The sequence below is a fragment of the Lytechinus pictus genome, chromosome 15 (genome assembly GCF_037042905.1).
Source record: "Lytechinus pictus isolate F3 Inbred chromosome 15, Lp3.0, whole genome shotgun sequence".
Classification (NCBI taxonomy): Eukaryota; Metazoa; Echinodermata; class Echinoidea; order Temnopleuroida; family Toxopneustidae; genus Lytechinus; species Lytechinus pictus.
Genome location: NC_087259.1, coordinates 20,991,294 through 21,116,232, shown reverse-complemented (window position 1 = coordinate 21,116,232; position 124,939 = coordinate 20,991,294). Strand labels below are relative to the sequence as shown.

General features: G+C 38.5%; 2 protein-coding genes and 1 long non-coding RNA gene across 3 annotated transcripts; 1 reads left to right on the top strand and 2 right to left on the bottom strand.

Annotated features, from left to right (window-relative positions):
• Nucleotides 1–27,328: 27,328 nt before the first annotated feature.
• LOC129277887 (nuclear pore complex protein Nup214-like) lies at nt 27,329–113,825 on the bottom strand. The gene is made up of 34 exons (XM_064110257.1): nt 113,697–113,825; nt 88,642–88,731; nt 87,850–87,982; nt 86,895–86,966; nt 85,838–85,986; nt 84,737–84,935; nt 83,643–83,771; nt 82,869–82,966; nt 82,386–82,483; nt 81,001–81,194; nt 80,361–80,510; nt 79,474–79,845; nt 78,276–78,428; nt 77,115–77,935; nt 76,590–76,739; nt 75,855–76,123; nt 74,483–74,650; nt 73,569–73,729; nt 47,561–47,755; nt 46,602–46,939; nt 46,161–46,330; nt 45,178–45,277; nt 44,209–44,448; nt 43,601–43,787; nt 37,839–37,964; nt 36,444–36,589; nt 34,809–35,730; nt 33,298–33,408; nt 32,411–32,512; nt 31,529–31,588; nt 30,840–30,941; nt 30,284–30,470; nt 29,497–29,630; nt 27,329–27,413 (listed from the first exon to the last, which is right to left on the bottom strand). The coding sequence occupies exons 2-34, from the start codon at nt 88,678–88,680 to the stop codon at nt 27,346–27,348; spliced, it is 6,543 nt and encodes a 2,180-aa protein (XP_063966327.1). The 5' UTR covers nt 88,681–88,731; nt 113,697–113,825; the 3' UTR covers nt 27,329–27,345.
• On the top strand, nt 97,164–101,998 carry LOC129270245 (uncharacterized). Its single transcript, XR_010295872.1, has 2 exons — nt 97,164–97,711; nt 99,768–101,998. It is a non-coding gene; the product is annotated as an uncharacterized LOC129270245 (long non-coding RNA).
• Nucleotides 103,102–111,845, bottom strand: LOC129270244 (uncharacterized). The gene is made up of 4 exons (XM_064110439.1): nt 111,465–111,845; nt 109,892–109,999; nt 108,351–108,419; nt 103,102–107,882 (listed from the first exon to the last, which is right to left on the bottom strand). Exons 1-4 carry the CDS (start codon nt 111,825–111,827, stop codon nt 105,891–105,893), a joined length of 2,532 nt encoding a protein of 843 aa, XP_063966509.1. The 5' UTR covers nt 111,828–111,845; the 3' UTR covers nt 103,102–105,890.
• Nucleotides 113,826–124,939: the final 11,114 nt, after the last annotated feature.

Below are 124,939 nucleotides of genomic sequence, written 5' to 3'. Positions count from 1 at the left end.
ATCTATATCATCATAAAGCTGAACTTCTGTACTTTCTCACAATGCCACTCTTGATATGCGGCACCTTTTAATCGGGTCAAGATCACACTTTTCCCACCAAGGTACAAGACGAGATTTCTGAAATGTTGTACTTGCAAGAAATCCAGAGTTCTGATTGGCTGGATAAGGTTCACAGAACAACAGGCGCGGGGTATTTGAGGAGATTACCACATGGGAAGTGTGACCTTCCCACGAACCCAGGCACTGGGACCGTTGGAATTTGCCATTGTGTGGTCTCTTTGACCAATCAGAGTGCAGTATTCTTGTTTTCAAACTGTTTTATGTACTTGGCAAATGAAAAGTGTGATCTTGACCCGATTAAACCAATTCTTATTTTGAAACCTATATCATTTCAAAGCATATATATTCAGCTTTATCATGATATAAAAATCATTTGGGCTAAATAAAAATAAAGTGTGAAAATAGCAGCTTTTGTCAGGTGAAAATATTTATTTTGTAGCATATTTTAGATCAAAATTTTAACCTATATTACAAAATCTTTGAATAAATCCAAACACATGACCTGAAAGAATGATTCTTCTTCTTTACAATGGTACCAAATTCATGAAATTCGATGCACAATTAGAGCAGCAATGACCGAATGAAAAGAGGTGTTTTGGTCCGCATCAAGCTCATTAAATATGCAAAACATCTCAAGTCATGAATATCATTTGGATGAAAGAAGCCACTTTCTTGGGACCTGCAGTCTGACTGATATGGTAGATAATGAACAAGTAACACACGGGGGCATGTTGGGAAAGGGTTGGGCAGAAACTTATGTGTGAATCTGTTTTTCAATTTCATGCAAAGATTTTGTGAAATAAAGAAAAACGAAGGAAATGAGCCAATCAGAGCCATCACTCTTTTTTTTTTTTACCAAGGTTCATCTTATCCTTGCCAATCTTGACCAATTAATTATGTGATCATCAAGTTTAACATTTAAAATGATGACTTATCGTGTTCACCTATATGAACATTACCATGTGTAAACCTTCCCACCCCTCCCCGAAAGATGAAAACATAAAAGTTTAACATGTCAAATCAAAATGTATCATTTCCCGCGGTTTCCCTTTTTCTGGGACGCCCTGTAGAATACAATCAGACATAATTTTTTATGAATGAATTCAGATGCATATAGAAGGGACTTTTAGGCGGCGCCAATAACTGCGCTTATCAATGATACAGTAACACAACCTTACCGACTCCAGACCGATTAAAGCTAATATCTTATTTCAAATGGCATGTCACAGATCGGTTTGGAGTCGGTTTTGTTGATGTGGCTGTAGCATCGCCGTGTAACCATCGTTAATGGGGTTGATTTATGAATGGAAATGATGTGATGTTTATTTCACATACCGCGTTTCCTCAAATTCCTCTGAAAATTTTCACTGGAAAATAGACCTTCACTGCCTAGGTCAAGGTTTGTAATAATTTCATGGAAGTTAATTATATAGCCCTCTCATCTATCTCCATCAATCCACATAAGAGTTATTTCATTTAGGCTGCATGAGTGTCGTATGCATCAGTTATTGTAGCAGAAAAAACGGTCTTCATTATACAAAGACCCTTTATACAAGATCGTGAATAATCCGACTACATCAATTTGCCGATATTTTATTTAATGTATTATGAATATGATTCAAGCCAAATTTCAAGTTTAATTTATTAAAAAAGCGGACATATTATGAACACATACGAAAATTATCTACATGTATCAGATGATATAAAATACATAATAAAAATGTCAATTTTTTTTAGGCAGAAGGAAAGATTGCGAGTGGGGCCCTATAATAGATGAGATGTAAACATGGAATATATAAAAATAATATCAAATTTCTATTTTTCGTTTAAAAATGTGTTTTCATAGCCATATAATTATGTTAGATAGTAGATACTTGTGAAATATGTTAGATTTGCAAAATTATTCCAAGAATAGTGGTATAGATTCCAAGGTCAAAATACCAATTCAAATAGAAGATGGTGATTACGTTATAAGCCACACGTTCATCTTATATTGCAATTTTACGCTTTACTTGCATGGGAAAAAAGTTATGCTATATATGCTTCTTTTTAGCCAATTCATTGCTCAAACTGTAATATTGAAAATAATAATTCAACACAATCATAAGTCAACGCATTAACTTAAACATGAGCTGTTTAAACTTTCGGAAAAGATCGACTTAAGTTAAAGCAATTAAAACATATCTCATTTCAATTGTAGAAAATCCCACTTTAAATTTGTCTCAGATCACCAACTCTCATATATCGTTAAACAAACAGAAAATAGAAACAATTACCAATAATTGTTTCACTATCCTTAGAATCTCGTATTGAATTCATTTAAATGTTTAGTTTGCGGTTGTATCAAGTTTTCTTTCTGTTTCAAATATCAAATTTCTGCAGGTTTGTTCCAAATAAAATGTATTTTTATCATTAATAGTTATATTTAAGTAGTTCCATGTGACTCTTTTAATGACAGAGTATCACGCAATTGTGTTTATAGTGATCTATTTCCACAATAATGATTTCTCCCGCCTCTTCTTTTTTTTAAATTCTATATAATCTATGCTATTCCAACACCAGTGACATATTTTCTTAAAGATTTAATATATTAGAACATATAACTGTTCAGAGCTAGTGACCCTAATGTAGGTTTTCGTTGATCAATTCCTTGTGAAGAATTATTTTACTGATAAAAGTTTCCCAAGCATCTCAAAAAAACATATTTTTTTCCTGATGAAATCTCAAATTTCCAAGAAAAATCTTTCAACTCATTTCCCATTACATATATTTTCCTGAGCTATCACTGAAGCAGCCAAAGCAGTTCTCGGAATTTCCTCACTCTTATACCTCGGTCACATTTGCTCTATGGCGGCCGTACGGCGAGTCGAAAACAGCCGTTTTATTCATTTTTATTCAAACCACCTATATGTATAGCTGGTACAAAATTTTTTTAAACGGCTGTTTTCGACTTGCCGTACGGCTGCCGTAGAGCAAATGTGACCGAGGTATTATTTCCACTTGCCGTTTAACAAGCGTGTTCAGCATTATTTGGAAGCAAATAGAAAACATTGTGGCCCAGTGGATTAGTCTTCTGACTTTGAAACAGAGGGTCGTGGGTTCGAATCCCAGCCATGGCGTAATTTCCTTCAGCAAGATATTTATCCACGTTGTGCTGCACTCAACCCAGGTGAGGTGAATGGGTACCCGGCAGGATTAATTCCTTGAATGCATGAGCGCTGAAAGGCAGCTCGAGCTTAAGCCGGGGTAATAATAACATCGCGCCTCGGAATACAATATTTCTAGATATATGGCGCTATATAAATGCCTATTATTATTATTATCATTAACATTGCATTTTGCAGCATTTCATTTCTGACTTTGTCCTATATTCTAGGTAACTGCGTATTTCATTACATTACATTACATTAACGCAACCGATAATGGGATAGAAGAATAATGAAGCTTCCCAATGATACCAGTTTCACATTTTATAGTTCAGCCAAAAACAAGATCCTTAAAACTGAAGTTTCTTACAATATCAATGATGTAGTAACGCTTCGAAAATTCATAATCTTCAGATCTTATCTTCTAAACTAATGAATGTATAGGCTTTTAATTGGGAGAATCATACGGTAATGAAAAGAGACGAAGCATAAACAACGATGTACTACATTGATTCATTTAGGAATCTTTCAGAATCTATTTTTTCTTGAAAAATTTATTACATATCAGTTGCATAATATTCCTTATGTTACTTCATGCTCAGCACTTAACAAAATATGTCAGTTGAATAACTTGAATTAGCTTATATATTCCAGTTAAACAAAAAATCATAAGTATCATATATGACTTTCCCCTTTTCTCGTTTTCCATAGTCAACCACAAGAAACAAACACTTGTTGAATATTCAAGAATTTAATTCAAAGACTTTAATCAATATGATTACCATGGAAGATGCGATTAGAAATAGTTCATCGTTCATAATAAACCATATACTAAACATTTCATAGTAGAAATATCATGATCCTCCGGTTGGAATGGTACAAAGAAAAAAAATTATATGTCAATTGTATACAATTACATAATTTCAATATGAATAATTTTGAGGGCAGTAACTTACCCTAAAAGTTATCCTGTCACCTATTAAAGACTGTCAAAACGATAGCTCATATGGTGACAGAAAAAAAAAATCAATATTGCATGCAAACTTTTTCATGGTTCCCACAGAAATTTGAAAACAGAATTCCATAACTTTTTCATGACTAAATTGCTGCTTTCCATGACTTCCCTTGACGTCCCGGGAGTTATGTACAATTTGGGATGTCACAAAACTGGGAAAAATTAAAATCATGAACATCAATTATAATAGCAAAGTATGATCAGAGTATATGAGAGTTGCGAGACATGACAAACTGGAAAGCTATCATAGCCAAGAGGTAAATCATTAAAATGCAATTCCATGAGTTTTTCATGAATTTTCACAAATTTTCCAAATTCCCTGACCACAAGTTTTTCCAGGATTTTCCATGACTGTGGGTCCCTGTTTTTCCTTCCCAGAACATTCTTGCCAAGAAAACTTCAACATACTTTAGAGTTGATGATACAGACATGAAATAAAAATTCTGGGCCATTTCTCTTGAATATCTCATTTTTGCTATGAAATCTACACTATGAATGATCACAAAAAGATGGACATATCAGAGGTTTCTCTGAATTTGGCACATCATCATGTTGCTTCTGAAGAGCGACTTCCCTCTGGATATTTATTCTACATACACTGAACAGGAAACCACCAATTGAAGAACTTGGCTTTGAACAATACCCAGGTAGGGTTAGACAAAGAATTGTGATCAATTGTTACATTTCACACAATGATTCTGATTGGTTGATAGTGGGTATACTGAACAATATGTCCAAGCAATAATGATCTTGGTTGGACACTGCCATTTTGTGAACGATCACAAACCTTTGAGTAACAGGTTCCTGGAAACAGAAATCTCTGTGATAGCAAGTGTAGCAGTGTTATTCTCCCTAAAACATTCACTGATCTGTACATTTTCTTTTATGTGTGGGTAGATTTTATCAATCATTTAAGATTATCAAGAAGCTAAATCATAGCAATGTTTAATCTCATTTGGCATCATGAATAGCATATTAATGGCTGTTTTGAACTTTATCATGGCCTACATCTTTTACTTTCTATGAAACTCCTTCACAATAGAATAGAATTACTGAATATTAAGATGAAACTTGACCTTGTTTCACAAGAACAATAAGTTCTTCAAGTTCTGAGGCTCTCATGCATCCTCAAATAACGAATACCCCAACACTCTTCAGAGTTTAAGAACACAAAAATCAACAAATACATGGACAACCTAATTATTGATTTATAATATCCAATCATTATGCATTCAGCACTTTCAGTAACAAAATTTAAGACACACAAAGTGATTGTAAAACTGAATTAGGATATTTTTTTATACAAAGGAAAATCTTTGTAGCAATCTTCTGAATATGAATTTTAATATAAATATTTTAAAGTATTGGAAAATATTTAGTTTCATAAGAAATGTGCCATATCAAAGCTCATACCCCACATTATTCAACAAAGGTTCTATTTCAATAAATCTTTCATTTATTTCCCAGTTATCAATATGAGCACAACCAAAAGTACCGGGTACCTATATAAATTGGATATCTATGAGGGATATGTATAGGCTATTGCTACCTGGAGTGCGTTTCACCAACATTTTTTGTCTGCCACGCTGTCAGATCTGGTATTTTTAATTGATTTTGATTGGCTGAGCACAGTTCCCATGGAAACTGTTTGATAAAACAGGACTTGTCAGATAAAACGTCTGACTAGTCCTTTTATGAAACACTCCCTGCACAAGTTTCTAACATAATAATATAAAAATGTGATCACAAAAGGTAGTACATCATTTTGCTTATGGCACAGGCACATTTCATCTATGAACAACCGCTTTATGATTTTTGTACCAGCTTCCTGTATGTGGTTCATACAGAAATCTGTAAAACGGCTGTTATCGACTCGCCATGCAGACACCGTACGGGAAATGTGACAGCAGCATTAAGTTCTCTCTTTTCCAACAACCAGAACATGAAGCCTCTTTTGAGATACAGGGTTTTGATGCCAAGCAGCCTTATGTATTGCATGGGCTTGATATGCAAAAGACAGTTGTAATAAAGTTCTTCTATAGATAGATCCATGGTTCAACGTGAAAGTGTCGAACATCAACTACAGGGTATTTCACACCCACTGTTTGAAAAAATACCAGTTAATTACAAGAACTTGTTTGGGTCTCAAGATGACTTTATTCATTTCAAATGATCACACACACCAGGGTCCTGTCTTACAAATAGTTGTGATTGATCCGATCAATCACAACTATGGACGACCAGCAACGTCAACATCTATTAATCATGTTTGTTCAAAATATTTTCTAGGTATGTATATTCATGCATTCATTGTTTTCTTGAAAATTCACTGTGCTTCTCTTTGTTTACAAAGGACATTGTGCAAATTTCCTGTAGAAGAAATTATGATACTGGTGGATTTCCATAGAGTTACGATTGATTGGAACAATCGTAACTCTTTGTAAGACGGGGCGCCCCGATGGGTGTTTCATAAAGTCCTTACAAAGTTACGAGCGACTTTATGAATGACTGGTGATCCTTTCTTTTGGTAAATGGTACACACAAAATGCGCATAGGTAACGATTTAGCGCGTAAGAAAGAATCGCCGTTAATTCTTTAAGCCGATCATAACTTACAAACTTTATGAAACAGAAACACTCATCTGAACCAGATAAATTTCCCACAGTTATGAGTGAAGAACAAGGCTCTCACATACCTACACAAAGCATATATTTCTTCTTGACAAGTTTAATAAACTGCTTTCACACAGCAATATATCCTTTGGCATTGGAGATATTGATACAGAAAATTATGTAATTGTGAAAAGTACAAACAAGTACATGTACATAACTTTGCATAAGTTGGCCTTCCATACATTAGACATTTGCCTACTTTATCAGTCAAGCATTTCTTAAGACCAAAGTGATGTTTCACAAAGGTTTAATTATGACTCTGTTGTATAAATGGCATCACTGCATTAATCAAATCCTGCTCAGAGGACACTGGCTACTAAGTAGCAATCAATAAGATTGCGCATGACATATCATACGAGTGTTGGCATTAAAGCACGACTCTAATGGGGCATTGCAAGAAATTTGCAATTGATCGCAAGTCAATTTTAGGTCCCAAAATCAATTGAAGTCATGCATTTCATTGCAAATTTGTAATTTATTGATGGTCTGCGTCTTGCATCAACAAATATAAATACATTTGCTTCAATTAAAATTGATCTATTACTTGTAAATTTGCATCTGAAATTTGTGATCGATTGCAAATATTTTCTCGCAACACCCCCTTATCAACTGCAAAACATGTGTAATACAACTCTTATCAAATTTTTCTAGAACAGATTTTTGTGGTCCAAGTAGACTGTACTGAACATACATGTACTGCATATTTTCAATCATTGGACGGGTATGAATGCACCTACCGAGTGGAGCACTCCATTGGATTATACACCTGCACAGTGTCAAGGGTTTCTTTCAATAGATGATCATCTGTTAGCTACGTCACATGATTCAAGAATAATAGCTGGAAGGCACTGTAAGGTTTCGTCAAGACGACGACGAAGCGTGTGGATGACTCAGTGACGGTATTGTGTGAACGAGCTCCCTCCGCTGAACCTGGATGCAAAGAGAATAAAGGAGGTGTGTTCACATGAGAGACATAGACTCATTAAGTAACGTCCTTAAATTATGATATTCTTAGGGTTGACCACTTTTTTCATAGGGCATATTTCTATCTTGAATCATCATTGTAATGAAGATTGCAATTCGTCTTTAGAATCATTGGAACTTTCACACGCTCACTCGAAAACTGTGATTTGAATTCAAATTCCCGAGCGAAGGCGATATGTGTCTTTGGTGACTTGTCAATGAAAGCACTGCATTGCAAATATAAGTGCAAGTACAAGTGAGTGCATGACAATTGTATCATCTACGGAAGTACTTGAAAGCTCATGCAAGCTCTGCCCTCCAAAAGATGATTTGTAAGGTCAAGCTTTTCACACGCAAAATTTGTACCGTAATTTAAGTGAAACTTAACGGAATTCACCTCCGGAGTAGTAGAATTTGAATTTGTGATTGTAATTAGACAGAGCCCAGGGCCCCGTCTTACAAAACAATTACGATTTATCTGATCTACCTCAACTATATGGAAAGCCATCAATGTCATAATTTTTTCTCAAGGAACTTTGCACAATGTCCTTTGTAAACGAAGAGAAGCACACTAAAGTTTTGAGAAAACAATGAATGTATGAATAAGTTATGTATGAATAATCATCGTATAGCTAGAATATATTTCGAGCAAACATGCATTTTAGATAAGGATGTTGATGGCTTTCCATAGTTGTGGTTGATTGGATCAATCGCAACTCTTTGTAAGGCAGGGTTCTGGAATCTCCAAGGCCAATACGAGGGGCATGAAGGCCAATCGAAAGCGGATCCATGGCCATATGGCTTTGGAAGTCCTTGGATTCATTGGAGCCCTGAATTTATCAACAAGTTGAATTATATATTATTGGGAATAGGTTTATAATGTTAAAGATATCTTCTGAGACATGCAAATTAAAGTTCAATCATTCATAATAATCCACACATACTGGTGGTAGCCATGATGACTTAACTTACAGTGCTAATAAAGCCATAGAGGAATAGCCCTATTCATCCTCAGGCCTCGCCTCAGCAAGCAATAGCAGACAAGTTTAATTAAAGAACACTCATTGCTTACAGAGCCCACTACCTACTAGGACTAGATGATCGCTACACAAAGTCTAACTAAGGGAACGATAGATTTTGGTAGTATGTGGCTTAACGGTCGTTCTTGTTTGTTATGGAAGTGTTAACACTACCTTGGCAACTCTATTGCCAATGAGCAGTATTTGCACAGTACTGACATAACTTCTTACAGGATAGGAGTGCTAGCTGATTTGGATCCCACTGCAAAAAGAGTTGCAATCAAACAAAAACTTAAAAAACAAAACAAAATGCAACTTGATTTTGAACACAAATTATATGTGTATGTTGCACTTGATTTTTTCAGTTGCGTTAAAAGAGAACTCTTTCTGCTAAAGAAAAGGTCCCATGGGTATCAAAGACTCAAATTCACAAAGGTACAGTAGTATGGTTTCATTTACTGATCACTGCAGTCCGTAGGCTCAATTACATCCACTTTACAAGTAAAAAAAATGCAATCATAATACAGAGTAATACAATACATATATGAATTACATGAAATACAATATTGCACATTGTAAAAATAAAAATCGTACGATAAAAAATGAAAGAGGATTAATCGTGGAGAAGAGGGGCGAAAAGATGAAGGAAAATGGACAGAGTGAGAAGAATAAAGACGGCAGAGTGGAAAAGGAGTGAAAAATATTTTAAGAGAGAAAGGGAGGGGACTAATTTACACTTTTTTTTTACAGTAAACATTCATTCCTTTTCAGGAAATGCAAACTAGTCTCAAGAATCCACATAATCTCTTCTATTTCAATCATAAACACAACTATAACTAGAATTTTAATTTGTCATGAGGACAAATTAGGTGATCTGTCTCTGATTCTCATGATCACGAATACAATCACCATGTTTATTGAGATCAATATGATCATCATGACGAAAACTGAACTTTTATTATGAAAAGAACATGTTGAATACTCTTGAGAGAAATTGAGAAGTTATTTGAAATAGGTGTAGGTGATACACATGGTACATGTTATAGGCCTATTAAAGTGAATTTTAATATCTTTTATTGTGCAATATTTTAACTTATACCTTGCAATGGTCATAAAGGACCATATGCAAAATGTTGAATAGAAAAAAAAGAAAACAATTTCATGTTCACCCTTGGGCTCGAACTGTGGACCCTAAGGACGTCTGACGCCTTACCCATAGACTTTTTTCTTCACTTTTGCAAGTGAAATACAGGCATGATCCCGGCATCTGATCGGAAAATCGAGACCACACTTGCAATAGCTTAGAATCTCAGCTACAACATACTCCAAGCTCAGAGAAAACCGACAAATATGGCTCGCGAAATAGAGGAATGTAAAATCCAGTTTCGAGAAAAAGTCATTTCCCATAGATATTGCACACAAAATGAGCGAAAATGACATGCCTCTATATCTTTTTTCATTTTTCAGGATGATCCGTTTCTTTAAATGTAAATATAGCCATCACATTAGATAGAGTATGTCCACAGCTACAACATATAAAAATTGACCAATAATACGGAGTTAGAGTCGAATTTGCATAACTATGATGACGTCATAAGTAGCAAAGTGGAAATTTTGAGTTCCGACGCCATTTTGATGACTTCATGATGAAAATTAAGGGTCAAATGTGGCATGAAATCATATCTCCCATCCATACTCTATTCGAATATGAAAAAAAATTGGGGGTCTACGGACTTCCTGAAGAGCTATAATGAATTTTGTATAGGCATGTTTTTGCACATATATTGTCTATGGTTAGTGCGCTTGCGTGCGCGTGCTGTAAACTTGATGGAGGCGAACCGTTATTACTTGTCGTAGAAGGTTGATCAAGGTATCAAATTACTAAGAATTATAATATCGATACATCGATGAGGGCAGGTCCAAGCTATTTGACTTGTGACGTACGGGACATTTAGAGACTTTAAAGTTGTATAACATAACAAATAAATGCACAACAGAGAATCTTTTATGGATTTTGGAAGGCCAGTTGTGCCCTCTTTATTCAGTAAAAAAATTAGTGATCTAAAATTCCATTAACGATGTAATATTTTAATTAATATGCGCTGTGAGGTACGAGACCAGACAAAGCTGATTTTAAAAAAAAAGTTTGTCATTGTATTGTATTGTATTGTATTTATTTTCCATTCATAAAAACATGCAAAATACAAACAAAATACATCAGATATAATTACAAAATAAAATGAATACATATGAATGGCTGGATTGCCCATTCAGAGTGGTAATTTTTACCACTCTGTTCTGCCTAGGGGTCCAGAACATAATAAAATAGATCAGATTGTATTATAAACATCATTAAAGGAGAATGAAACCCTTGAAACCAGCTGAATCCATATCAAAGAGAAAAATCAAAGAAACATATTGTTGAAAGTTTGAGGAAGATTGAATGAATAATAAGAAAGTTATGAGCATTTGAATATTGAGATCACTAGTGCCATGTAGATCCTCCCAACGGCAATGCGACCAAGATCTGTGATATCACACACGTACAACTCCCTCATTACTTTAGTACTTATTTCACTTATATTCTCACTTTTATAGAGTCTATCACAAGGTGAGGTGTTCTCTTTATGAGATGACAAGTACAGAGGTTTCACAACATTATATCATTGATGAATCATTTGTCATATGATTAGAATGAGCAAAAAGAGATGTTTTGGGGTATATTTTCAGTGTCCAAATGGGAGAGTTGTACGTGTGTGACATCACAGATCTTGGTCGCATTGCCAATGGGAGGATCTCCATAGCATTAGTGATCTCGACATTCAAATGCTCATAACTCTTTTATTGCTAGTCCTATTTTACTCAAAGTTTTGTTGATCTTATTCTTTGATTTTTCTGCCTTCACAAAAGCTAACTTGCTCCAAGAGTTTCATTCTCCTTTAACAATAGAAAAGAACGACATTAAACAAAATATAAAGTAATGAAAGCAAGTCAGTAGACATAAAACTAAATATAAAGTTACAATTTCAAGCTACAAGCAAATAACCCCCCCCCCTCCCGGCAAAACAATGCGTTGCTCAGATATCAATGTACTTCGAAACCTTAGAGCTCAAAGAAGTAATAAATGTAGTTAAGTTTTTGATAAATTTCATATCTAAAGGTAAGTCATTATATAGGCGTGAACTTCTATATATAAACATTCTACGGCAATTTTCTGTATTTGGTTTGGGCATAATTACATTACCTACGGTTCTTAAATTATATGAGTAATTACAATATTTAAATGAATCTGCTAAGTATAATGGAGCCAGGCCGTTCAATGATTTGAACACCATTGTATGAACATGGATATTTCTTCGTGATTGCAATGACCTCCATTCGAGTCGTTGGTGTATTTCTCTATTTGATATTCGATTTTGCGGTTTAACATTCAAAATGATACGACCAGCTCTGTTCTGAATTTTTTGAAGTCGTTCAGTATATTTCTTATTTGTGGACTCGTATACAATATCAGCATAATCAAATAAGGGAAGTATAACTGAACTATACAATAATTTCAGAATTCTTTTAGTTACGAAATGTCTTAGACGTGCTAAATATTTGACAAGCTTATTAGTTTTCTTACACAGTTCTTCAATATGAGTATCCCACTTCAATTTTGGATCGAGATACATGCCTAAATATTTAACAGAGTTAGATTGCTTAATAGTTTTATCAGATATTTTAACATTTATATTTGCACATTTTGACAACATAATATTAGTTCCAAAAAGCATAGAATTCGTTTTATCAACATTAAGGCTTAGTTTGTTATGACACAGCCAATCATATATGTTACGTAGATCAATATTTACGTTGTATTCTATCTCACTGATATTTTTTCCAGAAAAATAAATAACTGTGTCGTCTGCATACAGATGCAGTTTACAATATTTTACATGTTTATTGCTATCGTTTATGTATAACGTAAAACTCTGTGAATTGGAATGAGCTTGAAATCTCTCATTATCATGTTTTCATCTTGTATCTTAATATCAAGTTTCATTAGCCATGAATGAAATGATAGAACTCATTGTTGTTATTATGTAATATCTCAAAATATAAACATCCGCGCTGTGACGTATGGGACATGTGACGTACGGGACATTTGTCCATGTGTAAAACCAATGGGGAAAGTGAAATTTCATCAAAATTTATAATTAACTTGATGTAAACCAGAGTAAGTAAAGTTTTACATGGATTTTCATGATTGATATATATTTCTATTATAGTATACAATGAAACAAAACATAGCAAACACTTTACGACCTTATAAATATTATGAAAGATGTCTTGCAAAAAATTCCATGTGTTAAATGAATGGGGAAAGTGAAATTTCATCAAAATTTATAATTAACTGGATGTAAACAAAAGTACAGTATTAGTTTTACATGGATTATTATGATTGATATATATTTCTATTATAGTATATGATGAAACAAAACATAAACACTTTATGACCTTATAAAAGATTTAATTAATAACATAAGACATATGTTAACAAGTATGCTAATCTATGCACCTTTGTTATTTATTACAAATAATAACTTTATTTTCATCAGCCTTTTACAAATATTCAACCACTGATATAATATCATTTATCTCAATTTACTTTATCTTTGCTTCTAATTAAAAAATAACCCTAATTAGAATTACATAGAAATCCTATGTATAAAGTATGGTCCGTGTGTCCCATACATAACACATTTGTCCCATACGTCACAAAGCTTAAAGATAAATTCCAGTTCTGGTAACGATCTCAAAATGACTTTTTACAGAATCTAATATAATGACCACCCAAGTGTCTGTTTGTATGAATAAAAAATATGTGCCAAAGGATTCTGGAAGAAATTGTGTCATTGCTGAGAAATAAGCAAAATAAGCGCGGATTTGGTCACTTCCGTCTGGTCTTTATTCCAGCAATAATAATACACTGTCCCACGTGTGCGTATCTGTGTTGGCGATTTTCAGTGTGATCATATTTCAGCTTAGATTTTATGATTTCACAAAGTTCAGTTTATGTAACTGTATCAGATCTAGATCCACGATGATATAGTCTTACTTAACCTTGGTTTTACAGACTTTCTCACGAAATTAGTGTTTTACTGCAACTACTATCATTTAGCTTTAATTAGCTGATATAATTAAACATGAAATTAATTCAGTAAATTCACTTCAAGTTTTGGATGTATAGTAATATAAATTAGAACTCTCCTAAGTGTGAAGAAAACTGTTCAACTTTTCCTTAATCAGAATCTAAAAAAACATATGCTAAATTGTGATGTACGGGACACTGCCTATTGGACACCACATAATTAACTTTATAATTAATCAATTTTCAAAATCATTTTTTTTCTCAAATGTTTACATTAACTTAGCACTACAAGTCCCCACAGAAATATTTGCAAATATATAATTTGCATTATCTGCAGATCAGAAATGTGATGTCCCGTACGTCACGCAAATTAATGATTTTTTGGAATCGTGACATTGGCATTCATTAACGCTACGTTTTCAGAAGAAAAAAATATAGGGCAAAAAAACTTCAGAGTATAAGCTTTAAAATGACATACAATATGTTAGATTTAGGCAAAGATTTAATTTTGGCTTCAGAGGGGACAATAGCTTGGACCTGCCCTATAAAAAAAATTGCGATCCTATGCTCCATAGTGCCGTTACGCACGAGAACGCGCGCGGGCAAATTTTTGAAATGCTTAAAATGACCTGAATCATATTCTACTTTGGTCTAAAAATTGATTTTGAGCATTTTAAAATTTTGACGCACGTTGTGACCTTTACATGACCTTTGATGACATGGACAGTTGACCCTTGACCTGAAGTTAATGTGATGTAAATATTGTTAATTTTTGATAATTGATAATGAAGATATGATTGATAATGTAATTTTGATAATGTAATTTTACAAAATGGCGTCTAGATGACGTCATGATGACCTTTTGACCTTGAACTTGTTTTCATAAACATGACATGATAAGTCCCCATATCTGATGATATTTTGAAGATAATTGATGATGTAGATTTGGAGATTTTGTGCTAACAAGAAAAGGGCGGGGAAATAAAAATAAATAATAAAGAAATAAATAAATAAAAAAGAAAGTTCATACGAAATTAATAGTTGATCTGTCGATTGACAGATCACCTAATAAGCCAGTTCAGAGTTCCATTCTGCGCATGATCAGAAGAAAGACATTTGTACTAAAGTGACATGGCGGTTTAATATTTAATGAGATAAGCATCGACTTTGATGTCTTGGTTATTCATATATTCTTTTGAATTGGGTTTTTCATTAGATCCACAAAACACAACCATGGTCGACTCTCGCGACTGGTATTTCACAGCCAAGTACATTGTTATAAGAACATGCTAACGCATTCAAAGTAGAAATGCAACAAAACCTTCAGTGTCAATGGTTGTGATATTCTAGTCACCTGGTCTATGCAGTTTCTGCATCCTGCTATGTTAGGCATGCTTACATAATATCTTGCTTTGAAATCTGCCTAGCATATCAAAAGAAATGAAAGCTCATTTGACCAAACTTGCCCATGAGGTAACTCCGAACTGGTCTCTATTGCAACGGCACCAAAACCAATAATTTGCATCATATTTCTAAACAGTTCTTAGTCTGATAATTAGAGAGTTTTAGTAAGAATGATCACAAAATTGATTATATAACAGAATTACAAACACTCAAACAGATATATAAATGTATGGGACTGCAAAAAAAAAACTGTTCAGACACAGCATGTCAGTGGTTTCCATCTTTACATGCATGCAAGGGGAACTGGTTAGAATCCTTGCACTGCAGAAACCGTTTGATGAGTGGTGCCCAGTGTATGAAAATTAACTCTGTACACATTCATGTAATCTAGTCATTGGCTGGCACTTTAAATGTATTATATGTATCTATCTTACTCCCTGAAAACAAAATAGATTTTGATTGACATTACCTTTCACACAATAAATGTTAACTTTATGTTTCTTCAAATAAACAATGGGCATTAAACATAAAATAAAAACAATCAAATTTCATAAGATAATGATTTGGCCCCTAAAGGAAGCATGATATCCAAATTCACACAGTGAGCTTGAGAAGAATAAGTTTCTTGGCACACCATTTCAATTCATGACGTCAATATTTCCAGGATATATCCCTTATCACTCGTACTGCATATAGTACGTTGCCTAAAGATATGGCCTTTGTCCTCAATTTGTCTTCCAAGTTGGCTAGTTTTTCTCTCCTAAAATGGAACATGTATCCATTTCCTCCATTTTAATTTAAATATTTCTGTTTTTGTTTGTGATGAGATGACTGTGCCCTTTTCAATACTGGTGATAAAAGCTTCATTCAAATGCTATATAAAAGCTTTTAAAGTATTACCATGGACCCTACCACAAAGTATAGGTCCATGGTATTACTGCATTCAGTCAATCCAATAGTGTAGTTCACTCTTTGCAAGTTTGCAATATAAACATTTTTGTCAGTTTTTTTATAGGTTTCTTACAAACTTGGTGAAGCTTCAAATGCGAGTATATCCATTTGTTGAGCTTTACATTCAATTCAGAGAATTCATAAAACTCAACATGACAATGAATAAGTCAAAAGGTAAAAACATATATACAGTGTATATAATCATAATATATTGTTTTACAATATTCTCAACTATGATAGTCCTCTATTCCCAAAGTGAATTACTATTTAAAAAACACATTGTCAGTTCAAGAATATCTTTAATAAAGCCAGGTTGATCTTCTTTCGTATGAATGAATTTTGAGGTTGTTTTTTGCCATTAAATAAAGTTGACTTCATAGTTGACTGTTCTAATTACACTGATAAGCTTCAATTTGGAGCCCTCGTTTTGAATTAGTTCATTTACATAAAATGAAGAAGAAAGTAAATAGGACTTTTATATAAAGAGCAATCTTTGATGAAACGGGGCAACCTACTTCACATATTACCATTTATTATCGAGATAACACGACACAGAAAGCAGTATGATGGGACTGCAGGCAGGGGTGTGGAGAAGTGACGAAGGGAAATGAACTATTATTATCAATTACCAGGACACAACGCATTGCTTCATTAGTCTCAATTTTTAGGCATGTTGGCGATACACTTTCTTTCACGTAATAAAATGAGCAGTGGACATTTTGCAATATCACAATGCAAATGCTCTATCAGTACTATATAAAGTTTGGATTCATCAGCAATTTTCTTCATTTTGAAAACAGATATTGAGAAGAAACTACTTATTTCTTATTTGGGGGGGAAATTCCATCAACCACCAAATTCACTCATCAATTAAAACAGATTTATTCAAGGATGTCACTCTGGATTGATTACTTGCAAAAATAATGGCAAAGAAGACAAATCACTTTCTTTTCCAAATAATTCCACATCTTGCCAACCATCACAGCCAAGAAATATGAACAAATTACTTTAAAAATGTCAAGAAATAAGAACACTCTTATCAAAATGTCCTTTTTTTTTTCTATAGAAATGTGAGCATGCAGGTTAAAATGGCAATTGTCTTTCCCCAAATAGGAATGTTTCTATTCGACATTTGGCAGGTATGGCAAGTTCCCCCAAGTCTGCGCAGTCCCCCTTGTCTGCGCACACGCGTATTTGCGCGATTCTAGTAAAAGAAGATACGCAACGAACACAGACTTTACACATGCAATACATAGACAGGTATTCATAAAAAAATCTGACTCAAAATGGTGGAAAAATAATGAAATTTGGGCATTTCATGTGACGGCCTCAAAATGCAGCCTTTCTCATCAAAATCCCCGAATCGTGTGCAAAGTGAATGAGTGCGCAGACCATTTTTTTTTTCAATCTGAAAAGGACTGCCCGAGGTTTTTAAAGAAAATCCTATATTTTCTTTCATTTTTCAATGAGAAATTTGGTACACTTACTCATGATAATATAAGGAACCTTATTAACTGAAAGATTTTGTGAAATAAGAAGAAATTCATGTGAAATCTTAACTCAAATTGTTAGGTGCGCAGACTTGGGGCCCACCATCATATAATATTCAAGAACATTCTACGATATTACTTGGTCAATAGTCAGCAACTATATTCCTTTTCTAGTAAGTTACCTTTATTCCTTATTTCGCCACTCGCCAATGTGTATTCCATAAAAATCATGATTGGGCAACTGCAGCCCACATTTGGAAAAAATTACAACAGAGCTCGGGACAATGTTGCCCCCGAAATGCACAAAAAAAGCCCAGGAAAATATATAAAAGAGCCACAGGAAATCCTTATTCACTGTAGTGTAATGTTTAACTTATCAAATGCTGCAGATTTGGGCAGTGAATTGTAAAAATAACCCTCGAAAAAGAAAAAATTGCTTGGCAAGTACTGTATAGTAGATTCCAAAATGCATAAAAGGGAACTAGAGGGTGCTTTTTATCTGTATACCGGTAAAACAAATATTAAAAAACAGGAAAGTGTATTTCTGGAGTTGAAGACATTAATAAAAGCATGAAAAAGTTGTGCTTTTGGACTTTATAAAATAACGTTCAGGCTATCTTTTTCCTATAGATTTTGACCAGGATGACAATTGTTTAGGGGCAAATGCACAAAGAACATGAATTGATTGCAAAAAAAAGGCATGCAATCAATCACTACATGTCGCTGGAAAATCAAGATCTTTGTTGTATGTGCATTTTACTAAAAATACTGGGCCCCCTTGTATAAAAGTTACCATTATAGTAACTTTGCCATCCAATGGTAACTTGCATGGAATCCTTGATTCTTTGAGGGACGAGTACGAGCCCAAAGGGGTTTGAAATGTCAGACTAGTGATTGCCTATGGCTGGATTACAAGGGAAATCTGCTTCAGACAGGCCATGGGGAAAAGACAAAAAAAAAAGACATGAAACCCGGGAACAAAATAAACGGGCTGAAGCTAAAAATAAGTGTATGGAAATAGGTTAACTCACGAAGGACCCCATAAAGGAATTACGATCAACTCGGAAGATGGCTACAGCGTATCACATGATTATTAGAGTATTGCTGCGTAAATATTGAGAGATAATGATGATGATGTAATGTAAAGGATGATGCAAGGGGGTTGTGGGATGCGGTGAACAAAGCCTCCTGGGAGTAAAATGGGGCCATTAACGTCTACTATAGACCTTCATCTTACTTAAAGGGATAGCTTACATGTACGTTCAGGGAAAATGTCATTCCGGTTATGTTTTCTTCTTTTAATTTCATTTCCATGTCTTTTATCTCAATATTTGGATAAAAAGGTTAACACATAGTGAGAGAGACTCTATCTTGTGATGTATACATGTATGGACAAAACAAACAAATAGTGAAATTTGAATAAACATTGTTTTGATAGAAACAGGCCTTGTTAGATCAATGTTATTTGAATTCCTTATTATAATCTATTTAGGCCTATTGTACCTTAAAATTTTAATCTAATGTAGGTTCAATTACTCTTATATTTCCCCCATATATGACAATACTTTATAAAATTACACTTTTATCCAACTCTTAAAGGGATGGTCCGGGCTGGAGATATTTATATCTCAATAAATAGAGTAAAATGCTGAAAATGTAATTCACAGAGCAAAATGCCGAAAATTTGATCGAAATCGGATAACAAATAACGAGGTTAATGAATTGTAATTATTTGCACTATTCCGGTGAAACAGTTCTAGGCATGTCTTTATGAATATTCATTAGGTGGGCTGATGATGTCATATCCCCACTTGTTCTTTTGTATTTTATTATATGAAATTAGGTTTATTCATAATTTTTTTACCAAGAACTGAAACAATTGGATTGACAACTGATTATCTACTGCCACAACTTATTTCATCATAATGGAGACACATCATTTACACATGTATGAAAAAAAATGAAACATTTATGATTTCATGTAATAACATAAGAAAAAGGAAAGTGGGGATATGGCATCATCAGCCCACCTAATGAATATCCATGACGATGTGCATATATCTGTTTTCATCAAATATGGATAAACTTTAAAATTCAATAACTTCGTTATTTGTTATCCGATTTCGATTAATTTTTCAGCATTTTGCTCTGATAATTTTACTCTATTTATTGAGATATAAATATTTTTAGCTCGGACCATCCCTTTGAATCACCATTGTTTGCATTCCACAGCTCGATGCATCGGTGCATCTGATCATAACAATGACTTGTTAGTACCATCCTACAAACAGAAGCTCAAAAGAAACAAGCCGGTAACAAAGGTTCGTCAGTGCTGGACCGAGGAAGCAATTGATGAACTTCGCGCATGTTATGAATCAACGGATTGGAATCTTTTCTTCGAAACACAAAACACGATGGATCAGTCGGTCGATGTAATTTCTGATTACATTCGGTATTGTGCTGAGATGATTATACCCGAAAAAGAAAAAAAGGTCTTTGCTAATGATAAACCATGGGTCAGTAGTTCGCTGAAGAAGCTGCTGCAAGAAAAAGGTAGGTGTTCAAGAGTGGTGATCGAGGTCAGCTAAAAGATGTACAAAAACAGATTGATCGAGAGATTAAGTCTTGTAAATGGTCCTACAAAAGCAAACTTGAACGCAGTTTCTCTCAAAATAACACTCAAGCCGCAATTACGGGATACAAAGGGAAGAAAAAATCTCGGGACTTGACCACAGACTTTGTTGATGAACTCAATAGTTTCTACTCAAGATTTGAAGTACATGATTTTCATAGGGAAAACATTGTTCTGAAAGGTCATTTAGAACACCTGATTTCCCAGTTTGGTGACAGTAATAGAGTTCTGTTTTCTGAAGAAAATGTTAGGAGGGTGTTGGGGAAGGTAAAAGTAAACAAAGCAACCGGCCCAGATGGCATTTGCAATAGATTATTGAAATACTGTAACTAACAGTTATCTCCAATTCTATGTCATATTTTTCAACTGTGTTTGGATACAGGGGTTATCCCGAAATTGTGGAAAACCTCCACAATTATACCAATCCCTAAGATAAACAAAGCCCGTGAACCAAACGATTTCCGGCCGGTAGCACTAACATCAAATGTTATGAAATGTTTCGAAAGGCTCTTTCTTGTCCAATTTTTAAAAGAATACCGTGATATAGGCTACCTGTTCAATGATCCTAATGAATATATCTCACAGATACATGATTTTGTCAGTTGGTGTGACGATCATTACCTGATATTGAATACCAGTAAAACCAAAGAAATTATCATTGATTTTCGGAAGGGTGATAAAATTCATGAACCACTCCGTATTCACGGAGATGTCATTGAGCAGGTACATGAGTACAAATACCTCGGAACAATCATTGATGACAAGCTCTCATGGAAGCAAAATTATCTATCAGTACAAAAGAAAACAAATCAAAGGATGTTTTTCTTGCGAAAACTTAGAAGTTTTCACATCAATAAAACTATAGGCTACTGAAACTGTTTTATCAATCAATCATCAAAAGTGTAATAACTTTCAACCTGGTATGTACTTTCGGAAATATGTCAAACGAGCAAAAACAAAGAATAGACCGGATTCGACGAATTGCACAAAGGACGATAGGCACGGATTTGTCCCCTGTCCAAGCAATTTACGAAGAACGCATACTTGCCAAGGTACATACCATAATGGCAGACAAGATGATTGGTGATTGGTTCCGGTTTAATCGTTCAGGAATACGGCTGTGTCCTCCCCACACACGCCTTTCACGCTACCGGTACTCCTTTATTCCTAATTCTATACATGCGTATAACTCAAAAGTAACACGATGATATATCTTCCTCTTTTTCTTTTTCTTCTTATTCTTCTTCTTCCTCTTTTACTTTTTCTTTTTCTTCTTCTCCTCCTACTCAGTTCTTCTTCTGCTTCTTCTTTCTCTCCTTTCTTGTTCTTTCTTTTCCCTTTCTTTCTCTTCTTCTTCTACACTTTACCTTTCCCTCCAGCTTCCTTTCATATTTTCCTACATATCTATCACTCTCTTTTGAACGGGTGTTTTGTAAGTGTCATTTTATGATGACTATATACCGCATACTAGGATGGGGGGTGGGGTTAGCAGCATGCAGACATCTTATCACCTATTTCTTATAATTTATGAATTTCGAATTATGAATTCTAAGGGTTATCAACCTATTGCAGAAAAGTTATCACTAAGTTGTATTGTTTATGTAGAGTTAGATTGCTATGATATATTCCATTCTGCATTTTTGTGTGTATGTTATGTGTTTAAAGCCAATGGAAACTAAATTTCTCTGTATGCCTAGCATTCATGGACCAATAAAACAATCTTGAATTGTTCATAAAATGCCAGGAAGCCCTAGAAACCTATTTGTAAGGAGCTTTAGAAATGCAAAGTACCATCACTATCTCTTTATGCAATTTTTGTATCAATAACTTATATACGAAACATAATGCGAGAAATTTAATACACAATTTGCAATTTCCCCATATTCATATCTATTCATATAATATGTTATACCTAGAATAAGGATAAATGATACTAGGGATAAGTGTCTACAAGTTTAAATCTTTAAGTGCTCTTATGAGTTCTGGTATGCAACTCTAATTTCAAGAAGAAATGGTTGGAAGCAACCCTATCATATGTCAGAATGCTAATTTAAAACAAAGTTTCATTGAAATAATTCAGATTTGCTTGAAATTATATTCATTTCATTTACATTCTTTTCTTGGTGTAGAAACAACCTACTTGCAACCACGCTGTAAAGAGACAGGAATTTTTCTGTAATTTTTCTTATCTTCATTTGCTCATTACTCTGTAGACCTAATTGTACATTTTCCTGAAAAGTTATTCGTCAGATATGTGTTTTTATAATTTTCTGTAAATTTTGTTCAATTCTGTGAACATTTTACTGTTGTTCTGTACCACAGTTTATCTTTAAAGGTAAAAGACAGTAGTTGCAGCAAACAAATATTTCATGAGAAAGTCTTTAAAATCAAGGTTATCTGTCAAAATATTATCATACATCTAGATCTGGTACATTAATGTAAACTTATCTTTGGAAAATCATGAAATCTTAGTTCAAAAAGTCAAAATCAATAATTCTGATGATCACTAACACAGAATAGCATATGTGAGACAGTGTATTAATATTGCTTAAAAAAATACCCAACATTTTGATGGAATTCTGTGCTTATTTTGCTAATTTCTCAGCAATTACGCATTTTCTTCCGGAGCTATTTGGCACATATTTTTTCACTTGAACACCTTGGTAATAATTTCATTGGATTCTGTTTGAACTCATTTTGAGATCGTTACCACAACTGGTCTTTATCTTTAAGTTATGGTATTTCAAGAAACCACAATTTGAGGAAGAGAGTAAAAAAAAACCCTTAGTAAAATCATGGCCTGTTTAGGTTAGCTGATATGAGTAAACACATGTTTGAACATGTACTACATAAACCACTCAAGTATTATTAAGCTAACATTTTTACATGAGTCACCCATTGGTGTTCACCTGTCCTTTACTCTCATTAGTCAACACGGGAGGTTGCAGTATGAGGGCATTGGTACATTTTATGAGGTTTTGAATGACCCATGGTAGAAAACAGACCTGAGAAAAGGGATTTTCAGTGATTTTGAATAGTTGTTGGACTTATCAAGGGAAAGAGAGTGCACTGGTGTACTTATGAATCATACAATATTCTCCAATTGCTTATTTAAAGGGGCAGTTCATCCTGACAATGAGTTGGTTTAAATAAAATAAAAGAAAAAACATAGAAAAATGTTTAAAGGTTTAATGAAAATCAGTTTAAAAAACAGAGTAATTAAATTTTAAAGTACTTGTGCACATAGATATAGCATCAGACACATCATTCAGTAAAGGTGTTGTGGCTCAGAGGATAAGTCTCCAGACTTTGAACCACAAGGTCCAGGGTTCAAATCCCACCACAGCACTTGTGTCCTTTGGCGAGGTGTTTATCTACATTTGCCACTCTCCACCCAGGTGTAGTAAATGTGTACCTGGTAGGAAGGAATTCCTTAAATGCTCGAGCGCCCGAACAGGGTAGCCGTGCTAAAGCCGGGGTAATAGCATGCAGAGCTTTGTTTAGAAACACTTGTATTAAGCGCTATATAAATGTTTCATATTATTTTCATTGTTATTATTTTTAGAACTGTTTATTATTATTATTGTTATTATTATTATCATTATTTAAAAAGAAATCATTATTATTCGACGGATTTTCATCAAACCGACACAAATGTTGTTTGAAGGTTTGCATGGTGGCATGTACAATCGCTGATGTGGTTTACGGTACACCATGTGGAGTGTTATAGAAACAGTGGATAGAAGAAAAATGAATGGATAGGCGAGAAAGTGGAAATTTGAGAGTAGAGTAATCTTTCTTGAATGTAGTCCTGAAAAGGACTGTAATCCAGAAGAGATTGATGAGTTGAAACAGCTTGAGTAGTAGGATGGATGAGGAGATGCTGGCTTAAGTCGGCGAGTAGAGATGATGAGCAGAAGCAGTAGAGAGACTCGACGTTTCGGGCAGGTTGACTGTCCGTCTTCAGGAGTGCTTCAGGAGTCCTGAAGACGGACAGTCAACCTGCCCGAAATGTTGAGTCTCTCTACTGCTTCTGCTCATCATCTCTACTCGCAGACTTAAGCCAGCATCTCCTCATCCATACTAATACTCAAGCTGTTTCAACTCATCAATCTCTTCTGGTTTACAGTCCTTTTCAGGACTACATTCAAGAAAGATTACTCTACTCTGAAATTTCCACTTTCTCGCCTATCCATTTATTTTTCTTCTTCTATCCACTGTTTCTATAATACTCCACATGGTGTACCATAAACCATATCAGCGATTAAACCGATACAAGTACTTTTTAAAACTTTTATGATTTTATCAAAGCCAACTCATCATCAGGGGGTAAACTTCCCCTTTAAACAAGTTCCATGCTAGGGTAAGAATGAAGGAAAAATTTGTCTGGTGTTCATGGGATGGTTGGGGCAGAGAGCAGAGGGTAGAGAGATAGGAAAGAGAGGAGGAAGGGGAGATCAATAATTCTCTGTAAGGTCAAGTCCACCCCAACAAAAAGTGGTTTCAAATAAATAGGGAAAATCCAACAAGCATAACACTGAAAGTTTCATCAAAATCAAACGTAAAATAAGAAAGATATGAGATTTTTAAGTTTCGCTTAATTTCACAAAACAGTTAAATGCACATCCTGGTCAGTATGCAAATGAGGGGATTGATGATGTCACCAAGTCACTTTTTCTTTTGTATTTCATTATATGAAATATGAAATATTCTAATTTGCTCCTTATTATCCTGTGAAACAGTTTTCTCCTCACTAAACAAGTGGAATTACCACTGTTTTAACATTTTATGATTCAGTCAAGTTTGTCCTTGAATCTGTAAAAAATGAAATATTGTATAATGCAAACAATAAAAAAAACAAAAGAAAGAGTGAGTGAGGGACATCATCGACTTTCTCATTTGCATGTCACTGAGTTGTGCATATAACTGTTTTGTGAAAAATAAGCAGAACTTTTTTAATGTCATAACTTTCTTATTTTACATCCGATTTCGATGAAGTCTTCTGCGTTATGCTTGTTTCACTTTTTTTTTGGATGGACTTGGCCTTTAATACCTAATGAATGAAATAAGTGACACACATATAAAATGAAGTATAGAAGTAAATAAACAACAAAAATTCTCAAAAACAAGTGACAATGAATTTGTCATTCATTTCAGGGGAGTTCAAGATAACATCTTTACGTAGAAAATGGTAAGTGAAAAAGCTCATATTATCATTTTAAAACTCATGTGAGCAGGCACTGCAAATGATACAAAAGGCCAAACTACCTTTCAACAATTTAAAGAAAGATCCTATTACATTAGATACTGTAACTGAAACTGATTCCACAGACTAATTGATGAATACCTAATTTGGTTGCAAGGGTACGCAAAACTCAAAGATATCATATACACTTTCAATTTCATTGTTTAGAGGGATTGAATATCAACAATATTCCGAGCTGCCCAGTCTGTAAAGAGTGGAGTTGATCAAATTGATCTCAACTAAGACAAACCTGTTGACAATGCAAAAATTTGTAATGTGAGTAAGTGCTGTGGAGAGACTAGGTGAAACAGTTCTAGGCATGTCTCCACGAATATACAATGAGCAAACTGATGATGTCATATCCCCACTTGTTCTTTTCTATTTGCTCATATTTTTTTAGCATTGGATATTCACTGCTGCTACTTATTTCATTATAAGGGAGACATATCATTCACACATGTATGAAAACATGAAACAATTATGAATTCATATAATAACATAAGAAAGAGGAAAGTGGGGATGTGATATCATCAGCCCAACTAATGAATATTCATGATGACGTGCATATAACTGTTTTCACAAAGTACTGCTGAACTTTAAAATTCAATAACTTTGTTATTTGTTATCAGATTTTGATGAAATTTTCAGCATTTTGCTCTGTGAATTTCACTCTATTTATTTGGATATAAATATTTTCGGCCCGAAGTACCCCTTTAAGCGTTCAAGTATTGCCATGTTTTAGATATTTCATTTAAGTTAAATAAAATATTACTATCAATAAAGTTTGTTTCTCTGGGCTCGCCGGACATTGTAGCGTTGTTGTCTACATTCAACACATTCAAGAAGGAATGCATTTTGTGGTGGGGTTCACTAACTTTTCAGTACAACTGTATGCATCTTCTATTTGAATTGGATCAATCATCCCCCTCATGCTTTACCCAAAAGCAGAATGCAATCAAAATAGAACACTTTCTGTACATGGGGATATTATTCCTCTGTATGCCCATTCAAAATTGTATGTTAAATTGAATCAAATGGTAATTTAAAGAGGCTATTTTGCACCTTCTGTGGGCCATATTAGACATTTCGGGAGCTACATTTTCCTTAGACCCCTTGAATTCCTTTCACTGGATCTGATAATGCCTGAATGCAAGCCTTCTGGAAGACTAAATTTGGAGTCGCTGGCCTTCCATAATCAGCATTGATATTAAAAAATAGAATAAACAGTGAAAAGTAATTATTAAGTGCCATTTCCCAAAGTTTTTTTTTTGTATGTGTGTTTTTGTACTGATATTAAAAAATATTTTTCACAAAGTGTGTCATTAAAGAGCATTGGAAATAAAATGCCTTGCTCAAGGGCAAAGCAGTCATAGTGGGATTCGAACCCACAACTGCAGTTCAACACCAACAAACCTAGCACTGCACATCATACCCATCAGTGATAATTATACAGCACATACTTATTCAACACTTCCTACATGAGGCCAAACACCTAGCACAAAGCAGGTGTAGTGTTTAGTGCCAATACATCAGTGATTGCTCAACCCCGAAAATCAAAGTATTTAACACCCCAAGACTATCGGACACTTTACATCACGAGCAAGGAGTTAACACTTACCCAGGGCTGCCAGTGTTAGCTCCATCAAAGGCATTGTTTGATCCTGAACCAAAGGCACCAAATCCTGATGGCAAAATAAACAGTAAAACTTAATTATTACGGTAATATTATCAAAGTATATTTGAAAATTGATGTCCATAATAGCGAAATCGTCTTTAATGAGTAACCACATCAAAGACAGTAAAAGCTTACATGTTCGTGCAACTATCATTGACATAATAACCATGAAAAATGAATTGCCACACTGCTGAGTCCATGGCCCTGTAACACAAAGGTTTGCAATAAATTGCAGGCAGGAAAGAATGATTTTGATTGGTTCCTGGTCAGCATTTTGAATAAATCCAACATGCAACACAGATCCTGATAGGCCGTTGGCATTTAGCAAACCTTTGTGGATGGCGTCCAGGATAATCACTGCTCTCAACTTTGCACGGTTTATTCTATTTTCAGGGAACTGACAGATAATTTAGATAAAAAGATAGATGAGATCCTTGATTAGAATTCTTGAAGATACCATATCAAAATGATTGTCAAAAATAGTTTTGCTTAGAATCACATGTTTAGGTTGGTGTACAGGTGGGGGCTTGGGGCCATGGTCCCCTAAAAGTTTCACGACCAAGAAAAAAAAAAGAAACAGAAAAGGAAAGGGTGATATATTGTTTCATTTTCTGCACACTATGTCAAATTCTGTCCCCCCAAAATAGATTTTTGATTCACAAAGGTCAAAAATTTCGCTCGCCTGCTTTGATAGCTGGCAACTTTTTAGACCTTTTGCACCATCAGCAATATCTCGCCCCCTCAATTTTTAGGTTAGCTACACCGCTAGCTAACCTATCCAACGTGGATGCACATGGTACCTCTACAATATACAAATAATGAATGTTTATTCGTGCAATGGACAGAATACTTCATTCGGTGAAAGATGAAGTGATCCATTCAACGAGGCGTAGCCGAGTTGAATGGATCATTATTTCATCTTTCACCGAATGAAGTATTCTGTCCATTGCACGAATAAAAAACATTAATTATTTGGTTTATATGACATCTAAAAATCTATTTTTTTTCTTCATTTTTATATGAAATTTATGAATTTCGATGCAAAACATGCTCATGCAGTGTGAGTTTGGTCTGTTGATTGTTACGTCATTACAACATGCGCACTGCTGGTGCCTGTAGATGCAGTCTCGGTGCGCGAGTGCAATGGACAAAATCATATGGATCCAAAAGTGCACGATGAATGGATCTAAAATTGCACAGTTGATGGTCATTGCAAAATGGGCTGAATGAACGATATCAAACAACCAATCAAATCACAAGGATCTGTCTGGGTGTCATATAATAGAGAATAGTGGATGATCTTAGGTTTCCTGATTCAACACTTCACTTACAAAACCACCAATAAGCCACAGAGCAATACCATAAGTACTTTGAACTGGGTTTTTAAAACCAGATCCTGGTTACTAAACCACTGCTAGACCACCGGGCCTCTTATCTTTTATGACATTGTGGGACGACAGAGAGGTGGGATAACCATTTTTTTTCATTGATTTATTTAATACAATACAAAGCAATGATATAAAATAAAATATGGCTGAGGATTCAAATAAAAGCATATGGCTTGCAAAACAGTGATGATAAATGCAATTATTATGCTCTATAATGGGATCGCACTATCAGTCATCATAGTGGTTATGATTGGCATCTTGAGTTACGATCCTTCAAAACTTACCATCACAAACTTGACATACAGCTATATTAAGCTAATAATGATATCATAAAGATACTAATTGCTGGTAGTGTTAGGGTGCAATTCAGATCAAAATAAAAACTGACTCAATGATATCTCCTTTTCCATAAAAAATCTTAACATAATTTTTTTCTTACTATCATATTATCCCTATCGCTCCTCCCCTCCTTGCTATTGCTCATCCCATCTCCTCTCAATTGCCCCCTCCCCCTGTCTCAGGTAATACCCTTTCTCTTGCTCCTCCTCCATCAATCACCTTATCCAATCCCCCCTCCCTCCCTCTCCCAAACCTTCTGATTTTATACCCCCCTCCCCCTCTTCCTCCTATACCTGATATGATGAAAAAAATGCATTAGACTAATCTCCCTCACCCTCTTCTTATCTCTACATACACACTTACCTGTATTATTAGCTCCACCTGCTCCAAATGCTCCAAAGCCGGAGCTCTGCTGCTGCTGTTGCTGCTGCTGCTGGCCAAAGCCTCCTCCCGATCCAGCCAAGGCTCCAAAAGATGGAGCAGCCTGGCTGGCAAAACTATAATAGACAAATGAAACACGACATTGATTTAGAAATCACAAATTTGTGAATGATTCTGGCTCACAAATCTTCAATAAACTGGAATAAATTATAGAGATACATGAAAATATTCTTATTAGAATTACAAATGTGAGGAACGATAGCATAGGGTAATTTTTTTCACTGTTTTAGATGGCATTGCAAAAGTTTTAACTTCCTCTTCTCCTCCCCTTCCTCAATCCTCCTAATCCTCCCCCTTTTCCTCTCCCTACCCCCTCTCTTCCTATACCACCACCACCACCACCACCACCACCACCACCACCACCACCACCATCACCACCACCACCACCACCACCATCACCACCACCACTACCACTACCACCATCACCACCACCACCATCACCACCACCACCACCATCATCACCACCACCACCACCACCATCACCATCACCACCAACACCACCACCACCACCACCACCACCACCAACACTACCACCACCACCACCTCCACCACCACCACCACCACCATCATCATCACCATCATCATCATCATCAATAGCACCATCTTAATTTGCTATCACCACCATATCATATACAAGGAACATTGTTTCAATTCCCCAGTAGAATTTGACTCTACCACAAAACCATGCACTACATCTCAGAAATCTTACGTTCCAAATCCTCCCCCTGTGGAAGCCGCAGGGGAGCTGGGCCCAAAGACACCGGGTGAGCTCCCTTGTTGAGGGCTACCGAAGGGTGACCCTCCAAGAGGGTTGGAGAAAGTTGCCCCAGTGCCGAATCCTAGTCCACCAGCACCAGCACCAGCCCCTACTCCGGGAGAGCCAAACCCAGGTGAAGCTGTAACAGAAACAAAGAGGCCGAAATGCTGAGGTCATAGGGTGAAAATACATTCTCTGTTCAAGGTTAGGTTTCTACTTCCACTCATTCAAACGTTTTCGCATTTGATTTCAGCCCAAGGCTTTCTACATCTGTGGGGAATATTTTGCAGCTTATCACCACTATTCTAAAAAAATTCTGCTCAATAGATTCTATCCCCATGTAATCCTTTGTTCGATGGGAGTCATTCAGGATCATTTTGATTTTCCTGACTCCCTTCAAATAACCTTTTCAGAAAATTTTCACATCAAAATTGATATAATACTTGATATTTACATACAATACCAAGAAAGGAAAAATGCCTTAAAATGTATGAAAAACCAGCCATACCTGTATTTGTTTGGCCAAAGGCAGGTTGACCAAACCCACCAAATCCTGTGTTAGCAACACCAGAGCTGGTACCAAAGGCAGAGCTGCTAGGACTGCCAAAAGCTGTGGAAAAGTATAGAAAGAGAATAAGGCAAAAGAACAAATGAAACACATGGACAATCAAGGCCACAATGCCACATCTTCTTGTGAGCTGGAGCTCCATGATGGTCAAGAAGCATAACTTACTAACAGTTACATAAAAGGCCCCAAATGTCCAAAGAGATGTAAAAAGTAGTGATGGGTGCAAGAAGGCAATGCGACGAAAACACTCCAAGTTCCAGGCAGACAGGACTGTCCATTGTTATTCCTGGGACTTTGCTCAAAGAGTCACAATTTAAAGGGGAAGTTCACCCTGACAAAAAATTGGTTGAAAAAAAATTCAAAGCAAATCATCCAGTCATTTGACAGGTCGTTTTCTGGGCTATAATCAACACACATGCCCCTGTATCCTTTATACCTATCCATGTCACGATTAGCATACTCTCTTTTCAACTGCCTTCATCATTTCACCGCCTTTCGATAGTTAAGACTATGTCAGAACTTACAAAAGAATTAATCTAATTTTTTAAGACTTTATCTTTAAATTTACCTCTCCGTTACTATTTCTTCCAAAGTTTGCATGCAATGTTATCAATGATCATACGTCTTACCAGGTGCTGTTTGGGAAGCTCCAAAAGTCTTGCTAGTGGAAGATCCAAATATGCTTGTATCTATTAGAAAAAAATAATAACACAAAATACTGTGTTTTAATTGAATATAACATACTTTGAATGACTGTCATGTCAACTTTAACTTTTTGTTTGTAGTGTAACAAAATATCTTTTTATTTCAAAAGAAGTTTTATGAAACATAAGGACTGCTATTTCAATAGAACAGATTATTTTGATGGTAATTGACTGCTACAAGCAATATCACTGAAGGACACTAACAGCTCCACCGTTACCATAGCAATGCAGAACCCAACACAATAAAATAGATCTTGCATGATCTCACTGGAACCAAGTCTCATAAGAAATTGCTGTAAAGGAAGAAAACAGGGCAGCCCACCTGCCGACTTTGTTTTACAGACCTTATTTGGAATTTTAGCTATCAAAACAGACTTGTGGGAAGTCCAGCACAATTCAAACTTTATTAATTTCTTAAACACCAGAAGTATGTGCCTGCAATCAAACCAACCTTAAAAGGGGAAAAAACATTAAAAAAAAGAAAACTTATCAATAGAAATCCAACAAAAAAAAAATAAATAAAAATAAATTCACATCTAAAACAGGGCCATTAAAAAGAAATCTACAAATCCCCCTTTAGGTAAAACTTTCCTGAAATTAAATGTCTCTGTCTTCTAAATTACAGAAATTTGTAATACTTTCAAATAATCATGACTTGGGTAGTGCATAAAACAAAGTGAGAAAATTGGGGGACGGACATACATGAAACTGCCCCAAAACATTTTTATACAATAAACATTACACAAAAAAGTACCCCCAAAATCTAAAAGCTCTAGGTAAGGTTCGACCACTTTATCTATGACGTACCAGAGGACTGAGATCCAAAGCCGGATGATGTCGTTTCAAGACCAAACGGATTCCTCTTAGCAGCCTCTGGATCAGGCTTACCACCAAGGCCACTGAAAAATCCTACAGGCAATGAAAATAAAAATGAATTATAATGATAATAAATCAATAACATTCCACTTTCATATAATAATGTCTCTAAGCGCTTTGCAGATATATTATTACCCCGGTCAGTAGATAATGACATGTCAGCACAAAACGTGTGTACTTTCTTCACTCGCTGTGAGCATTCCAATAAGAGTTTCAATACTCAATTTCTAGGCATACTACACAGATTGACTTGCGTTTCTGCTGATGTTGACAAGTGGATCCAAGCCTTGGGTTTCATACAGAGGATCATGGGATGGAACCACTAAATCGTGGAATACTTGTAGTGATCGCTTCAGATTTTATCAGATCTTGAGTTCAGTTGTGGCAATCATTTTGGTTGCAGAAATTTTGGGGGATAGCTCAAAACTTTTCGCGATCAGCTACGAAAGGCCAATAGTAACGGATCACATGCCAGTGGGAACAAGCTGTCAGCACCAGATAACGTGTTCCAGTCATGAAAAAAATTGAGCGTAACTTTACAAGCAGCTTTGTGATACACCCACTAGGGGGATGTTTCACAAAGATAGTATGACTTAGAGTCATGCTTAAAATGCTAATGCACACATGACAAGTAACGTGCAATCTTATTGATTGATACACAGTAGAGCACATCCTCTTAGTCTGATTTGACCAATGCGGTGAGGCCTTCTATAACGCATGCAGCAATGAATTCAAGTGCGACTCTGAAGTCACACTTAAGTCTTTGTGAAACTCTCCCCAGGTGGGACTCCCCCCCTATAGGTATCCTGTATTCTCACCTCCACCAGTACTGCTGGCAGCCTTGGTAGCACCAAACATTCCCCCTCCTCCTGAAGCAGATGAAGTAGCCGTACTACCACTGCCGGCTAGTTGACCAAACGACAGGTTACCTGAAAAATACATCAAAGCACCAAGTATTCAAACAATGCTTGCATGATTCAGTCAGCATGTTAATCAACGATACATTATTAATGATACACACATGAGACAAAATGGTACAGTGAAGACATGTTCCATCCACACGTGCAAATACAGATTTAATGTAATCATAGAGTTTACATGGGTTGTTGCCCTTACTATTATCGCAAGGTTATGCGAGCGTGAAATATTGAATACATATGGATTCTAATGATCTATTGTCAACTAAATTGGCTATTGAACAAAAGGGGAAAAGAAGATGTGAATTAGACTTGGATCCCAGAACAGAGCAATTGACTCTGCTCAGCTCTAGTCAATAGCATTGTTTAGTCGACCCCCGTTCATTCAGAGTGGAATGATAACTTGTGTTGCAGGAGTTTTCTGTACAAAGAGCTGATTCCATAGAATGACAAGACATTAAAGCCTCGTAAAGCAATCTCCCCATAACTGGTTTATATGCATAAACCCATGTTTGTAAACCTACATTGACAGAACAAGTCAGCAATTGGCTTGCTGTGCGCTCTTAAAACCCTTCATATCATGAAAATTTCAATTAGGGTCTGATTCAAGAGACTATGCCTACAGACATTGGTTTGGCTTCACTGACCTCGGTGCTCATTGGGCGTGAAAACCATTTCAATTTAATTCAATTGTATTGTATTCAATTCTATTCTACTCTATTTAAATCAATTCAGTAAACCATTTATAAGCACAATAAACAAATCATCAATGTAGGAAACTTCGGTTAGGATGCCCCTAAAACCAAATGCAGAAAACATTATATCCAGTGATATCAACCCTAATTCTTAATTTGTTTGTTTGTTGTTGTTTTTGGAGGGGGGGGGGGCTATGCTATAGCTTGGAAAATACTCTTTCCCATCCCCTGCCCCCCAGTGTCTTGTCTTGAATTAATATTACTTTTAATATTAACTCTTGGATGAAGCTGCAAATTTGGTGGTTAGATACCATTTGAAGTGTTATTGGCAAATATACTTTTAACAAATATTGACATCAAAGTAATTTGTTATGTATGCTATTTACTTTTCAAAATTCCATGCAATTTTGGGGTGTAACTTTATTAATTTTTTTTGTTTTTTGTTTTTGAAATAGCAAAGTAAGACAAAATTTATGAAAACATTGGTATTGTCAATGCAATCACCTTTTTGAACATTTTGTATGAGAGTAAAAAATGTGTTTTATTTCAGAACCACATACTGAACACAAACATGAAATATTGTGTTTAATATGGAGTGGATTACTACATCAAAAACAGAAGGAATTTTCTCCTCAAAATCTATGGTATAACTCATTTCAAATTATTTAATAACTTTTGATTTTTATTTCTAATTCATTCAATGAATTATACACTTACTTGTCTGAGAGCCCCCAAATACAGGAGTGGCAGTGCTGGCTGCTGGTTGGGATGCTCCAAAGACACTCTTTGGATCCTGACTTGCTGAACCCAAAGTCGGCTGTCCTCCAAAGGTAAACCCTCCAGAACCACCAGCAGCAGAGCCAAACGGTCCTCCGCTTGAGGTCTGTCCAAAGAGACCAGGCGATTGGCCAAAGGATGGGGCAGATGTGGTCTGAGCAGAAGAAGTCGCAGCTGTTGAAGTTTGACCAAAGAGGGAAGGTTTAGTGGATACTGCACCTGTCGGCTGTCCAAACACACCAAAGCCAGTGGAAGGGGCAGTGGTAGTTGCTGTTGATCCTGCTGATGTTGTGGATGATGTTGGTTGTGCACCAAAGAGAGACTCAGGAGAAGTTGTCTTTCCAAAGAGTGATCCAGGGGCAGAGGATGCTGTCTGAGGGGCAGGAGCTGTCGTAGCTGTGGCTGCTTCTAATCCCTTCGACGTGTTCGCAAGTGAGGAGAACAGACCAGAAGTTCCAAATGATGGTGTGGTAGTAGCCAATCCTGACACTGCAGAAGTGCTTGGTGTGGTCCCGAAGAGATTACGAGCAGCTGGTCCAGGAGATGCTGTCCCACTTTGTGAAGCTCCTGCAGAAGTGCCGGTCGGGAAGGTCACTCCGCTCAGGATGCTCTTTGTGGACTGCTGGAGCTTGGCATTCTCATCTTCTGCAGTGGAAGTTTGCTGCTTGCTTGCTGCAGGTTTATCCAACATGGCACCAAGAAGACTTCCTCCTGAAGGGGGCTTGTCCAACATGTCTCCAAGAAGACTTGATGACCCAAATCCAGTAGACGGCTTGGTGGCAGCACCAGTTCCTGCTTCATCTGTGGCAGCTGTAGGTTTTCCTGTTCCACTTTCATCCTTGCCTTTGGCATCTTCTTTCACCTAAATGCAAACAAAAATAATCAAGGCATTTCATGTTGGAAGTTCCTTTACAGGCAAGTTTTAAACAGAAAGTACAGTCGATTTGGATAGTAAGGATTTACAGGCTGATGGGTCATGATGGTTTCTTCCGCCGAAAGCTATTTAAGTGTAAGAATATAAACAAAAAAGACCTTTACGTCCTCTACAAGGGAACTGATAAGAATAGATGCCTTAACACAGGGAACTCATTCAATGACTTGGTTATAAAACCTGGTAGATGTTTCATAAAGCTGTTCATAAGTTACAAGCAATTTTAAGAGCTTTCTTAGGCAAAATACAAAAATTAATCAAAATTTGGTGTATATCATTTACTACAAGAAAGGATCACCAGTTGTTGTAAAGCAATTAATAACTTACAAACATTTTTGCGAAACACTTACCTGGGCAAGGAATAATTTTCCTGGTATCACAACGCACTTCGCTCCATAATATTTTATGTCTGCTTCACAAAATGTCTTTTGTGTAACAATTTATTACTTAGGACTGTACAGAACATAGTTGAAAGCTTTTCTCTCACAACCAGAAACGCTAATCAAATTTGAGAACTAAAATTAATCCCTGTCATCGAATTATGAAACCCTTGCTCTACCAACTAAACTATCATATCTCTTCACAGACACATGTTCTACAGAAAGGTTTCACAAAAGTTTTCATTTGTAGTAAACTTCAATTACCTTAGGGGCACTTGGTGGAGGAGCACTTGTTTTGACTGTGGTAGACTGCGAGGTGGCCGTTGCAAGAGCCGACGTTGTCTTAGTACCAGATATTGTTGCAATGGTCGTAGCCGGTGCTCCAAAACTTGCAACTGTTGATGAGGGAGCTGAAAATGAGAAATAACATATCTTCTTGAAAATTTTATCCATATTTTGTATATTCCAATTGCCACTTCTTAGTTATTTCCATTTCATCTGACCACTGTGAAACACCAACAAAGGTCATCAGCTACTACCAGGAAGAAAATACACGAAGGCTATTGAGGATGACTTTTGTATCCACTTGGTTTACTTTCAAATGGTCAAATTTTTAGATAATCTAATACCATCAAGGCTGAAAAATGCTCACACTGTTGAGCTTACATGAACTTTCAAGCACTTCCGTAGATAATACAATTGTCATGCACTCATCGTAGTTTTGTATTCGCGATGCAGTGCTTTGATTGACAAGTCACCAAGGACACATACCGCCTTCGCTCGGGAATTCAAATTCAAATCACAGTTTTCGAATGAGCGTGTGAAAGGTCCGATGATTCTAAAGACAGATTGCAATCATTATTACAATGATGATTCAAAGTTCATGTGTGAGAAGGCCCTTAGAAAAAGCATCATTACATATTAGGATTAGATGTTGTTTGAAGGTTTGCATGGTGGTATGTACAATCGCTGATGTGGTTTACGGTACACCATGTGAAGTGTTATAGAAACAGTGGATAGAAGAAGAGAAGAAATGGATAGGCGAGAAAGTGGAGATTTGAGAGTAGAGTATTCTTTCTTGAAAGTAGTCCTGAAAAGGACTGTAAACCAGGAAAGATTGATGAGTTGAGAAAAGCTTGAGTAGTAGAGCTAATGAGGAGATGCTGGCTTGAGTCGGCGAGTAGAGATGATGAGTAGCTGGCTTGAGTCGGCGAGTAGAGATGATGAGTAGTAGTACTACTCATCATCTCTACTCGCCGACTCAAGCCAGCATCTCCTCATTAGCTCTACTACTCAAGCTGTTCTCAACTCATCAATCTTTCCTGGTTTACAGTCCTTTTCAGGACTACTTTCAAGAAAGAATACTCTACTCTCAAATCTCCACTTTCTCGCCTATCCATTTCTTCTCTTCTTCTATCCACTGTTTCTATAACACTTCACATGGTGTACCGTAAACCACATCAGCGATATTAGGATTAGAATACATAGGATGAGATCAAGTTGGGGCAAGATCAAGTTGTATTTCATTTTTGTGATACAGACACACAAACAAAAACGACTCTAAATCGACTAATGGTACGTCCTTCCTTGGAAGCAATGTAATAGATTTGGTCGGCTTCGAGTCGGTTTCACCCATAGGACTATGGTATATTACAGTACCTCCAAAGAAATAGCCACCAGGAGTTGACACGTTAGCCTTGGGCTTGGTGGCTGCACCAGAGAAATCAAAGATCTGAGGCTTGACACCCGACTCGGTGCTTACAGCTGGCTGATTCACTGCATCACCTATGAGGTCAATATGAAGGTGAAAGGTTGATACGAAATTTCAAAGACAAATCAATATAAATCAATATGGATGGTATTTTTAGAATGATCTTTATTGTAAAGTGAGTTAATATAATAAGCTTACCGAAATAGCTCAGTGAGAATGAGATCACAGGTCAACATGTAATCTTAAGCACAGTTGACACTTGCACGCATTGTGGTGCCCGCATTGCCACGGATTGATGCGTGCCAGTGCGGGACATTTTATGGCACGACTTGCCTGTATCAGTGCATGCATTATCTCAACACATTCACGACAGAGTTGCGACTTGTTTCTGCATTGCTTGCGCATAATTCACGCACCACTGTCACGACATGCTTTCAGCAAATATTCTTGACACCCTATTCTGTGATGTAACTAGTGCAAATTTCAATATTCAAACGTTCTGGTACTGACGCCCTCTACATTGGTTGATCAGGACCACTTACACTAATCATGTGATCTCCGTGCACAATTTTGCATATATCATTTAATTCAATTTATTTTCCACTTTAAAAAACAACAATATATACAAAGCAATACAATATTCAATACTAGTATAGTGGGGGATCATAAAAAGCACAAATAATGGCTTATTGATATTAAATGACCCCTTTCATATCTATGCTATTTACATGTACGGTAATTCATGTTTCTGGATTTTGAGTTCTTTTTGTATTACTTATTTCTTTCCTGGGGCCTGGAGGCAAGATTATGCACAATGCCTGGCGATTACAAATTATACTTGGAATCTTATCGGTAAACATTAATTACTCCTCTATCTTGCAGGCCTATATAGTGGGCTTCCAGGCTCCAGAAATGAATGGGTATGCGTATCATTTACAGATGAAAAAATCTAAAATCTAGTAACTTGAACTCATGCATTGATACTTATTTACTTCACAATACTGGTGTATATTCCACTCAAGTTTATATTTTGTGTTGTTTTGTTTTGACAATTCCCTTAAATAATATTAGTTCCGATGATAACCGTTGATTTTCTACAAATGAACGACACTGTCGTAACTCCCATGCTGTAAAACTTTCCACCAATTATCTTTTCTCAAAATTTGGAACTTAGCGGTAGCTGGACCACCCCTCATCAGTATATTGATTCAACCAATATCATGCGTTCCATTGTCATTTTTGGATTACGCGTTTCAGCCATTTTTTGTATTTTAGGCTATGGGTATTCCCCTTTGAACACCTTCTATTCAGTTACAATCTCCATTTTATATACAGATCAAACCAATCTTAACAACACATGTACTAGTTTGCTTTTCATAGTTTTTCATATACTATTATTATTCACATCTGCCGTGTGCCTTGGAATTCCTTCGGTATATTTTACCCGCCCTGCTCTCACGCAATTTGTGTTAACACATACATTTTATGATGAGTGGCCTTAATACATTTCATTCTGTGCCTGAACTAGCAACTATTGTTCAGAGAACTGCCGGATCCTTGCCATCAAATTCTTCGCTGTCTAATTCTGAATCTTTTCAGAACCTTCAGTCAACTGAAGCATATCCTAACCCCCAAACTACTGAACTTAGTCTCGATTTCGAATCAACAACCGTAGAGGGTAACAACCCTTACTCTGACTACTTTTCTGAGCAAATGTTTTTCTCCAATTTAAATACACACAATGATAAAAATATAATACTTTTACAATATAACATTCGGAGTCTCAATAGAAACTTCGACCAATTAGAAGCATTTGTTAAACAACTAAAATATCAGTGGTCAGTGATCGGCATTGCAGAAACATGGCTCAAACACACTCCCTCCTCGCTTTATAATATAGAAGGATTTACCTTTGTCTCTAATAATAGAACTGAGAAACGAGGTGGCGGTATGGGAATGTATATTCCCGACGGGTTTGACTTTACAATAAACGACGAACTAACCATTATATCAAATACTATAGAAACTATCTTTGTCGAATTACACTCTCCTCATAAAAAGAATATAATCATAGGTGAAATCTATAGACCCCCAAATACAAATCCTAAAGATTTTATTGAAACATTACAGTCATTATTATCAGCACAAATACTGAATAATAAAACATGCATTATTATGGGAGACTTTAACTTTGACTTACTCCGATGTGACCAAAACACTGATAGTCATGACTTTCTTAACTTAATGCTATCTAAACATTTCTTTCCAGCGATTACCAAATCAACCAGGATAACCGATACATCAACTACATTGATTGACAATATTTTTGTTGGAGGAACTTCAATTTTCAAGTCAGGAATTATAGTTAGTGATATCTCAGACCACTTCCCCATCTTTACATTGATACCTAATACTATTCTTAATCCAAAGCCTAAAACAAAAAACAATATAGGATCACGTGATCTGTCACTATACAACATCAACCGCTTAAAAAATGAACTCGATACAGTTGATTGGACTGCAATCTATCACTACACTGATACTAACATTGCATTCGAACAATTCATAGAAATAATTATGCATCACTTTAACTCTTGTATCCCAATTCGAAAAAAACATTCAAATTATAAAAAACGCCCAAGGCGTCCATGGATATCCAAGGCTTTATTAAAGTGCATCAATACAAAAAACAATCTATTTTATAAATATAAAAACAACCCTACTTCTTTGAATAAATCCAAGTATTCTTCTTACCGTAATATATTAACATCTTCGTTAAGGCTTGCTAAGAAGAACTTTTATTCGAAAGAATTCATTAAACACAAGGTCGACATTAAAAGTACCTGGAATACAATAAACGATATTCTGAAAAGGAAAAAGATATCCAACCAAATACCAAAAATCTGCATAAATGACAATGACATTCTAAATCCCCTCGAAATTGTTGAGGAATTTAATAACTATTTCGTTAACATTGGCCCTAATCTTGCCCATAACATTCTCTCAACTGACATAGACTTTAAATACTTTTTAAAATCCCCGAATCCAAATTCTTTATTCTTTACCCCAATCTTAGAACATGAAGTTATCGACATTGTTAATAATCTAAAACAAAATAAAAGCCCAGGATATGATGGTATAACAAATCGTGTATTAAAAGAGATCATACCATACATTATTGCACCCCTGACACATATCTTGAATCTATCCATTACAAATGGTATCGTTCCACAGAAAATGAAAATCGCCAAAGTCATACCAATACTAAAGAAAGGTGCCTCTGATCATCATGGTAATTATCGCCCTATTTCTCTTTTGACTTCCCTCTCTAAAATTCTCGAAAAACTAGTATATTCACGTACAATGAAATTTTTAATATATCATAATATCTTATCTAATAATCAATTTGGCTTCAGACAGAAACACTCCACAACTCATGCATTACTTGTTTTCTTAGATAAGATAGCCCATGCCATAGATAACATGTCTCACACTGTTGGAATTTTCCTTGACTTCTCCAAGGCCTTTGATACTATCAATCATAATATTTTACTGCATAAATTATCCCATTATGGGATTCGAGGAAAGGCCTTGGAGTGGTTTGGAAATTATCTTTCCGACAGAAAACAATTCGTTAGTATTAATGGACAGGACTCTTACCCGAGATTAGTATCATGTGGTGTTCCACAAGGTTCCTTATTAGGCCCCCTATTGTTTATTTTGTATATTAATGATTTTCAACATTCATCTGATAATTTGTCGTTTATTCTTTTTGCAGACGATTCTAATATTTTTTTCTCCCACCGTAACCCCACCAGCCTCCTTGAAATCCTGAACGAGGAATTGAAAATGGTCCAAGCCTGGATTACTGCAAATAAGCTATCTTTAAATGTTAACAAAACTCATTATATGTTGTTCAGTAATACTATCAAATCTTTACCCGGTGATATATTGATTGCTAACACAAATTTAACTAAAGTCGATTCCACAAAATTTCTTGGAATTTATATCGATAGCAAACTATCATGGGAATCACATATTTAATATCTTTGTACATTAACGGCTAGAAACACAGGCATTTTAAACAAACTTAAACATGATCTTCCCCAAAAAATTTTATTATCTCTTTACAATACTTTGATTTTGCCCTATCTCAATTACGGTATTCTTGCTTGGGGTAATAGCAATAAAACTCAACTACATAGGTTGTTTGTCATTCAAAAACGTGCGGTTAGAAACATAAACAATGCTGGTTTTCTTTCCCATACAAGTCGTTACTTTCATGGAAATCAACTTCTCAAAATCTCAGACTTATATAGATATAATTTAGGAATTTTTATGTTCCAGCTATCCACAAATGAATTACCAGCCATTGTCACCTTATTATTTGTTAAACGAAATGTAATTCATTCATACGCAACTCGACAAAGTACATTTTATCATTTACCACTGACTCGAACAACCTTTGCTCAGAAAACAATTACTTTCTCAGGACCGAAGTACTGGAACGGACTATCCAAAGACATTTCAGACTCCAATTCATTGTTTATATTCAAACGTAAACTTAAACATACTTTTTTGAATGATTATGCAGTTCAGGCAGCAGTAGATATCTAAACCTTTCAGCAGCTCCATTTTACCTTCATACCTCCCTTTAAAACATTACTTTCCTTCCAGGGCGTGCCACAGATGTGATTAAACCAATTGGTTCATAAACTTTTGCTTTTCTTTTACCTTGTTATTTTTAATAGCTATATAGCCTTATATCTTATCACCTCCTTCCATTGGGGCCTATAACTCACAAGCTATGCTTTCAACTTAGGCCCCTCCATTTTTCACTGATTTAAATTCTTATTGCGTATAATTTCTGTCTCAATAACGATTTATTTCAACTCAAGATAATTATGTTATACTCATGTCAAGCATGTAAATGTCTGTATATGAATAATGGAAATAAACTAAACTGAACTGAACTGAACAAGTAAACATACAAAGATGAATAATACAAATGATTACAATGTATAATGTTGTGTGGTCCTGTGGGTCGTGTGGTCCAGTGGTTAGAGCATTGGACTCATAATTGCAAGGTTGTGAGTTCGAATCCCCACTCTGCCATTGTCTCCACTTTAATGAAAAGGCCCAAGAGTAATATCTGTCGTCTATAACGTCAGCCACTATGACTGATTAACCAAGACCAGTCCTTCACGTTTATAATTTCGTGGAGTTCAATAAATCGCTCTCCTTATTTTTTTGAGGAGCTCAATTGAGCTCCTCAGAATCGCTCTCCTTGAGGAGCTCAAATCAATTCAATACAATACATGTATGATAAATTGTAGATTTTTCTTAACATCGTATATGCAATAGCTGTGTAGCTATTAATTAATGTGGTGAAACTAGGCCTGGGTCAATACGTTTACAAAATATTGCGCTCCTGCTCAAAAAAAAAAAAAAAAGCTAAAATTTCATATTTTACATCTTTAAATCCATGAAATGGCCATCTATTTTCCATAATTCCTTGAAATTATTTTGATTTAGTTGAAAAATATCAGAAAAATGAAGAATATTCACCTCTTTCCCGACTCTGATTTGAACTTACACTCGGTAAATATTGTAGTCCCACATGTAGACTTCCATGGTGTTGCCATGAAAATCTACATATTACTGAAGGGGTGTTGAACTTTGAATAAAAATCAAAGAGGTGGCTACTTACCTTTAGCAGATGGGAGTGCAGCAGCTGAAGATGTGATGGGTTTAGAACCAAAGGTGTAAGCACTTGAAAGACCCGAAGCAGAGGGAGCAGCCACAGGTTTATCACCGAAGGTAAATCCTTTGGATGCCACACCAGATGCAGTGGAAGATGGCAGTTTAGCCGTTAAAGAGAATGCGGATGGATTGTCCTTGAAAGGTGACAGATATCAGAAGAATGGAAAAACAAACCTATGATGAAATCTACAAGCAGAAGACCCATTTCATTACGCTTATTTTCAAGTCTCATCTTTTGAGACATTTTGGGGCTTTGAAAATATGACATTAATACTCATAATACATTCTCTTTGCAATTGAATTATTCAGCCACGTTTATAATAAATGAATAAGAACTTTAACATAATTTTCAACTTACTACTTATGCTGCCGACTTATTTCCATCAGAGGCTGCCGAAGCATCTCTGCAATAAAACTAAATTTTGACTTCAGAACTTAACTTGATCTTCAACTTACTACTTTTGTTGCTGCCTGATTTTTACCACCAAAGGCTGCTGTGCCCTCTTTGAATAAATTAAATTCAGACATGATTACTTAGCTTCACCTTCAACTTACTGCTTTTGCTCCTGCTGGCTTGCTCCCACCAGAGGCTGCGGTAGCGCCAGCTGCAGGCTGAGAAGTAGGCAATAAGATCGGGATGGACAAGGACACGGAGGGTGCTGCATTGGTGCTTAACACCGGCTTGGAAGAAAGGGATACAGTTGTCATGGCGATGGCCGATGATGTGGCTTGGGTGGTGATAGGGGTGGTTGGTTTCCTCCCTGTGGGGGATTGTGGTAGGGAATGACCGGAGGCCTGTTGCAGTCAAGGGGGTGGAGTTTGGGATACAATGAAGAAAGAAAATGACAGTGATTGTATCTTTAATGTCAGATGGTAGAACACTCATTCCAATTCAATATAATCTAATTCATTTAATTTATTTCCACTTCAAGATAAAAACATTTCATACATACATGTTAAAAAAAAAAAACACACTCTTAAATGGCTTGTTGGAATTGATCCTCACATACATAGAACATCAACTGGATTATACTTCATACTCTTTCAATCAAATCTTTATATCAAGCCACAAAATATATGAGAATATAATAGTGACAGTATTGGCATTTGCATAAAAGCTAAATCCTACAACTATACCTGACAAAGCTGGCATTGGTTTATTAAATCACAACCAGTTCAATATATGACAAAATATCTCACAACTTTAAAACATTAAAACAACAAAGTATTTGGTACATTGTGCATAAACATGCATATGCAAAAAAAAATCATATCACAATTCATGCATTTTTCATTTTTTGGGGGGGGCTAATTTCCACAACTAATTGCTGAAATCTGAAGCATTCAATAGACTTTAACATTGCAGTGAATGGAAAATTTAGGGGACTCTTTTGAGTATATCTGGGGCAATCTTCTGGGACAAATCATCCCCAGCCCCTCATGTAATTTGTCCGTCAGTTACAGAACAGCTTTATCATATCAATGCTGTTACCATAGTATTATAAGTTTTACAGCATAACTCACACTAGCAACTGTTCCTGGTTGTGGGAGCTTCACACCGCTAGCCATGGCCATCTCAGCTATAACTTGGGTTACTACCTTAGCTGTCCCGGCATCAACAGTACTGGAACAAAAATATATACAGAATCTATGTTATTTCTTCTCATTAATACATTGCGGCATGTTACACAAAACGTTTTTAACTTTAAGAAAAATGCAAATTGTGGTAACAATTTCAAAATGAGTTTGTACAGAATCCAAACAAATGACCACTCAGGGTAGCGTTTCATGAAAATACTTGTCAGAAGTTTTATCCGACAGTTACCATAGTAATAGTGCCTCTCAGCCAATCAGAATCAAGGAAAGTTGTCAGATCTGACAACTTGTCGGACAAAAATGTTGATGGAAACAACTCCAGGTGTCTTTATATATGAATAAAAAAAATGTGTGCCAAAGGATTCTGGAAGAAATTGTGTAATTGCTGAGAAATAAGAAAAACAAGTAGTGCCTAAAAACAAGCACGGAAATCGAGCAGGATGTTGGGTTTATTTTCCAAACAATAATACACTGTCCCAGGCATGTTTATCTGTGTTGGCAATCTTCAGTGTGATTGTGTTTTCAGCTCAGATTTCATGATTTCACAAATTTAGTAAATGTAACTGTACCTGGGTCCCGTTTCATAAAGATTTGTTATAATAACAAATGCACAATTTCTATAAGACGTTTACTACAGCCAATTGTATCGAAGGATATCAGTAGCTTTTAACTGTTATTGCAATTTGTTATTATAGCAAGTTTTATGAAACGGGGCCCCACATCTCAATTTACAAAGATATAGAGGTAATTCCCTTAGTGTTACAGACTTTCTCATAAATTCCGTAATTACAGCAACCACTTTCATTTGTCTTTAAACAACTCTGGAAAAATGGCAAAAATTGGGATAGCATGATTCTGCCATTGCCTTAAAAAGTAAAGGCTTGATTCAATTAAACTAGAATTTCTATTACCTGGCAACAGGTGCGAAGGTGACTGGTGGAGGCATGGTCCCCTTCATGGTATCAAGATTCTTGATGTTCACCACAGGAGGGTTGGGTTTCTCTACCGGGGTGTTACCAGCTTTGATGGACTGGGCGCGGCTTATTGCTGCCACGCCAGCTTGTTGTCCTGGTGATGTCGCCTGGTGGGTAAGAACATAAGAGAGTGATTCTCTGAAGGGTAAATAAACCTTTTACCTTTAACTATCAATGTAATCAGGCAATAATATGAAGAAATTCTATACATTCCAGACCAATTTATTGCATTTTTACAACAAAATATATGGATTTAGAATGTCCATGGGTCCTAGGTGGTTAGAATAACCAGCGTCAAGCCCTGAGAAGTTCTTCGCTTCATTCCAAACTTCACTGCTTTTATTAAAAGTTTGAGACTTGTTGCAACTTCGTTCATACCTTTGCTGTTGCACCTGTCAGGCCCCAGGAGACCGTCCCAGACCCTGTGTGTGAGAAGCTGGATGTCGCCGGTGTTGGAGCCTGCCCCTTGGGTGTGGTCAGGCTGCTCCCCTGCGCACCCTGAGGGAGGGGCGTTGATGTGACCATCCCAGCTCCGGGCTGGATGGGGCTGACAGGTACGTTGAGCGTTGATAGCGGTGGCGCCACCGTTCGCTGGGGTTGGGCGGGTGGTTGCGTGCTGCGTGTCATGGGTTGTTGAGGGGAAGGGGTTGACAGGGTAGTGGCAGGGCGGGGTGCTGTTTGGGTGGTCAAAGGTTGAGAAGGGGCAGTTTGTGGTGCTGTAGCAGAAATGAAATACAAATTATTTCCATTATAGATGTTACAAAAGTGTTCCATAAGTGTTTGTTCAATTTATAATGTAATCTACCCATAAAGCAGAATGACTGAAAATATCATATTAAACTTATTTGGGGTTGAATTCCTTCCACAAATTTTAATAAATCTACAATCATTAATCTTACAAGGAGAGCAATATATAAATCACAATTATGACCTCATTTGCTCTCACATCAGCATTGTTGCTGGTAGTATTAAGTACATTAACCTTATCAAGACTATTTACAGCAATATTATTATTATGGGCATGATCATTATTCAGAATGTTATGAAAATTATTTGGAGTTCCATGACCATGACTAACATCTTTAATATTATCATTATTATAATCAATCATTCGCTTTCTTTCTCCTTCCTCTTCATTATCTCAACCACCAGATAATTGTCTAGATCATCATCATCATCATCAACAGTAGCAGCAGCATCATTATCATCATGATGCACATAATCAGCCCAATAATCATCACACTCAACCCATCATCCTCATCATCGATAGCAGAAGCACCATCACCATTCATCAAAACCATTATCAAATCAAAGAACACATCCTCACTGTCCATTACCTGTAGCCGAGGTGGTAACACCTACACCTCTCAGATCTGTTCTGCCAGCATGGTGGGCAGGGCGACGCCCATCCCCCTGGCTACCACCATAAGGTGGGGATTCGCCGGATGGGAACCGGAGACGTCGCTCTGGAGGGAGAGGGAAATCATCCATTTCTGATGGGGAACCCCCTCTTGAAGAAGTTACAAGAGCAGCTGAAAAACGACAAAATGCATCTTCTTAATTACTCTTTATATCTTGATGATATGATAAATGAAGCTGTTCATTTTTTGTTCTGCAAGGGCCATCGAGAATACAAATAAACTATTCTGCAAACCTTACTTAAAATTCTTTGCTTAGTCCACCCAAAGGGAGGTCATGAATACCAATGCTCCACAAATGTAATTCAACTACTCAATCATCGTCAAAACAACTCATATCAATTTCTATGCCGAGTACTGCAACACTGAAAAATATAATTGATGTCGAGGTACCCCAAGGATGTGTTCTGTCCCCATCTTTGTTTTCAATATACACAAGCAATTGTGTTAGCGCAAATAACAAATGTTTGATTATCACGTACGCTGATGATACTGTAATATCTGGGTTTCTTTCAGAGGACGCAAACCATACCTGCCAACCTTTGATAATAAAAAATCAGTATCAAAGTTACGAGGGCGCCGAGCGGGTGTCCGGTCCGCTCCAACGGTATAGGGACTCTTTGCATTTTCAGCATGTAAAAGTAGCATTTCCCTACACTTTTTAAAGCAAATTTACTCTCATTACCACACCAGAGGATGACCTACATGTAGAGTCTACCTTTATTTATCAATTAGAAATTAAAAAAAGGTCTTTAAAATATCACTTTTGTGACATAAACCACCCAGTTTCATTCAGGTGTGATATATCTATATAGACTTAGGGATAATTTTTCTTGTTCATCAGAGCTCTCTAAAACTTTGATTTTGAGCATATTTTTGTGAGGCCCTCTATTGGTGGAAAGTGAGATTGATGCAGATCTTCATCTCCACACATTCTATTTTCAATTAGGCAAAAAATAATTTCAAGATTTTATGATGAATTTAGATTTAAGTTATCCCTACTCACTGTATTAAAAACTGACAAGCCAAAAAATCAAACATATATTATCCAGCCTATCAATCATGCATCAAGAGAAAATAAGCCAAACATTGACATTGTCTTATTCATGTTATTTCACCACACAGGGGTTACTGACTGAGGACAAGGTTATATCATAACCTACATTTGATAAGTGCTTGTTGGTAGAAGAAAGCAGATTTTCAACCATGACAAAAACGGAGCCGAAACTAACGGCTGCATGCGCCTGACCCGCACCCACCACTGCACTTGCGGTGCGCCGGTATAAGACGGGGAGGCTGAGGCGCAGCCACTGGGCGGGCGCCGGGAGTTCAGGCATGGTTTAGGCAAGCGAAGCAAGTAAAGTAGATTTGGCGTTCGGCTCCGAAGGCTCAACCCGAGATCGAAAGTTGATCATCTTTCTTCCTAAAAAAATTGACAATTATTCGAAAAATAAAGTACAGATCAATGTTAAAATTGCGTAGGGATAGATCTAACTTAATTGCGTCGGTACGCGGCCGGGCGGGGGCCGGTGTTCAACGACCTGCCGTTCATATCATCAGCAGACTCAGCGATATACCACTGTAATCACCAACACACTCTAGATATGTACGATACATCACTAACTCACTCCCACACTACAAAATCATCCAGCGACATGGGCAAAAACCTCAAATAAAAAGTGAAATTTTCTTACCTAAATCACCTTGTTTCGCGTCAAAAATATCACCATCGGGGATTCTTAACATCGTAGTTAGGAAACAAGGGGTCTAAAAAGGTTACTCTTTCACGGTTTTTCCGATGTACATGGATTATGAAAACATGTCCTCACTAAAAACTGGCTCTTTCGCTAGCCAATGTCAGCCGCCACTTTTTTCCAACACCTCAAAATGTAGCGCCCGGCCCTAAGTGCTGCCGTTGCGTGTATGCTCGTTAATTTTCACATGTATTTGCAATGGAACTGCGCACTTAGCAGTGTTCGCGCGCCTTTTAAAGTCACTCTGTGTATATCGTGTAGCTAGCGCATTTGCGTAGCCGTGCGCTCCAGTCCTTTATGCGTTAGTCGCATCTTACAGCCGTGCATGCGTTAGTCGCATTATACAGCCGTTTCAATAATTTCAACACTATATTGATTAACCCAAAAATCGGAATTTTGGTTTTAAAATTCGGAATTCGGAATGGAGGTCGAAAAATCGGTATAATTCCGCCAAAATCGGAATGGTTGGCAGGTATGGCAAACTGCTACTTCTCAGAAGTTTCAGATTTCGTTACATGGTGTCACTCACATCATTTGATTTTAAATGTTGGAAAAACAAAAGAAATGATTACTGACTTCAGAAGAAATGTTATCGTTGAACACATGCCACTCGAAATACATGGAAAGCCCATTGACCAGGTCAAAGAATACATATACTTTGGTACCACAATCACGAACACTCTTGACTGGACTGTAAACACAATCTTGATTCAAAAGAAGGCAAATCAAAGACTCTTTTTCATTTGCCAACTAAAAAAACTCTGTTTGGATAGGTCAATTCTGTCCGTTTTACAAGTCTATTATCAAGTCAGTTGTAATGTTCAATGTAATATGCTTTTATACCAACCTTACAAAATCCTACAAAGAGAAGCTTGAACATCCACAGAAAATTGCCCAGAAAATAATCGGTCATGAATTACCCTCTATTGAAGCTCTGTAAAATGACAGATTACTGGCTAAAGTCCAGGCTATCTTAAAAGATCCATCTCACCCTCTGCACTGCTATTGTAACATCGATAGGTCTGGTGTCCGCCTCTGTGTCTCACGTACTAACAGAGCACATTTAGGCAATCATTCGTCCCTTAATTCTCAACATGTGTTTAATGGGTACAGATATCAGAAAGGTGTGGGAAGGGGAAGGGCAATGTTTCTTACAATGAAACAATATTAAACCTCCCCTTTTCTAATACTTCTTCACCCTTACTTCACTTTCCTTGCTATACCAGATCCACCTGTGCCGTAGTATTCGGGCTGGAGATGGAATCACAAACCAATTAATATAATTAATAAATTCCTACATTATTTGTAATTGTACTTATTCAGTATGATAAAACCAGGGAACCAAGTACAGGGGTAAGAAGGGTTGGGGCATATTCTCATCTCTTGGTGTTGATATTAGGGGTGTAGTATAAGCTTACAATACCTTGGAACCAAAGAGAGGGGTTGGTGAGGGAGAAATATTCTCACATATTGGTGTTGATCTGACTGGTGTGGTCAGACCTGATAATAGCTTGGAACCAAGAAAAGGGGTTGGTGAGGGGGTATATTTTCACCTATTGGTGTTGATATGATTGGTGTGGTCTGACCTGATAATAGCTTGGAACCAAGGAGAGAGGTTGGTGAGCGGGGCATATTCTTATATATTGGTGCCAATATGAAGGGTGTGTTCTGACCTGACAATACCAAGGTACCAGGGAACCAAAGAGAAGGGTTTGTGAGACGGGAATATTCTCACCTATTTGTCTCAATACGATGGGTGTGGTCTGCCTTAATAATACCTTGGAAATAAAGAGTGGGGTTGGTGAGGAGGGCAGATTCTCACCTATCCGCACCAATCAATAATCTCACCTATTGGTGTTGATCTGACTGGTATGGTCACACCTGAGAATACCTTAGAACTAAAGAGAGCGTAAGGGACAGGGGTATATTCTCAACTCTTTGTGGCAATGTTGATTGGTGGGGTCTGACCTGATAATAGCTTGGAAACGAAAAGAGCGGTTGGTGTGCGGGCATATTCTCACCTATTCGCACCAATCTGATGGGTTTGGTCTGTCTTAATAATATCTTGGAAACAAAGAGAGGGGTTGGTGAGGGGCGTATTGTCACCTATTGGTGTGAATCTGATGGGTGTGCTCTGGCATGATAATTCCATGGAATTAAAGAGGGATTGATGAGGGGACATATTTTCACCTGCTAGTGTTGATCTGATGGGTGTGTTCTGACCTGATAATACCCAGGTACCAGGGAACCAAAGAGAAGAGTTTGTGAGACGGGAATATTCTCACCTATTTGAGGCAATACGATGGGTGTGGTCTGCCTTGATAATACCTTGGAAATAAAGAGTGGGGTTGGTGAGGAGGGCAGATTCTCACCTATCCGCACCAATCAATAATTTCACCTATTGGTGTTGATCTGACTGGTATGGTCACACCTGAGAATACCTTAGAACTAAAGAGAGCGTAAGGGACAGGGGTATATTCTCAACTCTTTGTGCCAATGTTGATTGGTGGGGTCTGACCTGATAATAGCTTGGAAACGAAAAGAGCGGTTGGTGTGCGGGCATATTCTCACCTATTCGCACCAATCTGATGGGTTTGGTCTGACTTAATAATATCTTAGAAACAAAGAGAGGGGTTGATGAGGGGACATATTTTCACCTGCTAGTGTTGATCTGATGGGTGTGGTCTGACCTGATTAGAATTCAGAACTAAAGAAAGATAGAGGACAGGGGCATATTCTCAACTCTTTGTGGCAATCTGATGGGTGTGGTCAGACCTGAGAATACCTTAGAACTAAAGAGAGCGTGAGGGGCAGGGGTATATTCTCAACTCTTTGTGCCAATCTGATTGGAGGGGTCTGACCTGATAATAGCTTGGAAACGAAAAGAGCGGTTGGTGTGCGGGCATATTCTCACCTATCCGCACCAATCAATAATCTCACCTATTGATGTTGATCTGACTGGTATGGTCACACCTGAGAATACCTTAGAACTAAAGAGAGCGTAAGGGACAGGGGTATATTCTCAACTCTTTGTGCCAATGTTGATTGGTGGGGTCTGACCTGATAATAGCTTGGAAACGAAAAGAGCGGTTGGTGTGCGGGCATATTCTCACCTATCCGCACCAATCAATAATCTCACCTATTGGTGTTGATCTGACTGGTATGGTCACACCTGAGAATACCTTAGAACTAAAGAGAGCGTAAGGGACAGGGGTATATTCTCAACTCTTTGTGCCAATGTTGATTGGTGGGGTCTGACCTGATAATAGCTTGGAAACGAAAAGAGCGGTTGGTGTGCGGGCATATTCTCACCTATTCGCACCAATCTGATGGGTTTGGTCTGACTTAATAATATCTTAGAAACAAAGAGAGGGGTTGATGAGGGGACATATTTTCACCTGCTAGTGTTGATCTGATGGGTGTGGTCTGACCTGATTAGAATTCAGAACTAAAGAAAGATAGAGGACAGGGGCATATTCTCAACTCTTTGTGGCAATCTGATGGGTGTGGTCAGACCTGAGAATACCTTAGAACTAAAGAGAGCGTGAGGGGCAGGGGTATATTCTCAACTCTTTGTGCCAATCTGATTGGAGGGGTCTGACCTGATAATAGCTTGGAAACGAAAAGAGCGGTTGGTGTGCGGGCATATTCTCACCTATCCGCACCAATCAATAATCTCACCTATTGATGTTGATCTGACTGGTATGGTCACACCTGAGAATACCTTAGAACTAAAGAGAGCGTAAGGGACAGGGGTATATTCTCAACTCTTTGTGCCAATGTTGATTGGTGGGGTCTGACCTGATAATAGCTTGGAAACAAAAAGAGCGGTTGGTGTGCGGGCATATTCTCACCTATCCGCACCAATCAATAATCTCACCTATTGGTGTTGATCTGACTGGTATGGTCACACCTGAGAATACCTTAGAACTAAAGAGAGCGTAAGGGACGCGAAATTATTTTTCCCACCGAGTTCTGGACCGACATATGAATATTCATGACTTGCGTCTTCGGATTGAGAGTACGCATGCGCGTGGACTTGGTCTCGACCAGTGCCGATCGTAAGCATTCACGTTGCTCAGAATGAATTAGCATCGTCAAATTACCGGTACCCTTACATAGTTACATAGGCCTTATAGGCTTAGATCTATATATATATATATATACATCCAATTCTTAAACACTTATCAAACTAGCTGCCATTAATGGCAAGACATGTGCTAGGGTAGGGCTAGCTTAGGCTAGCACATTAACTTTACCTCAAATCTGGACCTGTCTAATGCCTAATACTATTAGGAATAGCCGACTAATGCCATGGTTAACTTCGAACTTGTTAATTCCGAACTTTACGTTTGATTAGGTTTGGACCAATATTAGCTTATTTACCATGGTTTAATATGTCTAGTCCGTATACAGAACCAGTCCTAGATCTAAAATAAATATCTTAGTTCTAGTCTAGTCTCTAGATCTAGACTCTGATCTACGCGCTATCAGCATGGAACCACTAGTGTACCAAAGGGGGGGGGGCAGACTGCCCCCCTGACGAGTCACAACTGATCCAGGGGACGTGCCCCCCCTTGAGAAGCCAAATTAATAATTTGTAATGTCAAAATGCAACGAAAAAAGACGTATGTCCCCTCTTTTGAACGTGAAGATCTTTTTTTTTTCTTGTCAAATTTTTTTCAGCTACGAAATCCTTAATTTTGGGTGAAGACGGGGATCAAGATCACTGACGTTAATTTGTGCCTGACGTTAGAATACGTTCCATGCACGCACTGGTGTACCTAGGATTTTCCAAAAGGGGGGCAAATTTTTTGGAGGATATTTCGTCCGCGAAAAAATGTGGCAAGCCCCTCCCCCCCCAAAAAAAAAAGGGTCTTCACCCCAAATTATGGATTTCTTAGCTGAAAAAAAAATTGACAAGCAAAAAAAAAAGAAAAAAAGATCTTCACGTTCAAAAAAGGGGACATACGTCTATTTCATTGCATTTTTACATTACAAATTATTAATTTGGCTTCTCAAAGGGGGCACGTCCCCTGAATCAGTTGTGACTCGTCAGAGGGACAGTCCCCCCCCCCCCACCCCCTTGGTACACTAGTGGTTCCATGCTGATACAGCGTAGATCAAAGTCTAGATATAGAGACTAGACTAGAACTAAGATAAAAAAATTTTAGATCTAGGACTGGTTTTGTATACGGACTAGACATATTAAACCATGGCAAATAAGCGAATATTTGTCTAAACCTAATTAAACGTGAAGTTCGGAATTAACCAGTTCGAAGTTAACCATGGCATTAGTCGGCTATTCAGTGTTGTAGTCAAGGCTCAAACCTCCAAGGCCAAGGCTTTAATACCCAAGGCCAAGGCTTCAATACCAAAGGCCAAGGCCAAGGCATGGAAACCCAAGGCCAAGGCCTGAAAACCTCAAGGCCAAGGCATTTCAAACTTACGATATACAGAACAATGAACTAACAATACTTAGGCGGCAGACATCACACATGGTAAAATGTATGTGAGCGAGGGGACGGAGCGAGAAAAAAATTAACCTTTGTACATTTAAAACAAAAATAATTTCATGATAGAGACATATTAAAATAATGATATAGTTACCTGTGTACACATAATCCATAATTTTTCTATAAGCGATTTACATTGCAATAATTATTATTACCACGGTCATCTGATCCTGGCATTCTCAACGTATGTTTTTCTCCACTCCCTGGGACAGGGGCAGCAGAAAATTATTATGGGGGGGGGGGGGTCAACGCCAAAAAGGCACCCATTTATCAAAATGAGTTTTTTTGTGCAAACAGATACATGTATTTTCAAAATGAGATTATGAATATTAATACACATGATTATTAATACTTATTGATAATATTAATAATTATTGATTATTAAATTATTTTTTGTTAATTATTGTTTCTTGAAACCATATTGACACAAAAACAAATACGTTGTTTATTTCCTTGAAACTGTATAGAGAAATGAAATTCAATGTTGAACGATATATGATTAAAAAGAAGTAAACATTTTTTCCCCTTTGTTTTGTCAATCTGACCCAAAACAAATATAAAATTTAGAAGAGAGATAGAGAGAAGAAGAAGTCCCACCACCAAGAATAAACTTAGACAAGGGGGGAAAGGAAAAGGAAAAGATGGAGTAAATGTGATATTATTTTTTAAACAATCTATTGCAAAATTAGCTTTTCTTATAGAAAGAGGGGGACAAATTTTGTTCACTCGCTCGCTTCAATCGCTTTCTTCTTTTTTTTGACAGAAATTTTGCTCTATATATGCCATGCTTGGCCCCTCAAAGTTTCTGGCTCATCATGCCATTGACATAACCCATTTGGATATGACAAAATTGGAGACTGTGTTCAAGTTTACCAAATCTTTTCAGAATATCATTAAGACTTAAAACATTCTTGTTGGCCAAAGAAAATAATACAAGGAAAATCCTAATGGAATAGAAATCAACCTTGTAATCGTTCTTTAGAGTTAGCTATGTTTAAAGTATGAAAATTGTTGTCAAAATTGCAGTCAGATGTAAACATTATTCTTGTCATCAAAGCACTATTATCTTGATCATGACCATTATTATTTACTGTCATTATCATCTTATGATTACAACACATTACCAATACATAATGCTATTTTTCACAACTGATGTATTCTTTGTTTGAATTTCATGATAATGGTGACAATTACAATTGATGACACTGCTAGTACACTTACTACTGCTGCTGCTACTGTTACTGGTGATTGGTAGTATTGACCATTAGTGTTATTAAATATATATTTAAAAAAAAAAAAAAACAATTGAAACATAATTACTTATTTAAAACAAATGAAAGTACAAAATACAAAATGCCTTGAAAAAGCCTTGAAAATGCCTTAAAATTTCAAGGCTCAAAATCCTCAAGGCCAAGGCCCTCTCAAGGCCAAGGCTTTGAAAAAGTAGCTAGGCATTAAGGCACCTTAAGGCCAAGGCCGAGCATCAAGGCACTACAACACTGATTAGTACTAGGCATTAATTAGACAGGTCCAGATTTGAGGTAAAGTTAATGCGCTAGCCTATAAAGCTAGCCCTACCCTAGCACATGTCTTGCCATTAATGGCAGCTAGTTTATTAAGTGTTTAAGAATTGGATATATATATATATAGATCTAAGCCTATAAGACCTATGTAACTATGTAAGGGTACCGGTAATTTGACGATGCTAATTCATTCTGAGCAACGTGAATGCTTACGATCGGCACTGGTCGAGGCCAAGTCCACGCGCATGCGTACTCTCAATCCGAAGACGCAAGTCATGAATATTCATATGTTGGTCCAGAACTCGGTGGGAAAAATAATTTCGCGTAAGGGACAGGGGTATATTCTCAACTCTTTGTGCCAATGTTGATTGGTGGGGTCTGACCTGATAATAGCTTGGAAACGAAAAGAGCGGTTGGTGTGCGGGCATATTCTCACCTATTCGCACCAATCTGATGGGTTTGGTCTGACTTAATAATATCTTAGAAACAAAGAGAGGGGTTGGTGAGGGGCATATTGTCACCTATTGGTGTGAATCTGATGGGTGTGGTCTGGCATGATAATTCCATGGAATTAAAGAGGGGTTGATGAGGGGACATATTTTCACCTGCTAGTGTTGATCTGATGGGTGTGGTCTGACCTGATTAGAATTCAGAACTAAAGAAAGATAGAGGACAGGGGCATATTCTCAACTCTTTGTGGCAATCTGATGGGTGTGGTCACACCTGAGAATACCTTAGAACTAAAGAGAGCGTAAGGGACAGGGGTATATTCTCAACTCTTTGTGCCAATGTTGATTGGTGGGGTCTGACCTGATAATAGCTTGGAAACGAAAAGAGCGGTTGGTGTGCGGGCATATTCTCACCTATTCGCACCAATCTGATGGGTTTGGTCTGACTTAATAATATCTTAGAAACAAAGAGAGGGGTTGATGAGGGGACATATTTTCACCTGCTAGTGTTGATCTGATGGGTGTGGTCTGACCTGATTAGAATTCAGAACTAAAGAAAGATAGAGGACAGGGGCATATTCTCAACTCTTTGTGGCAATCTGATGGGTGTGGTCAGACCTGAGAATACCTTAGAACTAAAGAGAGCGTGAGGGGCAGGGGTATATTCTCAACTCTTTGTGCCAATCTGATTGGAGGGGTCTGACCTGATAATAGCTTGGAAACGAAAAGAGCGGTTGGTGTGCGGGCATATTCTCACCTATCCGCACCAATCAATAATCTCACCTATTGATGTTGATCTGACTGGTATGGTCACACCTGAGAATACCTTAGAACTAAAGAGAGCGTAAGGGACAGGGGTATATTCTCAACTCTTTGTGCCAATGTTGATTGGTGGGGTCTGACCTGATAATAGCTTGGAAACGAAAAGAGCGGTTGGTGTGCGGGCATATTCTCACCTATCCGCACCAATCAATAATCTCACCTATTGGTGTTGATCTGACTGGTATGGTCACACCTGAGAATACCTTAGAACTAAAGAGAGCGTAAGGGACAGGGGTATATTCTCAACTCTTTGTGCCAATGTTGATTGGTGGGGTCTGACCTGATAATAGCTTGGAAACGAAAAGAGCGGTTGGTGTGCGGGCATATTCTCACCTATTCGCACCAATCTGATGGGTTTGGTCTGACTTAATAATATCTTAGAAACAAAGAGAGGGGTTGGTGAGGGGCATATTGTCACCTATTGGTGTGAATCTGATGGGTGTGGTCTGGCATGATAATTCCATGGAATTAAAGAGGGGTTGATGAGGGGACATATTTTCACCTGCTAGTGTTGATCTGATGGGTGTGGTCTGACCTGATTAGAATTCAGAACTAAAGAAAGATAGAGGACAGGGGCATATTCTCAACTCTTTGTGGCAATCTGATGGGTGTGGTCACACCTGAGAATACCATAGAACTAAAGAGAGCGTGAGGGGCAGGGGTATATTCTCAACTCTTTGTGCCAATCTGATTGGAGGGGTCTGACCTGATAATAGCTTGGAAACGAAAAGAGCGGTTGGTGTGCGGGCATATTCTCACCTATTCGCACCAATCTGATGGGTTTGGTCTGACTTAATAATATCTTAGAAACAAAGAGAGGGGTTGGTGAGGGGCATATTGTCACCTATTGGTGTGAATCTGATGGGTGTGCTCTGGCATGATAATTCCATGGAATTAAAGAGGGGTTGATGAGGGGACATATTTTCACCTGCTAGTGTTGATCTGATGGGTGTGGACTGACCTGATTAGAATTTAGAACTAAAGAAAGGGTGGAGGACAGGGGCATATTCTCAACTCTTAGTGCCAATCTGATGGGTGTGGTCTGACCTGATAATACCTTGGAACCAAAGAGAGGGGTTGGTGAGGGGGGAATATTCTCACCTATTGGTGTTGATCTGACTGGTGTGGTCAAACCTGAGAATAGCTTGGAACCAAGGAAAGGGGTTGGTGAGGGGGGCATATTCTCACCTATTAGTGCGAATCTGATAGGTGTGCTCTGGCATGATAATTCCATGGAACCAAAGAGGGATCCAAGTACAGGGGTAAGAAGGGTTGGGGCAAATTCTCACCACTGGGTGTTGATATGAGGGGTGTGGTCTGACCTTACAATACCTTGGAACGAAAGAGAGGGGTTGGTGAGGGGGCATATTCTCACTTATTGATGTTGAACTGATTGGTGATGATCTGACTTAATATCTTGGAGACAAAGAGAGGGGTTGGTGAGGGGCATATTGTCACCTATTGGTGTTGATATGATGGATGTAGTCTGACCTGATAATACCTTAGAACGAAAGAGAGTGTGGGGGACAGGGATATATTCTCAACTCTTTGTGCCAATCTGATTGGTGTGGTCTTACCTGATAATAACTTGGAAATCAAAAGAGGGGTTTGGTGAGTGGGCATATTCTCACCTATTCGCACCAATCTGATGGGTTTGGTCTTGCTTAATATTGATGTTGAACCGATTAGTGTTGATCTGATTGGTGTGGGGGTCTGACCTGAAAATACCTTGGACCCAAAAGAGGGGTTGGTGATAGGGCATATTCTCACATATTCAGCCAATCTGATGGGTGTGTTCTGACTTGATAATAGGAGGAAACCGAATCCTGGGTAGGGAGGGGGCATATTTTCCCCTCTTAATGTTTATCTGATTCGTGTGGTGTGACTGATACCTTGGAACCAAAGAGAGGGGTTGGTGTAGTCTGCAGGCACAGACCCTCATTGGAACTTTGATCAACAAGTGTGCCTCCATGCAAAGACTAGCACATACAAAACTTGCCTTCGCGAGAGAGCCTTCAGTACACAAGGCATAAGTAGGCTGCACATTCAGACCCTTAACTCGAGCGAAGGGTTTGCCCAGCAGACTAGGGTTGGTGAGGGGGGAATATTCTCACCTATTTGTGGCAATATGATGGGTGTGGACTGCCACGATAATACCTTGGAACTAAAGAGTGGGTTGTTGAGGGGGGAATATTCTCACCTATTGGTGTTGATCTGACTGGTGTGGTCAGACCTGATAATAGCTTGGAACCAAGAAAAGGGGTTGGTGAGGGGGGCATATTCTCACCTATTGGATTTGGTCTGATTGGATGGTCTGACCTGATAATATCTTGGAACCAAAGACAGGGGTGTATGAGGGGGGCATATTCTTACATATTGGGGCCAATATGTTGGGTGTGTTCTGACCTGATAATACCAAGGTACCAGGGAACCAAACAGAGGGTTTGTGAGAGGGGCATATTCTCATCTATTGATGGTATTGATCTGATTGATGGGGTCTGATTTGATAATACCTTGGAACAAAAAGAGGGGTCGATGAGGGGGCATATTTTCACCTATTTGCACCAATCTGATGGGTGTCATCTGACGTAATAATATCTTGGAAACAAAGAGAGGGGTTGGTGAGGGGGGCATATTTTCACCTATTGGTGCCAATCTGATGGGGGTGCTCTGGCATAATAATTCCTTGGAACTAAAGAGGGGTTGGTGAGGGGTATATTCTCACCCGTTGATGTTGATCTGATGGGTGTGGTCTGACCTGATAATACCTTAGAACTAAAGGGAGGGTGGGGGACAGGGGCATATTCTCACCTAATGGTGATGATCTGACTGGTGTGGTCTGACCTGATAGTAGCATAAAACCACAGAGAGGCGTTGGTGAGGGGGCATATTCTCACCTCTTGGTGTTGATCTGATGGGTGTGGTCTGACCTGATACCTTAGAACTAAAGGGAGGGGAGGGGACAGGGGCATATTCTCACCTAATGGTGATGATCTGACTGCTGTGGTCTGACCTTAACATCCCTCTGAACTAAAGAAAGGGGTTTGTGAGAGGGGCAAATTCTAATCTATTGATGTTGATCTGACTGGTGTGGTCAGACCTGATAATAGCTTGGAACCAAGAAAAGGGGTTGGTGAGGGGGGCATATTCTTACCTATTGGTGTTGATATGATTGGCATGGTCTGACCTGATAATACCTTGGAACCAAAGACAGGGGTTGGTGAGGGGGGCATATTCTTACATATTGGTGCCAATATGTTGGGTGTGTTCTGAACTGATAATACCAAGGTACCAGGGAACCAAAGAGAGTGTTAGTGAGAGGGGAATATTCTACCCTATTGATGGTGTTGATCTCATTGGTGGTGTCTGACCTTACAATAACTTGCAGCCAAAGAGAGGAGTTGGTGAGGGGAGAATATTCTCACATATTGTTGGCAATTTGATGGGTGCAGTCTGACCTAGTAAAACCAGGGAACCAAGTACAGAGGTAAGAAGGGGGTGGGGCATATTCTCACCTCTTGGAGTTGATATGAGGGGTGTGGTCTGAAATCAAAATACCTTGGAATCAAAGAGAGGGGTTGGTGAGGGAGAATATTCTCACCTAATAGTGTTCATCTGACTGGTGTGGTTAGACCTGATAATAGCTTAAAACCACAGAGGGGTTGGTGAGGGGGGCATATTCTCACCTATTGGTAACAATCTGATGTGTGTGGTCTGCCCTGATAATACCTTAGAACTAAGGAGAGGGTGGGGGACACAGGCATATTCTCAACTCTTTGTGCCAATCTGATGGGTGTGGTCTGACCTGATTAAAACAAGGGATCCAAGTACAGGAGTAAGAAGGGGGTGGGGCACATTCTCATCTCTTGGTGTTGATATGAGGGATGTGGTCTGAAATTACAATACCTTGGAACCAACTAGAGGGGTTGGTGAGGGGGGCATATTCTTACATATTGAGGCAAATATGTTAGGTGTGTTCTGACCTGATAATACCGAGGTACCAGGGAACAAAAGAGAGGGGTTTGTGAGAGGGGCGTTTTCTCACCAATTTATGTTGAACTGAATGGTGTTGATCTGATTGGTGGGGTCTGACCTGATAATAACTTGGAACAAAAGGAGGGGTTGGTGAGGGGGCATATTCTCACCTATTCGCACCAATCTGATGGGTGTGGTCTGACTTAATATCTTGGAAACAAAGAGAGGGGTTGGTGAGGTGCATATTTTCACCTATTGGTGCCAATCTGATGGGGGTGCTCTGGCATGATAATTCCTTGGAACTAAAGAGGGGTTGGTGAGGGGTATATTCTCACCTGTTGGTATTGAGCAGATGGGTGTGCTCTGGCATGATAATACTTTAGAACTAAAGAGAGGGTGGGGGACAGGGGCATATTCTCAACTCTTTGTGCCAATCTGATGGGTGTAGTCTGACCTGATAAAACTAGGGAACCAAGTACAGTGGTAAGAAGGGTTTGGGCATATTCTCGACTATTGGTGTTGATACGAGGGGTGTGGTGTGAGCTTACAATACCTTGGAACCAAACAGAGGAGTTGGTGAGGGGGGGGGGCATATTCTCACCTATTGGTGCTGATCTGACTGGTGTGCTCAGACCTGATACCTTGGAACCAAGGAAAGGGGTTGGTGAGGGGGGCATATTCTCACTTATTGGTGTTGGTCTGATTGGTATGGTCTGACCTCATAATACCTTGAAACCAAAGAGAGGGGCGGTGAGGGGGGCATATTCTTACATATTGGTGCCAATATGTTGGGTGTGTTCTGACCTGATAATACCAAGGTACCAGGGAACAAAAGAGAGGGGTTTGTGAGAGGGGCATATTCTACCCTATTGATGGTGTTGATCTCATTGGTGGTGTCTGACCTTACAATAACTTGCAGCCAAAGAGAGGAGTTGGTGAGGGGAGAATATTCTCACATATTGTTGGCAATTTGATGGGTGCAGTCTGACCTAGTAAAACCAGGGAACCAAGTACAGAGGTAAGAAGGGGGTGGGGCATATTCTCACCTCTTGGAGTTGATATGAGGGGTGTGGTCTGAAATTAAAAAAACTTGGAATCAAAGAGAGGGGTTGGTGAGGGGGGAATATTCTCACCTAATGGTGTTCATCTGACTGGTGTGGTCAGACCTGATAATAGCTTAAAACCACAAAGAGGGGTTGGTGAGGGGGGCATATTCTCACCTATTGGTAACAATCTGATGGGTGTGGTCTGCCTTGATAATACCTTAGAACTAAGGTGAGGGTGGGGGACAGGGGCATATTCTCAACTCTTTGTGCCAATCTGATGGGTGTGGTCTGACCTGATAAAACAAGGAATCCAAGTACAGAAGTAAGAAAGGGGTGGGGCACATTCTCACCTCTTGTTGTTGATATGAGGGGTGTGGTCTGAATTACAATACCTTGGAACAAAAGAGAGGGGTTGGTGAGGGGGGAATATTCTCACCTACTGGATTTGGTCTGATTGGGATGGTCTGACCTGATATCTTGGAACCAAAGACAGGGGTGTATGAGGGGGGCATATTCTTACATAATGGGCCAATATGTTGGGTGTGTTCTGACCTGATAATACCAAGGTATCAGGGAACCAAACAGAGGGTTTGTGAGAGGGGGCATATTTTCACCTATTGGTGTTCATCTGACTGGTGTGGTCAGACCTGATAATAGCTTAAAACTAGAGAGGAGTTGATGAGGGGGACATATTCTCCCCTCTTGGTGTTGATCTGATGGGTGTGGTCTGACCTGATAATACCTTAGAACTAAAGGGAGGGTTGGGGACAGGGGCATATTCTCACCTAATGGTGATTATCTGCCTGGTGTGGTCAGACCTGATAATAGCTTAAAACCACAGAGAGGCGTTGGTGAGGGGGAATATTCTCACCTCTTGGTGTTGATCTGATGGGTGTGGTCTGACCTTATAATACCTTGAAACCAAAGAGAGGGGTTGGTGAGGGGGAGTATTCTCACCTAATGGTGTTAATCTGACTGGTGTGGTCTGACCTTATACCTCGGAACCAAAAAGAGGGGTTGGTGAGGGGGCAAATTCTAACCTATTGGTGTAGGTCTGATTGGTATGGTCTAACCTGATTATACCTTGGAACCAAAGAGAGGGGTTGGTGAGGGGGGCATATTCTTACATATTGGTGCAAATATGTTCTGACCTGATAATACCAAGGTACCAGGGAACAAAAGAGAGGGGTTTGTGAGAGGGGCGTTTTCTCACCTATTTATGTTGAACTGAATGGTGTTGATCTGATTGGTGGGGTCTGACCTGATAATAACATGGAACAAAAGGAGGGGTTGGTGAGGGGGCATATTCTCACCTATTCGCACCAATCTGATGGGTGTGGTCTGACTTAATAATATCTAGGAAACAAAGAGAGGGGTTGGCGAGGGGCATATTTTCACCTATCAGTGCCAATCTGATGGGGGTGCTCTGACATGATAATTCCTTGGAACTAAAGAGGGGTTGGTGAGGGGTATATTCTCACCTGTTGGTGTTGAGCTGATGGGTGTGATCAGACCTGATAATACCTTAGAACCAAAGAAAGGGGTTGGTGAGGGGGCATATTCTTACATATTGGGGCCAATATGTTGGGTGTGTTCTGACCTGATAATACCAAGGTACCAGGGAACCAAAGAGAGTGTTTGTGAGAGGGGCATATTCTACCCTATTGATGGTGTTGATCTCATTGGTGGTGTCTGACCTTACAATAACTTGCAGCCAAAGAGAGGAGTTGGTGAGGGGAGAATATTCTCACATATTGTTGGCAATTTGATGGGTGCAGTCTGACCTAGTAAAACCAGGGAACCAAGTACAGAGGTAAGAAGGGGGTGGGGCATATTCTCACCTCTTGGAGTTGATATGAGGGGTGTGGTCTGAAATCAAAATACCTTGGAATCAAAGAGAGGGGTTGGTGAGGGAGAATATTCTCACCTAATAGTGTTCATCTGACTGGTGTGGTCTGACCTTATTATAGCTTAAAACTAGAGAGGGGTTGGTGAGGGGGACATATTCTCACCTCTTAGTGTTGATCTGATGGGTGTGGTCTGACCTGATCATACCTTGGAACTAAAGAGTGTGGTGGACAGGGGCATATTCTCACCTAATGGTGATGATCTGACTGGTGTGGTTAGACCTGATAATAGCTTAAAACCACAGAGGGGTTGGTGAGGGGGGCATATTCTCACCTATTGGTAACAATCTGATGTGTGTGGTCTGCCCTGATAATACCTTAGAACTAAGGAGAGGGTGGGGGACACGGGCATATTCTCAACTCTTTGTGCCAATCTGATGGGTGTGGTCTGACCTGATTAAAACAAGGGATCCAAGTACAGGAGTAAGAAGGGGGTGGGGCACATTCTCATCTCTTGGTGTTGATATGAGGGATGTGGTCTGAAATTACAATACCTTGGAACCAACTAGAGGGGTTGGTGAGGGGGGCATATTCTTACATATTGGTGCAAATATGTTAGGTGTGTTCTGACCTGATAATACCGAGGTACCAGGGAACCAAAGAGAGGGGTTTGTGAGAGGGGCGTTTTCTCACCAATTTATGTTGAACTGAATGGTGTTGATCTGATTGGTGGGGTCTGACCTGATAATAACTTGGAACAAAAGGAGGGGTTGGTGAGGGGGCATATTCTCACCTATTCGCACCAATCTGATGGGTGTGGTCTGACTTAATATCTTGGAAACAAAGAGAGGGGTTGGTGAGGTGCATATTTTCACCTATTGGTGCCAATCTGATGGGGGTGCTCTGGCATAATAATTCCTTGGAACTAAAGAGGGGTTGGTGAGGGGTATATTCTCACCTGTTGGTGTTGAGCAGATGGGTGTGCTCTGGCATGATAATACTTTAGAACTAAAGAGAGGGTGGGGGACAGGGGCATATTCTCAACTCTTTGTGCCAATCTGATGGGTGTAGTCTGACCTGATAAAACTAGGGAACCAAGTACAGTGGTAAGAAGGGTTTGGGCATATTCTCGACTATTGGTGTTGATACGAGGGGTGTGGTGTGAGCTTACAATACCTTGGAACCAAACAGAGGAGTTGGTGAGGGGGGGGGGCATATTCTCACCTATTGGTGCTGATCTGACTGGTGTGCTCAGACCTGATACCTTGGAACCAAGGAAAGGGGTTGGTGAGGGGGACATATTCTCACTTATTGGTGTTGGTCTGATTGGTATGGTCTGACCTCATAATACCTTGGAACCAAAGAGAGGGGCGGTGAGGGGGGCATATTCTTACATATTGGTGCCAATATGTTGGGTGTGTTCTGACCTGATAATACCAAGGTACCAGGGAACAAAAGAGAGGGGTTTGTGAGAGGGGCATATTCTACCCTATTGATGGTGTTGATCTCATTGGTGGTGTCTGACCTTACAATAACTTGCAGCCAAAGAGAGGAGTTGGTGAGGGGAGAATGTTCTCACATATTGTTGGCAATTTGATGGGTGCAGTCTGACCTAGTAAAACCAGGGAACCAAGTACAGAGGTAAGAAGGGGGTGGGGCATATTCTCACCTCTTGGAGTTGATATGAGGGGTGTGGTCTGAAATCAAAATACCTTGGAATCAAAGAGAGGGGTTGGTGAGGGAGAATATTCTCACCTAATAGTGTTCATCTGACTGGTGTGGTCTGACCTTATTATAGCTTAAAACTAGAGAGGGGTTGGTGAGGGGGACATATTCTCACCTCTTAGTGTTGATCTGATGGGTGTGGTCTGACCTGATCATACCTTAGAACTAAAGGGAGGGTGGGGGACAGGGGCATATTCTCACCTAATGGTGATGATCTGACTGGTGTGGTTAGACCTGATAATAGCTTAAAACCACAGAGGGGTTGGTGAGGGGGGCATATTCTCACCTATTGGTAACAATCTGATGTGTGTGGTCTGCCCTGATAATACCTTAGAACTAAGGAGAGGGTGGGGGACACAGGCATATTCTCAACTCTTTGTGCCAATCTGATGGGTGTGGTCTGACCTGATTAAAACAAGGGATCCAAGTACAGGAGTAAGAAGGGGGTGGGGCACATTCTCATCTCTTGGTGTTGATATGAGGGATGTGGTCTGAAATTACAATACCTTGGAACCAACTAGAGGGGTTGGTGAGGGGGGCATATTCTTACATATTGGTGCAAATATGTTAGGTGTGTTCTGACCTGATAATACCGAGGTACCAGGGAACAAAAGAGAGGGGTTTGTGAGAGGGGCGTTTTCTCACCAATTTATGTTGAACTGAATGGTGTTGATCTGATTGGTGGGGTCTGACCTGATAATAACTTGGAACAAAAGGAGGGGTTGGTGAGGGGGCATATTCTCACCTATTCGTACCAATCTGATGGGTGTGGTCTGACTTAATATCTTGGAAACAAAGAGAGGGGTTGGTGAGGTGCATATTTTCACCTATTGGTGCCAATCTGATGGGGGTGCTCTGGCATGATAATTCCTTGGAACTAAAGAGGGGTTGGTGAGGGGTATATTCTCACCTGTTGGTATTGAGCAGATGGGTGTGCTCTGGCATGATAATACTTTAGAACTAAAGAGAGGGTGGGGGACAGGGGCATATTCTCAACTCTTTGTGCCAATCTGATGGGTGTAGTCTGACCTGATAAAACTAGGGAACCAAGTACAGTGGTAAGAAGGGTTTGGGCATATTCTCGACTATTGGTGTTGATACGAGGGGTGTGGTGTGAGCTTACAATACCTTGGAACCAAACAGAGGAGTTGGTGAGGGGGGGGGGCATATTCTCACCTATTGGTGCTGATCTGACTGGTGTGCTCAGACCTGATACCTTGGAACCAAGGAAAGGGGTTGGTGAGGGGGACATATTCTCACTTATTGGTGTTGGTCTGATTGGTATGGTCTGACCTCATAATACCTTGGAACCAAAGAGAGGGGCGGTGAGGGGGGCATATTCTTACATATTGGTGCCAATATGTTGGGTGTGTTCTGACCTGATAATACCAAGGTACCAGGGAACAAAAGAGAGGGGTTTGTGAGAGGGGCATATTCTACCCTATTGATGGTGTTGATCTCATTGGTGGTGTCTGACCTTACAATAACTTGCAGCCAAAGAGAGGAGTTGGTGAGGGGAGAATGTTCTCACATATTGTTGGCAATTTGATGGGTGCAGTCTGACCTAGTAAAACCAGGGAACCAAGTACAGAGGTAAGAAGGGGGTGGGGCATATTCTCACCTCTTGGAGTTGATATGAGGGGTGTGGTCTGAAATCAAAATACCTTGGAATCAAAGAGAGGGGTTGGTGAGGGAGAATATTCTCACCTAATAGTGTTCATCTGACTGGTGTGGTCTGACCTTATTATAGCTTAAAACTAGAGAGGGGTTGGTGAGGGGGACATATTCTCACCTCTTAGTGTTGATCTGATGGGTGTGGTCTGACCTGATCATACCTTAGAACTAAAGGGAGGGTGGGGGACAGGGGCATATTCTCACCTAATGGTGATGATCTGACTGGTGTGGTTAGACCTGATAATAGCTTAAAACCACAGAGGGGTTGGTGAGGGGGGCATATTCTCACCTATTGGTAACAATCTGATGTGTGTGGTCTGCCCTGATAATACCTTAGAACTAAGGAGAGGGTGGGGGACACAGGCATATTCTCAACTCTTTGTGCCAATCTGATGGGTGTGGTCTGACCTGATTAAAACAAGGGATCCAAGTACAGGAGTAAGAAGGGGGTGGGGCACATTCTCATCTCTTGGTGTTGATATGAGGGATGTGGTCTGAAATTACAATACCTTGGAACCAACTAGAGGGGTTGGTGAGGGGGGCATATTCTTACATATTGGTGCAAATATGTTAGGTGTGTTCTGACCTGATAATACCGAGGTACCAGGGAACAAAAGAGAGGGGTTTGTGAGAGGGGCGTTTTCTCACCAATTTATGTTGAACTGAATGGTGTTGATCTGATTGGTGGGGTCTGACCTGATAATAACTTGGAACAAAAGGAGGGGTTGGTGAGGAGGCATATTCTCACCTATTCGCACCAATCTGATGGGTGTGGTCTGACTTAATATCTTGGAAACAAAGAGAGGGGTTGGTGAGGTGCATATTTTCACCTATTGGTGCCAATCTGATGGGGGTGCTCTGGCATGATAATTCCTTGGAACTAAAGAGGGGTTGGTGAGGGGTATATTCTCACCTGTTAGTATTGAGCAGATGGGTGTGCTCTGGCATGATAATACTTTAGAACTAAAGAGAGGGTGGGGGACAGGGGCATATTCTCAACTCTTTGTGCCAATCTGATGGGTGTAGTCTGACCTGATAAAACTAGGGAACCAAGTACAGTGGTAAGAAGGGTTTGGGCATATTCTCGACTATTGGTGTTGATACGAGGGGTGTGGTGTGAGCTTACAATACCTTGGAACCAAACAGAGGAGTTGGTGAGGGGGGGGGGCATATTCTCACCTATTGGTGCTGATCTGACTGGTGTGCTCAGACCTGATACCTTGGAACCAAGGAAAGGGGTTGGTGAGGGGGGCATATTCTCACTTATTGGTGTTGGTCTGATTGGTATGGTCTGACCTCATAATACCTTGGAACCAAAGAGAGGGGCGGTGAGGGGGGCATATTCTTACATATTGGTGCCAATATGTTGGGTGTGTTCTGACCTGATAATACCAAGGTACCAGGGAACAAAAGAGAGGGGTTTGTGAGAGGGGCATATTCTACCCTATTGATGGTGTTGATCTCATTGGTGGTGTCTGACCTTACAATAACTTGCAGCCAAAGAGAGGAGTTGGTGAGGGGAGAATGTTCTCACATATTGTTGGCAATTTGATGGGTGCAGTCTGACCTAGTAAAACCAGGGAACCAAGTACAGAGGTAAGAAGGGGGTGGGGCATATTCTCACCTCTTGGAGTTGATATGAGGGGTGTGGTCTGAAATCAAAATACCTTGGAATCAAAGAGAGGGGTTGGTGAGGGAGAATATTCTCACCTAATAGTGTTCATCTGACTGGTGTGGTCTGACCTTATTATAGCTTAAAACTAGAGAGGGGTTGGTGAGGGGGACATATTCTCACCTCTTAGTGTTGATCTGATGGGTGTGGTCTGACCTGATCATACCTTAGAACTAAAGGGAGGGTGGGGGACAGGGGCATATTCTCACCTAATGGTGATGATCTGACTGGTGTGGTTAGACCTGATAATAGCTTAAAACCACAGAGGGGTTGGTGAGGGGGGCATATTCTCACCTATTGGTAACAATCTGATGTGTGTGGTCTGCCCTGATAATACCTTAGAACTAAGGAGAGGGTGGGGGACACAGGCATATTCTCAACTCTTTGTGCCAATCTGATGGGTGTGGTCTGACCTGATTAAAACAAGGGATCCAAGTACAGGAGTAAGAAGGGGGTGGGGCACATTCTCATCTCTTGGTGTTGATATGAGGGATGTGGTCTGAAATTACAATACCTTGGAACCAACTAGAGGGGTTGGTGAGGGGGGCATATTCTTACATATTGGTGCAAATATGTTAGGTGTGTTCTGACCTGATAATACCGAGGTACCAGGGAACAAAAGAGAGGGGTTTGTGAGAGGGGCGTTTTCTCACCAATTTATGTTGAACTGAATGGTGTTGATCTGATTGGTGGGGTCTGACCTGATAATAACTTGGAACAAAAGGAGGGGTTGGTGAGGGGGCATATTCTCACCTATTCGCACCAATCTGATGGGTGTGGTCTGACTTAATATCTTGGAAACAAAGAGAGGGGTTGGTGAGGTGCATATTTTCACCTATTGGTGCCAATCTGATGGGGGTGCTCTGGCATGATAATTCCTTGGAACTAAAGAGGGGTTGGTGAGGGGTATATTCTCACCTGTTGGTATTGAGCAGATGGGTGTGCTCTGGCATGATAATACTTTAGAACTAAAGAGAGGGTGGGGGACAGGGGCATATTCTCAACTCTTTGTGCCAATCTGATGGGTGTAGTCTGACCTGATAAAACTAGGGAACCAAGTACAGTGGTAAGAAGGGTTTGGGCATATTCTCGACTATTGGTGTTGATACGAGGGGTGTGGTCTGAGCTTACAATACCTTGGAACCAAACAGAGGAGTTGGTGAGGGGGGGGGATATTCTCACCTATTGGTGTTGATCTGACTGGTGTGCTCAGACCTGATACCTTGGAACCAAGGAAAGGGGTTGGTGAGGGGGGCATATTCTCACTTATTGGTGTTGGTCTGATTGGTATGGTCTGACCTCATAATACCTTGGAACCAAAGAGAGGGGCGGTGAGGGGGGCATATTCTTACATATTGGTGCCAATATGTTGGGTGTGTTCTGACCTGATAATACCAAGGTACCAGGGAACAAAAGAGAGGGGTTTGTGAGACGGGCGTATTCTCACCTATTGATGTTGAACTGATTGGTGTTGATCCGATTGGTGGGGTCTGACATGATCATAACTTGGAAACCAAGAGGGGTTGGTGAGCGGGCGTATTCTCACCTATTCGCACCAATCTGATGGGTGTGGCCTGACTTAATAATATCTTGGAAACAAAGAGAGGGGTTAGTGAGCAGCATATTTTCACCTATTGTTGCCAATCTGATGGGTGTGCTCTGGCATAATTCCTTGGAACTAAAGAGGGGTTGGTGAGGGGGCATATTCTCACCTGTTGTTGTTGATCTGATGGGTGTGGTCTGACCTGAAAATACCTTAGAACTAAAGAGAGGGTGGGGGACCTGTTGGTGTTGATCTGATTGGTGTGGTCTGACCTGAAAATACCTTGGAACCAAACAGAGGGGTTTGTGAGGGGGGGGGGGGGGGAATATTCTCACCTAATGGAATTGATCTGAATGGTGTGGTCTGACCTGATAATGCCTTGGAACCAAAGAGAGGGGTTGGTGAGGGGGGCATATTCTCACTTATTGGTGTTGGTCTGATTGGTATGGTCTGACCTCATAATACCTTGGAACCAAAGAGAGGGGCGGTGAGGGGGGCATATTCTTACATATTGGTGCCAATATGTTGGGTGTGTTCTGACCTGATAATACCAAGGTACCAGGGAACAAAAGAGAGGGGTTTGTGAGACGGGCGTATTCTCACCAATTTATGTTGAACTGAATGGTGTTGATCTGATTGGTGGGGTCTGACCTGATAATAACTTGGAACAAAAGGAGGGGTTGGTGAGGGGGCATATTCTCACCTATTCGCACCAATCTGATGGGTGTGGCCTGACTTAATAATATCTTGGAAACAAAGAGAGGGGTTAGTGAGCAGCATATTTTCACCTATTGTTGCCAATCTGATGGGTGTGCTCTGGCATAATTCCTTGGAACTAAAGAGGGGTTGGTGAGGGGGCATATTCTCACCTGTTGTTGTTGATCTGATGGGTGTGGTCTGACCTGAAAATACCTTAGAACTAAAGAGAGGGTGGGGGACCTGTTGGTGTTGATCTGATTGGTGTGGTCTGACCTGAAAATACCTTGGAACCAAACAGAGGGGTTTGTGAGGGGGGGGAATATTCTCACCTAATGGAATTGATCTGAATGGTGTGGTCTGACCTGATAATGCCTTGGAACCAAAGAGAGGGGTTGGTGAGGAGGGCATATTCTTACATATTGGTGCCAATATGATGGGTAGGTTCTGACCTGATAATACCAAGGTACCAGGGAACCAAAGAGAGGGGTTTGTGAGAGGGGCATTTTCTCACCTATTGATGTTGAACTGTTTGGTGTTGATCTGATGGGTGTGGTCTGACCTGATAATACCTTGGAACTAAAAGAGGAGTTGGTGAGGGGGGCATATTCTCACCTATTCGCACCAATCTGATGGGTGTGATCTGACTTAATAATACAAGGGAACCAAATGCAGAGTAGGGAGGGGGGCATATTCTCCCCTCTTGATGTTTATCTGATTAGTGTGGTCTGACCTGATAATATCTTGGAACCAAAGAGAAGGGTTTGTGAGGGGGGCATTTTTTCACCTCTTGGTGCTGATCTGATTGGTGTGGTCTGACCTTGAAATACCTTCGAAGCAAAGAAAGGGGTTTGTGAGAGGGGCATTTTCTCACCTATTGATGTTGATCTGATTGATGTGGTCAGACCTGATTATAGCTTGGAACCAAAGAAAGGGGTTGGTGAGGGGGGCATATTCTTACATATTGGTGCCAATATAATTGGTGTGGTCTGACCTGATACTACCTTGGAACTAAAAGAGGGGTTTGTGAGGGGGGCATATTCTCACCTATTCGCACCAATCTGATGGGTGTGATCTGACTTAATAATACAAGGGAACCAAATGCAGAGTAGGGAGGGGGGCATATTCTCCCCTCTTGGTGTTTATCTGATTAGTGTGGTCTGACCTGATAATATCTTGAAACCAAAGAGAAGGGTTTGTGAGGGGGGCATATTCTCCCCTATTTGTGTTGATCTGATTGGTGTGGTCTGACCTGATAGAATGAGTGAACAAGAACGGTGCATCAGTTCACTGATCTGGTATGTCAATGTAGTCATCTATGTTCACTACAGATAAGCATATTTTAGATTTTACGCGACGTGTACGTACGTCCAAATGAAACAGCGTAATAGCGAGCGGGTCATGATAGGCCGCCCAACCTGGAAAATCTGGCATACCATTGCCTCACAACCCGTTTGGGTGACGTGAAGGTGCAACTTGTGCACATTTTTCACAAAATCAATGTAAGTTGTATGATGCATTATGTTTATCATATATGAAATTGTTTTCTGAAATCTTGGAACTAAAGAGAGGGGTTGGTGATTGGGCAGATTTTCACCTCTTGATGCCAGTCTGATGGGTGTGGTCTAACCTTATAATACCAAGGAACCAAAGAGAAGGGTGCAGGGAGGGGGGCATTTTTTCACCTCTTGGTGCTGATCTGATGGGTGTGGTCTGTCTCTGTGAGAGAACATCTCTCAGCATGGCTTGCTTCTTAGCTGACATAGGTGTGCTCCGGGCCTTAGGAGCACCACTCACCTTAACCTCAGCAAGTCTGGTAGCAAGGGATGAAGGATTGGTGCTCAGCCTTTAGAAAAAAGGGGGAAAAAGACATACTATGAACTGAATACTATGAATTATTGAACACAGAGTCACAACCTTGGCACCCTATCCACTTATATTATGATCACTAGGGACCCGTCCTCATTTGACTTGTTCAATTCAACTTTCAAGACGATAATCTCAATAACATAGGCATTTGCATAGCGCAACCTATCGAAATTTAAGCCATTTAGATGTGCAACATCATCCAGCGGCTGTTTCCCGCGCTCAGTGCCTTCAAGGAGTTAAACCTGCTGGGTACCCATTCACCTCACTTGGGTTGAGTGCAGCAATATGTGGGTAAATTTCTTTCTGTAGGAAAACATGCCATGGCTCGGATTCGAATCCCACATCACTCTGATTAAAAGATTAGAGTCCAAACCATGGCACCCTACTTTGATAGTGAGTGAACCCTTTCCACTCACATTGTGATCTCTATGGACCTGTCCTCATTTTATTTTTTCAACTCAATTTGAACTATGGAAAGCCAGCAATGCCTTAAGTAGTCATCTAAACACATTTCCTTTGAAACAAGCTGAAGCCTTGCCATTGGTGAACTGATTAAGCATGCACCAGTAGTCGTTATCTCACCAGACCATGATTGTTACCAAGATAAAAGCATTTAAGATGATAAATTAGGTTGGTAGTGGATTTCTCCAGATGGGACCGATTCAAATCTACCATGCTCTTTCAGGTTATTGGGCTCAGACTGATATTATATTTTTATATGACTACATACTTGATCTTTGATGATGGAAGTGCGTTGAATGTCGAGGTGACATCGTAACGCTGTGCGGTGGTCAGTTGCTTCCGAAGATCTATCAACTTGTTCTTCTGGGTTGTCAGGATGTTGACATGGTTTCCCAGGGTCTGGTAGATGGTATCCATGGTGGGGGTCACCATTCTCCTGCAAAATAAATTGAGAACAGATAGGTGTAAGTCAGAGGGTAAGAGAGAAACAGAGAAAAGTGGGGGAGGGGGAAAGGGGGAAAGAGGGGGAGAGGAAGAAAGAAAGAGGGAGAGAAAGAAATATAGAGAAGGAAGAGATAAATAATAAGAGAGAAAGAAATATATAAATAGAAATAAATAAATAAACAGAAAGAGAGAATGGAATAGACCTATGATAATTTAGTCAAGTTGTTAAGACATTGCTTTAAACGTCAACTGCCTTAGCAGAACAGGGGGGGGGGGGCGTTTCATGAAAGTTGTCAGCACTGACTAAATTGTCAGTGCTGACAATTTCACTGAAATCCTTGGTTTTGATTGGCTGAAAGGCACTAGCCTCTCACTATTACTATATTAAATGTCGAAGACAGTCAGTCAATTTGTCAGTGCTGACAACATTCATGAAACGGTCCCCTGTTCAATACGCCAGGCACTATATGAGATCAAAGTGCATTGCACTGTATATAGGGGTGTGGGTGGTCACAAATAAAAAGATCTGAAAAAAGCTGAAGAGTGTTGAAAAAGTCTGAAATAGAAAGAGCTCCCATACTTTTTGTACAAGGGAAGGCCAAAAATAAGCTGAAATTAAGCTGAAAATCAAAACAAAAAAATCTGTAATCAGATAAAAATCTGAACTCTCACACCCCTGTGTATACTATCTTAAGCAAAAATAAACAGGCATTTCCCTTTGTTAGGTTTCCTATCAAGTCAGAGCAAAAATTATGATGGCCTAATCTCTAATAATAGAATCACCACTCAGTATTTGTTCTCATCTACATTATTTATTTTCCTTTACTGCATCAACAAAACAATTACGGAGATCAGGGTCCCATCTTACAAAGATCTGTGATTGATCTGATCAACCTCAACTATATGGAAATCCATCAATGTCACAATTTTTCCAACAGGAAAGTTGCACAATGTCTTTTGGTAAACAAAGAGGTTCACACTGAATTGACAATGGTGATTCATCCTAATTATCAGAAAACATTTTGAACAAACAAGTATTTTAGATGTTGACGTTGCTGGCTTTCCATAGTTGTGGTTGACCAGATCAATCACAATTCTTTGTAAGACAGGACCAAGGAGAGCTGATGTGAATTCCTAAATGTAGCAAAGGTAGCAAATATTGATAGACCTGACTTTTCTTTAGCTTTCTGACTCACCTGGTTGATTTGGATCCCTTTCCATGGGTGATCTTCTCCCACTCCAGATCCAGGCAGGCATTGGTATCCCTGACTCCTGTCTCCAGGTAGTGATACAAGGAGCGGATCTCTTGCATCTGCTTGGCTGACTGTGGATCCAGGCCCCTGGAGCGCAGGAGCTGGAGGTAGCGTGGATCCTTGGAGCGCTGTTTCCTGAGGCGGCTCTCCTCAACCAGGCTAAAGGAGTTAAGTAGCTTGGCCTTGAGGCCGTGAATGTCTTCATTATGTGACTAGAGTGGAGTTGTAAGGAAAAAGTGTGGATAACCGTTTGTAACATGCATGGAATGTTATTGAATCAACATTGAGGGGTCAATCACTATTGAATTCATCCGTAGTAGGTCCATAGTATGACCAAGTAATAAAAGTAATCTATCAATTCGTAAGTACATTGTGGCTCAGTGGATTAGTCTCCAGACTTTGAAACAGAAGGTCATGGCTTAAAATCCCGGCCTTGGGAGTTGTTTCCTTCAGCAAGGAATTGATCCACATTGTGCTGAACTCAACCCAAGTTAGGTAAATGGGTTTCTGGCAGGAATTTACTCCTTGAAATGTGTGTGCTCTGTAAATAATTATGCCTGCCAAGCTAAAGCCTGGGTAATAATTATCCAAGTCCTTTGGAAATGCATAGAGACACTATATTCATAATGTCATGTGAGCTATGCAAGGAATGTTTATCATGATTATAATTATCATTACCTTTGTACATTCCAGGACTTCTTCTTTGAAGGTAGCAAGGTCATCCACACCTTTGCAGATCTGTTGAAGATCCTGGGTAGATCCAACAGAATGGTGTCCTGTTGCAGCCCTTGCCTTCAGCTCATTCAATTCCTTGGTGAAATGCTCCATCTAGGGAAAAGGGATAGCATTAGATACAAGAGGTTGAGATATCCCTTCTAAAGTCAATATCAAAGAATTTTTGCAGAAGGTGTTCACTGAAAATCTTGAGTTCATGTTCATCTTCTTCCTCAATACATTTTGTGACTGATTTCCAATCCATTATTGACCTTAATTTCATCGAGCACATTGGAAGAAGAATCAGAGAACCAAGGATTTCACTTCCAAGAAAGAAATAACAGCTGACTCATAGAAGAGCAAGAGTATTGAATAACATTGGGTGTTTTTTATAATCTTTACTCTCATCAACCAATTATTGACTAAAATATTTGTGAATTTGGCCAAAAAAAATGGATGAAAAAAACATTGCTCAATCTCAGTTCTTACCTCTTCTTTGATATTGGAGAGCAGAGCAGCAGTGACAGGTTTAGCACTAGCTGCAGGAGTGGAAGTAGCAGGGATCCTTGAAGAGCTGATGACATCTGCAGTAGCCTTTGGTGTCTGCTGTACAATGGCGACTGGCTTTCCGACCGCTACTCTATGTGCATCTGGTACGTCCTTGCTAGGTTTGGCTTCATTGAATGACGAAGGTCCTTGATTAGGTGCAACAGCATTTGGTGGACCAAAAGAAGCAGGAGTTGATCTGGTAGGTGCAACAGCTGCAACTGAAGAGGGCGCAACAGCAGCAATCGAAGTTGGTGCCACTGCTGCAATCGAAGTGAGTGGAGCAGAAAGTGATGGTCCCACCGCTGCAGCTGTCTTTGGGACAGTGAACTTGGTGGTAATGGAGGCTGATCCTTGAGAAACTGATCCTATGACTGGTGTGGCTGCCGTTGGTGCTGCTGCTGGTGCCGCCGCTGGTGCACTACCCAGCTTGAGTGAATGACTTGCTGTTCCTGGGGCAACTGCATTTGGTGGACCTGGGGCTGCACCACCTAGTTGTCCTTGGGTCGGGGCAGCTGAAAATCCAGGGGCAACCGCATTCGGTGGACCTCTGCCAAATAAACCTTGTTGTCCAAAGCCTCCCATGCCTCCTGGTGCCGTAGCATTGGGAGGTCCCTTTGGTTGTTCAGGTTGAACAGGTTTGGCTGAAGACTGTGTAGTCTGGACACTGGGTGCAGGAGTTGCAGTCGTGGTGATCGGCTTGTGAAAGGCCCCAAAAGCATTGCTCGAAGGAGCATTAGATAAGCCAGAAGGAGCAGAAGCAGCTGTATCACAGGTTAAAAGAAAGAAAGAAGACATAAAATATTATTTACCATAATTGGGCAAAGTGGATTCACTCTAAAGACAATAATGCCTCAAATTGCAATGCCTGAATCAATATTTTATATTTTGAAAAAAGAATAAGCAACTTATTTCATCTGTAAATGCTTAACTTGAACAATAAACAGTCTATATATTTCTAACCCATTATCTCATATATCTAAAGCCTTTATTGTATATGTGAAAAAAAAATCAACTTTAACCTTTGGTAAACTGCTCACATTTGCTCAAATAGCCTTCACTCACACCTAGTATACTTGTGAAAGATAAATACAGCATTCGTACCTTTAAAACTGAACCCTTGAGTGGATGGTGCTTGCTGTTGGACAGACTGAGAGGGCGCTGCGAAGGAAAACCCCTTGAGCCCACTGGCCTGTGTGGTAGTGGCTGCTGTGGAAGATGGTGTACTGGTCTGGGGAGCACTGAAAGAGAATCCTCCTGAACATATGAACAAATCAAATGAGACAATTTAGGTTCGGATGATAATTACGATGGGAGCCCAAGGGTCGAACCTGAAGTGCATAACATCTCATATTTTATGCCAACATCCTACTGAGAGACAGTCAATGGCACCATAATTTTCTAGTGTCAAAGAACATTTTCAATAGCATTCCTGAACATTACGGTATTCTATTGAAACGTTCAGTTTGAATTTGTCTGAATACATACTCTACAAAGAGCAATGGAGAACAATTTAATGCACAGCATATGTATCTGTTTCAAAGCACAGCTGCCAATAGTATCTCAATAGGTTGCCAGAAAGGCTGTTTTTTTAAGGTTGTATCAAGAGAAGCTATTTGGGCATGCCTTACTCTATGGCCCCGAAACACAAGGCTTAGCAATTGATCATAGGACTGATTTATATGCTTGATACATTGATCATTATATGCAATCAATTATACGATCAATCACTAAGCAATGTGCTACAGGTCATTGGAAGTTAGTTGATAAATTTACTTTATAGTTCAACTTCGGAGTTGCGGAGGAATTTTAGAAGGAACTATCATTCTTCTTTTTGGCTCCCAAACAATGATGTACATTTCTTTGTTTCACGTTTGAATCCTACTCAGTTCATATCTATTTTCTATTGTGTATCCTATTTTGTATAACATTTCTTTTATATTATTGTGGGAATAAATTATTTGAATTTGATATACATGTTTCATCCCATCCCACCCCTTAACTGATCTGACCAATCAGCTGTGGACTTAGTAGTATTCACTTTCACTCCTTCGTTTAGCAATGGAATTCACAATTTATGATATACCTTTGTAATCTTGGGTCGTTACATTCTTCAATTTTACTTGATTTCCAAACTGTACAAATACCAATGACTCTATAATTCTGGGGCAATGGACAAGGTTTGATTACCTTGAAACAAATTAATTTCACTATAATGTTACGCTCTTATTCATTAATTTTGTTTTCAAGTTAATATCATATCATTCAAGATTTTGGTATAATCACATCTATGTGAACTCACCAAAAGGAGAAGACTTGCTACCTCCAAACATAGGAGTCGTCATGGTCGATGATGCCTGGGGTCCTGAACTAGCAGGAGCAGCTGAAGCCGTGGATGCTGGGAGCTTGAACTGAAAACCTGCAGATGAACCAGCTGCCGCTGCTGCACCACCACTGAAGCCACCAAACATGGATGGCTGACCACTGGCTGCTGCTGCTGATGCTGCACCAAACGCTGGTTGGGCAGGGGCAGAGGAAGCAGTGCTTGGGATCTTAGGAGGAGCAGCTGAAGGGGCTGGGGCAGGGGATGTGAATGACAATGAGGCTGTCGTTGCCTGGCCGATGCTTGGCTGAGGCTGAGCTCCTGCAGATGGTAGGATCTGTACTGCAGTACCTAGGGAATTGACATGGATGACAAATTACACAATTTTAGTCTTGAACAATCTTGCAACAAATAAAATATCCCCTGTTTGAAGCCAGACTAATGCTGAGTATTTTCATTCTATAACCACAATATGATCTTGAGAAAAAAATGTTCAGACTAACTAGGCATCCTATTGACACACACACACACAAAAAAAAAAATCATTTTTAACCAAAACTACAAATCGTCACACACATGAATAGCGTTGTTCATATTCAAATCTTCAGGACACAGTAAAAAACTACTTTTCAACGTACAAGCCCCCCCCCCCCTCCCCACAAAAAATAAAAATAAATAAAATGGTTAATTAATTAAGAAATAAAATTGATTGATATCAGAGAAGAATGAATGAATCTGTTCATACTTATTATTTTTTAGTATTGAACAATGTGAGCTGAAAAATTTGATATGTAACTACAAAGAAGAATGTATTTTTTAATCTGGACTTTTAAATTCCAATACCACATTATCCAGCCCTTCCTAACCTGTTCCGATTCGCTCCCCTCCAGTCGGTAATGGTTGTGGCTTCCTTGTGTTACCCTCAGCATCTTCCAGGTTGATCACATAGAAAGGGCAAAGCAGACCCTCACTGGATAATACCATTAGGATGGGTGCAGGGGGAAGTGTGTGTTGCTCTGGGAGGGATACGAAAAAGTGAAATATTCCAGATTAACTTGAAAGTAAAATTGTATTCAAGAAATAATCTCAACTTGTTGGGGAATGATAATTATAACAATAACAACAAAAACTTGTTGGGGAATAATGATAATTATAACAATAATGGTAATTTGCTTTTATATAGCAACTGAAAAACTGGCAGTGACTCTAAATGATTCAGCAGTATTATTACACAGGTCACTAAACTTGCCACAATCCACACTCAAAGATTGTATCTTCCCCCACTCCCTGGGGAATATTCCAAAAAATCATCTTGGCTGCCGCAATGCTTTGCATACTACAATGAATTTCAATTCCAGTCAACCATTGAGGACCTGGGTGGAGAGCGTCAAATGTAGAACAAGATCACACTAATGCTGCAATGGAGTTTGAATACTGGACCTACTGATTCTCAATACCATGTATTTGACCACTACACCCCTACACCACCCCATCCCAAGCACTCACTGATGGTGATGTTGATCTGCGATGTATAATCCGTGGCCATTCCCAGCGGCATTGTCTCCTCGTGGTCACAGAGGGGTACCTCGATCCTTGCCGCGTCATCCAATGTCCAGATCTCCCACAAGTCTTTGTTCTCCTGCTGTCTTCCGAGAACAGCGCCATCCATGGAGTTGCTGGAGCAGGTGATCGCAAATTGCCTATGGGATGGTGAGAGAAAAGTGAAGAAAAGACATATAGATTCATTAATACAATTTTCCAGTCAAACCTGCTTTAGCGACCAGCTACTAGTCTGCAGGCACAGACCCTGAATGAAAATTTGATCAACAAGTGGGTCTTCACAAAAGACTAGCATAATTAAAACTTGCTGTTTGAGAGAGAGAGGGCCTCCAGTCCAAATGGCATTGTAGGCTGTGAATTCAGACCCCTCTACTCAAGTAAAGGGTTTTCACATCAGACTACCCACCTACATAGGAGAACCATCTTCCATTAAGACTAAAGCCATAAAGTTTGGACACCCTTGCACAGTTTTCTCATAGAAACATGTGTTACTAAAACCTGCCTATAAATACCACCTGCTTACAAAATCCACACTTCAAGTCTCCCCCTAGTAGGTCTTTATATACAAGATTATACTGTATCTTCAAAAGAAAACTATTATGAAACATATGTGGAAAACAAAAGAGTACAAAACTAAATTAAAATACAAAGTCCTCAGTAAACAACATAAACATCCCCCAGCACAAAAAAATGTTTATACAAAACATAGGTCAACAATAAGAACTAAAGGAACAATGTTATTTCTGCCAATTTGAACTTGTTATGTTATTACATTTGAAATGTTTGCTGGTGAAGAACAAATGCTGTTGTAAATTTTATGTGTAATTGTCTATGATTGATTGCCAATTCCTGTCATTTGCCATAGAGGAATCCGCAGGGTGATTATCAATTCCACCTGGTGATTCGGTTTTCAAGACTCTTCTGCCCTGTAAAAGTGGTTTACGCATAGGTGAGGACAACCATTTTGTTTGCAAGGCAATCTTTACCTGGTACTCAGTACACACAGTGCGTACCATACTAATGATTATGCCTACGCTACAGTTTCAAATTTCACATGAAACACAGACACCACCGAGAGCGTTCCCACACTAACAAGACTGCTTTACGTGAAGTAATTCGGAAAACCAGTTCAGGAGATAGTGTTGAGAATGCTGGTGAAGCGATCTTCTAAACTAGTTTTGCCCGCCATGGACAAAATTACTCCTGCGCCACATTAACTTTAAGGTGCAATAGGTGGAATAAGGAAACCTTATCGGGAAACCTATTCAAAAAGAAGATGAGAACAGAGATTAGTGAATCTTGTTTTGTAAGCAATGGGAAGAGCAACTTACCACTTATCAAGGTATTGCATGTAGTAACAGGCGGCTCTCTCCTCACAGCTCCCGAAACAGACGTCCTCGAAATTGATATAGCTAACTGGTCTCTCTTTCTGCAAAACATGAGATAAATAAATATTCTCTCATTCTAACGATACATGCTTTGAAATTAACCATTATTTATTTGAACATCTAACAATATGAATTAATTGTGAATTATGGAAATACAGAAACCACTCCAGTGGCAATGGTGTTAATGATGAAATCCATGGCAATAATTAGGAGGGTAGGGAATGACAATGACATCAAAGCCACATAAAATGTGATATAAAAGGGCAGTCTCTGTCTAAACTCATTATAAGAATGGTGTTATTAAAAAAAAAGGAGAATAAAGCCATCTTCAGTTTTGTTAAATAAACAAGCACTAAAATCATTCAAATATCATGAAACCATAATAGGAATACTATTTCATGAAATGTATATAAAATTTAGACTAACCGGAGCATGGACAATAACAATGTTTGGTTGTAAGGACTCCTCAGCATCAATGTAAGCCACAATGTACATATAGGTTGACAACCAGTAGATATCCACGACTGAAGAATAAGATAAACACAAAACACAACATTTTCATACTCATTCCATGATCATAAACAACACACAAATCAATTCAATTGTATTTCATATAAATATTTCATTTGTAATGTATTCCTTTTGTTCTAGCTTTTCTTTTATTGTGATTTCAAAACACATATAAAATGAAAACTATGATATATGGTACTTGAACAAGTATTTGGTTATTTTCATCTCGCTTGCTTTCAAATATATATTTTGGTATCATGTTTTTTTGTAATGAATGCAGTTCATCATCATCATGATTGTCATTATCATCATCAGTATCACCATTGATTTATCATTTCATTGATTTATTTATTTGTTGTTCCAGTGTGCTTTTATAACATTTATGAAATTGGAATATCATTTCATTACCAACTTCAATTGCAACATGAATCGCACAGCATATAATGTAAGAGTACAAGACTTGTTGCAATGCTCCCCAGGAAGTGGAGAAAGTGCATACATGTGTTCATGCATGTAAGGATCCTATGACCAAGGAAATAATAATTTCAATATAAAGCACTCAGAAAAAAAAGTATTAAGCACTATATAAATGTAACTATTATACATTTACATTGCAAGAGTATAACAATACAATAGTCAGCATTAATAATTACATTAGCAATGGAATTTGGGAGAAAATTAATTACTAACCTTTGACTGCTTCTTGGGTGAAATCCGGTGACTTGACAATCTTCTTAAGTTCACTTGCATGATTGAATTGCTTCAGCTCACCGTTGGATGTTCCTACAACCATCTGTTTTCCTTTAGGAGACCAGCAAACTATTAGAAAAAAAATGTATTAAATGTTAGTTATTTTCAAAGAGAGTCTTTTTTCAGCAATTATTTGTTTTTATAAAATAGATTTTTATGTGTTTGTATCAATTATTTAAACTTTATTTCAACTCAGCTTATCAATGAGTGTTTTTCTTTCTTCAATATTCCTTTTTCTTTCTTCGGGTCGTGTGGTCCAGTGGTTAGAGCATTGGACTCATAATCGCAAGGTTGTGAGTTCGAATCCCTACCCTGCCATTGTCTCCACTCTGATAAAAAGGCCCGAGAGTAATATCTGTCGTCTATAAAGTCAGCCACTATGACTGATTAATACCTTGGTCACATTTGTTCTACGGCGGCCGTACGGCGAGTCGAAAACTGCCGTTTTAACATTTGTTTGTACCAGCTACATATAAGTGGTTTTAGTAAAAATGAATAAAACGGCTGTTTTCGACTCGCCGTACGGCCGCCGTAGAGCAAATGTGACCATGGTATAACCTAGACGTAAAATGTTTCCTAGGTAATTGGTTATATACCAGCTTGGCGTTTACCAGCAAAACGCTGTCCTGCCAAGTTCCTACGGGAGTTTCCATAAACAGAAACAGAACAGAATTTTTATGTTTTTAAGAATTGACTGAAGATGAGACAAAGGCATGCATAGTATTTTCATGGTGATGATAAAAGTTTAAATTGGACAGAATCAATCAAATTTAATTGAATTCATTTTCGCACATTTGTTTTCTTGTTGCATACTAGAAATCCTCCATGCTCTCCCAGCAATCGGATAAAACAACAACCAACAAAAAAAAAATGGTCTGGGGCCCGTTGCAGAAAGAGTTGCCATCAAACAAAACTAAAAAAGTCTTGCGCAAATTGATTTTCAGCCAATGAAGCACCCATATTCGCAACTTGCGCTTTGATATTTTGATTTGCGTTTAAACGCAACTGTTTCTGCAACAGGCGCCTGGACTTACTTGCAGTAGTGCCAACCTCCGCTGGCAGGCATGCTAGGGGCCTGAGTGCTTTGTCTGAGCTATCCCATATCATGCAGTTCCCATCCGACAAACATGTGCCAAGGAGAGGCTCGAAACCGGGATTCCAGACCAGGTTGACCAATTTGACTTGAGGGTCTTGAGAGAGGAACGAAGTCAGGAAAGGCGAATGAGACGTTCCCTATAAAGAAAACAAAGATGGTAAAGATTATGACCCCCATTCTGAAGTCCACTTTAAGTTAGGTCTGTGCTAAAATTATGGGAAGCTAAAAAAAAAGTCATAATTTAGGTAAATGGTACCGGTAGGAAGTAATTCCTTAAAAAGCTGTGTGCGCTATGAACGCCTAGCTTAGCCGGGTAATATAGGAGCCCCTTGAGCACCTAACAAGGTGGATATGTGCGCAATATAAATACCCAATATTATTATTATTATTATTATAATTTTGTTTTAACATTGTAAATTTCTAATGTTCACTGTGCTCTTTAATCATGGTATAACGGCCAATAAAACTAAAAGAGTGATTGTTCCCAGATTTTTATGATAGTCCTGAGTGACAGAGGAGCTGATAAATCGAACCTCTACTATCAGAGATTAGTGTCACAATTGGCTATCCATAGTTAAACCACAACTTTAGAACAAAGTTTAAATAATACCACAGTTTGGAGTATGGGCCTATGTCTGCATAAGCCAGGGACCTGTAACATAAAAACTTAGCGATTAGGCTGATTTCTGTGATTGATTACATCGATTGTTGCACAAGATTTGAGTAGATATACTTAATCATGCACAATTGCTACACATAAACTGAACCTAAATCTCTATGACATAAAACCAATATTAAATCATGAAGAACACAAACTTGTTGATCCCTGCAATAGTAAGTCAATGATATTTTACCTGAGAAGTCATTCTTCTATGTCATAAAATACACTTGGTAAAAGGAAATGACACTTTTTATGGCTTGGGCAACAAATACTCACTTTCAGGTGAGCATTACATTAAATTTACTTATCACAGAGATCATATTCATGAATATAAAAGAAGAAACGCAATGAGAAAGATATGATATTCAATTGACTTACTTTCTTTGTAACCACTCTGACATCATAAAGGTTCAGAACAAGATTCTTGCCTTGTTGGTAGCACACTGACAAAATCAGCTCGCTGTTATTCAATGCAACATGGAGGGGCCTGGTACCAAGAGTAATTTTGACGCAGTCATAATCACTCACTGTACAAATTTGGGATAAGAAAAAGACAACTGATGATGTCAAATTCAGAATGCATAAAACAATGGACTGGGACTGCCACCATCAGCAGCAATCAATGGGGAGCATTTCATGAAACAAATAGTCAATGATGTTTACTGACAACTGTTATAAGCTACTGAAATCCTTACTTCTGATTGGCTGAGAACAAATGAGTCAGAGGAAATCACTGACCTTTGTTTCATGAAACACTCCCAAATCAAACTTATATGAAGCATCGTAACTCATTTTGGGGAAAATAGGTCAATTATATCATAACGGTTAAATAGGCAAATTTATTAATGCATTACTACCCCTACCCCCCTCCCCCCCCCCCCCACCGCTCTAAGAAGGTACAATCGAGCTTGTTGACAACAGGGAAGTGTGATGGAAAAAGATGCGCTAGGCTGCCAAAAAGTTATCTGTCACATTGCAATTGTTAAAATGCTGGATGGAAAAAAAAAATTCAAATCTTAGATCAAGATAGGAACTCTTACATGTACTTCACAAAATAGAATCACAGCAACTGTTTGCTTCCCATATAATGATTATTTTCAACTGTTGAACAAGTGAAACTGCATATGAGCACATCAGGCTGATAATATACTTATCATATACTGTACAATAGTTACTAATACATTGTCGTTCCAATGAATTAAGAGCTATATAAAGGGGGAATATTATTATTATTATCAAAACAGAATGGATGGAAGAAAGGCCAAAAGTGAAAAGGATGCAAGTATCACAAGATTGGATAGCAACTTTTTATCTATTCACAGCTTCAGTCTCCAATGGCAACATGTTAAGGTGCTACCCAACATGATCTTTAAAAGCGCTATGTAAAGCAACATGGATCACACCAAACAGGTTTCGCCTATTCCTACATACTCACCAACAGCCCCTGTTGAATCTCTATTGAGCTCATCGAGCCTGCCGAGTTCTGTGGTCTGAAAGATCTTTACACCTGCATTTTTTTTCCAAAGATACCATAACATCACAAGTCGTTAATATTGGGATGTTGGCAAGATGCCAAATGGAAGCTGAACCAATCAACAGTTGTTCACTATACTTTGGTAGAATCACAATGAGCTTCACTTTCTCTGCACTTTTAACTTAACTAGAATTATTAACAAGTATGAATGGTTTCCCCTCTGTATTTTTTAATTCATCCAGTATTAGGCTGCACCCGGGGATGTGTTAAAAATTGTTAAAATTAAGTTTGACTTAAAATCATGCTCAAGTGTAAAAGCATCTTTGATATTCAATATCATTATTCATAAGCAGCAAAGCGTATCCTATTTGCACGATCTGACCAATGTGGTGATGCACTCTATATATATTGCATGCAACTGGGAGTTTGAATGTGATTTTTAGTCATATTTAAATGTTTATGAAACACCCCGTATATATGTAGAATTATTCCTTGAATTCTTTTATTACTCTTGAGTGGATTTACAGAGTAATAGCACAACCTTGGAATTATCTATGGCCCCAGGATACAAAATTCATGAAGACAGTATAAATATACATCTAGAGCTATTTAATGTTATCATCAAAAGCCCCAAAATAAAATCATGAATAACACATTTGTCTATTATCCAATCCTATAAAATTAAAGCCACACTGGCCATTTAACTGCCATTTTGAAGTGAAGTAGTATTGCAAACTTGCATGAGGTAACTTGATTAAGAATCTTCCGTCCAATGTCAACAAATTTTGACGGATCATTTATTTTCAAATCAGTTGTTTCTATTCACTCTTTGATTTACCATGAGGGTTTGGGACTATTTTAAGATAATTTTGTAGAGATATGCCCCTGATTTTCATTGATTGTTACTGTAGCTCACCCGTGTCTGATCCTACAAAAGTGAAGCCATATTTGTTGGATACAGCAAGAAGATGGAGTCTCTCTGGGGGCGTGAGACTCTCCGGCATCTCATCAAAGATCTTCAGACGGCATAGCTGCTGGAAGCGAAGCGACTGGGAATGGGGAGAAAAATCAATAAAGTCTATCAAAATATGAACTTCTTTGGATGTTTAGAGTTTATGAAGGAAAATTTTATGAATTTTCACCCAGCCTGCGAAATTATATAAAAGTACAGACAGAGAAAGAAAAATCTACACCTTATTCAGTACCCATTTAAATGGCATTTGATGCTTGACAATCTTCTATTAAATTGGCATGTAAAAATGTTATTTATAACCATGGCCCGGTGGCCCGGGGCAACCAAAAATGAGCATTGGGCCACCAAAATTTTTAAAAAGCCAACACTTTATGGCCCGGTTAGGCTCCCAAAATTTTGATAAATTGTAATGTTTTCTATTGTTTCAGGCCACTAAATTTGCTTTGCAGGCCACCAAAATTATGAAATTAATGATTTCGGAGGACCGATCGAGCCACCAAGAAAAAATGTTAATGTGGAGCCTTGCACAAGACGTCATATAATTCTGTCATGAAAGATTCAATCTGTTCCCTGACTCTGGGTCCCGTAACACAAAGGTTAGCGATTGATCGTACATCGTACATCACTATTGATTGTACATTGTAGTCAATGGAATCGATCGTTGAAAAATGTTCTACGATCAATCGCTAACCTTTGTGTTACGGGACCCTGGACATCCAATAATTCATTACTTACTGCAACTTCTCGCTCTGCAGGTCCTGCTTCATCCCCCATCTCAGCTTCTATTTTCACTCTAATGGAGGCTGAACTGATCAAATATGGCTACTGGAAAGCAATAAAAAAAGATTGAAAATTAAATCAATGTTGAATTAAAAATGAAAAAATAAACTAAGAATCAGTTTGTCCACACAGTTGGAAACAAGTGAAGCACCTCTGGCAGTCACGCCTGCATTACGCGATTCAATGTAGCAGCAGTGCTGACTTTGAAAATGACTATAGAATAATTATTCACAAAAAATATTCATATAACAATATGCTACTACGTTCATTGACCCTAAATGACATTTCATCTTGATCAAGTGACCTACGACTTGTGCAATATGAGCAATGTCAAAGCAATGTCAAAGTTTTTTTGAACGAGAACCAAAAATTTTCAAAGTTATGATGGTAATTCAACAGATACCCCCAATATGACCAAAGTTGATTTACCCTACATGACCTTTGACCTTGGTCATGTGACCTAAAACTCACACAGGGTGTTCAGCAACAATTGATTACTCTTATGTCCAATTTTTATGAACTAGATCCATAAATGTTCAGTTACAATGGTAATTCAACAAATACATGTAGGGCCTACCACCAACATGGCCAAAGTTCACTGACCCTATTGACCTTTGTCCTTGGTCATGTGATCTGAAACTCGCTAAGGATTTTCAGTGATACTTGATTACTCTTATGTCCAAGTTTTATGAACTAGCTCCATAAACATTAAAAGTTACAATGGAAATTCAACAGATACCCCAACATACCCAAAGTTCATTGATCCTAAATGACCTTTGACCTTGGTCATGTGACCTGAAACTTGGGCAGGAAGTTCAGTAATACTTCATTACCCTTAAGTGTAAGTTTCATAAACTAGGTTCATACACTTTCTAAGTTATGATGACATTAAAAAAACTTAACCTTAGGTTAAGGTTTCAATATTGATCCCCCTCCAACATGGTCTAAGCTCATTGACCCTACATATTAGCAATATAAATTCTGGAAAATGTCTCGACCAACTGGTACATGTACATTAGACGGGTCAATATATGGTTTGACCCGGAACAAATTGCAACAAATGATTTTTCAACGGTATTTTGTACTATTTGACCTCAGGAATAACATACTAAAAATCTACCAAAATCCGCATCCGGAAAAGTGGTTATTTTCAAGATGGCGTCCAAGATGGCCGTCATTCACTAAAAATTGATATAACTCACCCATTATCCACCCTAGAATCCTATTTGGATTCATATTCCATGATCCAATGGGTAAAATAATTTATTTATACAAGTTAGAGTGAATATTAGCACTCCAGGGTACCAGGAAAATCCAAGATGGCACCCAAAATGGCTGCCGTAGTCTAAAAAAAAAAACAATTCATCTATTACTAACTTAAGTGGCTTTAATTCGGTTTCTATTCGATTGTTTTAATGATGAAGTAGTACGTCGGGACAAGTTACAAGGACACCCAGTGGTCTGATGTGTCGAAAAATACAAGATGGCTTCCAAAAATTGAGTTTAAAATGGCTGTTAATCCTTAAAATGGACATAGCTCATATCACATCCACCTGAGTATTATGATTTTGGTGTCTAGACCATGGTTTCAATGGTCAAATAATACATTGGGACAAGTTTCAAGGACAGTCAGTGGTCCGGTATGTTAAAAAATTCAAGATGGCTTCCAAAAATGGAGTAAAAAATTTTGTTGCTACTTAATAAAACCCTAACATAGTTTGTTCAATATCCAGGAATATGATTTTTTTTTGTGCCTATACCATGGTTAAATGGGTCAAATAAAACATGGGGATAAGTTACAAGGACGATTGATGGTCAAGTAGGTCCAAAGGTCCACGGTGGCTTAAAAAATAGTATCAATTAGCCGCGATGGTATTTAAAAATGGACATAGTTATGTTTTATTCGTCAAGGGCATATGATTTTGTTGCCTATATATCATGGTTTCAAAAGGCAGATCGATATTTTATGTAACAGTAGTCACTTTAGAACCCATTTTTTAAGCCAACTTGGATTTTAAGGCAAAATGGATTGCTGCATATCATGGTAACCAGTCCCAAAGTATTGTTTGGCCCTTGAAACCCTAGTGTAGACACCAAAATAATATCCCCAATGCGTGTTTTTAATGTTCTACATCCACTTTTAAGTAACAGCAGTCATTTAAGACCCTCATTTTTAAAGCCATCTTTGATTTTTGGACATACCTGACACCTGAATGTCCTTTCAACTTAACCCAATGTATTGCTTGACCCTGTAAACGTTAGTATAGACAGCAAAATCATACCTCCAAGGTGTATCTATAATAAACTATGCATACTTTTAAACAGCAACAGTAAATTTACACCCCATTTTTTGAAGTAATCTTTGATTTTTAACATACAGACAACTGACTGGTCTTGTAACTTACCCTAGTGTTTTACTTGACCCTTTTAAACCATGCTTTTAACACCAAACTCATATTCCCCAGACTGATATTAAACAAACTATGTCCTTATATAAGTAACATCAGACATTTTTTACTCCATTTTTGGAAGCCATCTTGTAATTTTGGACATACTAAGCCACTGACTGCCATTGTCTTGTCCTAATATATAATTTGACCCTTGAAACCATAGTTTAGACACCGAAATCATATCTCACAGGCTGGTTTAAAACGAGCTATGCCACTTTTAAGTATCAACAGCCATTATAGAAACAAGTTTTGGAAGCCATATCGGATTTTTGGTCATACCAGACCACTGACTGGCCTTAAAACCTGTCCTAATGTATCAGTTTGGCCCTTAAACCAGTGGTTTAGACACCAAAATCGCATCTCCCATGCCGATATGAAATAAGCTATGTCCGTTTTAAGTATCAGCAGCATATTTTTAAGACCAATTTTTGGACGCCATCTTCGATTTTTGGACATACCAGACCATTGACTGTCCTTGTAACTTATCCTAATATATTATTTGACCCTTGAAACCAGTGGTTTAGACATCAAAATCACATATCCCAGGCCAAAATTAAATGAGCTATGTCCGCTTTAAGTATTAGAAGGCATTTCAGAATAAATTTTTTAAATCCATCGAGGATTATTGCACATACCAGCACACTGGCTTTCCTTGTATTTTGTCCCAATGTATTATTTGACCCATTTAACCATGGTCTAGATACCAAACTCATTATGTCCCAGGCGGATGTGAAATGAACTATGTCCATTTTAATTATCAACAGCCATTTTAAACTCCATTTTTTGAAGCCATCTTGGATTTTGGACACACCAGACCACTGGCTGTCCTTGTAACTTGTTTCAATGTACTATTTCACCCTTAAAACCATTGAATGAAAAACAAATTTAGATGAATTGTGGATTTTCAGCCCACGGCAGCCATTTTGGGCGCCATCTTGGATTTGCCTGTTGCACTGCAGGGCTTATAATTCTTTCTAGCCTAAATCAATTTTTGCACCCCCAGACCATGGAATATGGACCGAAATAGGATCCTAGGGTGGATAATGTGTCAGTTGTATCCATTTTCAGTGAATGGCGGCCATCTTGGACGCCATCTTAAAAATAACCACTTTCCCGGATGCGGATTTTGGTAGATTTTTAGTATGTTATTCCTTAGGTCAAATAGTACAAAATACCGTTGAAAAATCATTTGTTGCAATTTGTTCCGGGTAAGGCTATTTTTGGTCGTATATTGACCCGTCTACATGTACTCCTGTCATTAAGTACTAGTAGTCATTTCAATTATAGTTTTTGTTACAAATCTCTTATCTCTTGCCATTTTCTATCTTGTAACTTCGTGCTCCCCCCGTTATTCTATCTATTTTTTTTTTATACAGGTCTACTTTTTTTTCCCAACATATCCATTATTCTTCTGTAAATAGTTTTTAACCACATATGTATCCTTGTATAACCTTAGTACAACCTATTTCTTTTTTTTTTGTAATATCAACCAGTTTAGCTAGAATCAAGTTTTGCTTTAAACAAACAAATTACGTATTGTTTCAATACTGAGGGACCGTATAACAAGCCTGGCTTCCAAAGGTCTCCTCGTCTTCCTTGTCTTTATATTACTTTCCTTTAATAATCGATATTTGTTGCTTTTAAACGTTTTCGACATATGCGTTAGCATATAATTGTACATGTATCTTGTTATATGTTACTTTTTCAATAAAGTTCATTCATTCATTCACATAAGTGCTTTAGCCGAACTGCCGAATCGAACGGAAGTTCACCGAACTTGGCACTTCCAAACTGAGACCGCAGTGTGGCAGAGCACAAGGTGAGTGAGGTTATTCGCACAATGATGGAGAGTCTTGGGCACCAACCTGTGCCAAGTCTGCCATCCACACTATGACTGATCGATGTACAACAAACTCAGCAGTTGACAAGGAATTGGAGGAGACTGGGAGTTGTATCAACTCCTTCCGTTGTGCAATGCACACATTGGATTCTGTTGCCCGACAAGTTAATACTAATAGCATCCTTTGCACCGAAGACAAGAAGAAGGCCTCTGCTTCAGGATCTAAATGTATGCCATCTAAAAACCTGCAGAGAGCAGAATCCAGGCACTTCTTAGAGCGGCTGACAAGATATGCTGCAAGCGGGGACAACATTGGAATAAAGACATACCTTCATGACAAGAGGTTGCCCTCCACTCTACCACACTGGGTGGGAAACAGGTTTAATATATTGTTTGGTAATTCTGTCCTTCTGTTCAGGTGCAGTGATGGAATACTAGAGTATTTCACCAAGGTGCAGTGGCCTCAAAACAATCTTCAAAGAGCATTTATTAATGCATGGACCTCCTCCTAAAAAGCTGAATTGAGATGCCTTGGTGTTCTTCAGTGTACGGTGATGGGACCCTGAAAGGGCATGGCTGGGAGGGACCAATCCTGGAGATGAACAACTTGTTTCTTCAAGCGCGTAACACCCTTCAAGACTGGGAGCAACAGCCTAGCAAAGTCTTTGAGGATATATCCAACTTTGGACACGACAATGATGACGAATCGTGGGCTTCACTATGCCAAGTGCCACCTAAAGAGAACAAAGATGTTCAGGCTATTATTAGCAGTGTGATCCATGGCATCATAGAAGTTCTTGACCGGCAGCTCAGCTCCCAGCTACCTGGAGGCAGGTTCTGGGAACCGTCTCCTGAATTGACCGATGATGCTCAGTCTTACGTTTCAACGAAAATCAGCGGGGAAAGAAACTTTGCCCTTCTTGATGCCAGCCTTTTAAGAGCACCAAACATATCAATAGGGAAGGCCGAAAGTAATGTAATGTTTAAGACAAATAAAACGAGGAGCTGTCTCGAAGACAAATCCCTAGAAGAAAGGAGAGTGATCAACCTCACTGAAAAAAAAGCCAAGAAGGTTAGAGGAGAAGATAAGGAGAAAAAGGAACAGTATATTGAAATGGTGAGGAAAAGAGTACGAGATAAACAGCAGAAGCAATCTGAGAAGGAAAGAAGGGAGAGAGATAAAATCGAGGATTTGTTCGAACATATCAACGAAAGTGGTATATGGAGTGGACAAGAAATCCACCAGCACGTTCAAACTCTGTCTAAGATGACAGCTTCTGTTTTGCTCCGGAAGCAAATCAGATTCAGGACCAAAATTCTAGGGAAGAAGATTGAGAAGGCAGCACTGTCAAAGTGTTCAGTTGATGAGCTAAAAAGAGAACAAGATGGCGAAGTAAACATCGCGGCAAGTTTTCCCTGTCTTTTCATAGTATTTTTCTTGTTTTTTTAATGAATTGTTGTTTAAAAATGAAATCAGTATGTAGAAATGTAGGAAATGAAGTTGAATCCCATTTATATGATTTAGGGCTAGATCTTTTAGAAGGAAAGCAGAAATCTCGGGGGCGGAAAGTTCCGTTTTTTTCCAAAATACACACACATGAATGGGATGCAATCCCTTGCTCCTTGGAGAGTAAGCACACATTAGTTAGTGATTTTTATTCTCTAGGAGCCTCCTGGCTACCCTGCCGTCGGTACGGTCGCAATACCTCACATAACATGCGTGTGCGGTTAACATTGCAAGTGCAGAGATTGTATATCGGCAATGACAGCGTCGACTACCCCGGCCCCTCTCTGTACATTTCACACTGCACTCTGTAATTCATCTCTCGCCAGCGCTCGGGAGTCGCTGCACTAGCAGCCGACACTGCCCAGAAACCAATTAAGAGGGCGTATGCGGACGCACATACTTTCAAACATTCATAATATCGCTTGATATGTCTGATATCGCTGGTGATATTCTTCATGTTATTTTTTACACAATAAAGCTGATTTTATTCCAATATTTTGATCATTTTAAATTGTTACAAATAGTTTCACTTATCATAAGAGATACTGAGTTATTTAGATAGTCTGTAGAGTGATGTAAGTGTGAGAAGATTTGGAGGTGTTTTTATTTTATTCATGTTATTTTTGCCACAATAAAGCTGTTTTTATTCCAATATTTTGATAATTTTAAATTGTTACAAATAGTTTCAATTATCATAAGAGATACTCGGTTATTTAGCTGTAGTCTGTAGAGTGATTTTAGTGTGAGAAGATTTGGAGGTGTTTTTATTTTTCATGATTTTACCTAGACCAAAAGCTTCAGTCTCTGTATTTTGGTTGTTCCGCTGAACTACGTTGGCTCCACTCAAAGCTTCAGTCTCTGTATTTTGGTTGTTCCGCTGAACTACGTTGGCTCCACTCACCATACATAGACTGAAGGGGATGGGGCCCCGTACCTACAGCCAACGTATAGTGAACTAGCGTTTTATAGATCGCGATTTAAAACTGTTTTTTAAGCAAAATTGAAAGTTTCATGGTTTCCATTATCAGGGAAATATAAATAAATTAAGTAATTGCATACCTTGGGCCGGAGTTATTGAAAAAAATCCTCTGGATGATTGAGAAATCTGTCATCTAAGACATTTTCACCTGACCTGACGGTTTTTCTTGCAAGTTGCCATCTTGAATGACGTCATTATCGTTATTAACTTAATGTCTCGAATCGATATATCGCGATTATAACTAGTACTAGTACTAGTATAACTAGTATCGTTTATCTTCGGTTTCGATCGCATATGGAGCAGATCGTATAATATCGAAAGCAATATCGATATCACATTCGTGATTGTTGACGTTCGTTTGTAAATATTTTATAGTTTGGCTGCCATTTTGACCATTTTTATCGTGTTCAACCCAATTAAACATCGGTAAAGTATATTTTTCATGCCTTTTTCATCTATTTCGTTTAAAGTATTTAAATATTAAAATATTAAATTTTAAAAGTTTGTTGTTTATACATCCTTAGATTGTAAATTCGATGTGTAAAATTACATCAAACTTTGGACTGTGAATTGACAAAAGGGAGGGAATGAGAACACATGCGAGCCCACACGTACACCCTACCGTCGGTAAATGGGGATTACAGTAAAATGTCAGAAATTGTTGAATAAATCCCCAGAAACGACGGTTATTCCTGTCTAGATTTTACCTAGGCCTACCGATAGTATCGATATCAAGGGATTCTAGTTAGGAAGCCTTGGCCTTTCGTGAAAGATGGGAACTAACTCCGTGGTTGTTGGATAAAGATGATTAACCTGTCCAGAGTCCCGTAACACAAAACTTAGCAATGATCATAGAACATTTTTCTACAATTGATTCCGTTGACTACAATGTAGAGTAAAGTCTCCAAACATTGGACAGTTCCAAATATCGGACGAAAATCCCCATAACTACAGGGAACTGAACTGGCAGGGGACTTGCGAGACCAAAAGCTTCGGTCTCTGTTATGTTGGTTGTTCAGCTGAACTCCGTTGGCTTCACTCACCAAATACACTACAGAGACCGAAGTTCTAGCGCGATCTGTACAGGGGACTCAATGGCCATATGTTTATGTATATAAGTTCGGATAAAACAGGGAGGTGAAGTTGCGCGACAGCCGAGGTAAGTCACTGTTTTTGTTCCTTTTAACTTGATTTTTCCCCGTTTTTTGGCAATTAAAGGAAACCAAACCCCAGAGGTCAACTTTGTCTCTTGATAAAGATAATTATATATGTTGCTCAATAAGATTAACAATTACCCTAAAAACTAACCCAGAAAGCAGAAAAAGACAATAATATGATGCTGTCTTGGCCCCCTCTGAGCATCGCCATATTTCTAAGCCCCGACCAAATTCGTGACGTATGTGACGAAGTAGGAAATTTTCGATCGTCATTGGTCAATATCTTTTGGTCACACGTTTGTTATAAATACAAAAAAAAAAAAAAAAAATCTTCCCATTTTAGGTTAAAAATGGTATAAATAAAATATGATCGCTATATTATATATATTTTCGTATTTAAATATGAATCCAAATTATAATTTTGATCCATAAAAATTAACCGTACGAAAAAAATTAATGAACAGGCCAGTCGCTTGCAAAGTTTGCCGATATACCTACACTAGACAACTAATCACCCCGACACTGTCGGGTGTCCATGCAACTAGCGTCCGCTGCATGTTACATATACGAGCAGCTTGTCATTCCGTTCAACTCTACTACCACTAGCGCAGTGCTTCCGTAAATATTCTCTGAATCGTTGTTGTGTAGGCATATCTCGAAATAGATCTATATTGTTTGGTTTAACTCTGTTATGGTTATGGACACGATGGAAGGGGAAGGTGTACTAAAACCCTACTCTTTTGAACCAAAATACACGGCAGAAGAAATTCTAGAGAGGCGACGCCGACGGCAAAGTGACGGCAGTGCACCACCATCCCCACCGGCTCCGGATCCAGAGGGTGATCGACTTGCCAATAACGACTGGTGTTTTTGTGGTCAATGCACACCAATGGAAACTGTGTTGCAATCTCGATGTTGTGTGGAGCTTGCAAACTGTAGGACACATATGAACGAAAGCATACCATGCATTACAGCCCACCCGGACTTCGGGAAAGTTTGCCTTGAAAAGGCGGTCCTGCGAACAGCACTGGTTGCTCGTCTTGATACGAGAGGGCTTGATGTCAGGAACATACCGGCTGAGCTTGAAAATGAGTAGGTCTAACTGTTAAATTCTCTCAATCTTTTTTTCAACATTAATTTGAACATGATGACGTATTCTTATGTTTGTAGCCTGTAGGTAACCCAGGGTCAGGGAGCGCCGCGCCCAGGAGCTAGAGCTCACCGTGTATTTACCCATAGTACTCACGGGCATGACGGGACAAGGGTAGATTATGCACAGATGCATGGTCAAAATCTAGCAAGATAAATTGTGAATGTGAAAACAGAAATTATGCACTTACCTCGATTATATGGATGAAGGTCTATCGAGTGGTAGAATCCTGACATCGAGGCACAGTCTGGAAACTAAAAAAAGGAAAAGTTCTCTCCTACCCCAGTCTCGATAGGCCATTTTTGTTACATGTATGAACAAAAATGGCCGATCGAGACTGGGGTAGAAGGAGAGAACTTTTTCTTTTTTACATGTAGGTTCCAGACTGTGCTTTGATGTCGGGATTCTACCACTCGATAGACCTTCATCCATATACATGTAATCGTGGTAAGTGCATAATTTCTGTTTTCACAATTTATCTTGCTAGATATTTTGACCATGCATAACCTACCTTGTCCCGTGAGTATGGGTAAATACACGGTGAGCTCCTTGGCGCCGGCCCGCGAACTCCCTGGGTTAGTGTGTAGGTAAACAGCAATGTTTGGGTGGTGCTACCTCGAGCGAAGTTCGTGCAGGCTCCACTTCACTACCGCTACTCACTACACTCCACCTACCCGAACTTCGGGACGGCGAACTCCATCAGATATCCCGAGTGACAAAGGTGGGATGGAAATGTTATTTATTGTAAAAATTATAGAATAAAAATATAACGAGAAAGAAAATTACATGTAGCGTAATTTCTTACTCTTCACCCATATTTCACTCCATGTCCATCCTCCGGTTATCCTCAAAATTTGTGATTTTATTTTTGGGCAAGTATCTACATGTATTTCCTCACACGTATACTATTATTCACGGCCGATTTCAAAACACTGCATGCGATCAATCTGTCGTAGGTTGATTGATCGCATGCGATATTCCACTCTTGGAATATTTCTGGTATTCCATTCTGAGCTGAGCCATCCAATATATAATATTTATTCATGCTGTTCGAGGCTGCAACACTCGCGTGCGACGTTTTGAAATCGGCCGTGACAATACGTGTGAAAAATTAGATACTGGCCAAAATCACAAATTTTGAGGAAGACTGGAGAATGGACACGGAGTGAAATAAGGGTGAAGAGTAAGAAATTAAGCTTTTATTTATTGTTGATGTCTTTTTTGGGGGGATATTTTTTTTTAATAAATGTGCATTTTTTCCAACCTTTGTCACTCGGGGTATCCGAACGAGTTCACTGTCTTGATGTTCGGATAGGTAGAGCGTAGTGTAGCGGTAGTGAAGTGGAATCTGCACGAACATCACTTGAGGTAATGTAGATCTAGACTCTAAGAGATCTATAATTGATTGTGGATCAAATCATTGAATTCACATGTTTGTAACGAATGATTTCTTCAGTGATTCAAATTGTTTTAGTTATATGTGGAGGTGCCATGGCCGGCCGAGTGATCTAAGGTGCCGGACTATCACATGAAGGTCTGGAGTTCGATCCCTGGCCACACTAATGCCCTCAAACAAAGCATTTATTTAACTGTGTTCTTTTATCATATCTTGAAATAATTGGAAATGCTATCTGCATTGTTAGAAACAATGTGTGTGTATTTGTTGTTTTTTTCCAAAGGAAAAGTGCAAGGAAATAAAATATTGAAAAGTGGAATCAATCAGTGTTTGTGTTGCAGTTAGCGCAACAATACATGTACTGTAGGAGGTGCATGCAATTGTAATTTTTAAATATAAATCAGTACATGTACATTATCAACCTAGGATATTCCCATACATGATAATGTTATTATTGTAGTTGCATTTTTTTTATTTGGTTGCAGCAAATAAAAAATTCTTCTGCTTTTGGCTTCAAGTATTAAGCTGTACATGTAGATGTAGGCTGACTTCTTATTTATTGAAATGTCCGTTTCTTTTACCCCCCCCCCCCCCATCTACAGGTCGTATAGGTATTGTAGCTACAGAATGTTCACCTACTGGATTCATGGAGTTCTAGGGCGACATGTGAGGAGAGTGATTCCAGCTTGCTCTGTCCAACTGATTAGAGACACTTTCCCTGCAGCTGATGGACGTTATGTTGAATTTCGCTATGTACAGGAAGGAGAGGTTGAAGTAGTGCCAGAAGAATATGAACTATAAACAGTATTGCGTCTACATGTATGAACCAAAAAAACTTATTTAGAATTGTGTATCTTAGACTCAAACAAATTAAAAAGTCTTGCATGTAATTTTGCTTGTCACATACTGTATACATGTACATTGTTTATTTTTCCTTGATATCCCATCCAAGCCCTTCTTCTGAGACTAGCCTAAATGTATGTCAGTAGGTATTTGAATTATGGTTAAGTCCTCCAAGACTGCATGTCGCTACATCCATTCTACATGTAGATTTGAATCTTTATTTACCATGTTATACAGGTAGTGTATGTATTTGTTTAGCATTTGATAGCCATGTTTTTTCAATCCAGTTTGAATATCACAACTGATTGTAATGAACAAAGAGTGACATGTTTGTCAACCTCATGATCTCTTGATGAATGTGTACTACCTCAACATAAATTTTACTGAATATGTGAATGGTGAGCTTAAAACCCCCCCCCCCCAATAAAGAAAACAATATTGACTTTTCTTTCACTTTTCTCGTTAAATTTGAAAGTACATGTATGTAGTACGTATGCTTAGTGAAATAATTCAAAATTTTAGCCTTTACTGGTACATTGAAACTCCAAAACAGATAGGTATAGATTACAACCATGCAAGGGGGCAGTGTCTATATTATGCTTTTCACACTACAAAACCCCAGGAAATTGGAGGGGCTAGGGGGGGCCTTAGCACCACCAATTTCCCAGTGTTCAGCGTAGCCCACTTCAATTTCACATCGCGTTTTACCAAAGTGGGCTAGCACGGTAAATAGTATGGTATAATCTGGCCCTGCCAAAAAGCAGGGTTAGCTGGCTTATTTTGCGGTGCTAAGAAATGCAGTGTGAAACCGAACACGTCTAAGCATTAGCCAATCACAGAGATAAGCTTTGTGCTAGTCAGGGGTTAAGGCATGTACAGTGTGAAACGTGATAAAAATCCTCAACCCGGCTGAGCAAATAGTATGGGGTTAAGAAAGACAGTGTGGAACGAAAAAGGTAATATGGGGTTAAGAAAATGTAGTGTGAAAAGCATATATGGGTCTGATTGAAAACACATTTGTTACATTTTAAAAAAAATTATGTTTTCATTTCATGAAGAACGTTTCACATTTCTCATTGATTTTCTGACTTCCCTATACATGTACATGTAATTCCTTGAGTTTTTTAATATATATAATTAGGCCTACTTTTTGGAAACTTGTAATGTACGTTGCTACATGTAGGTGTACATATATACAATGTAATAATTCAGAAGGAATATTCAGTTGATATACATTGGCAGGATAAACATTGAATGGTTTTATGTGTAGTATTTTTCTCTGGAAAAGCATTTCGTGTGCATCGGGACAACCTGTTTCAAGAAAGTTTCATCAATCTTAGTTGGGGTCTGATTTGATCCCCATGTCTGTTCCTTGAATTTCTATGGAGGTACATGTAAGCAGGTCTAAGGAGTAAAGAAATAAAACTATGCATGCAATATTCCAAGTTGCCAGCCCTGTATACATGTATTGCCATGCATCGTTCACATGTTATTTCTCTATCTTTTGCTTAAAGGAGTACTCGAGGCTGGAGCTCAAAATACAGTAAAATTCACCGAAGCAAAATGGTGAAAATTTCATCAAAATCAATTGACAAATAACAAAGTTATTGAATTTTAAAGTTTAGCAATATTTTTTGAAATTTGACTGTTGCACCGAAATAATGTAAAGCTTTAAAGTGTCATACACGTAACTTTCTTATTCCTTGTCAGATTTTGATGAAATTTTTAGTGATTTGTTTGATTTTACTTTATCTGTTCCAATAATATTATCTCCAGCCCGGAGTACCCCTTACATTGCACTTTGAACATATATTTATAATTTGCTCATATTTATACTTTATTGATCATAATTACACAGCATTACAGGTGATGAAACTCAAGGCAGTGTTGTTTGCATAATTTTAATGTTGGAATTGCATTTTTTATTGTTCTGTAAGCCATAAGTGTTTTTTACATGTGTATAATAAAAATCTTTGAGTTGCGAATTATATTTAATTTCCCCCAAGACCATATTTTTTTAAGTTGTATGTTTTTTATTGTTTTTTTAAATCAAATTAATACATACATGCAGGTCGAGAGTAATTTAAACTGAGAGGATGGTGTAGATTACATGTATGGAGGAAAGATTAGCATGTACAAGTAGATGTACATTGTAGATGAACAAGAGAGACTGAGGAAGATAAAGATAAGAGGGGAGAGTGAAAGGCAGGAAAAGAAACAATGTGAGCATTGGCGTACCTTGAGAAACTTTGTCCAAAGGGGCAAACATCTTCTGAGAAACAAAAAGAAAAGGTTCTTCCCCTTACAATTTTCAAACAGTAATAAGGGGGAAACTGTCCCTCCCAAGGTACGCTAGTGGATGTGAGCAAAATGATGTTTCAATTTATCATTTGATGTTTGAAGACTGAAGAAACGTCTTGGGTTGGGTCCAAAATTTGAGAAACATACCAATGCAGGTTTGCTGAAAAGCAATGAATACTGAAAACTGCAGTTTTGGATTATCAATTCTGTCAGATCTATATAAAGTCCATAAAAATTTTGTTTTCACAGAAAATCTTGTCTTAAAATTTTGTATTTCATGCCCAGGTAATTATAGGAGAATGGAGGAATGACGAGTGATGTCACACACAAAAAATATACTTATATGCTCGGTCTGATTTTCTTCAGTTTAAACTTGACATTGATATGCTTCTAAAATAATCAAATACTGTAATTGTAGCTAGATGAATGGTGTTTTAAGTCCAAAAGATAAGTGCTTCAACCAACTCTTCACACTTTACTCTTTTCCCTCCGTTCTCTTCCTCTCTCTCTCTGATTCCCATCCATTTGGCTCTTACACATGTGCTCTGTTATTTTTGTTCATCTATCTCTGCATACGTTCCCCTTCTACACTCCCACCATCTTCTCTTGTGCTTAATTTTTTTGTCTTTTGTCCTCTCAAAAGTACCCTTTCCCTTTCTCTTTCACACTTCCTCCTCCTTATCTCTCCTGTAACAGACTTACAAATGTACCATACTTCCCCACTCATGTACATGTATCTCATTTCTTTTCAAACAAAACAACCCCTCCAAAAAATGAAAAATAAAAATGAAATTTATTAATCCAACATAAGTTTATTTCTGTTAAATAACCACTAATGTAGGGCATATCATAGTGAAATACATGTAAAGGATGACATAATAACTTTTCTCTACACTCTAAAAAAAACACGACATGAACAATGATTAATCAAAATCCATACCACAATTCATGTAAATATTAGCTCATTACTATGTAACTCCTTAAACCAGTGTTTGTACAAACAAGAAGTAGAACAAAGCGCTTAAGTAAATATGAAATGCTATCCACACATGGTCATGCTTTTGTTTGAACCATTGAGAAAAGAATAAGTACAGTGCACATGTAGGAAACAGTGATTTTCTGTTTCAAAAAATGGTCTTTTCCGTTTCTGAAAACATGTAATTCCGTTTCAAACTTGGTAGAAAATGGAAATTCCATTTTGTCATAGAATATGTACACAGCAAAAATGTTCATTCCATTTTGCAAAACTAAAATTCATTGGATGTTCACATGAAAAGTATGGAAATAAAACAGATTATTTCCGTTTTGATTTACCAGTATAGTAAACGCAAAATCACTGTCCCTAACTGTGTGAACCACAGAACAAGATATCCCTGCTGACGAGACAATACATTGGTTATACACATGTACATCTACTGGAAATCATTTTGGCCTGCCTGGAACTCCCCCCCCCCCCGAAAAAAAACAAAGCGTTAAACAAACATGTATATTTTCATAAGATTTGAATTATAGGAAGTCTACATATAAATATAGCATATAATTACATGTACCAGTAACATTCACAACTTTTAACCGTACAATAATAACCCACTCACAATATACAATGTGTTAAAAATCATACATGAATGAGACAAAGAATTATGTTCATGTAATTGAGGCCAACAATGAATTTATATAACATTGTGAGCTTAGAACTTTTGATGAAGAAAATAGGGAAATTTACATATTTCAACAGAATTCTGAAGAAAAACAAACACATGGATGAAGTGCTAAATGAAATGTCTTAAGCTTGAATCCAATATCTAAAAATTTGTCACCATTTAATTTTACAAATTACATTCCACTCTAATGTTTTTCAGCCAGATGTTATGAATGGATATTACTAATAAAATTTAGTACATGTACATGTATCATTAATTTACTGTATTTGAAGTATAACGAAATATATCCCTTCGCTCAGTCCTGCTAATGTCAGGGCAATACTATTATATCAGAGTTCTTAGCTCAGAGACGTACATGTAACATTGATGAAAATGAGGTATAACACACCAACTGGGAAATTTGATGCAGTCTCATACTGTAAATGCACAAGTTCTATCAATGCTCTTACATTTCAGTTCTCACTGAAAATGCCAATTCTCAAATACATGTACACATACTTTGTGTAAAACTTCATGCACAACCAGCTACAAATGGGAAAGTGCAGATTACCCAGGCGGGTCTTTTTCTTTTTTTTTGCATATATCCATTTCCTTTCTTTATGTAGAGATAGTTCAAGGGTTCATGCTAAATGTTAACAAGTTTACAGCCCTGCAATCACACTGACGGGTAATACATTGAACAGAAAAAATACTTCAAAAACATCAATGAAAAAAAAAATGAAAATACTACATATATACAATATTTCTTCTGTTTACACTTTCAAAGAATATGGGTAGTGCAGTCAACCATATACTGTCTATTAAAAATCACACAAAACAGTTTGAGACCGACTAGAAACTGTTTCTACTTCTTGCAAATTTTGGCATGGAAATTTTAACATAAAATTTCATTAATTGTCTGTACCACAAGATGTAAATCCTGAAATAAAACATCTGTTGCCATGCTTCAGACTTTCAAACTCATAATAACTTTTAATAATTTCCATGTATTCGATTGGAGAGTTATGTAATGGGTCAAATGCAAATATATATGCAGAAATTTGTTATCTCTGCTGCTCCTAGAGGCTCTCAACTTTGTCTGAGTTCAAGTCCCTTTATACAGACTACATGTACACTAATTTCTGAAAGATATTCTTCCAACCTTCCACTTTCTCACTTTTCCATTTCACCTCTACATGTACCTCTATTTTCTTAGTCTGTTGGTAACCCACATGATGACACAAATTATCATCATACCTCAAACTAATAATGCCATAGTTTTAAAATTTGCTCACCATGTCTAAGGTCGATGATGTTTTTTGATCACTGGTAACCCAATTCTGTGATTGTCCATACCGCCATGGAAACCTCATCAAAAACATTCTGGTTCTTCAGAGTGAATTCTCTATACTTTGGTAATTTTAAATTCTGTCAATAGATGGAAAATTTGTTTCATCAGGTCCTCACATATCTGTCATTTTATTAAAAAATCAATGGTACACTTTTGCGAACAAAGTAACATGGACATACTGGCAACTCATGACACAAATTATCATCATACCTCAAACTAATAATGCCATAGTTTTAAAATTTGCTCACCAATTCTAATGTCGATGTTTTTTTATCACTGGTAAATAGATGGTTTCCACCATTGAACAAAATATAACTGTTAAAAAAAGAAAAACAAGCAAAATTTTTCAAAATGACTAATAACTTGAAATAAAAACACAATTTATAGCCATTCTCACTCTACTGAAATCTTTAACATTACAGCTTAACACCCCTACCCTTCCGGAAATTGTCAACCAACTGAGATTTCATGAATTTCATGTTCAAAATGTCTCTTGAATAACATGCCAGAAAATGTAGATCTTCACTCCTAATATTGTCGCTTGTACATGTAGCATCCGTAATGATCCATGAAGACTTTGATCCATTCTTTTATTTGGCAAATCGAGTGGTAAAATGAGCGAGCAGATCTTCTTGTGGTGGTCTTGGGACAGGGGCTATGTTTTGAGGAAGGTGTGGTATGTTAGCAGGTTGAACTTCGAAGTTGCCACTCTTCATCTGCAGACAACCCACTAAGATGTCCCACAAGTAGGTGTATTCCTTATCCTCTGGAACCTTCCGTACAATCCAAGTTTTGGTTGCTTTGGAGTAGGCATACTTGTACCGGAGAGCACCCTTCTGGCCGGACCCTTTTCTTGGCTTTTTTATTGTTGCTTGTTTCCTACCAGTGTTGAAGTTGTGGTCTAGTACCGCCAACTGGGTGCGAGCTAGCATGGCGGGATAGAAGAAATGCTGTCTCTTTGGGCAATACTTCAGGTAGAGGTTATGGAACACTTCCAATTCCCCAGTGTGGCAAGCTTTTGATAGCTGCTTTATGTCTTTTACTAGCCTTTTGTCAAAAAGGACTGACTGGAGAGATTCATGTGATTTTGACCCAGGTGTCAACCACTTTGTCTCTTCTTCATCTTCGACAGACAGTTCCTCATGAGCGCACTTGTGAAACTTATCACCTGAAATCCAAGAATGTACATCGCACACATGATGGGTCATGGACTGGAACATCTCCACCAACATAACTGGGTCTTCCTCACAGTTTTGTGTTGACCACCAAAGATGGTTTGACGTTGCTCTGATCCAAGGCCCAAGATCTTCACAGTTCTTCAGCTTTGCCTTGGCTAATAACCTCTTCTGGAATGATTTCCCAAGATGCCAAACATCGAATTGATGGTCAATCCATGGAAAGTCATCCTTCATCATTTTGCGAATGCCCACATGCCTGTCTGTAGCAAACACCGCGACATCAATCCCATTCTCTAGTAAGTTATCCATAACTCTCCTGCATCCGATTTTCTCCATTCCAACGGAGCTTGTTGCTTCTTTCACTGAAACCAAGGCCATCCCCAGAATCTTGTTGGTTTTCATGTTCATCATTGTGTATGTACAAAATTTGGCACTATAGCCAGGTGAATCACACCTTCCATCACCAATTACCGTCACTGGCTCCCCTCTAGCATGTTGCTGTTGTTCTTCTATCTCTTGTTCATAATACGTATTGATGACTGGCTGTAGTATGTTGCTCTGGGTTTCATTGTGCGTTTTTTGTGAAATGTACTGGATATTAAAGAGCTCCCAGAAAAATGACACTTTTTCATAGGAGCTGCCACTCAAGAGAAGAGCTGCTGAAAATAGGATATTTCCAACAGGTTGACGTCCGATAGTGGGTTGAGACACCCACTTGGTAACAATATTACCACAGATACAGATAACATCAACCTTCAGCATTGTCCCCACACATTGCTTCTTCAACTCTGCAATGTATCCAGTAGCACAAGCATTGCAATGCATACTATACAGAAGGGTGTTCAGCTGAGATTCAAACACAACAAATTTCCTATCCTTGCAGAACCTAAGCTCATCTGGCTCATCATCATCTGAGTCAGATGAAGAACTCTCTTCGGATGATGGTTCATAAGATGAATCACTGGAGTTCTTCTTACTTTCAAAATCAGATGAGACAGGACTGGCTGGTGAATCTGCTGTATCCATTGGCTCTGTTGGAGTTGCTGGACTGACTGTTGTATCTTCTGTTTGATCTGATACTTCTTGCAGATGAGACGTTGCTGATCTGGGTTCAGATGGTGTAGGGGAGTGATTTGTCAAAGGGAGACGTGCAGATACATGTTGAAATTCTGGTTCTTCTTCTGGAGTTGACGGATGGCTATGCTCTTGAGCTGCAAAAGGCTGTGATACAGCTGAGAATGAGATGACTGGTTTCAGGAGTTGGGTGCTTCCACACGAGTACTTGTGCTCATCAGTGACATATGAGAAGTCTTCTGGACATTGTGTAAAGTTGTCTTGTGTCATCTTTACACCTGAGTGGAATGTTTGGCAGCTTGCATGAACTTTAACCAGATCTCCTTTATCCTGAGAAAAATACAAAATAAACATGAAAATTATTTAATGGAAAACATGCATAAAGCTGATAATAACAATGTTTAATTTTAAATGAAGATTCAAAGTGGACTCCAGGCTGAAACTAACATCTTGATAAACTACAAGTAAAATACTGAGAATTTCATCAAATTATTATAAAAATTAATCATAAACTTGTCACATTTCAAAATCCAGCAATATTTCATAATATGAGGTTATATGCATGCCTTCATGAGCATGTAATACATGTAGCTAGTGTTGTCAAATCCCTACTTTCCTTTCATCTGTCCATACAAGTAAAAGATATGAATCTTGTAATTGAACATTTATGTGGAAGAGATGTGATACTTTGACCTCAACTTCAAGTGTATGCATGAAATGTATCTTTCCTCTAGGAATGGCAATTCTGACAAACTTGATTTTCTTTACATGAAATAATATGTATAGTATATCACTTACATCATCTGAAGAAATCTTCTTTCGTTTCCGCCGCCGCCTTGACTTGTAACGTTTTTCATGGCTTCCTGCCTGAAAAAAATTATAAGACATCCTAGTTAAAATTTGAAATATACTGTAAAGTTGACTGTTGAGGAGCAAAAACTAATCAACTATAGAACTTACTCTACGTACATGTACTACTTGCTGTTTACACCCCCCCCCCCCCCTTTGCCAAGGAAATGAAGGATCTTCTCAGCCAATCCCCAACCCAAGATCTCAGCCATAGATCACATCAGAAATGAAGTAATAGACAGGCTGCATAGCTAGATTTCACCAATCCTACTTCATACTTAGTAATCCTAAAAATTTATACATGAAATTAGACTTTGCTGTAAAATTAATTAATTAAGCTCATGATGAAGTGTTATCTTTTGTTTTTTCTGGGATTATCAAATAGATATATTTTTTATAGAAAAATGTAATCAAAGTGTTTTCTTATTCGTTGTTTTCTTAATTCTTGTGTACATGTATTTCTCTGCATTTTTAAATATTTTTTGGAATGGAAATTGTTGATAATAATTTTCTGATCATAAATCATAACATGAAGAAAATAAGCAAAAGTAATGATTTGGCGAGAGACAGAATCTGCATTCAATTTGAGCAATTTTGGGTGTGACATACATGTACATGAACACTTGAATAATGTGTAATATCATATCTCTATACCTCTATAACTCTATCATATACATATACTTGGCCTCAAAGTTGTGTGCAGCTTTAAACATGTAAAGGGGAACTCAACCTTGGTCATAAAATAATACAGAATGGTGAAACTTAGGATATGATAGTTGTCTGTAACTTTCAATTACATAAATTTAAGAAGAGCTGAAATGGCTGATTTAATCTGAGATGGAATCAGGTTCCTCATGAAAGGCAAGATTGGTGTCAAGCAACTATAAAATTGAATAGAACAAACAAGCAAATTTACAAATGCTAGTATGTTTATGAACATGGTGACATAGATTACACAGATGCAGGGGAATGTTCGAATAACAATACACTAGGCTTTATGGTTGCTTCAATTGTGTAAATATCTACTTTGCATCTTTCGCAAAATATGCAACTGACCCCCCCCCCCCCCCACCTGGCCTCAATAACCCAAATTCACCACAGTGGTTTTCAAAACCATCTGTTCAACCCATGTTTTATGGAGATTTCCAGTATGAATTATTTTACATGTACCACATATTAAAAAATCTCCAATGCTGATATGCACTCTTGTCACATTGCACTAATTGATGCCTGTTGCCCTGGTTGAGCACGCTATCTAATACATGTACATGAGTCCACTGTTTTTTTTTTAAATTAATTAATCCACTGTTCAAAATTATGAAAGCATACACGTTTTATATACTGGTATTTGAAGAGTATAATTCATGTCGGCTTTCAAATTCACTTTGGTGAATTCTGGCCACTGAGTTGCAGTCTCCAATGTACTGCTATTAGGTTCCCAAAGAAAAGAACATCCATCCCAAGAGTTGCATAGAAATTTGATTTCTTACCTCGGGATATTTTGACGCTGAAGAAGATGCCTTGAAACTTGATGAAGTTGAACTGCTGCTTGGAACTGATTCCTCCAATACAGGTTCTTCCAGAACTGACTGCAGGTACTAGGGATCAAAATTAATTATTATGATTAATTGAGTGCATCCAATACATGTATGCCTTAAGAATTTCAAATTAATATACATGTAAACAGTGCAAAATTTCAACACCTTGTGAATAAATACAAATTTTGTTAGTCCATTGGCCAGTATGAAATCTCTCCCAGAGAGGCAAGAGTGTTAATTCAATAAGAGAATGAAGCAACGGCAAAACCATGTGTATGGTCCATGTACTACATGTAAATACATTTATTTCAAGAATCCAGGAAAAAAGGAGAGGAATGTACATGTATTGCAAGAAAGATGCAGTCTACAAATATCGTATAATGATAGGAACATATTTTAGAAAATGAGGCACATGAAAAACACTATTTTTGCATGACATATCAAGTGCGTAGCTTAAGGACCCCTTCCAAATCGGGCGGCGATTTTGAGAGGTGTTCGGAAAGACGAACAGGATTTTAATTTCAGTGAGTTTTGTGATATTTTGTTCTTGGGTAATGATCTTTACGACTTTAGAATCTAGATTTACCAGTCTAAAAATATGGTCAAATATTCAAATTGACATAATTTTTATGTTAACAAAAAAGTGCGTAGCTTTAGGTCCCCCATCATACAATTGAAAAATAGGGGCCATGAATAGGTCTACATCTATCTCTATAGTATTATTATTAAATTCTTTCAAACTCAAACTTCAAAGCAACGGCGAAAAAAAGCTAACGGCAGGCTGCGCTGAATGCCCCAGCAGCTAGCAGTAGATCAGTATACCCAGTTGTTGCGTGTTCGGACAGGTTGTGTGTCCGGACGATCAATATTTTTTAGAAAGTCATTTGGAAAAATTTACAAGGCCAAGGGAAGTTTTATCAATTTTTAGTACAAAATGTCAGGAAATACTAATTTTACTATATGATTACAACTATTGAATTCGTATTTTTAGTGTAATCCAAAAACAAAAAAGAAGGCTTCAAAAATATAAAATGTCCGGACACCCGACCCCCCATCCCACTCGTATACCCAGTTGTTGTGTGTCCGGACAGGTTGTGTGTCCGGACGATCAATTTTAGAAAGTCATTTGGAAAAAATTACAAGCGAAGTGTCATCAATTTTTAGTACAAAATGTAAGGAAATATTATAGAGAACAAAATATAAGATGATTACAACTATTGAATTCATATTTTTAGTGTAATCTTAAGACAAAAAAGAAGGCTTCAAAAATATAAAGTGTCCGGACACCCGATCCCCCATCCTACTACTACTAGCGCTAGCTGCTGGGGCACCCACTGCACTCCTCACGGCCAGTGCAGCCAGTATTGCAAGCATGCCGATTCGGAACGTGCAGCAAATAGACGGCGCGAACGAGGCCGTGGGTGGGCGAGTTCGGGCCCAATAAACCTGCATGTGCTGGTAAGAGCGAGATTTGACCAAGCAGATCATCGTACGATAAAAATAAAATTCTGTCAATTCTACATACCCTTTTCGCTGTCACTTTGGCGTCCCTATCTTCTGACAGTCTTCTTCGTTTAGGCAAAGGCCTATAATCGAAAACTGAGGGTATGGCACCATCTTTCAGCCTCTTCTTTTCCTTGGATCCCATCAACTTTGCTCGGAGGTCCTCCACAAAATCGCTCTCCACGAAGTGCTCGCTGCACACCACATTGCTCCTGTTAAACCTGTAGGTTTTGAAGTCAAATTTCTCAACTTTGAGTGCAGCAATCCATTTCCTACATTCCTCTGGCCTTTTAAGAGGATCTGGAATAGCATGGAAGCTTACTCCATGCTTTTTACACCCAGTATTTGTAGTATTATTGCAACCGAAAGCTTGACAGTAGACCATATTTGCACCTGATCAAAACAAAACAACGCGTTGTGTACATGAATTGAATCGGCCGGCGCGCGGTTTGCTAGCATATCGATCGCTCACCAATCTTCGCCTACTACGTCACAACTCGGCAGGGAGTCCGCCTCAGAATTTACAAAATGGCCGCGCCCAACGGCAGCAGACGACTTTAGAATATGATAAATTACTGCTTCGAAAAAGCTGTCTACAGAGTGATCTAGAAGGGCTAATTTGGTGATCAATGCATCAAATGAAAGAGTACTTTGCGGCGAGTAAACTGATTAAGTAAATATGTATGGGGTTCGGTTTCCTTTAATGCCAAGAGGGAATATTAATTTGCATTTCGGACGCGTTAATTTTCAAAAGTTTGATTCATTAAAGACAAAAATTGAAGAGCCCCGGCGGGGGAATTTGCATTGTAAGTCCCCTAATGGTGGCTGCACGATAGCGAGCCGTCTGTGTACGAGGAGAAATTAAAAAAATAAAAAAATTCAAAAAACTCCTCGAAACAGACGGCTGCCAGCTGTCTAGGGACTTGCATGCATAAGATACATAAACATATCTGCTATGGAACTGCACACACAGTAGATCCAAGTTGCTGCTCAAACAAAAATATTCCAGGGGTTAAATCCAGAGGTAAAATCCATGATTTTGACTTCCAGAGATTCTTAAGACCCTCACTAATTGTGGACTCCAAAAGATCGATGACCAAAAAAAATCTCGTAAGGGGGAAGTGACTTCTGCCAGAAATATTGCCGCCGAGATCGCACATGTTTGATCTATCGCAAAAAAAATCTGCAAATCTGAAATTCAACACCCTTCCACATACATGTATGGCACTCTCCCAAACATCGGACATACCGGCCGATTGAATTGGAGATGCGTGCTCTTGACACGCATGCGCTCGTTTTCAGAACGAAGTCGCGCGCAGCTGACCGAAGATGTCCAGAGCTGAAAGAGGTCCATTTGGTAAGTAAATTATCATTTATTTACCGATTTCTATACCAAAATTATTGATCTCGTAATACTAGTTCAAATCGGCATTTGAGAAGCTAAAATAAATTATTTTCTCAACAATTAAGCAATTATTTTGGGGTCTAGGCGCGATATAAATCGCTGAAATCGATTCCAGCGCAAAACTCTACGGCGGCTACGCGTCCGATATTTGGAAACTGCGACCGATTTTTGGCAAAAAACAAGCTTCTGGTAGTAATTAGTAAGTAAATAATTTCTGTTTACCATAATTTTTCGATTCTAGTTTTTATAACATTAATATTCAACATTTGTACTAAGTCAAGACTAAAGTCTAAGGAAATAGATCTCTATAGGCCTACATGATTTTTAATTTATTTGATTCAATGAAAAACAATGTCAATGATTGTAATTGTAATTTTGTTTTGCGTTTGGTCCAATAAATGCTTAAGTGCATGTGTCCGATATTTGGGCACTTTACTTGATACAATCCATCATGAAAATCAAGTGTACAATCAATCGCTTACATTTGTGTTACAGGACTCAGTCCCAGGGCCAGGTGTTGAGAAACGATCCCCATGTGATTTGACGCTAATCAAAGGCATTCAGTCATTTACACGGGTATCATCGCACAACGTACGTGTAGTATCCGGCGATTTCGATCACGTGCATTTTGGATACACGTAATCACGAAAACGTGATATCATCTATACAGCTACCTGCATAAGAAGTCGCAAAGGCATTAATACAGCAGCGACTCCCTCTGTCACGCAAACTACGGTAGAAAATAGGTTTGCGTACTGGTCTGGGTACCGGTAATCTACTCTCGATTTAAGTTAGAGACAAAGAGTCGGAAAATGACATTAAAATATCAGTAAGATGAGACAGACTTACATTTTTCTTAGAGAACCATTCAAACAGCAGTTTCACTCTCAAAGTCGGAGAAATAGTTTCTCGCAGAGCGGACTACGTAAACTCGACGTTACAAAAATCCGCGCACGAATAAGTTACAGCGACACCAACAACACAAATTAGAGCAGGAAAAAATCTTAATCCTTAACCTTCAGAATGGGACATTCAGAATGTTTGTAAATTTAAGAATTTGTTCGTTCATTCTCCTGTTCACTCAACAATTATTCCATTTGTTCGTTCAGACAAATATTAATTCATTCAGTGACTCCTTTTTTTATTCATTGATGTCTTTAATTCATCTATCTATCCATCCATCAATTCATATGCCATTCGACTCAGACCTGCATCATCAATTTTTAAATCATTTGTTCATTCACTCATACAAATACTCTCATCTATCTACCGTTCCTTTATTTTACAAGCAAAGTTTAAATAATAAATGGCCATGTGTGAAAACTGGAAGTTAAAATAGACTGCAAATCCCCATCATTTTTTTCCTCTAAATAAAGTTTGCTCAAATGGATGGACCTTTCAGATTGTTCATATAATTCTAAATATCAAAATCATTTTATTTTTACATTAAATTACTGCCTAAAGACTTAAAAAGTAAATTTCAATCATTTCTTCTATTTAAATTTGAGGAGGCATGGTATCTCAGAGGGTATAGCATGGATTCGCACCCATTTCGCACTCCAGTGATCCAGGTTTGATTCCCACTTGGTGCCATTCATCCTCATTACCAGGGTCCCGTTTCATAAAAACTTGTTTTTAAACAAATGCACAATTTCTATAACAAATTTTCCATCATCCAGTCAGATTGAAGGATTTCAGTATCTGTTAACTAGACATACATTCAGGGGCGGAAATCTCTCCCAAAAGGTAGGGGGGACACAGGGGCGGATCCAGCCTTCGCCAATAAGGGGTGGGCGGAAATTTGTTTCAGCCATATTTTCCCCGATCGGCAGCTCGAAGATGATTTTTGTTTGTTTCTTTGAAGGGGTAGTCCTCATTAGTCACTTCTTAGCTTTATTCTTATAAATTAATATATAATATCATAATCCTTATTTATATGATGCGAGTGCGAAGCGCGAGCTAATTTTTTGGGAAATTTTATGTATTTTTTCCTAAAATTTGATTATTCTGGGCAATGTTTGTTATCCTGAAAAAATGTGTATGCAACTTAATAATTACTACAAACGCAAAGCGCGAGCAGAAATGAACTGATGGAAAAGATACCTGTTAAAGACTGCGTGCAGTTAGCATTTAACAATCAAATATTTTCGAGCGCGAGCTGATTTTTTTTGACATTTTCACCTAAAGAATGGAAATTCTAAGCACTTTTTGTAACTCAAGCAGAATAGGCATATACGTCAACAATTAATGCGAGCGCGAAGCGCGAGCGGAAAATTTCGAGATTTAGTCCTATAATATTTACTGAACGAGACACTCTATTCATGTTTTGTAAATCCTGAAAAGGATGAGTATTGATAATGCGAGCGCAAAGCGCGAGCAGAACAATTTTATATACGTTTTGAACTGGTACCAGTTGAAAAGGTACCTGTTAAGGACTGCTTGCACTTAGCCATGAAGGCGTTACATATTTCAGCAATGAGCGCGAAGCTCGAGCTGAAAATTTTTGAACTTTCTAAAGAAAGAATGGACAATTTTAATCAGTTTTTGTAATCGTGAACAGGATAGGAATATAATTTGACGATTGATGCGAGCGCAAAGCGCGAGCTGAAAAAAAAATCGAGATTTAGCCCTAAAAATGGGCCACTCTGTTCATGTTTTGTAAATCATCAAAAGGATGGGTAATATGGGGTCTTCCTACATTAATAATGCGATCACAAAGCGCGAGCAGAAAAATTTTGATATTGTGATCTGAAACTGGATAATGATTTGAATTAGAGAACAAGTTGAGTATCTGAATAAACATGCGCGAGCGTGTTTCATATTTAGACCTAGAATCTAGGCATTCTAAATACAACTTTAATCCTGAAAATCATGAAACTTTGATATTCCGATCTGAAAAAGAGTCAATTTCAGCTTTATATTTCAAGCACTTTGTATAAAAATTGTAAGGTGGACAGGGCCGTAGCTAGAGGGGGGGGTATGGGGGGTGTGACACCCCCCCAACATTCATGGCAGTCGGCAAAATCATGTACCAGTTGGCAAAATGGAGGATAGGGGAGAAAAAGAAAGAGGGAAAGAAAGGAAGAGAAAAAAAGAAAGGAGAGAGGGGGAGAGAGAGAAAGAAAGAAATAAAGAAAGAAAGAAAGAAAGAAAGAAAGAAAGAAAGACTTTTGACTTTTCAAATGAAAACTTTATTTACAAATTATAATCACAAAAGTCAGGTATATAATAAAAGAATAGTTTGACATAAACATTCAAATGAGATCAGGTTGATTACAAGCACAGAGTTATAAAATCAAATGTTTAAATGAGCCATGCAATGCTGCCCTCGTTAATTGTAAAAAGTAATCTATTCATACACCATTTACGTGAAAAAGCATCAATATTAGAACATAATTTGTAATAAGTAAATTCATAGAGTATTCTGTTTTTGAGACGATGTAACCAAATTATAAGTGGATCGGTGAAATTTGAGGTACGGTACATAAAATAAATTGTACTTTTTAAACTAATAATAAGGAAATTAGCAAGGCGGATAATCTTTCTGTCACGCCCTCTGGCATGCGGAATGAGTGCCCAGTACAGGTCAAAATTAAGTTTGAGAGAGGGGAGGAGATTGTTCAACAGTCTATGAAGAAGATTGAGAGGGGGTTGAATTCCTTTACATTCGATGAACAGATGTTGAATTGTTCCTGCTTCTCCGCACCATCCGCAAAAAGAAGAAATGTCTGTATTAAGATGATGGAGTACAGTGAGCGACGGTAAAATATTGTGAAGGAGTTTGTATTGAATATCAGCCTCTTTTTTAGGTGTTGGTAGTTGATAGATAGATAGCCAGTTCACTTTTGTAGATGGATCGAGAAATCCAGTATCATGCCAATGTGAGCTTGATGAGATTGTCGTGTTATCTAGTTCTTTCCTGTAGATTGTGTAGATGGCTTTAGAAGAAGCAGTAAGTCCATTTTCGGAAGAAGCCAGAGTGAAGTTGATCGGAGTTACTGGAACAGACAATAAATCAGAGTATTCGTGTTGACAGCCTGAGTCATTAAAATATGTAGGAAAAACTTTAGAGAGTGCAGTTCGAATGAGTAATGTTTCACGTTCGATGAGACGCGATGATGGTTGTCGAAGTCCTCTTGGAAAGTTCTTTTGGAGACAGCTACTCTCAATCCAAAGACCGGTTGAGTGGTTTATCAAATGGCGAACTAGTTTCACTCCGCATGCCATCAGGCGCGTCGGAAAAAAATTATCAACATCAATTGCATCAATAATATGAAAACTACTTAAGGGCATGTTAATTGCATGGCTGAAAGAGAGGGATTGTGTCACAATTCGAGCTCCAGATGTCAACCAAGCTCGCAGAACTTCACTATAGTAAACTGGAAGACTTGTGTAAAACTTAGGATCAATTCTTGTAAAGAACAAATGGTAATCAAATCCTAATTTACAATACTGTCTCAGAAAATGAGCCATAAAGTCATTTACTGGATGAGAATTTAACGAAAGAAACCGTTGAATAATCGAAAATCTGTAAGTTAGAACACGAGCTTGGAGACAAGCTAGCCCCAGCCCTCCTTCGTCAGGTTTTTCATACAACACTTCTTTCTTTAACCAGTGCCGCTTATTTGACCAGATAAAATTCACAATTAAATTCTGAAGTTCGTTTAATACATTTTCAGGAGGAGAAAGAACTGCAAGAACATGAAATATTTTTGATGCAGCGAGCTGGTTTGCAATCAATACCTTGCCTTTAAATGAGAGTGAGTTCGATAAACGAGACCACGAAATGAAAGTCTTATTAAGTCTTTCTTTACATTTAATCCAGTTTTGTTTAGAATAATTAAAGGTGTTCCCTAAATGAACTCCTAAAAAAGGGAGACCTTCACTATTCCAAGAAAAGTTGAGGGGTTTATCATTCCGCCCTTTCCAACGGCCGACCCAAAGGCCTTGTGATTTTTTTGTATTTAAACATGCAGCAGAGGCCAGACTAAACATATTGTAAGTTTGTTCAACTAATTCAAAGCCAGCATCGGCTGTAACAAATATCGATACATCGTCTGCATATGCAGATACTACACAACGTTTGTTAATAGCAGGGATATTTAATGCATGATTTGACACGTTCTCTCTTAGTGAGTTCAGGAGAGGCTCAATGGCGAGAGTATATAGCAACCCTGATAGAGGGCATCCCTGTCGTATTCCTTTCTCAAAGGGGAAGGGAGCTGTCAGGGATCCACACACTTTAATAAGGCTTTCAGCCCCTTCATACAGAATTTGTATATAAGATATAAAATGACTTCCAAAGCCCATGCGTTTCATAACATTGAATAAATAAACATGATCTACATTATCAAATGCCTTTTTCTGGTCCAAGTTCAATACAGCCAAAGAAATATTATCAGTGTTTGCATAGAACAAAATATCTCTAATGAGATTAATGTTGTCATAAATAGAACGACCGGGGATACAATAACTTTGGTCTCTTCCAATAACATGGTCAATGCATGATTTTAGCCTACTGGCAAGCAGCCTAGCAAAAATTTTATAGTCTGTGTTGAGGAGGGAGACGGGACGCCAATTTGAAATATCAGCGAGGTCTCCTTTTTTGGGGAGTAAAGTAATGACCGCCCTCCTAAAAGAGTATGGTAAAAATCCAGATTCAAGAGAGGAGGTAAGAACTTCGAGAAAATCATCTTTGAGCATGGGCCAAAAGACATGATAAAATTCAGAGGTAAGTCCATCGATACCAGGAGACTTATTTTTGCCTAACTGCTTGACAGCATTATCAAGTTCTTCTACAGATATTGGATTCTCAAGGTCCTTTGATAAGGACGGATCAAGCGTCTTGATATTTACAAGTAAACTATTGATGGCGCTCTTGTCAGTTGGCTTTCGAGTGTAAAGAGATTCATAAAATTCCCGAACATTATTTTTTATCTCAGAAGGGTTCTCCGAAATACGTCCCGAAGCGAGCCGAATGCGGGATATACTTTTTGATAAGGAATTCTTTTTTTCTAAGTTGAAGAAAAAATTGGAGCATGAGTCTGTTTCATTTGTGTATTTAAAGCGAGACCTCACAAGAGCTCCGCGTGCTTCATTTTTCAGTAACGAGTTTAATGCATTTCTATGCTCGTCGAGAGTATATTTATCTTGTTGGCTAGATTCTTTTGCGCTCTGAAGTTTATCAATCTCTTTGTTAATTTCTATTAGAGCTTGCCTTTTCCTTTGTACTATTTTTTTGCTATACATTTGAGTAATTGATTTTATATGAACCTTGCCGAAATCCCACCAAGATGCAAGATTCGGGAAGTCATTTTTTTCTTTTTGCCAATCTGACCAAAAAAGACGAATAATATCAATGTAACTTTCGTCTTCCAAAAGAGTGTTATTAAAAATCCAATATGCACTTTTTCCTTTAGCTCGTATTGGAAATTTCAAGGTTAGAGAAACTGCAGAGTGGTCAGATAAGGAACAAGGTATAATTTCACACTTATGAATAGAAGAAACTAGACACGATGGTACATAAAATCGATCTAATCTAGACTTTGAAAAGCCCTGTGCACTGGCTGGATTGTGCCGTTGCCAGGTGAATTTCTTTTCATTTGGATTTAGAAAACGCCATGCATCACAAAGAGAAGATTTATTCAGAACATTTTGCAAAGCCGTAACAAGTTTAGGTCTGCGTTCTGTGAGCGTGCACAAACGATCAATCGCAGGATTTTCAGTGCAATTAAAATCACCCACAATCACAATATTATCTTCGCAACAGGTGGATATATGACAATTAAGGGCATTAATAGCTTTAATTGCCATTTCATCAGATTGAGGAATGAGTGTGTTGTATACATGATAAATACAGTTATTATGGGAGAGCTTGTTATACAATATATAGCCATCAAAAACAATACAAGTAGATAAAATATCGACTTGAGAATTATTAACCAAAGTTGTCACTCCTGACCCTCGAGTAATACCGGGTGAGCAAAAAGGTTTATGCGACCAGTTGCTCCAGCAAGGATTGCTATCTTTAAGGTGGTAAGTTTCCTGTAAAAATACAACGAGCGGGTTGCATGCAATTTGCTCAACATAAACTCGGAAGGAGGCATTTTGAGTTTGGGAGGAGCATCCTCCGGTGTTGAGGGTCAGCATTGACAGTGCCATTATGGCTATAGCAACTTGAGCGTACGTAATGAATGGAGAGAAGGTAAAAAGGAATTAGCTCTCCAGAGTGCTGATCAATTTGTATATCCTCTGCTGCATGTTACGTTTTACTAGGGGGCTGTTTTTCAGGGGCTTTAATTGTTTAACTAGCCCTGGAATATTTGATGTATATTTCCGTGCAATCTGGGCAGGCTTTTTCCGCCCTTTTACGTTTGACAGAAATTTCACAATTTGGCCTTGGGAGAGGGGGCCTTGAGTCAATGGGAGTGCATCTTCCTTCGGGACATCTTCATCCGTTTGGGCATCTTCCCAAGTCATGGAGTCAGTGTCGGTAGATGAATCTCCAACTGTGGAGGATGGGGTAGGAGGGATATTGGGGGTTTGGGAGTCAAGGACTTGCGTTAAGGTTGGAGAGTCTACGGTTTCGGTTTGGGAGGAGGGAGCTTTCCTGGCCACTTTCCGAAGAGGAGAGGGGGCCTTCAGTGTAGTAAGAGTAGTATTGTTTTCGTTTGATTCGGGTGTTAGTTGCTTACGTTTTGAAACAACTTCAGAGAAAGTTCGGACAGGTGATGGGGGAGTTTTCCACACAGGCGAAGGGCACGCAGAAATAGATTTGGGGGGAGGGGACTTGGAGGACACGACTATGGGCGTGGTAGTTGAATTGCTGGACGGCTGAGCAGGTGATGTCAGAGGTATGTGCAGTGGGGAGGATTGAGGCTTCCTGATGCGCGAGGGGGTGGCTGAGGTAGAAAGGGGCCCACAATCACGAGGTGGTAAACTAGGGAAATCAGAGGAGGTGGGTACAGGTGGGGGCATTGTAGTTGCCGCCAAGGGGGGAGGTGATGGTGGCATGGGGTCCGAAACCGTAGTGAGGGGCGGGGAGGATCCGCGCTGGCGCACTCTCGTGTCATTTGAAACTGGGGCAGCGTTTGTCTTTGACTGATTAGTATTTGTGCTTGTTTGAGGTTTCTTACAATTGCGGGAAATATGACCAAATTCACCACAGTTAAAACATCTGACTGACTCAGTTGAAATAAAAACACGATAGTTCATACCTGAAAACACGAAATTAATGTTATCTGGAAGTGTTGTGTTAGGTTTCACTAACACTTGAACGTGCCTTCTAAAACTCATAATATGGTTTAGACGTTTGTCTTTAAATCCTAGAGGTATTGGTTTGCAGTCGGACACAACTTTGCAAAAAGGTGCTAGATTTTCAGTCAAGACAGAATTCGGTAGTTCTGGGTATACATTAGATAAAATGACTCGAGTAGTGGGCCGTACAAGGGGGGTTAGTTCAAGAAAGGCCCCCTCATACTCAAGGCCTTTTTGTACAGCATTGATAACAGCTTCTTTTGATTTTAGATACACAGCTATGCGACCATTAGAGATGCGAGAGGCAGATATTACGTCATTAGCGGGTATAGTTGTAGTAAAGACATTGATATAAGATTGTATCGTTACATTTTCAATAGCTTGAAAGCTTACACCATTGTGACGGGTGACATTTTTAAAATGTCCTACATTGTTTAACAAAGGGCCAGCTGCACTTGTGGTACGCTGGCCCTGTACACTACGTTGGTTTGCTTGACTGGCCATGTACGAACCAGTCTAGAAACCTTACAAAAAATAACAGAAAATGTGTTTAAAAAACACTAAAATTGGTAAACCTGACGAAGGAGGATCGAGACTATATCAATCTATAACCCAACACAATTGTAATGGTACAAAAATCAAGGACCAAATGGTCATATAAATCAGTGAAAAACCAGAAAAACCGGAGCTCGAAAAAAACACAACTACCTCACGAAAGAAAGAAAGAAAGAAAGAAAGAAAGAAAGAAAGAAAGAAAGAAAGAAAGAAAGAAAGAAAGAAAGAAAGAAAGAAAGAAAGAAAGAAAGAAAGAAAAAAAAAATGAAAGAAAAATAGAGGTATCAACTTCGAAGAAGGTTACGACTTATGGAGTAAAGACAACCAGTTGGCAAATCCAAGTCCATGTAGCCAGGCTTAGAGCCCTACTATTCAGCAAAATATAAAGGACAAAACAGATGGAGCTATAATAACGCACGAAGTATGCTCCCGGTCCTCCCCCAATATAAACAAGCTTGTGAGTTTGCAAATTATATCACAATTATTGACGATTTAACAAATACATTAGTTTTGTAAAATTAGAGGCAAGACAAAGTGATGTACAAGTACTGCCCCGTTTCAGAACTGAAAAGAACAGAACACAAGACTTAAAAAACTGGTAACTCTGCAGTTGGCAAATTCATGAAGACAATTAAGTGTACAACTTGAAGACTTGTCTACAAGTTTGCAGTTGGCAAAAAACACAAGTTATTATTGTTTTATGTAATGATATATGCCTTTTTCATGACTGTATACTTAAAGTGATTGCCCCCTTTTAAGGCCTATTTATATAAAACATTTCCAGTCTGTGTTTACGTTCGCACTGGTGTGGACCGATATAGGTACCGGGCTGGTGTTAAATCAACACCGGCGTTTTTTTGCAGTGCATGAATTCCTAGACAGTCCTTAAAATGTCCCTTTTTCTGATCTAATTATAACAAATTTTCAGCTCGCACTTCGCGCTCGCATCATTTGATTAGTGAAATAGTAAATTCCTACAAACAAGCCATAGAATGCCCCTCTTCAGGTCTGAATTTCAAAAATTGTCAGCTTGCGCTTCTCGCCCGCAATATTTCATTATTAAAATACGTATCATGTTCATGATTACAATGACCACAAAAAGTGCTTCATGTGCTCAGGTGTAATTATAACAAAATCAGCAAGCGCTTGGCGCTTGCATTAGATGACTATGATGAGATACGTACGCACTTCATGAATTCCAAAATATAGTCCTTAAAATGTCAATTTTTAGGGTCAAGTTATACAAAAAATTTCCGCTCGCGCTTCGCGCTCGCATTGTTTGTTTTGTAAGACAGGTACATATCATGATTACAAAACTTTGCTTATAATGTCCCTTTTTAGGACTGAATATCAAACATTTTCAGCTCGCGCTTCGCGCTCGCATTATTTGATCACTAAGATACATATCCGTTTAATTGCACAGTCCTTAAAATGTCTCTATTAGGTCAGTATACCTGGCAATTGAGCGCGCTTCGCGCGCCCACTTAATGACTCAAAATTTTTGCTGGTCCCCCCAAATGCCGCGACCCACGGCACGCCACTGTTAGCAGTAGCACTCTTGAAATTTTAGTTGAGACATCTTGCACAGAAGGTCAATTAAAAATTAACAAATCTTTGATTTTGATATTATTAATGCATAGGGTATATCATTATACTGCAAGTTAGCAACTACGGCACACTAGCCTTTCTATTTTGATCCAAAATGTTTTATTTTTACAGTGCAAATATCTTTGTATAATTTACCTTAAAGTATTCACCAAATGCCAATAATTTAATTCTAAAAATTCAAAATCTTTTGGCATGTGATTATTGTAGGGGGGGCACATCCCCCATCAGACTCCCCATGTGCTCACGTTGGCGCTGTCACGCCAAATTTAGTTGGCAAATTTAGCTGGTACACCCCCCCCCCAACAAAATGCTTCTGGCTACGGCCCTGAAGGTGGATATGGATCGCACTTAAAAAAGAGCTGATATTATTATTACTTTGAGTTTTGACATAGGACCGGGACGCGAAATTATTTTTCCCACCGAGTTCTGGACCAACATATGAATATTCATGACTTGCGTCTTCGGATCGACCAGTGCTGGTCGTAAGCATTCACGTTCAGTTGCTCAGAATGAATATTAGCATCGTCAAATTACCGGTACCCTTACATAGTTACATAGGCCTTTTAGGCTTAGATATATATATATATATATATATATATAACTAGCTGCCATTAATGGCAAGACATGTGCTAGGCTAGGGCTAGCTTAGGCTAACGCATTAACTTTACCTCAAATCTGGACCTGTCTAATGTCTAATACTAATAGTAATAGCCGACTAATGCCATGGTTAAAAACTTCGAACCGGTAAATTCCGAACTTTACGTTTGATTTTATTTACCATGGTTTAATATGTCTAGTCCGTATACAGAACCAGTCCTAGATCTAAAAAAAAATATCTTAGTTCTAGTCTAGTCTCTAGATCTAGACTCTGATCTACGCTGTATCAGCATGGAACAACTAGTGTACCAAGGGGGGGGGGGGGCAGACTGCCCCCTGACAATTTACAACTGATCCAGGGGACGTGCCCTCCTCCCTTTGAAAAGCCAAATTAATAATTTGTAATGTCAAAATGCAACAAAAAAAAAGACTTATGTCCCCTCTTTTGAACGTGAAGATCTTTTTTTTTGCTTGTCAAATTTTTTTCAGCTAAGAAATCCTTAATTTGGGGGGAAGACGGGGATCAAGATCACTGACGTTAGTTTGTGCCTGACGTTAGAATACGTTCCATGCAATGCAGTGGCGTAGCTAGGATTTTTTTCTGGGGGGCACTGGGGGGGTCCTTGCTTTTTCGGGGGGGGGGGGGGCACCGGCCATTTTTTCCGGTGTGTGTGTATGTGTCACAAGGGCGGATCGGACTTTCGCCAATAGGGGACGGGGCCCGAAATCATCTTCACCTATGTTTTCCCCGATCAGTCACTTCTTAGTTTTATTCTTATAAAACAACATAAACATGAAATAATCTCATAAGCCTTATAAAAAGTGTGAGCGCAAAGCGCGAGCTCAAAAATTTGTGATATTCCAACCTGAAAACTGGATACTCTAAGCATTTTTTGTGAACTGGAAGAGAACGAGTACAATAATTGATGCGAGTGCAGGAAGCGAGCCAAAAATTTGTGATATTCCAACCATAAAGCAACATTCTATACATTTTTTGTAACTATGAGCAGGATTAGTACTGTACTAAACAATAATTGATGCAAGCACGATTCAAAATCTGTAATTTTCGAACCTAA

What these genes read in the sequence shown, in the direction of transcription:
- LOC129277887 (XM_064110257.1), bottom strand. Translation starts at nt 88,680, where the DNA reads ATGGGGGATGAAGCAGGACCTGCAGAGCGAGAAGTTGCA. An exon ending in TGACAGGTGCAACAGCAAAG is followed by an intron (nt 46,331 to 46,601) that starts GTATGAACGAAG and finishes CTTACCCACCAG; the next exon opens with GCGACATCACCAGGACAACA. An exon ending in TGCCAGCAGTACTGGTGGAG is followed by an intron (nt 32,513 to 33,297) that starts GTGAGAATACAG and finishes CATTGCCTGTAG; the next exon opens with GATTTTTCAGTGGCCTTGGT.
- LOC129270244 (XM_064110439.1), bottom strand. Translation starts at nt 111,827, where the DNA reads ATGGTCTACTGTCAAGCTTTCGGTTGCAATAATACTACAAATACTGGG. An exon ending in CAGCGTCAAAATATCCCGAG is followed by an intron (nt 108,420 to 109,891) that starts GTAAGAAATCAA and finishes AATTTTTTTCAG; the next exon opens with GCAGGAAGCCATGAAAAACG. An exon ending in AGAAGATTTCTTCAGATGAT is followed by an intron (nt 107,883 to 108,350) that starts GTAAGTGATATA and finishes TATTTTTCTCAG; the next exon opens with GATAAAGGAGATCTGGTTAA.